Here is a 123,898-nt window from a genome sequence, read left to right on the forward strand (position 1 = left end):
AGATCAATGGGGTGGGGAAATATATGTCTGTTTGGGATTTTTCTGGAGCTATGAAGTGCAAGTTGAAATAGTTTCACCCTTCATAGACAGTCTGTTTATAAATCATACTAGAGGAAATCAGGAACATTATTGTATCTGTTAAGTATTTGGAGCATAGTGGTAAGGGAACAGAACCAGAAAATACAGCTGTAGAGACCTAGCTAGTTCAGGGACGTTCCCTGTACTGCTCTGTCTCACGTGTCCAAACTTAAAGTATTTCCGGGCACAGACAGTAAATACTTTGAACTCATATCGGTGCAATACTAAATGCATTTGCTTAGTCTTTCTACTTACTGCTTTTTAAGGTGTAGTCAGTGATAAGTTTTCTTGAGTTAATGTAAATCATTTGCAATGATGCCAAAGGAAATGAGTTGTTGTCTTTCCTTGTATTTATTTATTTTTTTAACAAGAAGCTGCTACTGTTCAGCTGGTTTGTTAGGTGAAAACCAGGGATGGTAGGAAACTATGGCGAAATGCCACTTGTGTTAATCTCAAGTTGCTGTCTTTTCTGTTATACAGGCTAAGAACTTGATTACATCAACACTTTTTTTTTTTTTTTTTTAACCCTGGTGGTAATTATGAATTGCTGACTACTTTCCCTTGTTCTTCGCTGCTATTTATCAAAAGAAAGAACTTGGAAATCATTGTCGGGGACGTAAAACTTGGTTACAGGCTTCTGAACGTGTCTTTTGATACAATTAGTCTCCTAAGAACAGCAGTTTTTTTCCAACAGTATGCAAAGGGAGAAAGGAAACCAGGGAAAGGGGGAGGGAGAGAAAAGAGGAAATGGTTCTTAGGTGAGCACGGAACAATAACCTGTTAAGTTTTTATTTCTCTCATGAAGTTACCTCATTTTCTTCTCTACTGCAAAACACTTGTCTTCCCCTTTCCCCTAATGTATAGATGTTGGATACTAGGTTTTGCCCACCATCTGTGTGCTTGGTAGCAAAGATAGTTTGATGCTAGCTCAGATGCTGGCAGGAGGGAAGCTTCTCCAGAACTGAGCTGGGAAGGAAACATGACCCGGCATTAAGGAGACATCTGTGGTCTGAAGTCCCTCTGAATTTTGACATGCAAGTCCTTTATGAGGAATGTTTTTGTATTCTTGGTAATTATCAGAGTTGAATATAGGGATAATGTTGTACGAGGTTAGTTTAACTGCAGCCGGGGCTGAGCCCTTGGAATTTTGCTGTTAGTGTTCAGTTTATCATTGTGAGTTTGTACATACAAAATGGTAGTTCTGTTTTCTGTATGACTGAACATCGCTATATTCAGGGCCCTGTGCATTCATAGACGTGGAGTTGCCGCACAGTCCACTCCGGCTGCGCGTTTACCACTTTCTTACAACAAGAACATAAAACATGGGTACAGTTGCTTTCTAAGTACAAATAAATCTGGCATTGTCTTCCTCTATTGTGTAAGATGACAGCTTGAAACAGTAATTTTGAAGTCTTAAATGGCCCCGTTTTTCCAAACAAGGTATTGGTAACAAAGCTTACTGATTGCCAGAGCATCAATCAGATTTCACTGCTGAACATTTTAACATGCATTCAGCAAAGTGGTTTATCCCTTGTTTGTTTTGTTGGTGGGGAACAAGAAACTCCTTTCTCATCCAGTTCCTCAAAAAGTAAACTGCAGCTTTGCTCAAAGGTAGCGAAATGCCCTTTCCTGTTGCCAAAAACCTCCGTTTTCCCGCATGTGCCAAAAGCCTTGACTATATCCCACCCCCACTCGCCAAATTCACAGCTTCCTCTCATTGCTTCTGCGAACAAGCTGTGTTCTCAGTGTGACAAACTGGTACATTTTGGAGACAAAAACTTAGGAACATATCCTTCTGGAAAGACGCTGCATATTCCAAACTTAATATTAAAAAAAAAAAAGCTTGCCACAGAGTACATGGGGCCTTGACTATAATTGGTTCGGTAGTATTTATCCAAGCAATTAGGTACTAATGGTGTAGGAATATGTCTTGTTTTTTTTTTTTTAAATTATTATTGTATTTAACTGTTTTCCAAGTAAATTACTATTGGAACACTGACATATGGAATATAGGAATTTTTGTTGTTGTCTGAAAGGAGGAATTAAATAGCCAGAAAGAAGCTTACCTTGTAATGCCAAATCTGCATTATATGGTGTGGGTAACAGAAACATTTAAACTATGCAAATTTAAGCTTAACAGCTGTGAATCAGACTAGGCGCTTCAGAGCATATGGATTGCTTATTTAATGGGGGAAAGGAGAAGGGGAGGGGGATGTAAATCAAACCACAGTTTCCAGCAAGAGTTCTTGTTTACTGCATTGGTCGTATACTGTGAAGGTGAAGCGTTCCCTTTTCAGCGCAAGGGGAAACCAAACCATGTGCGTGTCCCTTGTTTCCTTCCTAAACACCAACAAAAGATGGCTTAGACTTGGAGGCTTGCCCAGAGGGGGAAACGTTAAATAATTTAACAGTGAAAGTTAGTTTTACTTTAATGTCTGCTGATGAGCAGATGCAAGGAGAAGATGGTGTCCTCTCCTGCTATGTTTTGTTGATAGAGTTGATGAGAAGCACGGGGATGAGCGTAGCCACTGGTTTGTGATCAGGTGGTTGGTTTTATGTGGTTTTGATGAGCAATTGACTCAACAATAGATAGCCAAAGCACGTCTCATCATGCCGTCTGTTGCATCGCAGAACTGAAGCGTGGAAGTCAAGATGTTTGTTGGGTGCCTGAAGCTTTTTTTTCTGGGAAGACCACATAGATGTTTTCAGTGTTACAGTCCTCATTTTCCAGGCACGGCTTCCTCCTGTGGCTAGGCAAAGGGGCAATCGCTTCTTGCTTGATAGTTTTCTGAGCTATTCCAAACCCATCGGTAGATCATGTAGCTTGCTCTTCCCGTTGGTGGTGTTAGTGTCATCAGCTGATTCATCGTTAGGCTCACAAGACCGGCTGTCCTTAGCGCGTTTTGCTTCTTGCTCGGTTATCCGGCCGCAGTGCTCTGTGGGTAGCAACTCAACTTCAGATTTTTCTCACTGGACAAACCCTGGCAAATCATTTGCACTGTACTGTGATGTGATGTTCCTTCTCTGCTGTTACCTGCTTTGTAGGCGTCAGAATAGCTAGGCGATCGCTTATGGTGCTGAGCCGTGCGGTGATAATGTCAGTTTAAGATATCTGACTCAACAGACGAGGAAATGTACTGTGAAAATGCTGTACTTGTCCGTTTTACGATTTGCGGCAACTGCTCTGTTGTGGTGTCTGAAGGAGGCTGCCATCATACAAATGCTGATGTCAACTGTTGAAGAACCCTGCTTTTCACTCTACCTTTTCCATCCTAAATCCTGACTTTTCTAAAAAAAAAAAAAAAAAAAAAAAGAAAAAATTGCCAATAAAAAAAAAATATTGCAGGAGGTTGGTTCCTGAGCATCAGCCTTCCTGTACAGGAGGAGCGGGTGGGCTGGAATGCAGCATCAGTGTTTTTTTTGTCTTGAAAATAAAAACTACACAAACACTTTTGTACACGAAATGATTTTTTAATAAACACACATTTTAAAAGATGTTGATTTTCACTGGGAATGCTTAACAATAAATGCATGTTTCCCTGAAAACAGTTTTCATTTTATTTCTGGTAATTCAAATTGCTCTGAGATCACAGGGTATAGAGTGCCTCCGTGTCAGTAACGAGGGAGAAAGGGATGACCAATTTCATGATGCACATTAAAAACTTTTTGAAGAAGAAAATTGTGTAAAACTAAGCTATGTAACGAATGTGTGCATTATTTCAACTAGGACTGCCTCATGCGATAGCAAGGCTGCGCCTGGAGAAACAAAGTCAGTAACTCATGGAGGAAAAAGTTTTCTTTGGATTTTCCGGCACCGCTCATGCTCATCTTGTCTTTCTGCATTGTAAACTGCGTACTGTGTATAAACTCCAGCCCCTTCTTGCATGGGGAGGTGGCAGCCTGGTGGGTAACAGCACTGCCCTAGGGCTCAGCTGTGGGAACAGTCTGGGAGAGAGGATGACTATGGATTTGTTTGCTGCCAGTATGTACTAGTCACTTCTTTTTGGCATGACTCAGTCAGCGTTGGTTAGATGGGAGTAAAGCAGTTTGAAAGAGAGCATCTGCCCAGCCGGAGCTGTGGGCAAGGAGCTGAGCTGTGACGCTGGTTGCGATGCCGTGTGTCGCATCTATGTTCCACCTTCAGCTGTGTGTTTGTCCCTGGGTGGGTTTTGTGGGTTTCCAGGCAGGCTCTACCAGGTGTGATAGTGCTGCACGGTTTTATGGTGTTAAAACAGTGGTATAAGGGTGATTTTTTTTTTGTTGGTTGTTTTTTTGTTTAAATTTACTATCATCAAGAGCTGTGTTGTATTGTGGTACCTCATTGATTAAGGGGGGTGAGGAAGAGGGAGCACTCAGCAGGCCCTCTGCTGCAGGTGGGGGCTGCTTCTCTTAGCCTGCCTATTAATTTAGAAAGAGAAAAATAAAATCCATATTCCCTTGTTCTTGTAGTTAGACACTAATCTGATGAGTAACAGAGCTGCTCTATACTGAAATACTTGTCCCTTCCAGCACCCCAAAACTGGAAGCGAGGTCACAGTGGAAATAGACTATTGGTGCTTATGAGATCAACAGCTCCTGTGCTTAATTTTCTGTTTCGATAGCTGTAATAATGACATGTTCCGCTTTCAGGCAGGGAACTCTGATACTGCCAATACAGCAAATCCAGGATTTATATTGTTTTAAGGTCAAGTCTGGGTCTGGTGCGGGAGCATCCATGTCTGGTATAATGTCGAATAAATTACATTGCTTCACTTAGTGGCTGCTTTGTGTTGGAATACATAAAGTCTTTAGGTGGGTTTGTGACAGCCTGCTGTAAAATAATAAAGGGTAATGGGCCGGGATGGTGAGGGAAAAATGAGTCTGGTGTTGCTGGGGGGAAGGTGGGAGAGAAGCTGTTTTGTGCTGTTGTTACCTGAGCCACCATACCCCACAGCAACCTGAGTCCTCATCCTCAGCTGCCTTTGCTCACAGCTGTGGTGCAGGGCATTGGGAGCATGTGTGGTGAGCACCTTGCGTTCCCTGCCCTGCTCTCTTCCCACCCTCCGTCTTTCCCAAAACAACTCTTCTCACAGCTGCCAGTTTAAGAACGTGGTAGGTGGTGAGTAGCTGAGGCTCCTGCTGATCCTGTTGGAGAGGTTTGGGAAGTTGCCCGCAGCTGAGCAGCACTGCTGGATCATGGGAGCAGCTCTTGCTTGTTCCTGAACAAAGCCGGCTGTCCCCATTTTAAACATCTGTCCATTGCCATGGTGGAGAGCTGGGTATGAGGGTGGCTTGCTTGAAGCAGGAAGACCTGGCTGGTCCCAGCCCACATACAGCCGGGTATGCTCCAAGGTGGATTTTGGTTCAAAAAGCAGACCTAGGATGGGTTGGTCCCCTTTGACCCTGTGGTCAGGACTAGCCTGGCAGTTGAAGCTGGTTTGGTGACAAAGCCATAGCACTGGAAATCACAGCCTTCCACGGCTTTAGATTTCCCCAAGTGCAAGACAGAAGAAAAAAGAGCAGCCACAGAGTGGGGCCCAGGTGGTCCTAGAAGTGGTGGCCAACAGGTCTTCATGTCGCTGGGAGAGGCTGTATTGGATGTGAGGTGGTTTATCCGTAAAAAGTGGTTTAGAGGATCGGAAGATGACAGTTCAAAGGACGTGAAAGCCCCTCGTGTTTAGGGCTTTTACTGTTACAGGGCAAATGCTGAGAACCAAAGTCTGTGTATGAACTTCCCAGAGGTGAATGGCCCGCTGGGATGGGGACAGGGGCGAGGGATGTTCTCCCTCTTTTGCTTGACATGCACATTCCCCATTACAGCATCTTCCATGTTCAAGTCCTGGAATGATCTGTACCACATCAAAAATGCCGGGTGTAAACTGTCTCTAGGCCATACATGTCAGAAGAGAGAGCTATTTAGAAGTAGACGCGTATAAACAAAGTAGTTACCAAAAGTTCACCGAGTCAGATGATGCAGGGGTGGAAAAAAAAAGCCAAACCACAAAACCCCAAAAGATTCTTAAGAACAAAGAGGGAAAGGGTTGTTCTTTGTATTGTTCATGTGCTGCTGTTCTCACCTGGGAATTGTCCTCACCTGTGAGGAATTCAGTAAGGGGAAGTGCAGAGGAACTTTGAGTAGAACAGCCCCCTGCACCAGTATGTGCTGGGGCAACTGGAAAGCAGCTGGGCAGAATGGGACCTGGGGTTCCTGGTGGACACCTGGTTGAACATGAGCTGGCAATGTGTCCTTGTGGCAGAGGCAGCAAATGGTGTCCTGGGCTGCGTTAGGCAAAATGTTGCCAGCAGGTGGAGGGAGATGATCCTGTCCTTCTGTGCACCACTGGGGAGGCCACAGCTGGAGTGCTGGGTCCAGATGTGGGCTGGAGGCAGACTGCTGTCTGCCCAGGTTGTTGTGGAAGACTCAGGAGGTCTGTGTCTGTCAAGGTCTCTGCTAAAGAAGCAAATAGATGGACACAAAAGGGCCACGTCCTGTAGATGTGAAATGACAAAGTCCTCTTAATAGCAAAAAGGTTAAAAAAAAAAAAAAAAAAAAAAGACATTTTGGCTTAAATGTATGGTATTTTGGAAAGAAAGTAGCTCAATGATGCTGAGTCAAATGAAATTCTGATCTTGTCTTGGCCAACTGCTTTGGGCAGCTTCCAAAAGCATCCTTGGGGAAAAAGTTGTGTGCAAGGACAAGCTGTAAGCGCAGGAGCCCTCCCTGACACCCCTGGCAGGGGCGATGAGTGTCCTCGGTGTGTGGCACAGCTCCCTGGACAGCAGGCAGGTGGGAAGGCGCTTGGGTACAACAGGGTAAGTGGTCTTTGGAGGAGGAACACAGTACCAGAGCTGTTAAGGGACCTGAAGGCTGAAGAGCAACCAAGTTACAAGCAGACTTGAGCTGTTGAGATCTGAACAAGATGCTGAGTCCATCTTGGTAAACTTAAAGGGCAGGCACCTGTGACCATAGCTTGGGGGTGTGGGGTGCCAAGGCTGGGAGAGGGGGCACAGGTGCCCTCAACATGGCCAAGCAGTGGCTCCTGCCTGATGGTTACACGGGAAAGGGTTGTGTTGGTCAGCCACATTGTGCTTGGAGAAGGTGTATAAGGAGATGGAGGGAGGCAGTGGGGCTGAAGGTGGTGCCCCAGCACTTGGTGGTGCCCATACCCTCCTCCCTGGGGGCAGCGAAAAGCCTCAGGGAGCAGCAGGTGACCAAGGGGTGACCCCTTGCCCGGCACCATGCCAGGTAGCGTTGGCCTGCGAGCACAGACGAGACCTGGACAGCCCAGATGAGGGGGGCGAGTGCCCACCGAGATGCAGCTGTGTGTAGGCTGAGCCTGGCTCCTATGTGCTCTACGTCCCCGCAGCGCTCCTCCTGCCAGGCCACAGCAGTGTCCCACAAAGCCGCTGGTACTCCACTGGTTTCCTCCATAGTCAGAAGTGCTTGGACATTATGGATGTTGCTGCCAGCCTGACCCACAAAAAAAAAAATAATTAAACCAATATATTTATTTTAAAGTAGGTCAAAGCTCCCTCCATTATCCTACTTAGAAGGATTTGGGTAACATCTGCTGCGTCAGTGCGTTGGCAGGGTCGGTGCCTGAAGGTTGCAGGAGATTATACCAAAAAGCCCTTGCGTTACTCCCCCACATCTAGTCCTTACTAGATCCGAGCACCACTGACACGTTGAACTTTTGGTGTTATGAACCACCGTCGTGGTAAAAAAAAAAACCCAACAGGATGAGAGAAAATGAGAGGGAAAAGCTCCTACTGCGAGGCGAAGCTACTGACGCAACTTCATGTATGGAAGACTGAGCTCAAGTAATGCTCAATAGAAACAAATCATCATCGTTTTAGAGGATGCAGAGCCAAATAAATAAATAAATCAAGCACCCATTTCTCCAGGGCTGTACCTCTGAGCACAACTTTACGTGTGTTCATTGAGAAGAGCCTGGCTCCATGTGGTTATGCTCTCCCATTTAGGTATTTATACACATTGATACGCTGTGATGGATGATCTTACCAGGAAGATGGCTTCGAAACCTGGAAAGCCAGAGACACCCATGTCTACCTCATGGTCAACACAACAGGAGTGTAAATGCCACCACGATCTGGTATGTACAGTCTTTGAGGGTTTGGTGTTTCATACACCTGTGGAAGCCAGAAAGGATTACAAATACACATTGCTTCTCGGTGGGGTAATGCTGGATCTCCTGTGATAGCTTGTAATAATCCAGATGAGCAGAAAATTTCCCTAAAGCATTTGGAGGTTGGGCCATTCGCTGTGTATTCAAGACATGCTCTCAGGCAGCTCCTGAGATGACTACGTGGGGCTCATAGACCAGGTGACATTAAGGTAACATACAGGTTACCGGAGCCAGAAGCTGCATGGTGGGTGTGCTGTGAGAAACAGCTCCTGCCTGATGAAGGGAGCGAGGAACAGAAGCAACCTGTGCCAAATTAGGGAGGACGCCGACTCTGAACATGGAGAGTCCTTGTGAGAAAAGCAGAGTTTAAAATCTTGTTACTAAAGCAGAGCCTGACACACTGTGAATGCATCCCCCCAGTAGCATCCGAAATGAATCACGGAATGGAGTCCTCTTTCTCCCCAAATCCTTTTATGCTAGAAGCTGAGCTCAGGCAGAGGAAAGTGAGAAGGTAATGCAGAAGACATGATGTGCAGACACAGATGGATACAGCAAAGACAGCCTTGAAGAATGCTGGGAAGAAACATACTGTGGTAGGAAGGTTGAGAAAAGAGGATGGGAAAGGGCACTAAGGAAAGGTAGAGAGCTATTGCGGTCATGTCCATTCCCAGGGTCTGCAGAGCAGCTTCCTCGTCCATGTCCCAGCCCGAATCCTGTCCTGGTGTAATGGCATGAGGAAGGATGAACAGTGATCACTGCTACCACCATCCAGAATACTTTATCGGGACCACAGATTGCTCTCTCCTTTTCTGGGAACACTCAGGGATGGCAGCAGCCAAGAAGTGATGGCATGAATCGCTTGGGCAGTGGCAACCTCTCCAAATTCCACAGGAAGCAGAGAAGAGCCTATCTGCAGGCAGCAGCGCGATGTCCATGCAGGCCCCCCCCCACGTGTGCTCTAGAGATGGCATGTAAACCTCCTGAGAGGAGGAGACCGATGGCTCAAACCTCTGCCACTAGCGTAAGCCCACCCCATTTCATCCCGAGATGGATGATGCTGAGGCACCTGCATACACACAGCAGAGCATATGGTATTTTGAGTCTTGACTTGTACCACAGGGCAAAATATTCTGATGGTCCCAGCTCTCCTTGGGGTAGGGTGCCAGCCAGGAGCTGGCTGCTGTCTCTGCCACGCTGAGATAAGAGATCAGATTATGGCCTATGAAGTTTGTAGAGCTCACAGCGATAACCCACCTGCTTTCAAGGTGGCCAAAGCCACTCAGCTTCCTGCCCGCCACTGACATAATCACCCACCATCTCTTACTTCAGAGGCTTTGGTGCATCAGGGTCAACACACATCAATCTCCTCTTCCAGGGCAATGAGAGGAGAATTAAACGCCTGAGCTTAAGGAGCAAAACATGTATTTCTCGTTCTGGAGCACGCTCGCCCAGCAGCATTGTGAACACACATCTGAGCTCTTGTGGCTGTTGAAATAACAGTCTTGTAGGAGGAGGACACCCGGTGTACACCCAGTTATGCTTCTTGCCTCAGCTGACATACTGCTGAGACCACACCGCTGCCAGCAGGACTTCAGCGAGTTACAAATTAGCTCGGATAACCTCTGTGCTCCCACTGAAGAGCAGACGTGTCACCTGACGGCTGTCCCTCCTCATCAAGCAACGCAGGACCCAACTGCGCTGCCCATCAGCATTGCCCAGGGATGTCTCAGCTCTGCTGACTGTGGATCTAGCTGCGCTGAGAAGTCCACCAGGTTCCAAGTTGAACGGCTTCTTGCCAAAGCTACAGGGGTCATGATGAGTTCTGACTCTTCCTCCTGTTGGCTCACAACACCCAGCCGTTGCACAGTCAGGCGCTTCCCTGATAAAAGTTTTCCATGACTTTCGCTGGGCAGAAACAGAGAGGAGACGCTCTGTGGCGGGTCAGAGTCTTCCTATCAGGTGAGCAGCAAGACGTCTCCCAGGACAATGGTACCATCATCACTGTACATTGTGGGCAGTAATTCCAGCAATGTGCAGTTTGCGTCAAGCACCTGTGAGTGACACCAAGGCTCCAAGGAACGCGCTCACAGCATCTTTAGGCACACGTGTGATGCTGCTCCTACCAACTACTGGAGTGGCTGCTTCTTTGGCTTTTGCAGCCTGAGTGAGGGGGAGGTTATCTGAACTGGAACAAGCTTGAAGCCACCTCTTGCTGTGGTCCCACTCATTTCTTTACGAGCAGCCGCAAATGTCCAAAACTTGCTTGTTTCCTTTCGTACTGCAGAAAATAAGGCTGGGAACTTGCACAAGAGCAAGAGATGTTCCTACCCTGAATTCAAAGCATTTCTAGTGAGTCGGATTTGTGAAAGTAGTCATCCTGTGCGTCATCACAGTGACTTGGTGCTAAGGAAACTCCAATGGAGCTGTGGGACTGGCCACCTTCAGTTAGGAACAGAAGGTCACAGAGTGTGAGATCGAAGGGAGAAACTGGGGCGCTCTCCCCCTGTGGTCTCTCACATGGTAAAACTACAGGAACAAGAAATTTTGGATCTGCTTTCCTGACCCAGGCTTCGCAGCAGGGAAGGGAGAGGCTGTCAGCCACCACCTCTGCTTCTCTACCAGGGCTTCCAAGTTCTGCTCCTGGGGAAGTCCCGTCTTGTTTGCTGCCTTGCAGGAACAAAGGCAAATGGGTCCAGGGAATGCCAGGCTTATGAACTCTTCAAGGAATGGAAGCTGCTGTTGGTCTTTGAAGTTTAGGAGTTTTTTATCTTAGGATTTGAGCTTCCCTCTGACCATTTGAGTACCTGGGGTACTCATCGGCAGGGTGAGTCCCTCCTTGTCAGACATCTAAGCAGGGGAAGACTTCAAGGGACGTGCTGTACAGAAGGGCTTTGGTAATTGCTGTTTCACACCTTGCCATTCCCTATGCAAACCTGTTCCTGCACCAAGATACAATTCCTCAGGCTGAGACCAGCTACTCTGTGACTAATGCTTGGCTATCAGCTGCACACACCTGCAGCCCAGCTGGCAAGCACACTTCATAGTCTGGCTGCTTTAATTTGGGCTGTTTCCTTGAGCACCGATTTGGGACTTGATTTCCATGCACAAACCAACCTATCAATCACTGCTGATCAATCGTGAGGCACACACGCAAGTGAGCTAGGACCCAGGTGGATGATTTCTTAAAGAAGCAAGTTTCCTGTGTATTGCAAACGTTTCGTGGTCCTGAATCTTTTTGTATCTTTTGAGGAGACAGTTCAGCTGTGACAGCCTCAGCAGTAACTTGAAACCCTAAGAGCCAACCTGACGTTGAACGTGGTCCAACAACACATGCTAAGTATCTATTGGCTGGAAGTACATTTTAGATAAGAATTTGTTATTTATCAATTCTAACACTTAAACGCTGTCAGCATGCGCAGAAAAGATTATTATTATTATTATTATTTCTCTTGTTTAAGATTGCTCTAGAAAACATTATTATTTTGTCTAAAACAACTATTCAGATTTAATTTTGTTGAGTGGTAGAGGTTTAATTTAGTACGTTACAAAATACGTTCTCAGAACAGCCTTCCTGTCTTACTGTTACGAAAGCTGTGCAGTCCAGGCGTCAGAGGACACAAAGAAACAGAAATAAACATATGTCCGCTAAGAAACAAAGCCACACTTTTATGAAGATGGGAACTTAAAGATGATGAGAACTTAGCTCTAACTATGTAACTGAACATGGAATCTCAGCACCTTTAAATCCTACACTGGATAAAAGCCCTAAAGATTGGGTTTTATCACGCTTCCTTTTATTCTTTATCGCATATTAACAAGTGAAATCCTCTGAGCATCAGTTTTCTTATCACAAACAGAGAATCCCCATTCTTATGTAAAATATTTAAAAACTCATATGTGGCCAAGTGCAACCGCCCCACCTCTTCCTTCAGAATAACTTCCCTTCAATTCCACAGTTTTATACTGATTACTCCTTAATAGATTTTATTTTTAAATCATCAGAATAAGTACTAGCAATGCATAAATTACGTATGTATAAAAATTATGCCTGTACTTCCCTGTATTTGTTATAAAGGCTGATGGTTCCAGCTTCTTGCTATCACAAGCGAGACTGCTGTAACGACCCCTGGCCGTAGCGGATACTGTTCTTACAGAAAGATGTCCGTCACTGAGGCAACTCTGAACTGTACCACATGTGCTCTCCAGACTCTGGAGTAGCGGGGGGCAGGCAGAGAAATTCTGTACGTAGACTTGTCTGGGGCAAGTTCTGAAAAGAAACCAGTGGGCCACCAGTAGACCTCTCCTGTAATTTGTATGCTGCATTTTTGCTCAGCCAATTATACCCAGCATAATTTGCTGCATGACTGTATTGATCTTCTTTGACTATACTGATAATCAAGAGATGGAGGTACCTCAAATGTCTCCTTAAAGAAAACAGAAGAAAGAAACTCTATGTAGCTCTGTTTGTAGAAATACAACTGAAAACCCTGCTCTCAGCATGGCACTGAACTGCCAGAAACCCCTTCTAACCTAATTTATTTTATCATGATTGCTTGAGTAACTTGACATTTGAACTGATTAAAAACTGACCAAAGGAAAAAAAAAAAAAAAAAAAAAAAGGAAACAAAACCATGACACCCACCCATCCCACCCCCCATTATCCACTTCACAAAAATAAAAGCTTTTGTTTTGGAATCAATTCTGAATATGTGCAAGACTTGTCAAGTCCAGATTATAAATCATTGTTAGAGGCACACCGCTAGATACCAAACCTCATTTCTAAGAGTTCCTTTTTTAAGTAGCACCTAAAAATTTCTAACAAATATATTTTAAAATTGTTTTAAACTGAAATACTGTATCTTTTCCCTGAGGGAAGTGTTTGACCAGAACACTACAAAGAAACTCCATTATGATCAGTAAATCCATCTTGAGAAATTATTTCAGTTTTAGAAATCAAAACCCTGATGGACGTGCAATTAAAGGCTCTTAAAATCTCCCAGTCTCCCTCTGTCAAAAGCATCTCAAATCCTTCAAGTCAAAGCATCGCAGATTGCTTTAGACAGAGAAGTGCGTGTACTGCTTTGTGAAGAGAGTCTGGTTTTCTCTGTTAGAGGAAAAATAACCGTTAAACACTTGGTAAGAGAGACCTAGTCACTGTTAACAGCACACAACCTCACCTTAGACTTTTTAGGAGAGCAAGTAATCCTTAACTAATGCCAAGAGTATCCAGCTCTTCTACAATGCGCCAAAGCATTTCAAAACAATTTGCATAAGAGAAATGGGGAACTGAGGCACAGGGAAACAAAGGGAACTGTTCACTGCCGCTCTGCAGACCAACCCCCTTCTTTCCCTACAACTTTACAAGACAAAGCACTAACTTCACCTAAAAACACTCTCTTTCAAACCATGGACTGTCTGCATTACAGCTTCTTTGCTCAATACAGTATTTCGATGAACATCCAAGACCATGCACAGATACAGCAAGTAGTTTTCTGCAAAAGAAAATAAAAAAAAATAAAAAAAGACTGCCACATGACACCTAGAAGCGTTTATTTTATGCAACAAACTTAAATATGATCATGTGTACATAAAAGTGTACACTGTATCTATGCTGAACAATGCCAGGAAACATAATATTGATGCAACAATCTTCTAAAATAAACATTAAAAAATGAGCCTGGACAGGAAGACAAAATGCAAAACAGACTTACTTCCAATCAGCACAATGCTTAAAATTGAGAGCAATCCTAAACATTTCCAACTTTCCTTACAAAGCTGCCAAAGTCCAACTATTTTTAAAAATTGATTTTTTTTTCTTTACATCAATAATAAAAATCTGGTGACAAACATTATAAAATCAAATGCTGGACTGTCTTTACTCCTTTAAAATTTAGAATATTCCAACAGAACCGCAGGAGTAAAAACACTTAAAAGTGATATATGTTTTTATAAAACAAACATCAATATGTACATTTATTGCAAATTATATTAAACTAAAATGGAGGGAAAATTAAAAAATGAAATGTCTACTTGCGAATTAATAATAATTTTAAGTGATTACTTTCCCACTCTGATAAAAATCAGAAAGCAACATTTATAAAATTGCCACCACATGACTTTTCATAGCAGGGAACTGAAATCTGTACATCTTATTTTTGCAGAAAAGTAGGCAGGCAGAAAGAATTATACATAAAACAGTCTCCAAAAGTAAAGCAAAAAAATTTTTTTTGTTATTTTTTTTTTCCTCTAGTCTTGTTTAAAATCCATTCAGTAGACTTCTACTTTTTCTGTGAAACATGGGAATACCTGGCTCTAGGATCGTGAATTTTCAATGTCAGTGTAAGGACCTCCTCTGACTTTCTTTAAAAAAAAATGCAGCATGAAAATTAATGGTGTAAATACACTTTTAAACTCCAGAATGCAGGAACTGGAACCAAGTGTTAAGCAATTTGCTTAATTATTGACTTTTCATAAAAAAAGTCTCTGGGGAAATAAGTACAGATGCTTTTAGCCTCTTTCTCAAGAGTTTCTGCTTTACATTTCCATTGAGAAGGATTAATTTCATGTGAAAGGGAAGCATAGTTTTCCTTCTGGTTTCAGAGCTGAAAGCTGTGTGTTTTGAAGTAATTTCAGTTCCTGTACAGGAAATTTCTGAATCCTAGTTTTTGCAGAAGCTTGGAGCATGCCTTTATTTGGCCTTCATTTCCTCCCTTTTCGAGCAAGTTTTCTTTTTACCTTTTTGGGGGGAGAAAAGGAAATAAAAGTTAATTATAAGGACACAGAAATTACAATTGATTCTGAATCAAAATATCAAAATATTGTTTACATTTTAGCTTTCAGTCTTTATACTGTGATTCTTACAACTCCATCTTGTGTCTTCTCAATGACTATATAATTAATTGAGTATAACTAAATTTCCTTATTGTATAGTACAACTTCCTGATAAACTTGGAAATACACAAGTTGAATAATAGTAATTCCGTAGCTGAGTAATGTTTTTTCAGCATAAACAGAAATACATTTATCCATAGCTTTCACTGGAATAAAAGAACAAGAATGGTAACTTGTTCTAATAAAAATAGCCTGTCTTACTTAAGAACAAGCACTATTTCAAATATTTTTCAAATATTTACAGTAACTTGTACATTTCTACTTAAAAGCAAAAAAACCCTATCAGGCACAGCTGTTTTAACATACATTTTTCTAGAAGACAGACAAATTGTTTTGATTCCTTGCTGTATAAGCTACAATAAAACACACAGAATTGTCCTATATAAGATGCCTGCTACACCTTAAGGAAGCCTCCCTCTGCTATCTCTGTATCCTCAGTATCTTCCTGGCTGCTCCCACAGGCCTTAAAAAGATCCATTGCATTCTGGGAATATTCTGGACTTGAGTCTATCTCCAACAGTGAATCTCCATCACTTCCAAGCACCTGGCTTCTGAAAAACGTTAACAATGTTTTGGTGTTTGGTTTGTCTTTTTTTTTTTTTTCTTTCAAGAAACACTAAGGTATCATATATTTTAAAGAAGTTATCTGATACAGGTGGCTTATTAAAGGCTACAGATAATGCAATTTGTTATGAAGACTTAAAGAAATTTGATGTATAAAACAAGCATTGCAAGGCAGTACGCAAATATCACTCTCTTGGAAGACTGCACAATTCACTAGTGTGTGAACCTGGGTGTGAGAGGAAAAGGTATTTCTTTTTGATCAAGGTTCTCTGCAAGATCTTCGATTTACAAAGTCTCTAGAAAGAAACCATTCCAATGGTTCTTTCATCCTTTAGATTAATTTGTGATTTCTTCCAGCACACTCATTTGCTGACCTTATCTTACCGCTCTACAACTTTGGACACTTTTGCATTAAAATTATTATTGTATCAGATTGAGCTAAACAAATTTCTCACTGTTTATGCACATTTATGGTTTGTTTATATTGGAAATCAATCAACACTTTTCAATACCAGGGTATTGTCATCCAAGAGCTGTTTTGTAGTTTACACAGTTCCAAATTCTGCTTTTGATTTACTTAAAATATATATTAAAATACTGTTAATATTAAACAAGCACAGACACAAAAATATCAAAAAAAGAATTACAGTTAGAATTAAAATTTGTTCTGTTCATTAAAGATGGTCAGTTTTCAAGCTTTTGTAATCAATGAACTGAAGCAGAGTAGAGCACTTGAATTCTGTTGTACCTGGCATTAATGAATGCACTGAAACACCCTCAATTTTCAGTTCTTTTACATAGCAATGCTAGTAGATGGAAACAGGGTGCAACAGACAAGAAATAAAATTTGCTGAAAACAGGTTAGATTATCCTGTTCTGACCAAACAAGTTCATTTCTCCAGTTCTCCAATTCCAGCTGCCCTGGTACTTACAGAACACTACACAATATATACTGGACCATGGTCTTTATAAATAATTGTGGTTTAGTCGTGCCCTTTAACTATGCTACATCTGTTAGAATTATAAATCCGGGGTCTATCTTGAGACAGGAAAGGCTCACGCTACCCATGCAATTTTATTTATTTATTTATTTTTACCTTTGTAGATCAATTTGTCTCTGTGCTGCTGCTGGCTTTTTTGCTGTGTCTTGCTGTTTTGGTGCTTTGGCATTACCTGCCTCTATACTCCCTGGACTTTCTTGACTGACTGCTGCCCTTTTCCTTCCCCTGACAGGTGGTTTATTTGTTTCCTCATTTTTTGCAGTGGTACCCTGAGGTTCAGGTTTGGGTGGACGCCCTCTCCTGGTTTTTGCTGCGAGTGATGGTCCTGTTTCATCTACATTTTTTTCTTCTGGTTTTTGATGAATATTCTCAGTTCCAGATGCTGTTGCTGTTCTTTTTTTCCCACGTTCAGTGCTGTTTCCCTGTGTAGCCTGATCAGAATTAATCTCCTAGAAAATAAAAATCATGAATGTGATGAAAAAAAAAAAAGATTCCCAAAGGCAAACTCAAATTGTTACCTCCCTCCAACAGAAACATGAGTTTATAAAAGAAAAGGTAAGTGTTCTTATAAAAACACATCACATGGTCTTAGGCCTAGTAAAAAGTTTTACTAAATGGGATTTCGGCCATTAACCTTGCAAAAAGATTCTCTATGCTGTGTGTAACATTAACATTTGCACGCAATGTATCTTTCACTTGCTTAAAAGTGAGATTACAGTAAGACTAAATCTCAGCTCCTCCCAATGACGGTTCTCCTGGACAAGCTCCTTCTGCTGCCTCTTTGCCAAGTGGCAGGAGAGAACTGAGGAGCAAGAGTAAGGATTCCAGTACAGCAAACGATATTTACTTCAATATATGCAAATTTTGAGACCAACAGTCAGTAAAGGTGCAGATTACTAAAACCCTAAATAAAAGGAAAAGGAAAAAAAACAAAGCTTGCAGGGAATAAAAGGGAGCAAAACCTAGTCACAAATGAAACTTGCTGTCTTTGTTAACTCTTTGCTATGCCTGAATAGGTATGGCCTACATGCATGGTTTTATCATTATACTAAACAAGGTAATGGAAACAATTAAATTTCATGAAGCGGCGTCTGTGTATGTGAAACAGAAAGGGTAGTGGCAATATAGGTCTCTACACAGAAAAGTATTCATATGGAAACAAAGCAGAAGCAACTGGATGATGGACCTTCATTTCAACACTGGCTTCCGAAACAGTTAGGAGACGGGGCAGAGTAAAAGGTATGGAAGAAGTATGGCTGGGATGACTTAGCAATTCCAAACACACAAATTACAAACGTGAGTGGCCTTAAGTGCCGTGTCTGAACCAAGGACTTTTTTGTTAAATAGTCTACCATTACTTCTTAAACGTTTAAGTAAGTCAGGCAGTCTCTGTAATTTTTTATTACTGTTCTAGCAGCTTCATAGCAGACATTTATAATTTCTATGCATTAGAACTTTACACATAGCCACTCTGAAAATTTCAACTTAAGTCAGGTTTCAAGAACCTAGAAAGTCTTTTTGAAGACTTATTTCCTAAATGCTTTGCCTAACTTCTCTAACTTTTCAGAAGAACACTATTTTGGGGAAAAAGAAGAAAAAAGGGAACCATACGTTGAAATTTGGGAAAGATTTTTTTCTTCTTCATTAGCTCATGGGTATGAATATCATGTGGATGTTATTTTAAAAGATAAAAAAACCCCTAACTTTTCTATGTGGTGATACAAATCCAAACCACCTGCTTATTACTCTGATTTCATCTAATCAAAAAAGACTGAGTAGATATATAACTTCTTAAAACGTGTACAGCATGAATCATCTATATATCCCTACATTATTACAAATATCTATTTTGATTTTAGAATCACAGAATCACCTAGGTTGGAAGTGACCTCTGGAAATCATCTGGCCAAACCTTCTGTTGAAAGCGGAGTCTCAGGGGTTACCCAGGGCCCTTGACAAGCCAAGCCATGAACAGCTACACTCCACCACTTTTCTGGGCAACCGATTCCAGTGTCTTCCATTTTACTCACAATGTAGATTTTTTTTTTCTTTCTTTCTTTTTTTTTGCTGGCACCCTAAAGCAATTCCTGCCTGTTGCCTTTTGTCCTGTCACCATACAGCCTTGAGAAGATAGTACTCCCATGTTCTCCATAAATACCTTTTAGATATTGAAAGATTCCCCCAAGGGCTCTCTTCTCTAGGCTGAACAAACCCAACACTTTCAAACTTTCTTCACACGATAACTTCTCCAAGCCTTTATTAGCTTGGAGGCCCTCTGCAAAGCGCTCTCCAGTTTTTCAATTGAACTGGGGAGGACAGTATTCGAGTATTCTGGACGCAGTATTCCAGGTGTGGCCTAATGAATGCCAAATAGGGTGGAATAATCACATCCCTCAATCTGCTGGCTATACTCTTGCTGATGCAGCCCAGGGCTCAGCTTGCCCTCACTGCTGCCAAGGCACACTGCCAACTCGTACTCCGCTGGTTGTCCACTGGGATGGTGTCCGCCAGGTCCTTCTGGGCCAACCTACTCCCCCAGCCCAGCAGATCCCACTGTGTTGTACTGCTGCTCGAGTTTAATCTATTCCAGGTGCAGGACTTCACATTTACCTTTGTTAAACTTCATGCAACTGTATGTTTTATAAGTTAAAAAATCATTATGATTTAGGCATGATCTTCTCTGTCTAATGAAACAGGGGGAAAGCATTATAAATCTTTAAAGTTTAAATAATATTTTAGTCACGACACGATCCAGAAGTTAGATGTTTATTTCATGCTAGAGGACCACTGGACATTTTTCTGGCAATATCTTTAGTTAAAGCTACAGGTGCCAACCTTCACTCTGAATCACAGCCTTACTGTTATTTACACTGGAAAACGTAGAATAAAGGTGGGAATCTTTTGGAATTTTAGAAAAAAGAAGGAAGTCCCTTCCGATTTGCCTGTGCTATTTTTGAGCATGTGAGCTCTGTAACTACTCTGGATAAAATAAATAGTAGTTTTGAAAATAAGGGGTCTTCTATTGGGCTATGAAAGCGATATAACTACATGAAATGAAACTGGATGTTATCAGTTCTTCAGAGACCACCTGCAATGATGTGTACGGAATAAACCCCCAATGCCAAGCTTATTATGGAGACACAGTCCAAAAATCCCCAGACATACCTTATTTTTCACAGGTTCTGTCTTTGCTGGTGTGACTGAAATAATCCTCACAGGATTTTCATCATTTTCACTGACCCCAGTTTCTGATATATCCGAACTTTGTTCCCTGGTAGCATAATTCAAGACAAAATAAACCCAAAATATATAAAACAAAAGAAGAAAAATGTTTTCAATTATTTAAAAAAAAAAGAAATAAAAAAAAGTAAATGCAGACAGGCTAAATTAGGTAAAAAGAGGGTTGAATTTACCTGGTTCCACACTTACATTTTCTTTCCCAGAACTGGGAACGGTCTGAAAGTAACTGGCTAGTCACAGAACCAAATCTCTTTATCACAGACACAATGCCATATAATTATTTTTGCAAACTTAAGACCAATGCTCTAAATGAGGCCATGTTCTTTTTGCCAGATAGAAAAAGCTGATACTGGCAAATGCAATGAAGAAAAATAAAGACCAGCAATGCTAAAACTTCCAAGTTAATTTACACAAATATACAATAGTTTAAAAAAAAAGTTAAAAAAAGATTATTACAACATATATCATGCATACTTACAGAACAAATTCTGAATTGAATTATATTTCCCTTTGGCCTTATGAAACGTAGCAACTAGAGCTGACTTTCTCTCCTTTCTTTAACCATTTATCTTGGCCAGTTAATCAATCTTAAACAATCTTAAAATTTGAAAATTGTTTCTCCAGATTTATGACAAATTTAAAAACTCTGGATCCACATAAAAATAACACTTACTAGAAAAAAGATCAAATATTATAATCATATGTTGCATTTTTCCACTCAGATCCTGATCCTCTTCAGCAAGCTCTTTTTAATTGTTCCTAATCTTAAATAGTTCAGAATACTTCATCTACATAAAAAATGTTTCTTGTTACCAATCAGGATTAATCCTAATTTATACATCAAAAATGTGTGACTTGCAAAATCTGTTTACTACTAATTATGGCTGAGCTGTTCTCTTCAACTAATGTATTTTCTGATGTAAAAATATCATGAATATTAATGACCAAAATTTCAGACAGTATAGTGTCTCTTCTGTTGTATTACATGTAATTACAGGCAGGACATACCTAAACACTGTACTGAGTTTTTGTCTACTTAAAAAACAAAAACCAAAAAACAAAACCACAAACAAAATGAAATGAAAAGCGAAGATGGAGATTTTACCTGTAGAGAACTATTACATTTTTTAAAACTGGACAAAATAAAGACGCTCTTCAAACACATGGGCACACACACCAAATCATCTCCTGTTCTAAAAACATGCAAGCACACTGGAGAACATGAAGTAAAAACAGTTGATGAAGAAATTTCACACTCCTGTACCTTGATCTGTTTCCTGCCGAAGAGCTCAGCTCAGAGTTTACACTGATATTGCTTCCAGTCTCTGATCCTGTAGTTCTAATATATGGTCTCCTTCCAGTTGCAGATAATGGTTTGTTTACTGTACCTAATACAGCAGTTGGTTTTGGCTAAAAGAAAATGTTTAATCTTAAAAATGGGAACTTCAGATACATATTTAATTTTTAAAATATTTTCTTGAGTATTTTAAAATACTTTTCCTGGATTAACAGTCTCAATCACGATGCCATCAGTTTAGAGCTACAGACCTCCACTTAGAAACCACTGTCTATCCTGCTTTTATTTCTCATCATTTAACAGCACTTCATCAATTGCCTTGCTTTCTCTCACACTTTAAAGGGATAGCAGGTAGAGAAGTCCCAATGAAACCCAGAATGTTAGATATTCGAGGACTGAAAAGGTGTGTCGACATCCTATATTTGCACGGCAAAGCACCTCTGGGAAATGGTTTCCAAAAGGTAACGCAGAATTGGGTTCCCTACAACAGTACAAAACGTATACACTTACTACACAGAAAGGCAATGTAAAAATATTTTTAACACCGTCTATCTATTCTGGGGTTCTCCGGTACAGTCATAGCATTTTAGATCTTGCTAGGGCTGGTTTCTGTTGACTGATTTGGTCAGGCTGGGTAGGCAGTAGGAAGTTTTTTATTTTATTTTGTCTCTGGAGAAAAGTCAAGGAAGTTTTCATAACCGGCACGTCACATTCTTCATGTAATTTTACGTTTCCTCAGAGACCAAGTTAATTTATTAAGACATTCTCACAAGAAAAATTCATTCCCATGTGTTGAAGTTATGAGGCAGCAGGCAGGAGAAAGATACCACAAACGCTGGAAAACATTTGGCCAGCAAAAAAGGCAACAATCTCTGTAGAAATGGCCTGCTACTGAGGCACACGTTTAATAGCTGCATCATCCTAGTGCTAGTACTGCACAACATTTATCTAAATATATTATTCTTATAATGTTTTATTTGCTCTGTTTACCGAGTATTTTATAAAAAGCAGGAAGCATTTGGTGCAACTAATAGGAGAGAGAACATGTTTAAGGAAGAAAAGAAAGTGCTTCTGCACAACCAGTAGGTTGCAAATTTCTGGCACCTGCTGCCACAGGAGATTTTGAAGGCAGAACACGGGCAGGTTCAAAACCAGAGCAGACAAATTTGTGAACAAGTCCATCAGCAGACATCAAAACAAGAGCCACAGATGGAGTCTAGCATCCCATTATAAAAATTACAAATGCTGGGGGAGTGGAAGAGGGGCATGTACTGCAGAAAGTGGCTCTCCCTCTGGGAGAGGAATACCAGACCAAAAAGGACCATGGTCTGAGTCAGTGGGATATCCTTATACATCAGTGTTTTCCAAAATGGAAGTAGACAGAAAAGGAAGCAAGTGTGCATCCCATTAGAGCATGGAATAGGTGTCCATTATCCCAGAACACTGAAAATTACCTAAATAATACCGTCTTGATAGTGGACGTTCCCCCCTGTTATTTTAACAGAATGCATGAGAAAAGGCTGGCTTAAATAAGCATGACTTTTTTAGTTAAGACATAGCTTTTCTTTAAATTGCTGAATTCCTTATCAAAAAAAGAATGCAGTTAAGTTTATACAAACAACTAAACTTGCTTCAAAATTACAAATGCTCGATTGATTATATTTGAATGTTATCAAATGTGAAACAATTACAGCAGCAGAGAGATACACTCTTCTGAGGATACTTAAAGCACCAGTTTGGTACTGGCTGCTGCTAAAGGTGGTGATCTTCTGTCTGCCTCCTGCCTTCCTAAGGCAACGCCAATCCAGCCCACTGACACCAGCTCCAGCCTGGTGTCACAGAGTGAACATGAAGTGAGGACAAGCAGGATTGCCTTGAGGACAATTGTGAGGACAAATGCCAACTGAGCAAACCTCACCCACGTGAACTGCTCTGATAGCAGAAACTTTTTGTATAAATGAAAAATCAGTGCAAGAAGAAGCAACTGTAAATGCTAATGGCTATTTACAGAGGGATCATTTGTCTCTACCCTTACAATGAACGATTACCACAAAGTTCCGCTCTAACTGAAGACTTTGGAAACTAATGAAGTAAATTTTCATGTTGTGTGTTCCATGAACTGTAATAAATACACATGAAATTTATATTAAAAACATGATTTATACTGTTCTCAGGATTTTTATATCAGCCAGCATTCTTTCACTAAGCTCAAGGAAAAAAAAAAAACTTCTAATTTTTTTGAGCTAGATTAAAAAGCATTCTGACATAATTTAGCCAGAACCTAGGAGAGAGTTTCAGAATCCCAAGAAAGGACAGCTGATAGGAAAGTGGCATTAAAATAGGTTCTGGTTTTTATGGGTTTTTTGTTTGTTTGGGGAGGGGGGTTTGTCCCCCTCCCCTGGTATTTTCTGTCCCCTGTGAATTACGTCTGAAGTAAAATTAGACTTTCAAAAGGGTGTAGACATTTGCAGTTAAATTCAACAGCATTAACAGCTATATTAAAAATATTAAGATCGAAAATTTAAGACCTCCAATGCTAAGTGGTGTCACAAATAAGTATCTGCATCATAATTTATGCCATGCTTATGTCAATAAAGGAAAAACCTGCAGTTATGTGAAAAACTGTAGTTAATCAAGAACCTATGCCTCAGTGCGCAGGTAACAATCTCAGTGATGTGTACTCACCAGGTAGTATGTTAAAGGCATTAATTATGCCATCAAGTAAAAGAAACACCAATTACTGTACAAAAAATCTTAATACAGTTTTTGAACTACAGCAGTCCAGGACATTTAAAAAAAAATCACAAGTAATATTCAATGAAATGTAACTTCTCAAAATACAGTACCTTGCCTGTCAAAAGAAGAACCCTTGTCTCTTCTGAAATGTAATTTCTGTCATTGCAGAAATCCTGTATAAAAAAATAAAATAAAAACCAGCTTGCGTATGATCTCTCAATCTTGCTGTTGTTTTTTCTATACATACATGACTGACTGCTCAAATTAGATGCTACTGTCAAGTGCTACAGATACTTCACATCATGCAATCTGCTGACAAATGAGTCGATCTAATAAAGATAGGTCAAACTAGTATTTTGAAGATTTGTAGCGAGCATTACTGAATGACAGTATGCCATACCTGAAGTTGTGATTAACAGTTTTTCTTCTTGAATGACGTGAATCATTTGAAGTGAAGCAAAACTGCCCTCCCTATTTTTTCACTTACGTCTTTTTAAGGGGAAGTCCAAAGAGAAGAAAAGAGGTGCTGTTTTCTCTAAATTTTAAAGTTGAAAGTTGCTACCTTTGTCATTCTGACTACAGTTTACACAGACCAAAACACTAAATCTGAATGCAGGTAGCTATCACAGACACCAGGTCCCTGTCACCGTGGCATCTGCCATTTCACAGTTAAATAAGCAAACTCAGTTTTGCTTAAACAGACTCTGGAAAGGTTGTTAGTTACCAGTCTAAGACACTGAAAAATGTGAAATGTATTCTTCAGTACAGCCATCAGGTCTAGGCCAGAGAACTACTTTGGTTCTAACTTATACTTTTTAGAAGTATGCCTCAAAGAACCGTAGTGCTATTGCTGACAGCAGAGCTGTACTATTAAGACTATATATATATATATATATAGCTGTACTATAAGACTATTAGGAGCCAACAGGAGGACAAACTTTGCACAGCAAGCAAAACAGCCAAACAGCTACCGACAGATATAAACATACCATGGAGAACATAAAAAATGCTCCCTTTTTCTTTTCTGTCTGCTTTGCATTCTGATTCAGATATAGAGTCAGAATATACACATATTCTCCTATATTCAGATGCACTTGTAAAACTTTTCAATGACGATCTATCAAAACATGCTAACATATCAATATTTATTCTAATTAGCTCTCACCTGGTTACAAACATTGCTGGCACTCATTTATAAGACATAGACAGCATAGCATACAGCCGATGTTAAAAAATTTAATTGCTGAGGATAAAATATATGCATTTTCCCACTCATGATGAGATAACAAGCTCTCAGTTATAAATATCAAAGTATTTCCCCTTATTACTTTGGAAATTAAATGAACAAATTTACCTTTTCAGGTTGTGTAAAAAATTTGGTTGGCAATACAGGGTCCTTTGGTGAATCTGCATTGCACAAAGCACTTTTGCTGTTGATTACACATAGTGCTACGTCACATACTGTATACAGTTTCTGAAGAAAAAAAGAAAAGTCTGCTTTAGGAATTACCTACGGTTTTTACAGTGTACAGAGAATGTAGTTCTTTAAAAAATTTAATCAAGGTGTTAAAATAACCACCACTAAGGACATATTTTGTAATAACATCATTAACCATACCGTTGGCTCTTCACACACATACAGAAGTACCCATTTTTCATATGATACTATTTAATAAAAATTAGTGATACTTTACATGCCTATGCTCTTGCTCAATCAAATCGCCATAAATGGTTTCTCGTCTCTGCTAGAAATGAATAAATTTAACAGTAGCCATATAATACAGTATTTCCCCCAACAGCAGAAGATACTTATGTCAGGAAACTAGGCAGGAGGAGTTAAAATAAGGCAGGCAGGCAGTAACAGGAGTATTTAAACAAATTTTGTTTATTCACTTCATTAGGTATTGTTTGCTGGATAAGGTCAGCAAGGTATTGAAAGTATGAGGTTGGCAACATACAGACAATGCTCGCAATTAACACTCTCTCTAAGAGACCATAAAAATGTCTGAGCTAGTGCTTTCAGATTTCCTGCAAATCCTGTTCATCAACTGCTTGTGAAACTCTCAGCCCATCACCCAACACTTATCTGAACTGCATTTCTTACTTCATTGGCCTTTGGCTCATCAGGAGACTGAGCATCTCGGGTAAGCTTGATGTTTTCTGCCATCTTTTTCATGAAGGCATGGCTATTGTTCTCATTCTTTGTCATTAAAACTTCAAGCATGAACCACAGGCACCTAAAAAGCCATGAAACCACAAGCAATTACATTCTAGCTTTTATACTGCAGCTCCCACTTATAGCAACGTCTTAAATTTTTTGTCAGCTGTACTAGCTTTTTCCTAAGAAACCACATCAATTTGAAGGTATCATAAACAGATAACACATCTGAAGGTGTAAACAGACTCTGTGTGTTGAAGGTCTAGACTCTTAATCGTACTCTTTGGAATAAATCCGCCAAATTAGTGTGCTTCTCTATTATATCTGTAAACGCTGGCCAACCAATCAACTCTTTCTCTTCCAAATATGAAGAGAAGCAAGAATTCCAGTGCTACCTTCATCTAGATGAAATTCTGTAATCACTATCTTGAGCTATGTCTACGTTCCCATCAGCAATGTACCCTGGCCACACTCAAAACAGGCTTAAACAAATCATACTGCTGCTAGACAGTGACCCACAGTATGTGGTTTAATACTGGAACTCACACAGGAGTTGAGATCCAGAACTGAACAGGTCTGTTTCTTGCTAACGTTCCATACGGGCAGAAAAGAAATCCTTCGTTACAGAGAGACAGAATGGAATTAGCTTTCCAACTTTTCTTTCTTTAAATCTAGTTTATTTATAGGGAAAACCCATTATATTTTGACTAAAAGGTCATTTTAAAAATTTTTCAATTATGATATAAAGCACAACTAGTTTGTCCACGCTATCATTTGCTATCAAGCTTCAGAGCTGCACGTGGCTAGAGGGTCAACAACAGTCATAACATGGGGAAATAATGCTTGGTTTGGAAAGACATATGGGTGGGTCTGAGAAATGCAAACTTTGCCAGTAGCTAATTTAATTCTGAAGCTCTGGAAGTGAGATTACCTTGTAGAAAGAGGCTAATAAAAAAAACTAGAAAAACAGGATGACTGAACGTTAGAATTCCCTGTCCACAAAAGCCCCAGTCTTCTTAACTGGTACAAATTAAAGATTACAATGCAAGAGATGAAGGAACATTTTTCTCAAAAATTCAAAGTAAGAGAGGGTTGTGCTCCATCAAAACACTTAAACAGTTATCTGGTGTTCAAATAAAATAAGACATCTATATTTTTACATGCATCCAATAGCTACAAAGGCTATAAGTAAATAAATGTGTTAGCTACCTTTACATCCATCTACTCAGTATTCTCAAGAACTTAAACGGGATGAATCCTGGATCGATAACATACCACACTGACCTATCTTCTCCGAAACCCTGTATTGTCCAAAGATTACTATTGAAGACAAATGTTACTCTGATAATCCCAGTTAACACATGTCAACTTCAATAGCTTGATTTCCTCACTAAATCAACAAATTAAATAAATCATCATCAACCTTGAACAAGACCTTTCCAGAACAACAGTGGGATCACGTGTGGAAAAATATGCACCTAGAAGAACACAGTCACATAAATTAAGTTCATTCTCTGTATCCATTTCAGCACTTTTGGAATATGAATTCTCAAGACAAAAGCCAAACTCAACCCAAATATACCTCTGTGGGACAAGCTTAAAAAACTGCGTAAGAATAAATATCACAGATATGAAGGAACTTGCTAAGCATGTACTTACTTTATGTGACTGCATTTAGGCCATGTAAAACCAAGACAAACTAGGGAGATAACTACAAAACACACTGCCAGCCTGCTTTTCCCAGTTTGCAAGCATCTATGTTAACACTTTAAAGTGAACACTATGACTCTCAGAACTCTTGAAAGAAACAGTGTATTACATTATATGAGAAAAATGTTTTGCATCTATCTCAGGAGACTCTTCAGAGAAGTATTCCTGCCAAAATTCCTGTACAGAGTATTTCTTTGTTTGGAGCAGTCCTCTATGGCTAGTTCAGCCAGCCTGTGTCAAACATGAGGGAGGAAATTTGACAACAAAGGAGAGCTATACAAGGGGTGTCCAAAAAAGCTCTGTGCACTAGAAAGCACTTCTCAGAGAAAGTATTAACTCAACAGCTGCGAATCAGAACTTGTTCTGTGCGTTTTGGATAAAGTACACGCTGGTGAGTGCTTTCAGATGTTGCCAGGAACAGGGAGTCCTGGGACAAAATGTAGCCTTGATGATTAGGTAAGAAATCCTCACTGACTCTGGGTTCTGACCAGGTGTGAGTCAACTAGCTCAGAAATCAGAACAAATTAAGTTTTTCATTTAAAGAAAGAATCAGACTTGGACTCTCACAGGTGAAGGTGCAAAAAGAGTTAAGATGTAAACTAGTCTATTTATGCCAAGAATGAACTGCTTTTCTGATAATGTATATTGTAGTATGTGGTTATAAATGCCTTTGTAATACCAAAACAACATGGCTCACAGTTCCACCAAAAATCAGTACAAGAAGAAACCAAAATACTAAAACTAAAGCAGGAGGGGGACACTTTAACAGTTTCTAAAAAGTGTTAAAACGTATGTATTTTTTAAAATTCATCACAAGACAGAGGAATACAAAAGTTATACTTGGGTTTGAGGCATACAAGACAGTCTCAAACTGGAAACGCTACAGAACAAGCTTCTGTATGACAGGCTTGTGTACAATAATCTGTGCCAAACACATTAAGAAGCACTAAGCCTGCACTGCAGATGTATACTGCAAATGATGAGTCAGCAGCCAACTTAGCATGAATTCTAATAGGTTGGGGCGGGGGGGGGAGCTTCCAGTGAAGCAGGACTCTGACCCAGCATCAGTGGCATTGCATTTTCAAGTCTTGGAGGAGCTTTGTGTTTTAGAAGTTCCAAAATATCTGAACTGACATTACTTGGCATCTCTTTAAGTGTGTTGGGAAATTCCAGAGATATTCCTAGGCACAAATAAGAGAATCTAAAAGCATTACTTCACTTTAAAAGAAGCCTAGACAACTCATTAATTTGGTATACTATGGTGTGACCTACAAGCTACCATTTGGGTTTTCAGAATATACTGCTAAGCAGTTGTTGATGCCTTCTTCCCTTGGTTAAAGTGTTACACATTTCCAAGATTACTGTTTTGCAAAATACTGTTGATAAAACAGCTCCTCTTCCTAATAATTTTTTTCCAAGCACAGAAAAATTCTCAGCATAACAACTCTAGAATAATTTGACACTTACTCTTTGACATCACGAAGCTGATCAACATCCTGAGGTTTTGTGAAATCTGGATCATGTGCCAGTAAGTGAATCATATATGGTACCACATATTCAGGCAGCAAGGATAGCAATTTTTCTATAGTAACGAAAAATCATAAATAACCTCTAGATTATACACACACCCCACAATAAACACTTTTTCAAATATGGAATGTAAAATTTTGACTTGCATTTTCTTCCTACAAATTTTACTTTTAATGACTCATTAAAAATAAAGGAATGAGTTTTACTGCTACAAAACTACTTGCTCTTACTTCAGGAAGAAGGTCATAAAGCCTAATATAGCAGAAAACAAAATTTTATTTTTTTGAGAAAAACAACTACCACAATAACAGCATTGTACTTTACATGTATAATTCTCAGCAATGTACTGAGAAATATTTCCTGATTTATGCTAATGCTAAACGAAGTAAATTTAGATTTGAATGTGTCTAATATAAAGATGAGGAAACAAGTTAAACTTATCCAGTGTTTCTTTGCAAAAGCTTTAGTTTTAATGATTATTCCTTCCAGTTCAGTATTTGACTATTGTATTATTAATAATTTTACTGAAATACTAACCGTTAGCCATAGGATTCTGCTTAATATATTCTCTTCGTATACTGATGTTTTTGAGCAAGCACTGTCTGGCATGTGCTCTTCTCTCTTTCACAGGGTCTTTGGCACACAAAGCAAAGATTGCCATATATTCCAAAGGGAGCAGTAATTTCACAAGTGCCTTATGCAGTTTCTGGGCAAATATCTGCCTCACTTGGTAGCACTCATCCTATAGCAACATAAAACATAGGAGTCCAATAATAAAAATCTTGATTTTAAAGAAAAAAGAAGGAAAAAAGCATTCAAGGTGGAATTATGAGAGACATTTTAAAAATATCAACAAGTGCAGCACAATAAATATTTGAAATTTCAAAAACTCTTTTGAAAGCTGCAGTGGGAAATAGAAAATACTCAATGTAGCAGCAACAAAAGCTCAGACATAAGGACTCTGAACTCAATTAACTAAGAATCACTTCAATTCAAATGCAGTTACTTACATTAATGACAAGTGCACAGAGCTGGAACTGTTCTGGGGTAATTATTTCATGGTAACAGGGTTCCTGTGCAAGCTTCATTATTGCACTACCAGCAGCTAATCGCAGTCGAGACATATCCGATTTACTACACAAACATGAGAGGAAAAAAAAAAAACAGAAAACAACACCTCACCACAACTATCCTTAAATTACTTGTATGTCATGATTTCTTCTTTTTACAAGATTAATGAGCAATTAAGTTTTTTCTCTGTCAGATCAGATCACAGTTCCATAGCTTCAGATCTAGCTAAAAAAAAAAAAAACCAACGAAATTTGTGACAACAAGGTGCTCCGCCTTCCCCACAAAAAACCCTAATTCCAGTAGAGTAGTGAAATGAGAAGAGTCAAGTTTCTTATTTTCATATCACTGTCTAAATGAAAGCAACACGTTTGCCACAAATTCTCTCTTTCTTTCCTTCACCCTCTGAATGAAGATCAGGTACATTACCTCACTGTTGTAATGAAGATGTTCCATCCAACATCACCCAGCTCTTAAGAGTGCATTAAATCTCATCGCTCAATTGTTTTCCAAGATAATCTTGCAGGTCTTTTACTCTCTAGAATGTCTTTTACTATCGATATATCTAGAGGGTTCTGTCTTAGATTATTAGTAAATTACAAGAAAAAGGGAGTATCAAGCATATTTTTATCCTGCCATTCCACTCCTAATATTAAAACTCCAATCAGATCCAGTTTCTATCATCCTATTAGCCAACATTGCCCTCACCTTAAAATTCTAAAAAAGTTCTAAAAGAATTAGTATTCTTTGAAATTCTACAACAAAATTGATGGAGGCCTGAAAGGAACAAAATCTGACCTGATTCGCTTCTGTTCTGTCAAGTCTCCTTCACTGACGAGCATAGCTGATAATAAACGGAGTGTGGAATTTGCGGATTTCGACTGGTTGTTTTTCATACCCAACAGCCAGCGTACCAAAAGTTTAATTGCTTGCACCTATCAAACACGAACAAATTGACAATGAACTTACTTCCTAAAGTTGATAAGGCAGTAAAACCTACTGCTGTCAAATTGAAATTTCCATAGAATCCTATTTATTAGAGCTGATACATTTTTAAAGGAACAGAATGAAGCAATAAATATTTACAGAGTGAAGAAGGAAGTAGCAGTCTTTGTGACATCGGAACATTTCAACTATGGTTCAGTGTCTTCTCACAAGTGCATCTAGAGGATGCAGGACACTTGCTACATGATTAAAAATAAGAGCAACTAGATAAACATTTCTAGAAATGGCCATAATTAGATTCACAGTAAATAGCCTATAAAGATGAATGAATAAAATTCATCAGGGTCTCAATTTATTTCAAATGTGTTTACAGTCAGTAAAGTCAAATTACCTTTCCTGTAAGGAAAACGAAAACTTTTTAATCTCTTAAATTTTCTCAACATTCAGCATAATTAATATCAGTAAGTGAAGACACCAAAATGCATAGTTTCTACCAGTTCTATAACTGGCGTATAATCCACAAAACCTCTAGAACACTGCATATTCTAAGGAGACTAATACAAAAGTACTCAAGGGGTTTATTCCAGTACTCTCCATCGCACAATTTGGAAAAAAGTAGATTTTTTTATCTCAAATATACACATTATTACTGACAGCAGATTACTCACCTTTGCTAGTACTTCTGGAGAAACTTCTTCATCTGGAGACCACAATTTTCCATTTTTCTCACCTGTTGACTACAGAAATTCATGTAAGTTTAAGAACTGGTTCAACCCATACAGAAAATGTAAAAGTAAAAATGGAAAAAAACATGTCATGGCTTAAGCTTTTTTTCACATAAATATCTTTTATACTGCAACTGTCACTGTAATAGAATGTGCCTTTATTGACATTTTTAACAAAAAGGAAAATCTTACCCTGTCATTCATTAGGAGATCTTTCACAATGAAATTTGCAACAACAGATTTCATTGGAGAAGCAAACTGGTCTGGAGCCAACATAGAAATATGACCCAATGAGACTAATGGAGTTATAAGTTGTTCTGGTACATCAGCATTCAAACTTCTACTAAGAGGCTGAGGAAGAAGAAAAAAATAATTCAAAATTCAACTATATAAGTAAGATAGCACGCCTAAAAATAATTTATTTTACTACTGGATTGCTGATGAGTTTCACAGTTTTTCCATAAGAATTAATAAAGTCAGAGAAGAAAAAAAATGGAGAAAGAATGCAATTTCCTAATTTTCCTAATTTTTCCTAATCAACACAGCAACCAAAAGTCTCATGAGATGAGGTAAAACAAATTTTATATTCTCTTCCTGTTTTAACAGTGAAAGACATTCAAACCTGGGAGACACGGGAAAAAATGTGACTCAATTCTACTCAGGAGTTGTGAAAACTTGAATCGTAACTGCAAATGGCAGAAAACAATAGCAGGTAAAAAAACCCTGGAAACCACCAGGGACATTTCTATGAGCGATCAGCATTTCCCTTCCAAGTAACAGTCACCAGGATAATTCTGTGCTGCTGTATCACCCTTGCATCATATTCTGGTATTAGGGAGGTAACATGCACTCTCACAGAAGTCTATGCAGAGATCAAACTCTGTAAGCTTAATTCAAAGCTTTTCACACTTCTGAATTATGCATAGGTTCAAAGACAGCCAAGATTAAGAACCTAAGATATTTTACAAGTGCAGATTAATAACATTATTATTTAAGAGATTACAGTGAAAAGTAATAACCTCTCTGCTCTGTATAAGGTGACTTTTTGCTTTACAACTTATCTAAGCAAGCAGTAAGCTAATGTCTGAGTTTAGACTCAAGTAGTTATTCTGCACTAACTTCCTCAGTGAGAAAAGTGCTGTATGTACAAAGACCTTAAAGCCCAGTAATTCAACACACTTTGAAAGTAGAGGATGTTATCTCTCATTTAGTATCTGCTACATGTGTCCTCATGGGATATAGCGTGGATTGGTCCAGCATATTTAGACAGAAAGGAATACCTTATCTACCGGACATCAGAATATTACAGAATCATGACTGTAAGACACAAACATCAATAATTTTCTATTGTAAAATTAATGACTTATCTCAACTACCATGCACCTGTAGGCTTCCTAACCTCATAAATTGTTATCTGTTAATAAACGGTACAAATTAGATTAACATTAATTACTAGTATTAATAAGAACAACAGAAACTAATCTTATAAACTAAAAAGCAAGACATACCTCAAAGATCTGTGCAAGTTGCACTTCTTTATTTGAAAATATGGCATGTATACAGTGAACAGCTTGTTTTGCCTGATGAGGAGTGCCTCTTTTTGCTTTCTGATGCAAAATTGGAATTAGTGTTCTGTGAACATTAAACAAAATACTTCAAAATGCAATTTGCAATCTACAAAAAATAAAGCTCTTCACCTATACAAATCTATTCTCACAGTCTTATAAATCAAGCATTCCTTTGAAGTCTGTTCAGGAAAGATCATAATCATTAAGTGAAAAGCAGGATGGAATTGTATTTAGTAATACTAGTTGAACATCTGACCGTACACAGTTAAGCAGAAAAAAGCCCACAGGGGGAAAAAAAAAAAAAAAAAAAAAAAAAAATCAAACATGAAAGAAAATACAATACATGCTACATGCCGTTTTTAATGTCTATTAAAGAATATTTTTAAGAAGTGCCTAACACCTTCAATAAATACACAGAAATTGCAAGAATGCAGAATTCAAAAATGAAGAAACAGAGACAGAAAGCTAGTGAAGGAATACAAACTGATGGAAGAGAAGCTGTTCATATTAAGCAAGGCTATAATGTAGTTTTAGGGGCAACATATTGAATAAACTATCAAGAGGCAGAATTCCAGTTATGAAAAGCAGCATGTAAAGAAATACACTCACGATCTTATCTGTGGCAGGTCTGTTTCTATTTTGTGACCCGTGTTTCTGAAAATCTGTATGGCTGCCTCAGCTACCTTATCGTCTTCCATCCTGAGGCACTGCAGCAGAGACTCATACGTCTCTGCAGAGTGGAACGAGGTAGGATGTGTAAAGGACAGAACCTGTAGATACACATTAAAACAAAGATATACTTATTCATGGCAAATGAATCATCAGAAGAACAAAATTATGGCTGTTCATGAGCATTGCCATCAACATAAATAGCTATTACATGCTCATATGCGATTATTACATTCAATAACTGCATTTTGGAGGAGGTGATACAGGCATTTTCAAATAAATTCATCTACACTTTGTTCTTCAGGTCCTCCCCTCCTCCAAATATTTTATAAGATACGTTATTTGAATATGTAAACATATTTATTACAATGAATGCTTACTCAAGAGTATTCATTCTTAAGTAGATTGGAATATAAATGCTTTTTTCAACTTAAATTAACTGAACTGAAATCTTAATTTCTCTAGAATCCCTGAGAAGAAAAGACATCAAGAAGGTTATGATATATACAAACAAAACATAGATTACTGTCCTTTTAATCTAAAGCTAATGAAATATAACACATTCTATAAAATAGGAGAAACATGAAATAAGAAACTAAGCATACAGGGATTCAGGCAGGACAAGAGAGAACAAAAGGTTATCCCAAAGCAAAACTATATTAAGTATAGTAAAGTTCAGACAATGTAAGGTAGGGAGAACAACGAAAAGTTGCATGTATTTTGTGTATTCTTTGGATTTATCTTATCTTGGTTTCTTTGATGAGAGTTGCTCACTTGCATGAGTATGAATGTATGAAATAACATTCTCAAAGATATCCATCTCACAGCAACAAAGTTTTCAACCTTGGCAGATTTCTTTTCTGAGCTACATTACAAACAGATACTACTTCCTTGCATACTTCTGTATAACTATTTCTACCATGGTTGCCATTACCAAATTTGGTGTGATACGTGTCAGTAAACTCCACCTTGTTCATTCACACTTCTAAAAGTCTCGCTTTAATCATGTAACCTTCCCCTCCGTTCCTTCCTATATTTTATACTGCCCTTTGTAAGATGCTCGAAATAAAGTCTCATTAGTGAACCACCAAATCCATCACAGATGTCTTCCAGATATTTAAAATCCTTCTTTCTCCCCCAGCCATTTCTCATCACCAGTAAGAACACAAGTTCCCCATCCCTTTATTTTCCTCTACGTAACTTGGCTCTTGAGTTTATTGTTTGCTTTCCTTCCAGTATCATACAGGCCCCAAAGAACATGCCTAATTTCCCCAGTTCTCTTCCTCTCACTTTAGCTCTGCATCTTCTTCTATATGACTTCCCTAACCAGAAACCAGTTCCTGCTTTAGTGCGCATACTTCAACTCTTGGCACGCTTTTCAAAACATACTTCTTCCAAAACCCCATCTCTTGCATTATTCTTTTCCCAGGTGAATATTAATGACCAAACACTTTCATACATTAAAAAAGTAATTATCTAAATAATAACTATTAAAACCATGTTAACATTAACTTGCTAGTCATACCACTTTTGTCCCTTCATTACAAGCTACAGCTGCATTAATGTAGATTACCTTGAGAAGTTCAAGTCCTGCACGAATAGCAGTATCAGGACTTACACCCTCCTCTTCATCATCAGCTGTCCCCTCTATGGATTTATTCATAAGTTTTACTAGTGCACTGAAATAAGAGTTACGAAAAGAAAAAAACAAATGAACATGACAATGCACGACGATAAAGGCTGGAGATATCAGCAAGATTAATTGGTTTTGACAATAAATACAGGGAAGGCAATAGTCCATTGCGGGGAGGTGTTGCAGTGTTCAGTTTTTGGTTGTGATGTTTCATTTTAGGTTTTGTTCAGTTTGGTGTTTGTTTGTTTGGGGGTGTGTGTGTTGTATTTTTTAAAATATTAATTTTTTTTATTTATTCAAGTTATTCCATTATTCCTTTTCCTTCTGACTTAGCCTTCTGCAAAATTAATTCTTTAGGGGGAAAAAAAAAAAAGAAAACCCACAATAAGAAAAAAACACCACGTTGGAAGCATCGGCACATAGTTGCATGAGTTTCAGAATGTAATTAGGTTGCCAGACAAGTCTCAAAAGCAATCCAAACATTCTCTTACACAATCCCACAAAAGCTAATTCAACTGCTATATGGAAGACTGTGCTGCAGACAATGTGAAAATAACGACCATAATTTTCACCTTAAGCCCCACAAATAGTAGTTTCACCAGGAACAACTACGATATTTTAAAAATCATTTGCAGGCAGCACTGCAAAGAAGTAGCCAAAACAAAACAAAACAAATAAACAAACAAAAAAACCCACAAACAACACTCCCTCCCCAACTGCATTCTCTAGGCTGCTGGAAATGAAAGTGAACACATCTACATAAAACACTTTTTTTAAAAAAAAAAAAAAAAAAAAAAAAGGCATATTTACTGCTAGGACAGACTAATCTAAATCCCAAGAACTTTTTTTTTTTCCCCCAATTAAATCATCTTTATAATCATTCATTAGTTAGTATGATCTTTCAAACTTACCTAATGGCTTCTGAGTCAATATGTACAGGGGCAATTCTTTCCAAAAGAAATTTGACCATTTCCAGAAAAGGATTTGTTGGCTGCTTAGGATTTGCAAGTTTCCGGGCTATCTCTCTCTACAAGAATGTTAGATACAAACACGAATTATACTCATTTTACTTACTTCTCAAGCATGTTGAATAAGCTGAACATAGCCACTTCTTTTAACCAGAGAGATTGTCTATATAATCAGTTAAACGTATTTTAAGGGGGGCTGGTTTTATCTCCAAATCTATATTTATCAAATTATATTGAAAGCACATATGTTACCAAATTTTATTTATATATAAGATGCATTTAGGTTTCTAGTGAAAGTTCTTCACAGTTTCTTAAGGCATTGCAGGCCATATCCAAAACAGAATCAAGGGAGAGCTAAGTGCAACGTAGATGGAATTTAAATATCTATGTTGAGAAGAGTAACCCATAAATCTGTAGGTAACCCTGTTGTATGTATGAGATTTCACAAGCAACAAAAAAAAAATTGCACTAAAAGCTGCACTACCTTGGCTACAACAGATGTTCAGATCCTTTAATGTTTTGGATCCAAAAATCTGGTTTTCTCCTCTGAATGCCCCAGATGTCAAGAACTTTAAATTCAGCTGTAAACCCAGCAGAAGGTGGATAGGAAGATATTTTTTGGTTTGAACAGAAGTCTAAAAATCTCTCAAAAGAAATTATTTCTTGACATTCCTTCTCCTAAAGGGTTGGATGCTGCAGACTCTACACACTAGGAAATTGTTCCAACTGTTATGCTAAATCATCTTATGGAAGAGGGAAGAAATCTTGCTCTTGAAATTGCATCACTGCATTCCTAAAGTGCAAAATTTACTGTTTAGAAGGAGACATACTCTCTACCTCAAGTGGTTAGGACATAATTCTGAAGGTCATTCTGTTCTCTTCCCTTGAATGAATTTCAGTCATTAGACAAAACCAAGAAGGCTATGTTTGTTTGTTGATGCCGTCTATTGTGATTTCTGTCAATGAAATAGCTTACTTTATTTTGGGACCATAATTGAAAAAAAACAACCCTGTAATTGTTGGCACAATTTGTAAATCTCTGGAAAAGTTTGATTTAATATTAAGGTGTGAATTTTCATCGGGGGGTAGGGGGAGGAGAAAGAGAGAGAGAGAAAGAGAGAGAGAGAGAGAGAGAGAGACTGATCTCAACATTCTAGGAAGAAAAATAAATGAATAATATGCAGACAGTATAATATTTGGCTTTTGGCTTGCTGGTACTCAGAACAAGTTTCATCACTGTCAGAAGACAGTTTAGGAACCATACCATAAGAGAGACACTTGAAATAAAATATTAAAAAAAATAATTAGTCTTTTAGACTTTATGTTTGGTGCTCACAATCTCAGCATAATCTCAGAAAGGAATAAAGCTAATGTTTTCTTAGGAAGCAAAATGATGATTGATCATAAATTATATTTTCCATAATCTCTACAAGTTAACCAAAAAGGTTTTTTATGAAAATTGTAAATATATAAAAATCAAGTTAAGGTACCAAAAGAGACCATTAAAGCCAAATAACTGTTTCAAGAACAAATATTTAAGGTATAGAAGTTTGCTTTTCCATTTGCTTACCACACAGACATCTGCCTGTTTACAAGAACACGTAGGGCTAATTAACAGTTCAAGCTGGGATCGAAGTTTCTCATCATCACCCAGAACCTGATTGAATTTCTTCACAAAATCTTGTGCTTTTCCAGGATCTGGAAGGTTTTCTGTATGATTAAACACAATTTAACATAAGATAAATTTGTCACTTCAGTATGCCAAGTTTCACAGAAGTACAATTTCCAGGAATGCTGTAATAACAGTCCATAGAACTTATTAGCACTTACTTGCTATGGTCATCAGCTTTCCAAACATGGCAGCACTGTTTGCTTCTGACTGAGGACAACAGCAAAAACAAACAAACAAATCAGAGATATCTCCTTTATAAAATATATCTTAAAGCTGACCTGTTAGTTCTTCTGCAGGACTTAATTCTACTCTGGAACCTTATGTTTTATGTTTTTGTTTTAAGAATAAACACTAGAACAGTATAACAGTATCATTAGCAGCTACTACAAACAGAAACAAGGGGGAAAATCTTGTAATATCAAAGTACTGGAGAAATTCATATAACTAATTCACGTAACAGATCAAAATCAATTATTGAAAAAGACCTCAAAATAACCCCAAACAAACAATTCCCCCAAACCCCCCACACCAAAACCCCAAAGCAATGCCCTTGTATTTAAAGTTTCTGCTTGTTTGAAGATGTGCTTATAAGTAAAATTCCAGTATACTTAAAAACTTCTGTTTTCAAGCAAACAAATCACTGCTTTGTGTTACAATATATTCCATTCCCAAAATATGTTACAAAATGAGAAACAAAAAAGGTTTGTGAAAACCAAACAAAAACTTGGACTTCTTAAAAAATTTTTTCCAAAGTTATTGACCAGTAATATAAAATAATGGTAAACACACAGAGGCCTTATACTTTTAAGCATTACTGAAAGCAACCTTACTTAATGAGAAAGGAACATTGTCTACATATGGAAATCAACAGAATAAAAAAGTCACGCTGAACATATTACATAATATTTAAAAAACCCCAGTAAATTAGTCTAATAGGTCCATTGGATAAATTATTATTTTCAAAACCGTACAGTGGGCTGCTTATGCAAGTCTAGTAACTCTCGTACGTGACTCCTTAGCATGTTCTGGCACTTCCACATCTCATTCAGTGCTCTGCAAAAGTGGAAAACCAGAAAAAAAAAAAGCTTACCAATCTTTTCATGACAAGAGCATGCTGGATGTATTAGTAAATAAGACTGTTTATTTAGTTATCTTACAAGTGCAACATCTGCTAGGTACAATCAAAACTGTACTACAGAGTATTAAAAAACCATTCCAAATAAGGTGGAACCGATTTTCTCTTTTTAAAGAACATCACCTCTTTTACTATACTACTTGGAACAATTTCACATATGCAGGACAGCCACAGTATGTCTTACAACTACCCAAATTATCTTGAAAGTAACCTTTTCAAAATAAAAAACAGGCCACTATCAACCAGCATTCAGTCATAGATAACTTATGGACCTAATATAGAGCAAATCTAGAAGTCAATACTTGAGCATTTTTAACTCTGCATTGTTCTCATTGGATGAAAACAAATGCATAAAACCACTCGTCTCAAATATCAACGTATCTTTTTGACTACTGGACACGTAGAGTTTGCATATAAAAGAGAAGTGTTTTGAAATACTACTTGCAAATAACACCAAGCATCAATTATTTATACTTTTATTTAAATCCTGATCATACACTTAAGACGATAGAGATATTGGAAAAGCCTGAGAAAGCAAGTACTTGCTGAACACAAGCTATACTCACTTGACAGCATTTGGATCCAAGCTAGCATACAAATAGTACAAGCACTTCATTCGCTCTTCCGTTTCCAAATTGTGTGGAACGAGATACTGAGCAAAGATTTTCTCTACCAGTAATCTGCAGTAAAAGAAGAGATAAAAACTGTACATTTCCAAAAATGGTGGTACCTTCCAGACAAGGTGAAAGAACAGGAAATATCAGAAGTCATTGAAATTAGATTTTTCAACAGGGGAAAAAAAAGTAATGCTCTTTCTCATCTGTAAAGATCCCTTCCACTGTTGATGGAAAGATTAGCAAGAACTGCTTCTTGAGAGCTTTTCTGTGTTCTTTTATTTTCACCTCTAAGAGAGAGCAATTGCTTTATTTGTCACCATCCAAATTCTCCTTTTTTCTTTAGGCTCTGAGAATCTCCCTTTGTTCACTCTCATACATAAGAGAAAGGGATACAGACAGTGAAAAGCCCAAATAAAGGAGAAAGAATACAAGAATATAAGTCAAGAGGGAGGAAAAGTAAAATCTAAAGTATCCTTGAGGGAATGGTTAAGAGGAAACTATAGTATTTGAGAAAACGCAAAACATTTGAAACTACCCATAATTCTAATACAGAAGCTAAAATCAGCATTAAAAAGGTGGAGATAAAGGAACACCAAAACATATACAACAAAAGGAGCAAATGGGAAACTAAGTAAAAGCAAAGCAAACCAGCAGAAACATTCTCCAATTAGGTCTTTTTTTAAAAACAGTAATACATATTTAAGGTTTTGCATAAAATACAAAACTTGAACTACAAAAAAGGACAAATGAAAGAACATTCAGACATTAATTTAATCCATAGCAATTAAAGCTGTGCACAACGTGCAGCTATACAATTTAATATTTATGGACAAGTATTTTGTGTGTTTGAATTTACAGACTTTTTCGCTATGATTCCTAGAAAGTACACTGGGAGTGGCTCATACAAATAGCACAGAAGGCAGTGCAGGTCAAACACACCACATTTCTGTTCAAAGAAAATTCCAAGAGACATGAAGGCAAGGCACAGGAATAAAAGGGTGATGATGAATATGGATCCAACTATCTCAAGGCCTGTGATAATATTACAGAAAACTTGTCCTTCTCCCTTTAAATGTACATTTCACTGCTGATGACTCCAAGAACTAAATTACTTGGGGAACAGGATCTTCAGATCTCAGGGGACTCCATCTCTGTTTAACATACTAGGAGACTGAGGGCATCAGACTTCTCTTACTAATTTATGAACATTACTCTAGCCCATGTCTCTACAGATACCTGTTCTAGAAAAACTGTCAATACAAATGGTGAGACTGTACCATGCCTTCCCTGGTCCATGTTGGTTTCGGTAAAGATTTACAAACAGGGAACAGGAATAGGAATTACATCTGGGACACACTTTTCTCCTGTGAGGAAAGTCACTGGCTAGCATATCAAAAGCGGGTAACGGGAAAATGTTTAAGAGGCGGTTATTTTACTCCATTCCCTATGCATTTGTTGTAAAAGCAGTTCTTATGGTTAGAAGTCCTCAGTCTTGAGTAGATGTGCACATAAATAGTCAAGTAACATCAAAAACATTATCAAGTGACTGAGTTAAGGATGTGTGGAGAAAATTTGTTCTATTCCACCTCGTGCCTGAGTACTGTGTGATACTGTGCTACTATCTTTTGAAAGAACTATTGTTAATCCCATGCACATAATGGAAAATACTTCAAGTTTTAGACAGTTGTTCACTGTTACTGTTTATCCTCCTTCATTATGGAAAGAAAACAGCCCAGAGTTGCCTAATTTTGACATACTTTTGTGTGTTTAAAGGACTCTATGGACTCTGATCTTTTAAGACAAAGATCATAGCATTGCTACAGCTCTTCAGGTGCTAAAAGTACTAACTTTCTAATTCTGAAAATGATACCACTGAAACACATTTATTCCTCCACTCTGAGATGGGGAAACCAACCCAATGCTGTGACTGAGCCAGAACTTCATTGTCAGTGTTAAAAATTACTAGAATTTGGATTAAAATTCAGGGTACCAAACTGAAATAGATGGACGCTGAAAAATAAAACCATCAGTCTTTCAGTGTGGATACCCAGAAAACAGATTACAATCCATGCCTATTCATGAAAAGACCATTTTCAATGGTTCAATCAAACTTTCAGAAGAAATCACTTCAGAGGAAGAAACTCAGCTTTGATGACACAGTCTTTCCTTAAAATTCCTTGCCTCGTTTCCCTGACAGTGTTCTTCTGCATTTCCATGAGCAGGAATACTGAAAACATCTGTCCCATTCACTGTGGAACTTCGATTCATTCCCTGCTCACTATCAAACCTGTGTACTGACAGTGAAACACCAACAAGCTAGAAAAAAACACGAACAAACCTCTCAATGCAAATCAAAGCATAATTGATGCATATACACATGCAGAATTAGCTTTGTATAAACTACATGGAGATTTCCTGATTTTTCACTATTTAATACTTCCACCTCAGCAGACTTTCAATGTAATTTCTGTGTGTACAATCTCATAAACATACCTTTCTTCTTTTTATAAAAAAAAGAAGGCAACTAATCAAATACTTAACTCTGGCCCACTTATGGTCAGCCAGACATACAAAGCGAGAGCCTTACTGCAGCAGTGGTGGCAACTGAAGGAGGCTATTACCCCATTCAGACTAGTCACTAAGATCATGAAACATACTGAGGAAGCAGACTGTATAAGCAAGATGCTAAGAAACATTACAAAGAAATGGCTGATTTCCAATTCTGCTGTATTAAAAGCCCAGGCTGAAATTCTATCTTTTTGTGATCTCATAGCTTGGCTTTCCTTGTGAAAGACAAAGAATTAATAGTGAGAGTTGAAAACTATCTTCCAAAACCTCAGCCAAAATACTTTTCTCTAACCCAAAATGGTATTTCAAAAATTAAATGGACTGAGTGACAAAACAGGGAAGACTAGGCAACAGTGGAAGCACCTCTGATATTTCTTCAGTTTTTGTTCTACCTAAAAGGTCTATTTCTACATAGCACACCAAAATGAGACGTCTGTGCGTGTACTGTAGCACGCACACGCATGATGCTCACAGAGCACGGATTTTAACACACTAGCCTCTGGAAAGTAGTAAGGCAAACAAGAAGGGGGTACAGTAAATGCAAAATTTGACAATTTTTTTCTATGCAGTTGTTAGTTAATGACAATCTACTATGGTCACAGATCTAGTTCCATCAGTAAACAGAATGAATACATGAACAAACAATGCAACCACCCTGAGTATCTTAGTCCATGTCTTAATGATCATTAATTAAATATATAATACTTAAAATCAGAGATACAGAATGTGATATAATAGCTTTCTCAGGATAAGCACAAATTTTCAGGGTATTTCTTATCACCATACAATTAAAATTAGGAAGGTTTAGGTTGACTCACTTGTCATCAATGCTATTTTGATAATATATGTGCAAAAGTTTATCCTTTATCCAGCTCACTTTCTCTGCAGCATCTTTTCCAGCCTCGGCATGAAGACAATACTTCTTGTATAGCTGGGCAAGACCCATCATAGCTTCTTTTCTTACTCGCCACTTGAGGGGGAAAAAATGAAAAGGAAGTGGGGAAGTGGTTTTGGTAAATAAATATCAAACACATACAAAATACAGTAAAGATGTAGAAGCGTGAAAGACAAATGGCCATATTATGACCTCCCACAGTTAGATATTTCAAAAGCTGAAAAATGCTGTTTAGAGCCTCTAAATGAGAATTTGTAAAGCCTACATAAGGGGTTTCTTCCCTATAGTATGCAGATTGTCTGTGCAGAGGAATCCAGTACTCCTCTGCTGAGCAAAGCAAATCTGGGAGCTAGTCAGTATAAAAAAAACCTTAAGTACAGCTTAACATGTATGTCTGAATAAGTGCCTTCTTGAGTCAGGATTTGGAAGACTATCTATTCAGAGACAGGCACCAACCAGAGGTGGCAGCCCTTCTTTCTCCCCATACCCTTACACTGTCTTACAGCACACTTGTCTAGAAATGGGAGATCCGGAGCTTAGGCCTAGCTAAACCTGCTAGGGCTTGAACTCTTAGGCTGCTTTCCAGGACAGTGGGAGAGGCTCTTTTTGCTGAAGCCTCAAAGCAATCACTGTCAGACTCCAGGGATCCAGGAAAAAGCCAGACTACAACATCCACAGATGGAGTTCCTGGGTTCTCTTCCTTGCTTTTGGTGGTTACTACTTTATCCCCTCATGTAAACAGGAAATATCCCGTTATTAAACACTTTAACAGACAAGATCTGTAAGCTCTCCTATGCTGTCTTGTGAAAGGAATCATACCAGAACAGACTGAGGATTAATTTAGAGTGAATAGCGTCTCCCACTGAATGATTTACAAAGAAAGTCTCAGAAGAAACTTGTTTTCTCTCACCATTTAACAGAAATGCATGAAATTCAAACTGAAAGAGATAATTTAGTCCAGAACATACTAGTTATCAATTTTGGACTTGAAGTCCAAGGACTAACCGCTCAAATCATTTCACTATCAAGCATAAATGTAGAAACTATTATTCACACTGTGCATAACTTCTTTAATCTTGTTAAATTGAGGGCTGCCTTCAATAACACTAAGTGAGATACTGCACATTTAATTTCTTAATAGTTTTACCAAGTGACTTCTTTTTCTTGAAAGGCAAAGTAAAGCCAAAACTTGAAGATAATACAGCTTATGTCAGCACAACAGCCTTAAGACACCACTAGCTGTTAGATTAAGTTATACTAAGAAGATGGAAAATATAAAATTGTATTTTCTTACATATTTCTTAAACATTAAAAACACAAGTAACAGGTCAAGATAGTAATAACTTTGACAGTACACAGTATAATAATTTGTTTTCACAAAAGAAAAATTGTAGATATAAATAGATGATATTGTTTAACTTCTCTGCAAGGATTTGTTCACACCCATTGCAATCTAAAGCATATTTTAAAGAAAAAGTCTGAAAGAGAAACATTTTCAGAAAAGTATTCATCAGATCTCCTACATGAGACAGGAAAGACAGCAAAACTATTGTCAGAAGACAATGGAGGACTGCAAGAAATAATTCTAGAAAATTTAAGCCTGAAATGAAAGCAGAGTACTGAACAAGGGATTATAAGGAAAGAAGGTTTGGATTGTCAATAGATTTCTGATCATTGAAATTGCCGTAGAGAGTAGAAGTCAGAGCATGCAGAAAGGCAGTTTCAGGCAGAGGATGGGAGGCACCCTTAGATGGGAATCCCTTAAAGAATGCTTGGAGACACCATGGAAGCAAGTCACTGAACAGGAGATACAGGTAGGAAAAAAAAAAAAAAAGTAAGGTGCTACAGAGAATTCAAGCTCAAACAGCATATGGTAGGGTAAAAGAATCACAGAATAGTCAGGGTTGGAAGGGACCTCTGGAGATCATCTAGTGCAACCCCCAAGATGAAGACAAGTGACAATAAAAGGGAACATAATAATCAGTTTCAGAGGGAGCAGATCAATAAACATAGCTAACACAATTACTATCCTGATTTAATTAACAAAAGAATTTTGACAGTCTTCGCTTCCTTGGTTAACCAGCATAATTAAAGTCCTTCACTGAAGACTGCTGGGTTGAGTTAAAAAAAACTGTTATTGAAAGTTCAAGGCAATCCCTTATCTGTTGAAATAGCTAACATATTCTTTCCATACAGTTAAGAATATTAAAATCTTAACATCTTTCTCCTTCATCTGGAAAAAGCCACAATGGTTTTTAGTACACACAGAAAAGGAGTTAAAATTAACACGTAAGTAAAACGCATAAAGAGAAACAGAAAATGGGACTCTGTTCCTATGGCTCATCATTCTGTAGCTTTTGACTTCAAGTTGATGATGTGAAAGTCTGTTCTAGAGACGAAGTCTCTAGACCACAAAGGCTGTTGGGAGGAATGGGAACAGAAGTCAGCTGTCGAAATTCTCCTCTAACTTTTCAGGTTCTTAAGATTACTCCAGTATAAGGAAAAGTACCTGAACCATTTTTAGAAGCTTTTAAATTTTTTTTTTTTTAAATGTCTCCTGAAAGTAATGATTCTGAAAAGTAAAGACACTGGAAAGACCCTAGAGACAGAGCTCTAATGGAAAATTCCTCAGAACAGTTCTTACCAAGGACTGGATTCCAGTTTTTGGGAAGCATCTGTTCCCAGAGTTACTTTTGCAACTGGACAGATAAAAATGGATTTGAAAACGATAAGTGTGTGGGTGGAGGGGGGTTGTCTGGGTGGGTTTTTTGTTGTTTTTTTAATAGCTGTAATTGTGCAAATGCCCATACAGACTGAGTTAGCTAAGGATATTTTTTAAAAAACTTTTACCCTAAAAAGTCATTAGGCTGTCTTTAGTAACACTTGGCCAGTTAGAATATGGTCAGGAGAAAAAACAGATCACACAAATGGCATAACAGCATGATTTAAATTTAAAGTTTTCTAGATTCCACATTGTTTTATAAAGAAAAAAGGCAGAATTGAAATGACAGATTAGTGTGTTTAAACAATCAGCATTTTACTTCAGCCTGTTGGACAAGTGTTCTTCTTATAGTAATATCTATACTCATTTGATAGATGATAGCAGGCCTAAAAAGAGTTAGACGAAGTCAAACTGATGAATGATCACTTAGGAGTTTGCAGTAGAGCTATCCAACAGAAACCTGGCTACAAGGGGTGAATGCAGTCAGCAGAAAATAATAGAGTTCTTTAAAGCAAAAGAATAATTAAAATAGGTATAACGCAGTATGTCTGGAACTGAAAAAAATCCTACATAGAAAATATAAAGACAGTTACACGGACATATCAATGCTCCTCTCCCAAATTGGAGAAAAAAACTAAAAAAAAAAAAAAAATTCTAAAAGTTTACAAGTCCTTGATATTCATTTTATAACACTAATGATATTTACAAAGACATGCTAAATAGTTAAGGTCTACTTCAAATGCTAAGTATTTTTTGTGGTCATTTCTAGTCAATCCTCAATTTTCATTTCTCTTCAAGATGTATATTCATGAAAGCTCTCTCCAGAGATTTTTATAAGAGAAACATAACCTAGAGATAAAGTTATTCTTCACTGATGAATGCCTGGAAAGGCACCTAACCTTGAAATGTAATATATCAGCAAACCTATGACTAGTGTGAAATCACTGAGTCAAGCATACTAGGAACATTAAGTACCACCACAGTGGGTCTAAGGCTACATGAACTGAAAATCCCTAGCTTTGCAGAAATGAGTATTACAGCTGTACAACTGACTGCCTATTGGTGACAAACTAAAGGAGAACAGAGACAATATGTAGAAGGCACAGCAACAATCATCCCATTGTGACTAGGTAGAAGTTCCAGTGGGAAGTGGTGGCTACACTAAAAGTTTTTAGATTTCATAAATTACTTTTTGGGCATGTTTCTTTAACAGCTGAAAAAGAAGGAAGGTAGCCTTAATCACCCCTGAGAAATGTGTCAAGCTGCAGGTACAACTAACTGAAGAGCTGCCCTGTAATAGGGAACATACTCAAAATTGGTATTTCTCTTTGTGCAAAGATGACATCCTTTTCTCAAAATCTATTACAGTGACATTAAAAAGAGGAACATTAAAAAAAAAAGAGAAAATTATGTTAAAAGAATTAAAGTAACTAGCTGGAATGGCATAAGTTATAGAAAGGATGCTCCCTATGAAAAAGGAATAATAATTAAAAAAAAAAAAAAAAAAATCAACTTGGCTACGCAGTGAAGTCTGCTATTAAAACATCATCCTCCAAAGAGCATGCAGCCACATCCAGAAGGGTGCAAACAAGAAAAAGTAGAAGCTCTGGCAAGTTGAAGGTAAATCCTTGATGAAGCATGACAAAAGTTTCAGAACCAAATTATTAAGAGCATACTAATTAAACATCTTCAATAAAGCCTCCAGAAGCAGCAAGTTTTCCAGGCCCTTTTGTAGGGCTGAAAGACAAACAAGGTTTATTCCAGGATAGAGGTCTGATGAATTTTCTTAAAGTGTCATTAGAAGACATTTTAAAAATAATTAATAAATTGAGCAGTAACAAAATCACTAAGACCAGGTGGTAACCCATCCATGACTTTCACAGGAATTTAGAAATGATACACCAAATAGTAACTATTCTGTTATTGCAATCTGACAATGAAAAGATCGAACACAGCAAATGTGAAAGAAACCAAAGGGTCCCAAAAGGACAGAGTGCCACTCACCAGAACATCTCATTTTGAATGGCAAAACAGGTTGAAACAAACCAGTAACAACAACAAAGAGTAGGCACTGCTGAAAAATGAAGTCATGGGACTGAGTCATTACATTTTACATAATGGGAAGTTTTGTCTAAGACAAAATAAATTTTAGCAGACCCGCAAGTGTATCAGTACAATGCATTAGGATCCCAAAAAACTTCCAAAAAAGTCTCACACCAGAGGATCTTAAAATAAAAATCCTGTTGTGAATTAATTATTAACTAAAATATAGGAGACAATGGGTGGAAATAAATGACTGGGTTTCACAATGAAGGGAACTAAGGGAACCTATTGATGGAGTCAGAAGGGAACTGTGACACAGCATATGAAAAATTATTAGAAAATGAACTGAACAGTGTGTACAAAATTTACTGAGGTAGTCAGATCTAACGTTATAATGAAGAACTGCAGAAAAATGTCATGCTGCTGAAGTGCTACAATATGAAGTGAAAGAAATTCAGATTAAGGCCAGGTTTTCCCATCTGCACTAACTTTGCATGTATAGTACTGGGAAACGTATCATTTAAAATTATTCTGGAAAGATACTCAAGTGAACATGGATTTTTTCTAAAATTGCCAGCTCAGCGCTCAGAGACAGCGTAAAAGACAAACAGAATGTTAAAGAATAAGAGAAAAAAAAAAAGTTGTCATAAAGTATGTACACAACACAGTGCACACCTTGAATGCCATGGCTGAGTCTGGTCACCCTGGTTCCAATAGGGTATAGGACAACCAGACAAGAATGATCAGAAAGACGCAATAATCAATTTGTATGGAAGTTAATCAGTTGATTCTTTCGCTTTGAAAGTAGATGAGTAGAGGAGATACAGTATACGTATTTATTAATCATGAGTGGGTCAAAGAATATTTATAGTTTTACATAATGCAAGAACTATCAGATACCCAGTCAAATTATCAGACAAGTTTAAAACGAACAAGTGAAATTACTTTTTCTACATATGCATTAAACTTGAATTTACTGATGCAGATGCCATGGATGCTTATAAAGTACAAGTAAGTTCAAGAAATAACTTGATAAATTCATGGAATAAAGTTCCATTGAAAGCTATGATGAACATAACCAAGCAGATTTAAGAAATCCTTAAATCACAAATTGTTGGAAGTCAAAACTGACCACTATGAGAATTAAACTGGGCTGTAAGGACCTTTGGACTAAACACATGCAGCAATTCTTATGCTTTTACAATATGACTGTGTTCCTCACAAGTCAGTGATTTTATTTGCTTGACAACACTTAATTGGTGCCTCCATAACATGGAATCTACATCAAGATGTTCTGGTAAGAGAATTATTTTTTCCCTACAGCATTCTAGTTGATAGTCAGCTCTAAGATTCTCTGTCTCCGTGGCTTTGGTTTTTTGTTTTACTTTTATCAAATTATATTAGAAGCAGTTATTCCTGAAAAGAAAATATTAACACTTACCCGTTTGTCTAGTGTTCTTTCCCTGACAAAGCCAAGCAGCTGGTCATTGACTAAAGAAAGATCTCTCTTGCCCGCAGTAATAATTGTAACAATAACATCATGTCGAATGGCTTCTTCTGGGTCATGTGATCTAACCTTCAAATATTCTGTTACGATCAGAAACAATGAAAAGCTTGGCTTTGTTATGTACATATGACATACTCCGATTTGTTAATAATGTTGAAACAATTAAATGTCAGTCACACATAATCAACCATAAACATATAACTGCCTACAGGAAACATCTGTTCCATCATTTTCTATGTTAAATATAAAACAATTACATAACTATAAATATCAGAAGAATATAAATGAAAATAGCTTTTACAATAACTTCATTTGCAACACGCAATGAAGTGAAATAAAGCTGATTAGAATATACTGAAAATAAGGGAGGAGGGGGAGGAAAGAAGAAATACAAAGAGCAGAGACTCTCATTCCCAAGGAGCTAAGAAGGTAAATAATAAATGAAAAATACTGACAAATACTGCATGTGAGCTTGCATCAAAAAAGAGCAGTATTTTCAGTTAAGCCTGAAATTCTGCTCATAGTTAAAACGATGCTGAAGCAAAGGAACAAACTTCTTAGTTTACATCAGCATAATGGCATTTTCGAAACTCAGTGGAAGAGAGTACTGGGGAACACACTGATTGTTCTCAAAAATAAATCAAGATGTCGCATCAATATTTGCTTTGACTTGCCAAGTTTCATTAGAATCTGAAATTACTTTAAAACTCATTCTGCAGTGGGCAAAGCCCACACAACATCACACACTCCTCTCTTTCTAATAACTAGCACTTGTCTTCAGCAGAAAGCAATTACTCCGTAGTTCGCTCTTCCATCCAGCATCAAGCATTGGACTTGATACATTTTAGAACTACACTGCTATGTACAGAAATAATTACATTCTTCCTTGCTCATTTCTTAAATTATTCTAAACCTCTGTATGAGCATCTCACCAGTGAGGTCTTTTGCTAAGTCTGGATGGTTCATTAAACAATGACTGGCGAATTTCACACTCTCTAATCTCACAGGGACATGGATATCATTGAACCTAGAGGGATAGAAGATGATGAATGTTAATTTTTAATTAGCCTTGCAAATCAAGATTATTCTCTATGTAGTAACACGTTCCATTAACTATTAGAATACTTTTATATGGCAAAATAATACAATAGAAATGTTCTGAATTTATCTCCATAATGTACCTCATACAATTTTTTTATGTCATTTCTTGTGAAATTAAGTCAGGACGAAAATTAAAGGATGAATACACTATATGTGGAAGAAATGTTGACCCAATGGATTTTGTCCATTGACATTTGAACTTACTTCTCCATACACTGTTAATCGTGTGTGCCTGTCTATTTATATATGAAATTATAAAAACATAAATTGCCATATAACATGTAGCGTTTGAAAACACTCACTTCTTAAAAAATTATAAATTTCTATATTTACTTAAAAAGAATCATTTCTTCACTTGAAAAGGTAAATGCCAAATAAAACAGATATATAGTTGCAGATACAGCTGAGCAGTATGACATTTCAAACAATGCTGGCATATCTATTGTGTAATTTCTGCTATGTATGTAACGTGCTATCTAACCTATATTCCCATAGCTGACAGCAATACAGCAGCAGTCCTTCAGGCTTCTTCATTCTAAACTAACTGTATGCAATCCTCTGCTTCAAAGTCTTAAGAAAAGAACTAATTTAAAACAAACAGGTACATCCCCTGAAAACACAATGAAAAATGCAATGCTATCAGGAAATTCAGAACAAAAAGAATAGAAATTCAGAATTTTATCCGTATTTCTCTTACCGCCCAAGAAAGCACTGCCAAAGAGGACGATTTTGTGTGGCCAGATCAGAATCTTTGGAGCCAAAGAGTTTAGCCAGAAGCCGAACGACAGCCAAACGTTCTTCTCCATCATTGCTCTAAAAATCAAAGCATGAAAAACAAACTTCAAAACATTTTCTATAATGTCTTGACAATAATTTCTGGCTTCCTTTTCCTTCTGCTTTTATAAGTTAGATTAAAAAGTGAGTTTGAAATAATTTCTGATAATTCTCTGTCTCCCTAATTAGATGAATATGAGTAAAAATATACAAGTACCTATTAAGGTAACATATTACAGGTATTGACTAGATGGCTGTGCTTTGAAAATTCCTTCTCTTTCAGGAATAAAAACACATGCACAGTAGTTTGAATAACATATATCCCTAACAATTTCAACAATGAATGATCTTATTTTTGTTTTAAAACATACTTTAAGACTATTTTATGCGTGTGGAAAAGATACCAATTAAGATGTTATAAAATAGATGTGCATTAATAAAAGACACATGTAATTTCACCAAATACCTATTTCTTGGTTATTTTTGTTTATTGCCACCATACCCTGTATGTACATCCACACACATAAAATTACTTCTCCTGTCCCCTTTCAATATTATGGAAGATTAATAGCTTTTTAATTAAAAAAAAAACAAACCCCCAAATCAGGATAAATTAACTATTCCCAAGGATGCAAATGAAGTCAGCTGACTTATTAGCTGATCATGACAAATCTGAGAACATATTTGGAAATACCCCCTCTATTATTAAAATGTTATTTTTCAAAAGAAAATTCTGCAAATCAATACTGAATCTGACATATGTGCATTTCATGAGATAAGCCAACCTAATTACTTTATAAATTTCAGGTAAAATCCAAAGATTAAGTACATATAACTTTTGCATTAGATCATATGAATTTATCATTATAATGATTATATATTTTGTGTGGATAATACACATTTGCAGGCATAGAAAGCACACAACTGTGTACAACTTTCCAGTGTCCTTCCTTTAATATTACATTTCTCTTTAAAATAAAGTGATAAATATTAAATTTTATCCCTCCAGTGGAACACTTATTAAATCTACATCTCGGCACTCTTAATATCCACACAACTTTTATTACTTGTCCAAAGCTACATTGTAACCTACCTTCAACTTGAATTCAAGCTGTGGCATGACAGAGAGCAGTAAATGAGGATCTATGGCAAAAAGCTCTTGTATCAAGTCAAACACATGTTCTGATAAGTCACTTACTGAAGACTTTCCCAGTACCAGAACCTGGTTAAAAAACTAGAATACAAACAATATTATCCAGCAGATTTTCCTTCATTAATGCAAACACTATTTTAAAAGATTATTTTAATGCCGTATCATTAATATTTTAATTCTGATGGAAGGTACTCAATGCACACTTTTTTCATTACATCAAAGCATTTCACCCTTAGAGTTTTGGCTCAAGCAAATTACAAACAAACAGCTCTTATAATTCAGTTCTGTTACTTCCATTAGGATTGATTAACTCATGGTAATTTGATAATTTAAAATATCAATAACCATCTCGCCAGCCAAATGAACAGGTAATAAAAGAATTATTAATTTAAAATGCATATTCAACTAGTAGAAGTTGAGAAAAATTAGTATCTTATTCTTAATCTTATAATTTTAAACCAATCCGAATTGAAGATCGCTGAATGTTGAAAAAGAAGCTTCTCTACTTTTAATCAATTTTAAAGAATGTCAGATGACTTTATGATATGTCTTGTGATATTTGACGGTAACGTACCAAGGTTGATAGCGATCTAACAGAAAAAAAACAAAGTAGCCTAAAATATGAATGATTTCTTTTGGGCTTGTTAAATTTTTATGGTTGATATACTTCGTATTAGATACTGTGGTTTAATATTAGTATTATTTGAGCAGTGCAAATGCTACAAAGCTATTACACACTTGAATAAGAAAGTAAGAATAATAATATTAAATCAACTCAAAGGTCACTCTATGCACTATCCTGTTTCCAGCTATGACTAATTACAAAAGCTTAAAGAAACAGGGGAATTGGAAAGTGGTACTTGTTAGTGAGACTCCTCGAGCTTTTACATACTTACTGATTAACGTTTTATGAATTTGCCTAATTCCCTTTTAAACTACTCTGACTTTTAACAATTCTATTGGCTTCAGCACCAAGGAAAGTCAACAGAATGGACCAGACTACATCCCCCACAAGACTGTAGTAGCTGTTTTAATAGGTAGAACATACAACATTGACATTCAACAAAAGGAATTATAGTAGAAGGAAACCTTGTAAAAAAATCAAAACTCAATTCTTTTAGTCTTCATGATTAAAACAAGTTTAGGATGGGGAAAAAAAAAAAAGCTAGTAAAGAGCTGGTAGTTTGAAATGCTTCATCCTAAAGCTCAGTATGAAATGAGGCTGCCTGGTTGCTAGACATATGAAGTACTAATAATTCCTTTTGTTGCAACAGGAATTTTTGGTGGTCTCCTCTTTTCACAGCCTAGATTTAGGCTTAACTTTAGACTGAGATGGGTAAAAATTAATTTCCTCTTCACTTATTTGAAACATCTCACACATACTTCTTTAACAACCACGCTAATAATATGCTATTAGGAAAATGGTATTCTTGTAACTGCATTACAAAATGTCACTTTTATAAACAATATTTTTAAACAAACAAAAAATCTCCAATAAATCAAGACAGTAACAAGAACATTTGTTACTTGTAGCTAACACAGTTTAATTCATTTACATACATTGGCAATACACGGTTCAATGGTCTGGACGGTCCTTTTCAATAGGACTTTTGCAAGATCAAATGCTTGTTTATTAAGGTTCTGAAATAAAGAAATAATAATAATAACATTTTAAAAAGACAAACTATTTCAGATTACTTTACTTTTCCCTCCCAACCTTAAAAGACCATGACTTTAGAAAGCTATGTTTTACGACCAACCTATTTGTTTTCAAAACTATGTAAGCTCAGTTATGTTAATTCCACAACTACAGACTTAGAAAAATCTTAAAACTAGTTTTCATACACTTAAAAGAAATCTAACCCAAAACCATCACTTCCTGCACATTCTTCTAAGACTTTGTCACTTTAGCAATGCATTCCTATGTGTAAAAGTTTTCACATGCAATCACATTAAAAATTTTGAAGAAACATCACCACGCCTTCATAATTTGATAATTAACATGCACCAAATTTTGCCACTGAAATATGAACTAGTCTATCTTACTATTTCAATGTGTTTTTGTTTCCCCCTCACATACTCATTAAAGGCCCACCCTGTAGCAAAGTTCAGCCTTGTCTAGAAGGTAAAGCTCTGCACTGACTTCTCCACGGACTGTACTGTACGCTCTGAGATAGCACACAGAAAGCACCTACGCTTGGGCAGAGTTAGCTGCAAACTTTCCAAGTAAACATTTGATTGCAACATAACAAATCTGAACATTGTTTTTACTACTCTCAAGCAAAATAAGGAATGTAGCTGCACATCTGAAAAATGTGACTATCTAAATCTGCACAAAATCCAATATGCAGTATCTCATCTCATCTAGGGATTAATGCAGCTTGGAGGTGGGGGGAGAAAAAGAAAAAGTAAAAAAAAAAATAAAAAAAAAAGGAAAGTGGATTAGTCAATTGTCCTGAAAATTACAAATGACTGCAGACAAAATACAGGTAAAGCCTAAGGATGACTGATTCTTGGAAAAGCAGTATTTGGCAAGTCTACATTGAGAATGACTCCCTCGTGTTCCTTTAGCTGATGAGATGACAAACAGAAAGACAGTTCATCAACTGATAGTAAAGAGAAATAAATGGCCAAAGACTCAAACAAATATCTCCTCAGTCACCATAGCACTAAACTGATGTCTCATTATAGAAGACAGATAGGTATGTATAAACTCTTCTCAAGTTCAAATTAAAAGTTTCTCTCCAAACCAGACTATGATGAAAATCTTGTTGGCAGGTTATGTCTGTATTAAATTAAAGGACCAGCAATCTCCAACAGAAAATATTTTTTATTTGGATCTTCAGTACAGCCTCAAAGATTCCTTGCAATGAAGCTGTGTTAGGTTTTCTACACAGGCTCACCAGAGCGGAAAAAAAAAAAACCAACAAACCCACCCCCAAAAAAACCCCAAAAAACAACAAACCAACAGCAACTCAAACACACAAAAAAAACCCCAAACAACCCCCCCAAAATAAACAAACACACCCCCCAAAGAATCAAACAATAAATATATATAGATAAAATAAACAACTATTAACAAATAATAAATAAATAAACAAATAATCAGTCTGTTAGGAGAAAAAAAACAACCTTGAAAGTCTGGATTGGCCATGCTGCAGAAGATGTAGAAAATACTGATTTTAAATATATGAAATACACGTTTTTAAGGAATAACGAGTAATAATAATGAGTATGAAGAAAAATAGTTAAAATAGCACTGGTTTAAAGTTAATAAAAAGAACTACTGTTTGATGCCATAGGTGGTCTGAGCAAAATGTGACATACCATACTCCTATTGAAAACCTGGATTTACTACAGGAGAGCCACATTAGCACACACAGAGACAACAATGTACAGTAAAGCCACGTTACTGATAATGGAGATACAAATGAATATAATTTAGATGCTGAGGCAGACTCTACTTCATGTCTAGCTACTGGAATATTTCTCTTTTTTCATTGCTGTATTGTCTTAAGCAATGTAAGAGAGTTTTAAAAACAAAACAAAAAAACCAAAAAGGAGTAGACTACATTATCCAAAACACATATTTAAGTTCCTTTACAAATGCGAACTTCAGTTAAGTGTAACAGTCTAGCCACACTTTTATCACACCTACCGCAGAATGACTAGTATTCAATCGCTTTGCAAGGACATAAGTATTGTTATTATATGTACTCTACAAAAACAAAAAAACAAAAACAAACAACTGTGCTTTTCAAGCTGTGGTACTTCTGATTTACATACCTAAGGACAAACAATTAATACAATCACAGAACTTCCTAGGAGATCTGTTCATGAAAGGAGAACATAATTACCGCAGTGAAACTCTGCTAGGCAGAGCAGACAAAAGAACTTTCTCTTGTTTGGTTGGTTGTTTTTTTGTTTGTTTGTTTGTTTGAAACTACCATGGTAAAGCACTCCTTTAAGTTCTGTTATTACAGGAAACAAACATATTAAATCAGACCAAAATACTGACCAAAGTATGATACTGAGCACTGACTACAGCGTATTATTTGCTCAGTCGTTGCTCAGACCCAGTGACCAGGTAAGAAGTCACACAATGAAACCAGAAGGACAGCATCAGTGACAGTTCATGAAGCTGACTGTAAAGGGGGAGTCTCTCAAAAACCTGCCGAAGTAGCTGCGTAGACGGGCTAAGACAACACCTAAATGACAGCAGCAATGGGCTCACATAAGACTCCTCTAGGAAGAAGCAGGGTCACTTATAGTGAGTTAAAAACATGCTGGACTCTGCAAAATGCAGAAGGAAGATTATGGAACTCAAAAGAATATGGAGCACTAAAAGCAACCAACTAACTAAAAAAACCAAAAGTACTACACATCAGCTAATAATTAGGTTTTATTAAAAGAAAAGTTTAAGGGGGAAAGACACTGGGTGGGGGAAAAAACAGCAGCTAGGGAGGTGGAGGGGAGTCTGACTGGCAAGCTGAGGCAAGCAGCAAGTCACCACAGAAGTCTTGGGGAAGTCTTCCCTCCCCCCCTCCCCCTTTCCCTTTCTTTTTAAATAAGTTAAAAAAAAATACAACTTCACATCTTTTCAATTAAAAAAAAAAAAAAAACAAACCCAAAAACCAAACCAACCAACAACCCACAACGCTTAAGATGTAATGTTTTCCTGTTACGTATTACATTTGCTTGAAAATACTTTATTTGTTTCAGTACAGAGTTCCTGAGGTGGCAAGTAGGCAGCATCTCTTGATACTGAATAATCTAGATACAGCTACCAAATAACAGCACCAAATAATTCCCAAAGGAAATTTTCAATCCACTGTTACAAGGGTGGGGGTGGGGTGAGGGGAGTTGGTGGGTGGGGAGTTGTGATGGCTAAAGCGTGTGGAGAGATAAACAAAAAGCACAAGGGAATAAAAACTCTTGTTACAGTGGTATACTACTATAGTATTTTACTTTGCAGACCTTGTGTGCAGGAATGAGGTTAATCAAAATGGAGTCCAGCAGCTCCTGAGTTACTCCATCGCCTTCCATGATGATAGAACTCATCAAATCCAGCATATGCATTTGTACCTTCTGGTTGTGGCTATTACTAAGATGACAAAGAATATTATCAATACTAAGTTTTCAGACCCTGACAAATATTAACAGTACTGTTAAGAAACAATGTCTAACACTGTCCAGCTTGCATTCCCTTACACTCTCCACACCTCAAAATGCAAAACTATTTTATGTGCCTTTCCTCTCTTGCAGAAATCTTCAAAATCCTAGAACACCCTAGCTTTGCTTTAAGAAGTGAAACAAAACAAAAAAAAAAAGGAAAAAAATAACAACCACGGTAACACAAATGTAGATAAATGAGTCAGAATGAAGTATACTCTTCTAACATGCACAAGAAGTTTTAAAAGCACATCTATTTTTAGACACACCCCTCCATATTGTCAGTAATTCGCTTTCATTTGCTTTTCCTGTATCTCCTCATTGGAGGAACAGTTCTACTCAGACATATTCATTTGTAGACTGCAAGGATTCAGTCTACTCCCAAAACTGATGATATTTTGACAGTTTAATATAATTGAAGCAATTCAACTTACTTGATAACTGAAAAAAGAGTCCTAAAAAGCTGAATAAAAATTTCATTGCAATCTTCCAACTCAAAGCAGATGTTGTAAGATTTAACCCAAGCTAAATTCTAAAACAAAAATAGGATATTCAGGATATTACAACTTCATATTAAGTCACATAAATATAATAATGTTAGTTACATTTTTTTTATTTTATTTTTAAAACATTATACATTAGATTGTAAACCTTTGGGAAAAGAGACTGGATATTTGCTTTGCATATAAAGAGCTCTTTACACAAAGGGGCTTTGCAATATACATCCAGAAAAAAGCTAAATATAGAATAATCTGATTTCTTATGAATAAAAGCAGATTGACCAAAATTGTTAATATAGCAGGTCCATGTTTCTAGACTTTTTTCTTCATGCTATGAAACAACAGTTTTAAACATCAATAAAAGGTTTACAAACAAGATACTGTTTCTAAATGCACACTGATAGAACACCCACATTTCTTGCCAATAGTAGTTTTTTCTAATGTTTTTAAACAAAAATCTTATACTCCTTCTCCCATCATCAATATAAGCAGATTTGCATTTTAATCAGCATTTGAAATTCTCTCTTGATGAGGTAACATAACCTTAAGGGTGCATGACATGAAAAACAATGTATAGAATTGTAAGACAAAGGCTAAATGTTAATAAATACCAATCATTTTAACATCTCCTCAACTATAGGCTGCACGAACTTATTAAATGCAAACAGAATTATAACTGCTAAAATCAGCAATAATGAGTCTGGTGCGGTTTACAGAATAAAAGAAATTTCCCAGGCATACTGGCACATTTGGAAAAAGACTGATTACATTTCTTAGGCTTATAGAGCAAATACTATCTACTGAAAGTTACAATTATTGTGTTACCTCTAACAAGTAAAAGTATCTGTTAAATTGAGGGCTCTTTGTGTCCTCCAAGCCTTTTAATTGTCTTGTAATAAACAAGAATATGTCCTGTCAAAAAACAATAAAGTGGTTACAAGCTTGATTCAGCACAGACTAAAAATACAACCCTTTAGTAGTGACATCTACCCACATTTACAAACTCATTATACGAATACATCAAATTGTCTTTTTTAGGCACTGACAGAAAGCTATCACCAATACAGATACTGGTTATAGAATCATAGAATTGTCTAGGTTGGAAGAGACCCTTGGGATCATCGAGTCCAACCATCTACCCTACTCTACAAAGTTCTCCCCTACACCATATCCCCCAACACCACATCTAAACGTCTCTTAAACACATCCAGGGATGGTGACTCAACCACTACTCTGGGCAGTCTATTCCAATGCCCGACCACTCTTTCTGTGAAAAATTCTTTCCTAATGTTCAGTTTAAACCTACCCTTTTGGAGCTTGAAGCCATTCCCTCTTGTTCTGTCATTAATTACCTGTGAGAAGAGACCAGCACCAACCTCTCTACAGTGTCCTTTCAAATAGTTGTAGAGACTGATGAGGTCTCCTCTCAGCCTCCTCCTCCTCAAACTAAACAGTCCCAGCGCCTTCAACCGCTCTTCATGTGATTTGTTTGCTAGGCCCTTCACCAGCTTTGTTGCTCTCCTCTGCACTCGCTCCAGCACCTCGATATCTCTCTTGTATTGAGGTGCCCAAAACTGGACACAATACTCGAGGTGTGGCCTCACCAGTGCTGAGTACAGAGGCACAATCACATCCTTACTTCTGCTGGCCACACTATTTCTAATCCAAGCCAGGATGCCGTTGGCTTTCTTGGCCACCTGGGCACACTGCCGGCTCATATTCAGCCGCTTGTCAATTAGAACCCCCAGGTCTCCTTCTGCCAGGCAGCTTTCCAGCCGCACTTCTCCAAGCCTGTAGCGCTGCATGGGGTTATTGTGGTCCAAGTGCAGAACCTGGCACTTGCCCTTGTTGAAACTCATACCATTGATGCTGGCCCAATGATCCAATCTATCGAAGTCTCTCTGTAGAACTTCCCTATCCTCCTGGGAATCAACACTCCTGCTTAACTTGGTGTCATCTGTGAACTTGCTGATGATACACCCTATATCCTTATCAAGATCATCAATAAAGACGTTGAACAGAAATGGTCCCAACACTGAGCCCTGAGGCACACCACTTGTGACCGGCCGCCAGCTGGATTTAAATCCATTGAGCACCACTCTTTGGGACCTTCCAGTTAGCCAGTGCTTGATCCAGCGGATCATATGCTCATCCAGGCCATGCGAAGCCAGTTTTTCCACGAGAATTGTATGGGGGACAGTATCGAATGCTTTTCGAAAGTCCAGGTATACAATATCAACAGCCTTTCCCTCGTCCAATATTCTGGTAAACTTGTCATAGAAGGAGATCAGGTTTGTTTGGCAGGACCTGCCTTCCATAAACCCATGCTGACTAGGCCTGATCCCCTGGTTGCCCATTATGTGGGTTTTGATGGCACTCAAGATGACATGCTCCATGACCTTCCCTGGTATCGAGGTTATCTACTGTTTCTTTACACATCTCTGGCCCTTAAAGTACTACACTGATTCACAGAACTAAGGCAACATTCTCTTTAATAAAACTGAACATCAGTATAAAGGGGAGTAAAAAGTTCTTTTCATTTGGGTTTTTTTTGGTTGGTTTTGGGTTTTTTTTGAGGAGGGTGGTGGGGTGGTGGTTTCCCCCCCCTCCCCCTTGATAACAGAATGAGGTAGGAAGAAAACCTTTATTTTATAAAGCATTTTTACCTTAAGTTTGTCATGGGAAGTATATGGAGCTTCAGGAGCGTAGATACGAAAAATATCAGCCAAGCAACATGCTACAAGGAGGCGCACATCTTTATTGGGATTCCTGAGGAAGAATTCAGATGCAAGGTGCAAGGCTAACGGGAGATACTGCTGCTTTTCATCCTCTGAGTCCTGGTCCATATCCATGAAGGTTTTTACCACCATCTGAAAAACACAGAAAAAAAAAAACATTCGAGTGCTTTCTGCTTTTATTCCTAATTACTAAACAATATTTTCCCGAAGGATGAAATGCTATCAATACGTGTTCCACTGCATAATCACTGTAATACAATTTTTTTGTTAGGACAAGCATCAGAAAAAGAAGTGTTAATCTGGTACTCAAAGGCTTATTGAACCTGGTATTTTAAATCAAGACACTGAAAAACACTTTGCAGATCTGCTTATTTTGCCAATCTTAACTTGAGGTGCAGCACAGAAACTGCTGCACACCAGTGAGTTTGGAGACAGCAGCACCTCTTCATCACAGCAGTCCCAGACCACTTCAAAGTGAGGACTTGCCTCAGTATGGACCGTACGAGGGGCTGCAAGCCCTCTGGCCTAATGTATGAGCCATATATAATGCAGCTGCTTTAAGAGCTATGCCAAGACTTGAGAGGAGCCTAAGAGGCCAGTGTTACACTCTGCTTGTATCAAGGCACAGAGTTCAAGAACTATTTACGTATGCACAATCCTTTTACCTGGTCTAAACAATAGATACCGTATAAAAATCTAATGCTTCATGTAAAATATGTCTAACACTGTGGATCTATTCTTTCTTTATACCCAAACCTGCACCTATAGCATTATCTATATAATGAAAAAAAAAAAAAATCAACTGCGTTGTTTCCTTGTTTCTTTTAGCACAGCTAAGAACTACTAATTCCTATGAAATGCCACCAAAATTTTTTATTTTTAATTATTATGTAACCCCAATCAAATGAAACATCTCAACATAATGATTTGGCAAAACTCAAAATGAAAATTTAGTTTGAAGAAATAAAAAGTTGCCAGTTTAACTTTTGGAATACGATTTGTTAAAGGATGAGGATGACTTCTAGGACGAAAGCACAGAACTGGGAGGTGTTCCACAGGTTCTTAGTATGACTTTAGTTAAATTGGACTTTGTGTCCCATTCCTCCACTTGAGCATCCTTAGAGTCAAAATGGCAAAGAATGGCCATATTGCATACCAGTAGGATTTAGTATACCTGTTACACACGTAGTATACACAGTACACACATTAAAGAGTTAAGAGAAAACATAGAATTATAAATCTTGATGGGTCAAGTTCGCCTCTAGACTACTAACAGTAAAACACAAAAGAAGATTCAGCTCACACCACTAATAAACACATCTCTTGCTCTTACCACAATTCTGTTGTTATCACGTCACTCAAAATGATACTAAGGTTGCTCCTCTGTTGTTAAGCACACCCCACCTCCAACATGAAAACACAGTCTTTCAGCTTTACCTCCTTCCTGAGTTTTGGAACCCTTTTTTGAACTCAGTAGATCTTATAAATTAAAATAAATGTTTGACAGCAACCTTTTCTACAATATGTTACTTAAAACTGCTCCTCAATTTCTCTAAATGTACAAATACACTCTTTCGTGAAGCAACTTATAACAAAACCAAAAATCAAGAAACAAACAGACAGAAAAACACCCCAACCAAACAACAGAATAAAAGAGAACCTTACAGCCACAGCCCATAAAAATCCAAATTCTACCTGCATTGGCCTGTTTCCCTAAACATATTCTTAAGCTGTATTTTGAAGCATTAGCCGAAGGGACAAAACCATCCTTCTATTGACAGTGCAGGTCTGTCTGTTACAGTGTCACACATCACCTGTCCTTCCTAGACACCAGAATTAAAAAAAAATAGATAACACAGCCTTCAAAACCTACCAGATTCTTTCAATAAGGAAGGCTTAAGAAACAAACAAACAAATAAAAATAACCAAACACAAACCAAAACACACCATCACCACCAAACCAAAACCCAACATGATGTAAAACCAAAGATACCACACCACACTCTGTCTGCTGGTGGCAGGACAAAGAATAAGGGCCTTGAACTGCAGCATGGGATTCAGATAACTACTACTGAGGGCTTTTAAGAAGAGGGTAGAAAGGACTAAAAGATCTGTGGATCCTATCCTGGAGACTGAAGATAAACTGCATCTGTGACATATGAACTCCTCCCACTAAAGTTCCTTTCAGTCTTTCTACTAAATGCACAGATAACCTATACAAGCCATCTTTTGATCTTTCTCGTAAGCCCGATCTCCTTTTTCCTGATGTATATTGTAAGCTTCATAACCAGAATACCCTCCTAGATTCAGATTTGTCTTTCGGTTCTCATATTCATGTGTCAATATGCATAAATCTTGCATGTATCCCTTCTCTGATATGTCAAAACCAGACAAGGTAAGGCAGCATGGTGCTGTGAAAACTCACACAACTTTCCCATTTGGTAACCAAACATTAGGATATTCTGGTATTAAAAGTAATGAAACTAGTCTTTGGCATCGTCTTGCCTGTCTGAAAACACACCAGCCTAATGGATTGCCAGCAAGTACTCACAAAACCTCATTCTATTTCCCTGCAAAGCACTCCTCGATGTTTCTTTTCTACTATAAAACAACACTTGGGCATTAATTGGGCCATTGGCAAGCTGCAAGTGCTATTTAACGTCCTGATCTATGTTTCCTCCATTGTTTCCTTATAGTCCCATATCTGCTGGTATTTGTGTGTTGTCTTTTGTTTTATTATAAAGTCTTCAGTCCACAACGTTCTGTTTATGGCATACACAAAAAATGAAAAGAATACTATCCTGGTCTTTATCTAGGATCCCAAAGCAATACAAATAACAAATAATATGTATGGAGTACACAAAATATATAGTGTAACGCAAATAATGAAACTAATATATAAACAAACTATAGAGGGCTATACCCTGGTTAAAAGCATGATGTAATTTCTTGCTAGTGGCAGGACACACATAAGATTTGGTAAAAAGGGAATTAATAAAGATTTCCATTCAAGTAAAATCCATAATTTTGTTGGACTGTCATCACAGTCCAACAAAATAATTCTATACATTCCTTGAAAATATGCAATTAACTATATCTAAAATTGTACAGCCTGGGAGTAGTCTCTATAGCCAAGCAACTGCTGGCACTGATTAAAGGTACCACACAATAGAATTATTCCCAAATGACTGCTAATCTATGTATGAGATTAATTGTTAAAATAGAAGAGAGAAAAAAAAAAAGTCCAGACATTAAATACAGTATATGCTTGGCTCTTCACACCCACTAGAAAGCTAGGAACTTGCTCAAAATTTCACCAGTTACAGGACTGGTACTCTTGCCCCCTAGCACAACCGAAAAATTAGTTATTAAGCAACAACCAAGAGAGCAACTTAAGTCTTCAGAAGTACAAGTTATCGTATGTTTGATGAAACCACTTATTCATAATGGAACTGCATAACACGTACAACGCACTGATCAATAACTGTTCCATGATTTCCTGGGGTACTCCTGTCTTTCTGTCCGCAGGTCTTGTTTCCTCTAGGAGAGGAACTACCTTCCCTTCCTCCCCCCATGTTTATACTGCTTCTAATGCAAAGTCTTGGTCTAGGACTATAGTTCACAGATATGTCCATAATACAAAGAAACAAAATGACAACATACTGCAAGTTCTTCTCTGTGTTAGGGTATGACAAAGAAAAGTTAGTTCTAATCACCTGGGATTGGTATTTCTTGAGATACACAGAAACAATAGAAATACTAACATGTAAAGTTCAGCATACTTATCCAGCCCTTCCCAAAAAGCTTTGTTAAATTATATTGTAGTCATAGTTCTCACTCTTTGTACATTTCCTTTAACTCCATTACATTTCCTGTTACAAACTGTGGGCTTTCTCAGAGGAATTTAAGGGGGGGAAAAAAAAAGGCAGTATGCAAGTTGCATGACGCCTAATAAATATTGATAACATCTTATGAAGAAGTTATAAGCAGTTCTTCATAAGATGTTATAATTGCTTCATAAAGATTTTCATAGTTAAAATACTTTAGCCATACCACTGCAATACCAGTATTAACTGTGACAACTAGAAATTGATCTATTAAAATAATCTGCTAATGAAACTGAAAACCTGGAATAAACTCTACATATACAAAAGACTAAAGGTCCAAATAATTTAAAGTTTTCATTTTTTTTAAACCCAAACTGGAAACCACTCATAGAAGTAGTGATACGCATAAACACAACAATGAGGGAATACAACAAAGCAAGTAAGCCCAAAAAAATTCAAGGCTGTGGTTAATATTTCATTGAACCAGAGGGAAGAAAAATACAATTGCAGAGAGGAGATGTGAATTGCTACCGCCAGACAGATTTTAGTACAATTATTTTTTTTCCAAGAATCCGCATGCTAAGAAGTTATTCATATTATAGGTGCTCTATTAAAGCAAATGATATTCAAGTGATCTGATCCACCTTAACTCTCCTTCATTCTAATTGCAATAAAGAGCCCAAAACAAACAAAACCCAATTCCAATTCTTCTTTGTATTGAAGTTTTCTTTTTAGGTCTAAAACGAGTCTCAATTGCCCAAAGTTTTAATTCAACCGTTACTTAAATATTTCTCTAGCAGAATGAAGTAGTAATTTCAGAGTTAGGTATTAATTATTATCATGCTAAACAAGTTTTTATTCCAGGAAAAAGTGATTAAACTCTAACAGGAACTCAGTACTTTTTCAAATTACAGTACTATTGTCTAACTGAAGTCTTGCTGTACAGTTGAAACAATGCTAGCTAGAGCATTTATGTAAAACCCTACAGACTTAGTAGCTTCCACCACAGAAAATTCTTACTGTCCTCTGTGCAAAAAGCAGGAGACAGAACAGTATTATTTAAAAATATTAATGTAACATCATTCATTCTTTTCCAAATAATTAAGCACTCAATTTAAACACTAATTTCTAGCAAATGTAAACAAAATACGGCTATTCACATTTATGATTAAATTAATTCTGCATTGGTTTTGATTTAATGCATCTCCATTAAGTTATCACGTACTGGTACTTTAGTTACGTTGCAAAAATAAAAGTGTTACAACTACTCTAGAAATATTAATTATTGCCATTTTTACCATAGTACCTTGAAATTCTAATTATCAGACCAAGATTTCACTCTCCCAGGCTCTGCAAACATGTAAGTGAAACGCTCTAACATTGGAGATAGTACAGAAATGCAAATGCCTTCGTTCAAATTAGTGAGAACAGTTAAATTAAGACTGCTAAGTCACTCTTAGAACATTATGAACATATTGAAAATCAAAGAATTTAAAGCTTTCAGGGCGGCATTCATCCCACTGCATAAAAACATGCACTGTGCAAGCCAGTCACTCTGGGCTACCCTTTCCCCCTCGTTGGAGAGAAATGCACAGACCACGACTGAATTCAAGCACAGATGTCTATGATATATACAGACTTCAGCTCAGTTCTGCCCTGGAATTCTCTGTGCTGACTATGAAAGCAGCTCAGTGTGACTAAATGCCTGAAATGAGGTGACATGAACTCTACCTGCAGCTTCTTCTGAGACTGTCAGCCTTTCAGTTGCATTGAAACATGCACCAGAGGTTGCCAAAGCGTTGTTCGCAGTCTGCCCACACCTCATATGCAGTTTACATGTGGCCTGTTTTCAAAGGCAGCAAATCCACACGGTAGCTCGCCCTTATGTGACTCAGCTGCACGTGGCTCTTGTGCAAGACCTATGCCTCAGTCAGGAATACTAACTTTTGCTCTTCTGAACCTGGTTTGTGTTTACTGACCACGTAGATTTAGGTGCATGGTTTGTTGGATCAGAAAGCGCAGCTACTGCTGAAACATGCTGATGATTCCAGTATTATAGGGAGGAGAGCTATATAAACACAAAGAGAGGACACGGTAATCGGTGTGGATAGAGAAGAGACTCGAAACAGTGCTTGCAGAGAGGAAGAAGCAGGCAGATCTAGGAAAGCCTTGCTGCAGCTGGCAGGACAAACTCAAACCTCCAAGCTAGTCACAGCATGGGGAAGGTGTGTGCAGGTTGAATCTGTTCTTAGAACAGCTTATTCATAGTATTCCAAAGAAGTAACATTGAACCACCCCTGGCTTGAAAAAAGACCAGGGAAAGATACTGAGTATCTAGAAATTCACCTTGCAATCACCAAAAGAAGAAATTTAACAATTGAGAGAATTTGATACCATCTACTGTTATAGGAATAACATTGGAAGTTAACTACAGTACTAAGATTAAATACAAAAGATAATTGGAAGTAAAACTTCCCCAAATTGATGAGAGTGCAGCTGACTCTTCCAGAGCTTAGACAGCTCAGGGAAAGATGTCAAGAGAAGGCTGAAATCAAAGTACACTCAAATGCTGCAATTTTCAACTCTGCCATCATAGCATTTTTACTTTTTTTTTTCCTCACATGGTTTAAGCGTATTATGGGTGACCCTTGCCATTAGCTAATAACAATAAATTATGTTGTTTGATTAAGACCTAATTGTAAAACATAGCAAAATCCAGACATACTTGTCTGGAAAAACATACTTCTAAACGGTGCAGATTTAGGACGAGAAGTCTTAGTCTCCCTTAGATACAGTCTTATGTATCAGCCAGAACCACCAAACAAACATGGAAAAATGAAAATTACTGTGTGGATATAAATAAAAAGAGATGTCAGAATATTCAAATCAGGAGGACGAGATGATTCTTATTTCTGAAACTTTAAATACCTGACAAATGAAATCACAAAACTTTGCAACACAGGTTTTGGTTGCTTTGCTTTAAAAAATTAAAAACTGAAAACCAAACAAAAACCTGATGACGACAACAACAACAAAAAAAAAAACCCAAACACAAAACCAAAACCAACCACAAACTAACACCTGAACAAGAAGGACACCAACTGGTCAGAAATTAGCAACTGTTAACCTAATAATCAAGAAAGAATATCCTGCCAACACATCCAACAGGCTGTCATCAACAGAATTTTATAATACAAACCTAATTTGGAACAGCTAAACAAACACAGAAATTAAGAAAAAACACAAAAAGGGAATTACTTGTCAAAGGAAGCTTTTCAGGTTAGCAAAGATAATAATCTCTCTAGCCAAGAAAGAACATGACAGGCAATTTGTCTGAGTGTCAAGAACAGCATGACACTGAGCCACGTGGAAATCGAGGGTGTTGGAAGAGAGGACACCTAACCCAACATTGTCTCCTTAGTCCCTTCCTAAAGTGTTAAACTGAAAGGACTTTCTGGACCTGAACGAATCTATTGGTGGAGAATGGTGTTATAATTGACCCTATTTGCTATTTCCATAAACAACTGTGCTACAAGAAGTAGGAATGGAGTGTAATGACAACAGTTAGGAACTGGCAGCAGAGGACAGGATGTTATATGAGAAGAACAGAAGTAACAAAAATTAATGATTGCTTGATGGTCATATGCTTAGTGCTTAAAACCAAGAACTTGTGTTATTAAAAGCTTATCAGCTGGAAACAACAGGAGAAGAGAAAGATGGACATTTATTATGCAATTGTAAAAAGATTATGAGCCAACAACAGGCTATGCGCATGAAAACGACGAAAATGCAATTGCAGGATATGACGGAAGAAGTATTTCCAGTCAAGGAAAGGAAAAAATAGCAATACCAACTCATGAATTCCAAAAAGTACTAAATGCTGATTTGAAACACATCACTTAGGTCTGATTACCCTCACTGATTAAAAAAAAAAGAATTCAAAATGGGAAAGGTACAGAAGGTGTCTACCAAAGGAGTCTCAAAAGCCTTTTCTTGTAAGGGGACATTACAAGACTGTGGTTCGCTTAATCTACCAAAACAACAGCCACAGGTCTCTCTTTTAACATGCCTTAAACACAGAACTGCCATTTATGCATGGAAAAAGAATGCAAGTAGAAGTGGGTAGTAAAGGGCCAGCAGCGTCTCCAGCCTGAGAACTGGGGCTGCTTTCTGACCATGGAAGCATGTGCTTTGGAGCACCATCCTCTTGCAGGGTTTCACTTCATGGCAAACAATTCCTTTTTAGGGTCCACATTTATCAGAGTTGTAGCTAGACAGCAGTATATCCACAAATTAAGCAAGGGGTATATGTGAATCATAGAAACAACGAACTGGAAAGGAGTCGATGGATTTTTTTTGCAAAGTTTTGCTGTTGTCATTGGTAAAAAAAAAGTAGCACTCCCTTCCTGGTACTGTTAGTAACTCCTGAAAAATAAATTTTATTGCCCAATTTCCTCTCTAATCAATACTCACTGACAGGACACATAACTGGCTCTGAATAACTCAGAAAAAAAAAAAAAAGTTGAACAAAAGATTATACAAAGCATATCGTATGCTTTTTGGGACAAAAACTATTTGCTTCCTTCTTTATATAACCCTGCTCACCAAACGAAGCCAATGACCAGGGTTTCTAGATGTGACTGCAGATGTATCATAAGAGATGTAAAGCTTATGCAGGAACAGCAATGGTAGCCTGTATAGTAATACCCCTCTGACTAGGCAGTTTAACTGGCTATCCTTCCCCTGGGGACTAACCTACGCTGGGCTTTTCTGCGGGGGTTTGGCCAACTGCCAGACCACGAGCAAAGAAGTCTTAGACTTGTAATTCACATTGGTAAAACAGCATATTCTATATTATTTTACTTACATTGAGCAACTCTGAGAAAATTTTCCAGGAGCCCAGATGTTAAATTAATCTGACATATGAAAAAAGCAGAGAGACTGACTACTAGTTAGAATAAGAACAGTATATTGAGCAGTTCATGAATTATTTGAAGTAGCTTTCTTGATACGTGCATTTTTAAGTAACTACATAATGCATATAAACTTCACACACCTACAGCATCATAATCAAAAGAAGTATTGTTACCAATTTGGGAAAGAGGTTGTACAATTACCTACAAGTTGTATATCCATAAGTAACACACAGCAGAATTCCAGTTCTGCTATAAATCTAGAAGATTCCTCAAGTGACATAAATGCAACAGATGGGGGGTGGGGGGGAAGACAAATAAAATGAAAAAAATCAGATGCCTTAATATAAAATGTCTTTCACATAACAAATTAGAAAAGGTATTTAAATAGTGGCAGAATATTTTGCCCTGGAAATCAGTCATGTAACATTGACATTTTGATTACGATAACTTGTATGGACTGCTACGAGGAAAGACTGCAAAAAAATATGCTTCCCAAGATTACAACAGCACAAAAGGAAGTACAACAGTGTCCTTCCTGCCCAGCAGAAGATAATTCTACTACTGTTATCACTTCATGTGATAAATCTTGTACTCTTTGGCCATGAACAAGCTCACAGGAAAAATCAGATTCATGACGTGCAAAGAAAATACTACTTGACTGTTCTTATCACTCAAACTTTGACAAAATACAATATCTTATTCAGAACTGAGTCTTTTAGAAGGTATCATTGACTTTAAATTTACATTGTAGTAAGATTCAAAACCATTTTTATACAATCCCAGTTCCTTCACTACCATATGCAGTAGTGAGTTGCTTTTTCCTCCATGCCAAATGATACTTTAAAGCCAAGTCTGTTGTTTTTGTTTTTTTTTTCTTTAAGTGGGTACCACTATGCTTTCATTTAAGAACATCCTCCAAGTTCATTTATTTCCACTGTTGTCACATTCCAAGATGCTTCTCATCTCTCCTCTCCTTTGAAACAGGGACTATTTCAAGCTGTTAAAATAATAAGAATAAAAAAAACAACACTCCCATGAAAGCAGGCTGTGCTTTTGTTTGTTCTGAAGAGTTAAAATTTGTCATTAAGGAGTAAATAGATTATAATAAGCCTTAATGGCCAGGAATTTAACAGAACTTCCCTTGTAACTGACTGGCTGGAGTACTATCTTTTTTTACAGTTCCATATACACTGACAGGGTAAGAAATACTAAAGGAAGACAAAGCACAGACAGAAATTCAGACCTGTTTGCCAACCAGGAGTCACAGCAGCACATAGTTCAAACCCTTCTCCCAGTAGCTATGGTTTTGGTCCCACATGACATGGAGATACGGTTTAACCACTCACTGCCACCATCTCATTCTCCCTTTTCCATTAGTCACCCTGTCCTGCTTCTGGCCATGTAGTACGTATTTTGCACTGGCCCCAACACTTGCTGAGTAACTCCATAAGTCAACTTAACTTACTAATCTGGCTGAAAACCTCCTCAGAAAAAGTCCCGGATAGTTTTCTGACAGGCATAGTTATTAGATCATGGACAGATCTGATATGTTCCAGAGCCAGTAGAAGGGAAGGTAGATAGAATACAATGGTCAAGATCAGGGAGAAAAGAATCTAGCCTTCTGGTACATAAACGCTTCACAAACAATCTAACAGAGACACAAATTCTTCACCTTAATAGTAGCAAGCACATGAAGCCTAAAAAGGGCAGCTATATCCAAGTCCTATTAGTCCCCCAGAAAATTTACTTTTACCTCTATTCATTAGAAACTGGCATAAGCATAAGATATAATCACTGATCATTTAAAATTCAAGGTCTCGGAAACACGGTGTTACAGTAATTTCTAAAATTTGTATCCAATGTATCAATTAATTTATTCATTTTAATTTAATGATATATTTCCTTGTTTTGTGTCATGACCTAAGACAGCAGAGGCTCCAGAAGGGTAAATCACTTTTACTTTGCCTTCCAGGTTCTTATTCTCATCACATCCTCATCTCATACCTGTGAAAGTAAAGGTTCACTAGAACTGCAGTATTGCACAGAGCACGTTCACACAGTATTCAAATGCGCATACATGCTTAATTTATATAAGGGAAGCATAATATCCATAGCATTTACCATTTGACTGCTTACCCAGTATTAAGTCCTATCAGATCTTTTGACAGAAGCTGTTCAGTGGACAACTTTGCTGAGCGGCCCAGACATCAGTCTTCCCTAACTTAGTCCTTTACAACTTCATAAAGTCAGCAAATAGTTTTGCTTTCTCTCTCTATTCCTCACCTTGCTTTTATTGACAGTAAGCCTAAAAGCTTTCACTAGACTCTCCCCATTCACTTAAATGATTTGACTTAATAGCAATTCCGTGAAATTCTCCTTGCCCGTGATCAACCAACGAACTCATCTCATCAGGTTTCCTGTTTCCCAAACAGCTTAAAGGTTTTCAAGCATGCAGAGTACTATTTAACGTTAGTTCACTGTATGGTTCATCATTAACAAAAATTATTTCTTTAAATTTATTTTTTTTTGTTTACAGTCAGCTTTTGAGGCATGACAATACTTGACTACTCAACCCAAGACCTTTTAAAGTAATTTTAATGTATGAAACGTTGAGAAATACTGTCAGTTTGGCCTTGCCATATTGAAAACCTTGAAGTATTTTGTTATCCTAGTTTTAAACTTTCACCCAATTTTCTGTGACACAAGCTTTAATACTGTGGATCAAATCATACATTTTAACAACATATGTATATTTCTTCTCAAATAATGAGAAGTAAGAGACTGCATATATTTCTCAGCACATTATCTCTTCATACACACGCTACTCATCACCCTCTTACACATCCATGATTTGAGTGTCGTGCCACAGCACAAATTTTTATTTTATTTTTTTAAAGCACTTCAGTCTTCGGCAGTATCTAGTCTTTATTACTGGAAAGATTTGTAACGGGACTCTTTCCAATTTTCCTGCCAAAGTCTAACAATTGTTTAAGTAGTCTAAAGAAGGTTCATAAATTAAAACACTGAAAGTCATCCTAAATTCTCAGAAACTTTGCTTCCACATATACAGATACATCACAAAGGAGTATTTGCACAGGGACTAAAAAGAGCCTATTCTTTAAACATTCTAATGATAATTCAAGACATCATCGGTTAGAAGCATTTCATTAAATAGTCCTTCTCCCCTAGGTATGCTAGCAAGCATTATATATGGCTGGGGCAAAACTGAAAAATTCTTAGAAGCGTAATCCCCACATGAAGAAGTTTCTATTCCATATGAAGGTTCCCAAGTACTTTGATAATAGCCTCCAGATGTGAGGGAGAGGATTCTTTATAACCAGCTCACTGTTGTGTGATAATTCATTTCCTCTTCCGAAGAGGAGGTGGTGCTGGACAAGAACAACAATGGCATTTTCATTTCTACTGTGAACTCACTATAAGGATTCATTTTGAAGCGAATATTTAGGCTTAATTCTCACAACAAATTCACATATTAGAGTGTCACATTAAAACACAACTAGAGGGCTATGCTTCCAGCAATGCTGATGTTTTAAAGACTATATCCGTGTCTGCTCTATGGTGCAGGTGCATCCCGTGGTACATCATACAGTCTCCCCGACTTAGTCAACCAGAAGCAGGGGCGGAATATATAAAGCATGCCATACTCGCTTTCCCGCTTGTGTTCCAATACAACCAATAAATGAGATCAAAAATAGGGATTTTTCTCTAAGAAGATACACTTTTTCTATTTCAGCAATCTTGTGAATTGTGGTGAGCTGAAAACTTTCTATACCTACTGAAGCAGAAAATTATTCAAAATATTCATACCTTGATCTTTAGCTCTGATTGCACAGTCTGCGACAGTAAGAGAAGAAAGAAATTAAAATTTCTTTCATGGAACTCGTTCAACAACTGCCAATTACACATAATACCATCATACTCACAAGCAGGTATCAAGGTGAAGAACAAAATACTCTTCAGCCATGGCATTCATTTTCTGGTTTCTTTAGGAGCTAGACTGCACTGCACCTTAGGACCGAACATTAGGGGCAAATCATGTGAAACCCTAGCACAAACCCATATCTAATGATAAAACTGCACCAAAGAATTTTGTCTGTGTGCCTGTCATCTACCAGAGCCTTAATGCAGGACTTTTGTATTAACGACAATTATCTAGAATGCAGAAGATATGGGTTTCTATTCCCATGTAAAAGGCTGGACAAAAATCAGAATTGTGAAACCATAAAAAATTTGGATATTTCACGATCGAAACTAATACTACCAACCAGCAACAACAACAAAAAAAACCCTAACCTATGGCAAATCAAACCAGAATCTGCTCCCTAGCAGGCCCTGGCTGACATGGACATTCCCGTTCATCTCACTGCAGCGAACTCCAGCCAGCCGCTGCTGGTGTACCAGCCACCACACTAACCAAACCAGACACACTTTTTAGACAGCTACCAAGCTCAAAATTAGGGCACTCTAGAATGGACTGAATACAAAATAAAGAAATTTGCTTACTCTGTGTGTGGCTGGTGGTTTCATTTTATTTTTAAGTAGCCCCATTGAAAACAAAGTTTCTAGAAATTCTTAAAGCACAGGAACAAATTGGTGTGTGAAAAATTGGACCTGAAACATATCTGGATGGGGTTTCCTGGCTATAAGTCTTATTTAATTCTTTAATAAGGATGGAGAAAATTATGTATAATTAGTACATGGAAAGCATTGTATTGGTAGAATTCATTTAACAATTTTAAATTATTTTACTCTGAATAATGACAAGTATCCCTAGTAATAAAGGCTGATTTCTGATACAGGCTAATAAAAAAATATTTTTTAAAATATTTCCCTTTTTTAAAATTTTCTTTAAAGTGGGGTGGGAGACTAAGGGAAAAATAAAAGGCACCAATACTGCTGAGATAAAGATATGAAAATAAAATCCACAGTGCTCAGCAACAGGATGATGCTAAAGACCTAATGATTATATGTAGGATATTCAGTTTCTGAGAAATAAGCCTGGAAAATGAATATGACAAGCCTATGTGTTTTATTATAATGTAGGTAGCAAAGAATAATATGAAAAGTCTTCAATAAATTCAACTTGTAATATTGCCATCATAATTGCCAATATGAAAAGTGTGGAAATACTTCAAATTGAATACATTATTTACAGAAAGATGTTGGAGGACTTTAGATAACAGTATTTAAAATGTTATTTTAAAACATTTTACTGTTCATTTTATGATACAGCATTTCACACAAGGATGTAGACTTTTCTGGTTTGGGTATAGGAGTGAGGTGCATTTGTATGTCCAAAGAAAAAGTAAAAATGAAAAAGGAAAAGGCAAAGGCAGGAGACCGAGGAAAAGAAAGGAAGACAGAAAAAAAAAAAAAGTTTTCCCCACTCATGTTTCTATTTCATATCTCTTTTTATCTGTTGGATCTTGACGTTTACACCCAATCACCAGTCCTGTGACTATGTTTTCACTTGGTTCTAACTTTGCTAAACATTTTAATAGCATTTTCAAGGCATATAGCTACGCTGAACTGATTGAAAATTACCCCCCATCCAAAATATATATTCTATTTCCAACACCAAGACCTTGGGGTTTTTTCCAAATTAAAGAAACAAAATCAAATCACTGCTTTTACAGAGCTCCACTATACCTCTCTGGATTAGCAATACTATTTTAGAGGATATGTCACCTCCCAGAGTTGTGGAGGTTTTGTTCATTTTCTGCAGTTATGTTAATTTCAGGCTAATAAAGTCTTGTCTGGGAATTCTCCTCTAACATTTTGAGAACTTTAAATAACTCTGATTTCCTACACAAGAGTTCTGCAACTATTTTGCCTATTAGTTCCATCAAATTTTCACCTTGTGGATAGCTAGAATATGCCCATAACTGCTCTACCTGTCCCTCAACATTCCTTGTATGTAATCACACAGTTTTATAGCTACTGATTTTGCTAAGATAAGAAGCAGGCAACGTATCAGACATAAAGTGTTATTGCAAGGATTATTTTTTCCTAATGTTTTCAAAACATGTCTGACTTTATTTTTAAATAGTTGCCATAAAGAGTCCTCTTGTACTAAAACTTTCTTAGTGGAATATGTAAAGATCACCAACGTCCCAAAAAACATATAGAGCACTGCAATTTCCTTTCTTTGCTAAAAACAGACTTCAGATGAAGACTCCATGGCACGGCTGTTCCCACTACAGACATTAGGCACCCACCGTTAGACAAATTCCCCAGACCATTCTTGGTGAGTCTACTCACATCACCTGCATTGTGCAGCATTTTCCGATTTAAGCCTCTACATTCAATTCTGCTATATTTTGAAGGTCTCCAATTAGTATAACAATTTCATTACCTAAGAAAAAATATGAGAATTTCTTAAAAAAGGTCACATATCTATGCAAGGAAGAACTCAAATCAGGCAGAATTCTCAAAGTTAAAGGTTGAAAAGTCATTGTATAAAATTTTGATTAAAAAATACACTATTTATATAATTAAAATGTGTAATTTATATATTTAAATACACTATTTAAGTTCAGCCTCAGAATTTACCATGCCGAGTTTAGTTTAAAATACTTTTCACTAAACTACACTGGTGAAATCAGCAAGTACTAAATATCATTTAAATAGCTGCCAGTAACATTCTCATAAAGAGCGCCTAAAATGGGAATCACAAAAGATTTTTAAAGGTCTGAAATACTTATAAAAAGCACTTGAAGGCATAGTAGCTCTGTATTCGCACAATGCTATGTCACGTTCATCCATGACATCCATGTTATCCACTCCATGACAAAATTTGAGAAATTTTAATCCCAAAAGTACAAAACAACATAAGATTCAATCCACTTTTTGAGGTTATGTCTCAAAAATTATTTTAACACCTAGTCAATACTTTATAAGAAATAAAGTATTTTGTTACCTACTAAATTTTACAGTTTCTAAGAGTCTCATAGAAGAGTTATTTATTCAATAAATTCTACCAATACATCAGTACCACCATCTCAAACAGTACATGCACTGCAGCAGTAACTTTTGCCTTCACTTGAAATAGCTGGAAGACATGGCTGATTCCCTTTATAAGATCAAATATCTGAAACAATATTAACCTGTACCCCAAGCATGAACATAAATTTGGTATCCATGGGCAGACGATTTGGTCATTTCACAAATGTCTGCATCTGTGACAAAGAGACAGTGCCAAAGAGGAATCTGAGAAGCTTACAGGGAAGGCAGTGAGCCTCAGCCTAAAAAATTATGATTGCCCAGAACACATAAGAAAGTGCACACTTCATCAAGAGTACTGGATTGAAGTGGCCAGAAGCCGCAAGCAAAAATTACGCCTCGTTGTTTAAAAGTTATCTTTGTTTTTGTTTCTCTGACTCAAAAATTGAGCAGACACTCAACTTCACTTGCTCGGCTGCAGTCAACTCACAACAGTAGTCCATACACATATGTTTTAGCTGTTTTTTAAGTCTCCAGCACAAAAAATATATATATAAAAAACAACTGGGAAAATTGAAAAAAGGAGGGGAAATATCAGCTGCAAAAGGACACAACAGATCTCTCTCACATACAAACTCTGCAGTAGAATGAAAACTAGTTGACTAGGTGATTGTCAAAATAACCTACTTGATCTTTCTTAAGCATATGTGAGACATTACGTAAGCACAAAATTTAACTTTTCTTATCTAAAAACATTCTAGACTGTATAGTTATATGGGGTTCAGGACCCGAAGGCCATAAATTTCTTATGTTTGTCTTAAGCTTTCGTATACGCAACTTAAAATACATGAAGTTCCACTGCTTTTACTCTTCAAAAGCCAAAACAAGATGAAACTCAGTTTCATTCATGTTCTGTAGGTTGTTTTTCTGGGGTATTTTTGTTTGTGTTTTGGTTTGGTTTTTATGATTTTTATTTTTTTTTAATCACCCTCATGATCATAGCACGCAGGTTAGTAGCATACTGAAACAGTTTACAAAAATACCTGTGGAAGGTATCTTGCTATGTTTGTTTTTGCATCTTTCCATCCTAAAAAGAAAACTGTAACAGTGTGATATTTTATTCTGTCTGAGTTTGTTTTGTTGCTGGTTGGGTTTTTGGTGTTTCTTGGTGTTTGTTTTTTTTTTTTTTTTAATTTGAAAAAAAAAAACTTGCATCTTCATAGTGAGAAAGGAAGACTTCAGAAGTGTACTTTGGCCTAGAGATTTTGGAGGCTTGCAACAGCCTTCAACAGCTGCAGGAGTTCATTGAACAGCCTAAAAATGCTGCTGGTTAAGATTTATGATGAGGAACAAAAGCCGTCAACAATAATCTTTAGGGCCTAAAATTCAGGCATTAGGATGAAGCCATTTAGCACCTTAAAGAAAAGGGCTGAGACCTAATATTTGACTATGAATTTTATGGGAAATTACTGTAGGAAATGAGAAGTTGCTGCCCAAATAACTTATATTGAGGAAAATACTTCAGTATTTATAATAGATAGTCCAAAAACACTGATACATTCATGACAAGATTAATCACAGACTTCTATTCCAGATTTTGAGAGTAAAGGAAATAACCATAATCTGGATAGGACTGAAATTCCCAGCCAAATAAAAAGCCAGAAGGTGTTACTCCCAGATGCTACCTACTATTGGCAGTTTCCTCACTAGTGGTAAATACAGCCTTGTACTACGGACCAAAAAGAAGTAAGTGCTAAAGAGAGACATCCACCAAAGGAAACTGAAGGACTGAGAAAGATGCTTCCTGCTGCCCACTTGAAACCACACTACCTTGCTCAGCTTTTATCTTTAAGCATCTACCTTTTGCCAGAGCTCTCACTGCTCACACACAGGCTTATCTTGGTAGTGGAAAAATCATGGGGTAACATCCAAATCACGTAGTGGCCACCTGCATATGGTTGACACCGTCTACAGCATTTGTTTTGAATTTGCTTAGGAGCTGCATTCAGATGTCAAAAGGAGGACTTCAGAAGACAGTTGATTCTTGTGAGTCAGGTATTGAGAGGCCAAGTGGAAGAAAAATAGTTTTCCATCACCAAATATATTCTTCCAACTTAAGCATTTTGCATCCTGTATGCTTATCGCTTCTCTTGGGTGAGAAAGCAGTATCTCCTAGTCAGCAATCTCAGAGAAGCCCAGGAAAACCAGAACATCTTCTCCCCTGATTTTCAATATTAAAGTTTTGCATGCATTCTGGTCTGAATTAAGACAGTGCAAACTCAGTTTATCGTCAAGTTGATATTAGCTTCCATCTAGTTTCCCTTTGCAACATGATTATTATCTAGAATCAATGTACCCAAGTTTCTTTGTGTTGGTCAAGCCTCTGAACATTAGATCCATTGGTCATGAATGGTATAAGTTACTCACAATTTTTTTCATATACCATCAAAGACTTGAAAGGTAATTAGAAATTTTGAATCAAGACTCGCTTAAGGTCTCAAGAATTTATTTACAAACAAAGACTGAACCCCAGGAATCCCAGTATACTACTGACTGGTGAATACATGCAAAGCATATCCACACATTCATTTCTTAAGCATTATTTTGAAGCTTTCTGAATTGAAGATTACCAATAAAGATTTGCTTCAATAATAATACAAAATGAAACAACTAAAACCAACAAGCCCCACTCAATAACATGAGATGAAATCAAATTATTTCAAAATGAGGATTTGTATAATCAAAATTATCCATACAACTTCATCCAACAGTTTCTGGCAACATTCCCATGCAGCTATTTTCATACAAGTTTCCATATACAAACAAATTACTACTAGAAAAACAGGCGAGATTCAGTTCTAAGGTTGGCTGAAGTTCGGCAACTACAGCATTTCAATTCACACACCACCACATAAGTGCAAGGTCCTTGTAAACACTGTCTCTTCAAAGAGCAAACAAAAGTATGTTCAAACTTTTTTCAACAGCAGTCAGATTTTTGGCCTATCAAGGAGTCCTTAATAATATATTCTGCACAACTCTCAAGCCCTGCGGTGTAAGAAATAAGAGTTAAATGAGTAACACTTAAAGAAGGGTTTTCACTTTCTATGCATAATTCTGGAAAAGCTTCATGTGCGACAGTAAACTCATGGTCTGTCCCTGCTATGAGCCCTGTGGAGTGTTAATAATGCTGGCTTTGGGATGACACAAAAAAAGATTCGACTACTTGCAATTTATCAGTTCATGCTTGGGGGGGAGAAAGCTATTTATGGTGCTTATCTGCTGTGTAGTACAATTTTTCTTGAACGTGTGATTATCTAGAAATAACACATTCGTTTCTGTATATGTGTTCGTATGCACACACGTATTCCCCTACAGACAGATATACATTGTGTAAGTTAGCATAAATCTGTTTAAAGAACAATCAACCACAGCAGGCGTTATGAGGGAAAAAAAAAAAAAAACAACAGGAACAAGAGCTGGCATGAAGACAAATCTGTTTGCAAGCACTGGCATGTACCGCCTACTCTAGTTCAAGTCACAGCACAAGACTCAGTAGTTTGGACTGCAGAACAGGAAAAGACCAGTCTAAACATCAAAGACCACATCTCATAACCATAATACTGGTACAGAACTGAGCCATTGGGCTTAGGGAGGCCTGAAAACCACTGAAACTTTAAATTCTTTCTTTTGTACAAATGGGAAAGACAATAAGGGGAAAAAAAGTGGAAAACCCACGTTCGTAGAGAAAGAAGATATATATGTAAGTAAGTATCTCCAACTAAATATTACCACAATTCAGTTCTGAATTCCAATATAAAATAAATTTATTTTGAAAGCAACCATGTATTAGGATGAATATTATGATCTATTATATCAGCCTGCGAGCTAAAACATTAGCAAAATTCATCGTAGATTCTACAACATTCAAGTTAGTTCAAAAGTACTGGCACCAGCACAATCCCCACATTGGTGTATAACTGCGGCATGGATTTCAGTTGTTTCTAACCCGAGACCATTCTCCTCTGTATCTCAGTTTCTTTTTCAGACACGGAAGGGTAGCGCATCATTCCCTGCACTTACATTTGCAGCTCTCTGAAACACAGGACACACTTCATTTTGTATACAGATACTGCTTCACCACATTAGGGGGGTGGGGGATGTTTGTAGAATTTCTTGGGGTGCAGTTTTACGGCAGTGTGAGTCAAACAAAATCTGTCAGACCTGTCCCTCCATTACTCCCGCACACACACAACTGATGAGTGACACTACGGAAAATCCCTTTTTCTGGCCAGATTACTTTTCAGATAGATGATTCTCGAACCAGCTCACTACATGGCTGTAAAAACACACAGGGGAGGGTGGGACTGCTTCAGCCGAATCTTAGGGTGCAGTTTAATGAATCTTTACATTGATTTAATAAGGTCAAACCCAATGAACAGTGTTCCAAATTATGCTGTCATGAAGTAACAGTTCTGCCACTCCAAGACTGTCATACAGCTTCTGCTGGCACAAGGAGGGGGTAGTAGGTGACTGCATAAGTCACAATGATCCATATGAAAACCAACCTGGAAAGAAATAAGCATTTTTGAATAGGATCACTTCCACAATCCAGTATCCTGCAGGTCACAGACACACCTGGGCTGGCCCGTAGAAGAGGACGGCCCATAAGCAAGCAAGAGCACTTCACTGGCTCAAAGGGTTGGCTTTGGTTTTTGTTCTTCCACACATTCCAGTAGAGTGAAACACAGCAGGGTTTGATTCAGGGCAATCCTCCAGCTACTGGTCTGGCAACTCCATCCTTTCCAACTATACTACTTTCCCCCTCCGTGCCTACACTCACAATGTGCCTCTATTTTTCACTTTTCTCCTCTTACTCTTCACAAACTTTGAGAGTGCTGCTGACTCAAATAAGGCAAATGACGTTGAATTGTTATTCTCCCTGAACAGCAATGGCAGCAGTGGTGAAGATGAGTAACTGTTTCCTTCAGTAGCAACATCAACTTAAGAATACTCGAAGTAGTCAGGTACAACAGCATCAGGATGACAAGCTTCCAAAACACGATTCTGGCACTCTGTAAAGAGGACTTGCATTTTTTTAATTTTAGATAAACTGCCTTGCTTTTGACTACGTTAAAATACCCGCTATGCCGGTCACCTCAGATTACTAAGATGACTTGCAATACTCTGCAGAACTAACCTGTCATTACTTACCCCTCCACCTTTTCACCTTCCCGATGAAATTATTTTTGCTCATAGTTTTGTTTCCAAGCAGAAGATTGGTAAAGATGATGAAAAGCAGTGGGAAAACCCTCCATAAATCCTCTAAAAAATGCTAGCAATTAATATTTTCCTCATTTATAAAATTTTGAGGTGATTGGCTAGCTTTAAAATTAGTTTTATGGGGATGTTGCACGATGCCAGGCTTTTAACCAAAGTGTTGACAGGCATTAAATCAGATAGTATACAGAAACTTGAACTCATCACAGCCCACATACAGACTGAAGTCGGAGTGACTCTGAGGAGTCTCAAGACGGTGTGAATTAGGGCACAGCTCCACAGTATGATTTCTCAGGAGGCAGAGCCAGTGTAAGAGAGTCCCTGAAGATGTCTCTCAAGCCAGCTTCATTGCCAGAAAAGATGTGAGTATCAGAAACCAACTTTAGCATCAGAAATGGGGTGGCACACAGAGCTGCAACTCTAGGATGAGTATGCTTTAACGTACATAACAAATCCAACTCAGTCAGAATGCTCCAGTTTGTACAAGAATCTAAACTAAGAACAATAGGCAAAGATGTCAAAATGAAACCAAATTGAATGGCAGCCTTTTTACTTTGTAATCTGACTGAAGGTGTTTTAACCTTTAAAGGGAAACAAAGGCTAGGACTGAAAGAGCATAACTTTGGAAAACATTACACTCCACCCCCACTTTCCCAGCTGAGGTTTAGAAACATAGCCTTTAACTTGGTTTTCACTCCCAGTTCAAAGAGATTTTTTTTAACAACTTATTAGGCTTCCTACTGACCTACTTCCAGTTGTACCAATGCATATATATTCAACAAAGATATAGTTTTAGTACTTGGTGAACCCTCCCATTTCCTAAAGCAAAATTCTCATGATTTTACAGCAGTCTAGACTACCAGTTCCAACCGGGACAAAGCTGAAATCTTATTTCCAGATTTTGCAATTTCCCTTAGGCTGCAGAGTTATGCCTACTTTCATATTCTACATATATTTTCTAAGAAAAAATGTCACTAACAGCTCACAAATGCAACTCCTAGACCTTCATTTACTGACTTCACAAGCAAAAATAGAACTTCTTTCCTTGCCACTGGAATTTTACCAGCGATAGCAGAAGTGGGAGCTTTAGAGAAGAGATGGATTAGAAGTTTTTTCAGAAATAGTGACACATGCCAACTACACTTACAAAGGGTGACTGAATAAGGTATTTAAATAAGCAGGTATTTGCAGTAAAATCCTTTAAAGTTGCCTTGCATTTCTTTGTTTTGCTTTGTAAGTGAATGAATGTTAGCTCCGCAGCAATTCAGTGCTGAGAAAGAACCACCTGTCAAAACCCAAACATACAGGGTAACTTTTCCCACCTCCCCCCTTAATGCTGAATTCTGTTTCTACCATCAAAAGTAAGTACTGAGTTTACTTTATTTCATTCTTATTACTGAAACACCTTAAGAATTAAACTTCCCTTCACTCATCCTACAATACATTGCACCATTGTGCAAACAAAGGGGACAAAGGGGCATAATTTCTGAATGATTCCTTTTCACTGTTTCATGTAAATGAAGTCTTTAAAGAAAAATTATATCCTTTCTGACTGACTAGGACATCAGGACTAAAGCCTACATAAAGGCACTGCAGTCAGTGAAGAGTTAAGTGACCGAGTATCAGGTTTTACTTGTTTAAATCACAAGAAAAGAAAAATTTTTATATTCCTCAAGATTTAATTTCAAATAATTCCCTAGTAAATTATTAATATGGTTTGATTAAATTTCAGTAATGAGTTTATTATGGAGAACCATTACTGAGTTCTGGATAATTAAGTGCATGCACATATTTTCAAATGATAACAGAAGAACACAGTTAAAACACAAAATTATATTAAAATAACAGGCCTCACCTTACTTTGACTACCTATCTGAAGGTGGAGTAAAAATTTTAAGGGGAAATATCCAACAGCATTTTCTTTTCATTAAATCAGCCACACAAGTAAAGTCAATCAGTTTATTTTTTTCAAGCAACAACTTATTTTAACAAACTTATTTTCACATCCACACTATGACATCATCATAAGGCTCAAAGTGCAAATTTTCTTTATATTAAGCACTTCCTAAGTTCAACTCTACTTTCACTGCAGACATTTTGCTGCAGCATTTGCACCACCATCATGATTCTAAGCATTCTAAATAAACAGAAAAAGGAAATTAGGTAAGAAAAATTCTATAGAAAACATTAACAAAAGAGCTTAGCGATCATCTTTTAAGATTTTTAGCTACTTTTGAGTGGTTTGGCTTTTTTTCTTTTTAATTTCTGTAATAGCATATAGCATAAGCAATTTTCATCAGGATGATCAAGGAATGCAGGTATCATTTTTAGTTGTTAAAAACCACCACTGTAAGTTAAAAAATTAGTAATATTTTCAAATACCACGCACTGCCCTCTACCAGTCTGTGGGTTAAGAGAATACTAAACAAGCTTTTGTGCTTTATTTTAGCTGTTTATCTCCTTTACTGCTGCTTTACGGGATGAGTTTTATATTGTAAGCAGCAAAATTAACTATGGCTGGTTTCCAACAGATCTGTTCCCCATCACTCTCCTCCAAGAGGGCGGCCAACTCACTCCCTTCTTCATCCCTCACTCTCATCCTCCTGCACTACCTGCCTACTCCCCTCTGGGTGTCATGCCTGGAGAGCTGGAGGGGGAGGCAGCACATCCCATGCAACATTTGAAACACCCATGTGGGAATCAGTTGAATTTATTCCAGACAGCACACAGACTGCTGCTTCTTGACACGTTTAACAGTGCTGGTCCATTTTCCTCTGTATAAACAGCATTTGGATGTCTCTATTCTGCTCGGCACCAATTAGACAAATCTTGCATCTCTGAAACCTTTGCCCAACTGCCAGCAAGTTTTGAACTAATGTAACTTAAAGGAAGATCAGTAATAAAGAAATTAGACTGGCTGATCAGATAAAAACCTATTTCATTAGAAATGCAAGCTAAAAACATTTGTCCAGACAAAGCACTATCACATATACAAAGTAAACTGGAAAACACAGATATGTTTCTTTCAATTTTTGAGAGACTAATTCTCGGGCACTTAAAACTACAGTAATAAGATTTTCATAATACTTACAAGTTTGAAGTTGGTCTTTTGATGGTCTCTCATGTTAGATACAGTAATAAAAACAGTTTAAACAGCAGTAGTTACATAATATTAAAAAAAAAATATTGTAAACCTGCAGATCTAAAGCTATTCCTTGATGGTCAATCAGGTTATTTCCACAGAAAGCCATAAGACAGAGACTACAATTGCAGAGGAAAAGGTTATTCTTCAATGACTGCAAGCAAATGCAAAGAAATGCAAATACTACTAAACGCTAACAAAACTATTTTTTTGTTTGTTTTAAGGGTGCACATTTGTCAGGTGCTGTAGCCAGCAAGGAAGGGATGGGGGAATACAGAAATATTTGATTTCTCCAAACTCCTTTTAAAAATGTTCTTGCTCCTTCAATAGCTGTATCAGTTCAAAAAATTATTTGTAAATAGAAAAGACATGTGTCTCTAATGTTTATGAATGTATGTTGCTAGTACAAAACTTCTCTGCTTCAACAGTTTGGAAAGTTTTGATAAACGTTCTGGAGATAGATGGCATGACTTCTACCAAAAGGTATTAAAAATACAATACTAAAAACATAATGTAAGGCCTAAAATTGCTAATGATACACCAAATGGTGTTTCAGCAAAAGGTGACAGGCTGTATTCATGGAAGGCAATAGAGTACCATTAACATCAGGTAATGTTACCGAACTAGAAAGAAATAGAAACTCACTTGAGAATAACTAAGACATTAAAACAGCTGACCGGTCTTCACAGTAAATTTGAATGGATTTTTCCCCCACTGTGGCTACAAAACTGATCCTAACACTGCATGCTCTGACATCTCCATCAGATAAGTATGTATCATGTGTCTCACATAAATAAAACATATATTTAGGATATCCCATGCTATCTAGGCACCACAAAGTTTTCAACCTTCCTTTCTAAGCAGGAACATACTTTGTGCCAATTTTATCTTTGTTTACCTTTAACAGTACTGCATCATGCTTAAGACAACATCTTTGCAACAGCCAAATTCTGATGTCAGCACAGCAGTGGGAATACAGTTCATTGGTTTACTGCAGCTGCAGAGCCAGCAAACACACATCGCTTTGAGTGACACCAATAATAAGCACGTGTTTTAGATTTCTAGGTAACAATGGTGATTAAGAAGATATTGCAGTCTGGAAAAATTTCATATACAAAGAATGTTTAACATAGATTGGGGATTAGACAAAAGTTTGGTTTCTTTAACTACCAAAGCAGCTATCGTATGTACTGTGAAGGAATGATCTGATAATTATTTTGTCTGTTGTTTTTCTTTTTGGTAGCAAAAGATACACATAGGCATTAAGCAGACAAAATTGATTCAAGTAGACAAGGAAGAAAAGTAACCTCAGATGATGTTTGATTTCCCTTCCTATCAATCATCTCCATATTACTGTCTGCAAACCAAGGCATATTTTTTCTTACACTTCATAGCGCTGTTGTGATATTAACACTTCGTTTATGAGTCTTTGAGCACAGCTAAGGCTCCTGCTGTTTTGCAAACTTATGCATACAAACTCCTCATAAGAATGTAGTGATATGTCAAGGATTTTGTACCCAAACTTTACTTAAAATATTTGAATACACAGGAAGTCTCCCACATTATACCATAAAAATACATACTGACAGGCACACCCACTTAAAAGTCAGTGATTTACAGGATTAAAGCATTTCGCTTACACTAAATACAACATCAGTTCAGCTCTGCTCTGCCACAACCTTCCAGTATAACCCTAAGAAATATTTAACCTTCAACAATTTTTTAAGTTTCAATTTCAATGAATGCTCTTTCTTCAGGAGAGGGGGGCAAACCCGGAAGTTCCTAATTCACTATGTCATTTATTATTTTGCATGCTTTTATCACAACTCTCTTATTCATCTCTTTTCCAAGTTAAACAATCCTATACTTCTCAAACACCGAGTCAGTCTCCTCAATCCTAATGTTAATATGGTATTTGGTAAGTGATTACACATCTTTGGGGTTTTTTTTTTGTCTTTAAAACCAAACCAAACCAACAACAAAAAAAGCCCTACACACCAAAAACTTGAAGCCATTACTTGGTTCAGTCCACAGAAAGGACTTGCTCTGCAGTTAATAAAGGTGGTTTGGTAGAGGAGAGTATTGCCCAAAGGCCACCTTTCTTATTTATTGAAGCTGGAAGACTATAACTGAAGGAAAATATTGCAGGAAATGAATATTCTATGCCATGTTTTAAAACAGTTAAGCCTGAAGAATTGCATGCTAGCCTCTCACCTATTACAAAGTTTCTATACGATGCCTGCTAAAACAGCCTATAATGTTTTCACAGAAAACATTTCTCGTTTTCTGGGTTCTTAAACAGAGATGATGTGGCCTAGAAGTGCTAGGCACTCAGAAATATAACCAAAATCAAAGAAACTTGTGGTCTGAACATACAAAGTGCAGCAGAATGCACAGTCACTTCAGAACTCACATTTTAGAAATGCCAAATCAGGCATATGAAGCCAGCTTGTCTTTCTTCTGTTTGCATTTGGGTTTTTTTTCCCTTCAGTAGCTCTTCCATTCCCCATCTTTTAAACTGTGATTAACATCGTGTCCTCACCTCACAAAAAAACATTAGCGCAAGAATAAATTAATAATTCTTCAAGGTTTATAATAGAATAAATGAGGGCATAAGGACTTATCAACTAGTCTGTCCACTTTGGTGGTTAATCATAAGAAGTTATCATTCCTAATTCAACAACCTCTTATTTTTCCCCCTTTCAAATTGGGGCTTCTTTTCTTTCACAATATATTTATCTTCTTGTTGCCAGGAAACCATTAGAACAATATTGTACATGTAAAATTGCCATTAATTACTAATGCACTTGTAACAAAAGAAAATTATCAGACAGAAAACCAAAGGGTCTCATCATCAATCAGTTTGAAATTAAGTAACATCTGGGTGAACTGGGTGAGACTACACAGTCTATTTCTCGAAGGATTTATCAAATTGGGACATTTACAAAGCAAACAGCTAATATTCCATTGAAAAAAAAATAAAAATTCAGAACAAATTTATTCTTCTCTAACTAGTGGCCTGTCCTAGTTAATGAAAAACTTGATTGTTACAAGAGTCAAACTAATTAAAAAGATTAAACTATGAGCAAAATCAAATTAGAAATTTGGCTTTAGGCTTATGTGGCCAGCAATAGCTCAAGAACATTGCAAACTGCAGCCCGCAGTTAAACACAATTAATGGAAGTTTTAAAATTGTTAGAATAATTAACTGTGGATCATTTCTGTAACCTGGCTATATGACCTCCACAAAACTACTTATAATTCTTCAATGTAAGCATGTAAGTACATGCAAGTCAGATGTCTAAGCCATGAAAATACCCATGTTATCTAAGTCTTGCCAGCAAATAGTATTTATTAAGTAACACAATCCAACATACTTAATATGTATACCTTTTTCCCTCAAGAATACCAAATTCTAGTGTATGACACAATATAAAATGGAATTTCTGCTCCCAGATGATACTCTAATTTATATTTTTTATTTTTGCTTCAAAATAACTACCTAAGCATAGCCAGGTCAGAGCAAAGGTCCATCTAACTACACAGCCTCAGAGAGTGGCCATTAACTTATGTAGAAATATCAGGGTGAGTATAGAGCAACTTCCCCCCCCATACCTCCAGCCTACTCTAAAACATTTAGGCAGCAAAAAAAGCAACATTTCTCAGTTTTAACATTATGTAATAGATGCTTAAAAACCACCTGTGCATAATATGATGCATTATTAGCATTAACTATTTCTAGTGATATGAGGATAATCTTCCAAAGATAAATACACAACAGGCCCAACTACAAAGAGGCCAATATCTAATAACCAGAGGAACAGGCAGAAAGACAATGGGAAGAAAGAGAGGGAGTGTTTGTTTCACTCTGGCACAAATACATATCAGATAACTAAGAAATGCCATGCGACAAGATAAGGAAGACTTCAAGGCACACCAGGAGTGCTAACTTCTTCAGAGGATCACAAGCTAGGCCTTGGGGTGGGGTGGCAGGGGGAGAATTGGGGAGAGGGTGGAAGGGAGGTGTGTAAAAATCAAAAGAAACTTTCACAGAAAATGCCTTGCCAGACTGTCACCACGGGAAAAGCAACAAGAGTACTGGAATGATTGAAAAACAAAAGGAAAATCACTCCCCAAAACAAAAAAGAAAAACCACCAACTCAGAAAACAGAATACTAACCCCAGCTATGATAAAGAAGAATTACATCGTCCTCAATAAATTCTAACCTATAAAACTCTTAATTTCACAAAGACGGGCATTTACACTGCCTTAAACCTTTGTTAAAAATCTCTGTGCTGAAACTAATTTATCACTCCCTTTTCCTTGGGAACGTTTCAGAAATTTCCTTTTTTTTTTTTTTTTTTTTTCCTTTTTTTGTACTTCTGTATCTTTAGTGTCTTATTAAATGTGCTTTTAACAGATTTTATTAATTAGCATTGTTTACACTGATATCTATAGGCAAAATAAAATGCTGCACTACAGAAGTTTTCCTTTTTTTCTACAGAATTGTCATACACTTTACCAAATTGTATACTTGTTGGTGCAAAGTTGTATCTGAACTCATCATCATGCATTATTTCTTTTACTTAAAAAAAAATCTAGCAGGCGAGATAGAGATGGGGACTTTTGCATTGTTCCTGCAAAACTATCTCAAAAGATAACATTTGCAAAGTTGCACATTCAAATCGACTCTGAAGTTCCTTCAACGCTCTAAGGCAGGACTGCCACAGAAAGAAGTTGCTTTTTCCCCCCGATGCCAGCACAAACATTTGTTAGCTCTCACAAATGAGGCAAGAAAATGATTCAGGCTAAAATTAACACAGGTTTGGGGTGTTGGTTTTTTTTCCTCTTAAGTTTTAACCCAGATCTGTTCACCCACCCGTTTTGGCATGCAGCAAAACAAAATGCTTGTAGAGAGGGTACAGAACAGAGTTTGGGACAAGCAGCAGAGCGAGACACTTCTTTTAGTAGCAGTTCTGGCTTTCCCTACAAAGGCTGTTTAAGTCAGTCTCTGATAAACACTTTGGATTGATGGGGCTATTTTTAGTATATCTGAAAATTAAGTACACTACTATTAATCTTATTCATAATGATGACAAGGTTATATATAAACAACATCAAAATATTCTCTTGTGACCAAAGAAAGATACATCTGATATGTAATGGTTTACTGACAATATACAAGTCCGGAGTTTGCCAAGGCAGTAAAATACAGTCAATTTTGAAAAAAAAAAAAAAAAAAAAAAAAAAAAAAAAGTCAATAGTCCTAGAGAAGCTTTGCAGCAAAGCAGATGCAGAGTTTCTAAAACTTCTTTCAACCTTCAACCATTTTATGGGAAGAAATATAATATTGCTAGTGCAATAGTTCTCAACTTTTATTTAGCTGCTGGCTCAATTTTGGAACTGAAGAAGGACTATTCGGGTGCCTTAGAATCATCTGCTGTTTTCCACTTCTACCGCTTGGTTAAATAGAAGTTATCACCTCTCCCCACAGGCCTTACTAAATTGACAAGCATTTGACTTACAGCCCTGAAACCAATCACTAACTTCAACAGTTGCACTGTAAAGAGGAACATTAGCCAAAAAAACAAACAAACAAAAAATTTGTAGTCCAAGTACAGTAAGCCTCGATGCCCTGCTACATGCTAGCTGCCTAGTTTGGTTAAACTTAATTGGATCTATTAAATGGATACTTGTCCCCAGCCATAGTACACCACAATTAAAGTAACTTCTTCAATACCCGAAATTAAACATCACATACTGTCCCACTACAAGAAGGCCCATCAATGTAATCTAACACACCAGAAACCACCTTTGACTCCATTAAGCACCTGAACTGGTGTTTCATTCATCATACATATGCAATCCAGCGGCTTTTCCTTTCTTACATCGCTCAGAAGGTTGACTTTAAAATTCTCGATACTTCAATTTTCAGGACAGTGCTAATGTTATCATACAGATATAACAAAACACTGTAAATGAATCTGGCCTACATTTTATTACCCACAACCCCAAGCAGAAGGAGGGAAAGGATAGAAAAACATTCTTTTTAAAAGTCCTTGGCACAAAAGCTGCTGCTCAGCCACTCTGGGACAGGTGCCCAGAACATCTCAAGTTCCAATAATAAGAAAAGCCTTCATTATGAGAGGAGGTCTGGACACAAAAATACAGATGTGGTATCAGAAAATTTGCTAATAAGGACACAAATTTGTTAACAATTAAGTTGACCATGACTCAATAAGCTAAAAGAACAAAAATTTGCAGGAACTGACCCAAAGCCTGGTGGCCAAAACGCCAAGTTACACACCCATCTTCTGTAGGAGACACACAGAGCACCTTTAGATCACGCATGACGAAGAAGGCGGCAAAAACCCTACAGTTTCAAGGACTGAATCATACCTGAATTTGTACATTCTGCTAAAGCTGGCTTTTAACAGTAAGTCATATTTAAAGTTGTGGAAAGTTATCTTTTAATTGAACAAAACTTTTTCAAGCATTTCCATCCCACGCACTACATCATTATTATATTCCACATGCCAAAGTGAATTCTTTTTTATAAATCAAGTTAATATTAAGATTTGGGTTTCAAAAATAAAGATTATATATATGTCTATACAAAAACATAAAGAAAAAAAATACTTGTTGGTTTAGTTCTAAAGTGTACAGTATTTCCAGTTTTCTTGATGATTCAGTAAAGCCAATATCCAACCAAAAACATTCCTCAAATTCAGATTAAGTGGTACCAATAAGATAAGAAAAAACTTTCTTTGTTGTTTCAGTGATGGTAGGTCCACAAGGCAAAGTATTTGTTTCCATTTAAAGTTAGTCTACAGTCTTGAGGTCATCTGAATTCCTTAACAGTAGTTCATTAAAAAAAGACAGAAAAAAAAAAATCTGCTCTTAGCCTGAAAATTATGTCCAACACACAGATGTGAATTTTGGAAAACATGAATGCATGACTTTGAAATTCTATTATTCCTATTATCTAGGAATAGCAAGCTCACCATTGCAAGTTCTCCAACTGGGACAAAATAAAATACCCATTTCAATGAGCACCTCAAAACTGCACTCCTCCCCATTCCACACAGACTTTGACTCAAGGTCTCTGTCCAAACAATCAAAATCCTAGCATCTTTTCCTGTAACTGGCAATATTCCACTGGAGTTTTGAAAAGAGTATGCTGGCCTTGTCCATTCAATAATTTTCAAAACCGTAACTGAACAACAAGGCTTATTTTCAAGGAAACAACTGACATGTGCCTTGCTGCTTTGAAAGCAAAGCACAAAACCTACATTCTCTTCCCATTTATAGGTAAGACATTTTTCAATATACTAACCAACTAGCCAAGAACGTGATTTCTATTTTTCAATCTTTGTGAAGTCACTGTTGTGATAGGAAACACATCATCAGATGAGAGAATATTTCCAATCTCTAAAAAATTATTACTAGAGCTCCACCCTGGGCACTGGACCAAATCCCAGGTTACGACAACTTTCTGGTCCAAAGACCATGGAGTTAACAAATGAGCTGTGCCAATATTTGATCAATGCTCCACTTTATTCTCTATTTTCAGCACAGAGTTAAGAAATAATACTGCTGTATCACAGTAGTATTTCATGTTTCCATGGATTAAACGGATTAAAAAAATTAAAAAAGAGATAAGCCTCACAGTCCCGCAGGATGCTGTCAAGCAAGCAGAGAAGATGCTTTTGTAACAGTCCCTTTTGCTCATGAAAATTTAGCAACTTTGCCAAGTAACAGTTATACTGAACAGGAAAGAAATGATATCTGTTATATCACATTGCAAAATCTGAGGCAGGATTTACATATGAAACAATTCCAAAATTCCATCTACAAACTCCAGAAATTAATCTTCACTGTGAACAGTGCTACCTTTTCAATCAAGAATACCCTTAACTAGATCTACTTGTTTCCCCCACTCAACTATGCTAGCTCAAAGTGCTGGAACCCACAAAAACCTTCTAGCTAACCAACAAAAAATTTCAGTAGCGTATCCAGCAATTGTTACTTATGATTCCACTTCAGACCTCTGCCCAAAACTGTGGATGTATTTCACGCACAAATTAGTAGTTTAACGTACCAACTCTGGCTTTGAGAGAACTCGCAAGAGTACAGTCACGAATTACAAAAATTACTCCTCTTTTACGCAAAAGCGAGGAAGCGGTAATCCCATAAAGGTCTGCAGGCAAGAAGGAGACATTTCAACTATGACAAGGAAGCAGTTCCCTGGCAGTTCTCCTTTCCCGTGATGAAATGTTTACCTTAAGAAGCCAAAGTTGCAAGGAAGGGGATGGTGGTCAGGATTACTCACCTTTAACCGTTTAACCACCTCATCGTTGGTGATTTTGTCCGTAATCTCCTTCACTCCAGGAGGATAGTAGATGATTTTACCGTCGGCAGCAGGTTTTGGTTGGGCAGCAGGGAAGTCCATCCTGGTGCTGCTGCTTATAAACTTTCCTTCTCCACAGTCCTCTACCGGCCTCTATCGGTCAGAAAACAAAAGTTCAGCGGAATGGAAACGACTTTCTAACCCTCTTTTTCCATTTCTCACCCTCAATTCGCAGAAGGCCCCGGTGATCGCCCCGCCGGCCGCGCACCCCCCCACCGCCGCATCTCCCCCACCACCCCCACCCCGGGCGGCGCCGGAGCCAGGCCCGGGCCCGCCGCCGCCGCTCCCCGCAACTCCGGCCCCTCCATTCCCCTCCGGCGCCTCCTTTCATTGCGGGGCTGCTCCAGCCCAACACTGTTAGTTCGGAGCCGACGATTTTACAATGAAATTTCGGGCTCCATCGAAGGATGCCCCGGGGAGGAGGGCCCGTTACGGCCCGGGGGTTGCAATTCCCGGCCCCCAGAGTGTGTAGGGGGGAGGGGGTGCCTCGGAGCCGGCACGCCGGCCCCGGAGCCGGGAGACGAGGCCTAAACAGTTAGGCCTCAAAACTATCAGGAGGCAGAGAAACCAACAGGAGAGGGGGAGGGAGGGAGGGAAGGAGGGAGGGAGGCGGCGGCGAGCACAAACAAAACACCCCCGCCGGCCCCCCCGGCCCGGCGCCGAGCCCCCCGCCCGCCCCCCCCGCGGCGGCGGGAGCCCCCCCGGGGAGGGGGGCCAGGCCACTCTCCACTTTCCGTTTGTTCCCGCAACTTCATGTCCCCTCGACCCGCAGCCCCCTCCTCGACCCGCACCCGGCCGGGCCCACAAAGAACACCCACTCACCCCCCCCCCAACCCCGCCACCGCGCACACACAGCCCCGTGGGCGACGGGCAGGGGTGGGGGGTGGGGGGGGGCGGGGAACGGGGACGGAGGGAAGCGGGACCCGGAGCCGCCTTTACCTCATGCAGCTCCGGAAGGTGCAGCATTGAGTAGCCTCCGTGCCGGGTGGTCCTCGCCGCTCCGCCGCCACCCCCACCGGCCGCTGCCCTGGCTGCTCCCGCCGCCTCCCTGCTCCGCGGTGCGGCGGCGGCGGCTCCTGCTCGGGGAGGGAGGGAGGGAGGGCGGTCTGGGGGGAGGAGGAGGGGGGAGGCTGCTCGGTGGCGGCAGCGGCGGCCGGGGAGAGGGGGAGGCTCCGGCGGAGCGTGCGCCGCGGGGACACAGTGCCGCTCTCCGTCCGGCCGGGGAAGAACAGCCCGGGAGGAGGCTCCGCTCGGCGCCGCGCCGCCCTCCTTCTCCTCCTCCCCCTCCTGCCCGCCCGCCCTCGGGCCTGGGGCCGGGCCCCCAGCGCCGCCCAGCCAGGATACCCCCAGCCCCAGCCCCGAGGCAGGGGCGAGGCCGGTCAGTAAGTCTCGTACCCCGCCGAGCCCCGCGCAGGGCGGCGGTGGCGGGCAGTACCGGGCACAGCCGCCGCAGCGCTGCCTCCCGCTTGGCGCCAAAACCCCCGGAGCGACCGGGCCGCGGCCTGAGGGCCGGTCACCCGGCCGGGGCCCCGACCCCGCGGGATTCTCCTCTTGAGGCAGCGGCCGGCTCCGAGGGCGAGGCCTACCTAGGCGCCGTGGGGCCGGCTGTCGGGGAGGGGGCCGGCGGGAGGGGGAAGAGACATGTTTGTGCTTCCTCACGGAGCCGGGCTGGTCATGGCTGCGCGGTCCTTCAGGCGGCTGGTGCCGGTGGTGGGGCCTGGTCAGCGTGGTGAAGAAGAAAATGGGGGGGAGGGGGGAAAGGGTGCCTGAGGTGACACGGAGGATGCTGTGGCAGGGAGGAGTAAATAGCCCATCTTCGTGACAGATTGGGGGGGAGAGGGGGGAAGAGCGGCATCCAGGGTTCGACATCCAAATTTTTCTTCCTCCTTGCCAGCAGATGAGTTTCTCAAACGTTAATTTAGTTATAAATCTTGAGAAGCTTGAATGTGCAGGCCGAAGAAGCCCTCACCAGCCGACTCAGGAAATCCTTCCGTGCAAAATGCCTGTGTAATTTAATATTCTTTCATCTTTCCAAGAGATGGGGTATGTCTGGAAAGTCAGCAGCAAAGTGGGATATATCTGTCTGTTTTGAATCTGCATTATGTGCCCTGTGCGTCTTAAGTACAGGTGGCTAGAAAACATTTTCTGGATGCCCACCCCACTCGGAGAAGGTGCATGACAACTGGAAGATGACTTCTAATTGATCAAGACTAATTCAGGGTCTTCAACTGCCTGTTCTTGATTACTTGAACTTGCTAGAAGTGTCATTCTTCCCAGTTTTGGGAACCGCTAATGGATTTTCTACCGAGCAAATTGAAGGCGGGAGGCTGGGACCCGTCTGTGTGGAGAGATGGGACGGGGGCTGTGGGTGTGTGACTGGGCCCTGGCTGGGCACAGCAGAGGGGCTGGCATGGCCTGCCAGCCACGCAGGAGGGTGAGGGGATGGGAAAGTGAGATTATGGTGAAAGTATGCCAAATTCCAGATTTACAAGGTCTGGGAGGAAAACGTACAAAGACTGAGGAGCTCTTGGGTACTTGTGGTGTAATAACCTGTATGTAGGAAACTGTTCTCCTGCACCTGTGTTCCTTGTCTCCCTGCAGTGATGTCCTAGGGGAGTTAAAGCCTTGAATGTCCGTAGCCTCTATGAAACCAGCTCAGAAGGATTATAGTGAAAATGACTGAGAGTTGCAAGTAACACACCAGACACTGATTCGGAAATCTCGAAGGGAGCCACCAGACAAGGCGTTTAAATCTGGCTGTGAGTCCAGGCTTAGATAAAATTATTCCCTCCAGGCTTAAGGATCAATGGATTGGGGCATTCACGGTGGACAGGGGACTGTAAGAGTGGGATTCATGATTCAGTTTTAACAAGGTTGTACTGATTTAATAAACAAATAAAGCCAACACCAAGCATTTAATCTTTTTCCTAATCTGAACTTCAGTGGCCATTTAGATTTGCCTTAGAGCTGAAGTACTCAGACTATCTATAAACTCTTATTTGTTGTCAATAAAATAATATGTACTGTCAGAACTATTATAATTTTAACAAATTTGTGGGTTTTATCCTTGCATTTGTTACATTAGGTACTTTGCTTCCCAAATCAAATGACTAATGTAAGCAACTAATTTGGTGTAGATTCCGTATTTTTAATACACTTGTATTAACATAAATCAGAAACAAATCCTAGAAGATTATTCTGTAACTAAAAAAACAAAGTATGTATCAAAAACCTATATGAGCTGTCTTCAATTTAAACAGAAAAAGAGAGAAGGTAAGTTAGTAAAAATGATGCAAGAAATACATTTGAAGTGACCTTTGCTGAGTTTTTTTTTTACGACCCGAGCATAAAGCTAGGAAGTTGTTAGGCAGGCTTCTCTTTGAGCAGAATTGAAGTATTATGGGTGTCATTCTAGAAATTTCACCTAAGTCTCCGAATGTCCTGGTTTTTAATGTTTATTTTCAAGTATTGCTTTATTGTTATTGAAAAGTGGTACTTTATGTGTATCACTAATGTGACCTACAATGTCATAACGTTTTCTTGTGATCTTGCAGTTGCAAGTTTTTTACAAAGTGATGCCATCTTTACCTAGACATTTTTATACAACGGGCCATGAAGTAGGAATAAGAATGAAAAGTGAGAGGGCTACTTTCTCACAGCTTGTTCTTAGTCTAAGTTAAGGACACCGTACAGCACCTCTAGTATGCACTTCTAGTCACTTTTATTTTCCACTAAAGGATAAGATAAACTCTTACAGTGTACATATGCCTTACAATGCAACTAACATGTAGTTAGATGTGGCAATTCAAAGATTTCACTTGAAAGTGCCAGGCAAAGTTTGCTTATTTAATTACAATTTTATTTCACTTCGAACAAGTTGTTTGTGAAGCCCTACACTTGGAATACTCTCAGTTGTGGACCAAGGTCTATCTTCTTGTAGACTTCAGATAAACAGTGAAGTTAGCAATTACTGTGGAGTAATGTTTGAAGATTTTTAATAGGATATCGTATCTGTAGTATATCACAGAAGAAGTCCTGAAATACATCGGTGGAAAGCTGACTATCTAGGAGAGGTTCACACTACATTTCTGCTTTCACAGGTAGTGATTAGTTAGCAGTATGAAAACTTTGACCACCCCATAGTGTCAATGTTGTTGGAGTCCTTAGCCATTAAATGTAGGTGCAGTTTCTACTGGTAGACTGTTCCATTCCTGGAATAATTTGCTGTCTGACTGTAGCTTCTGGTATCAACACAACCTCGCTGACATACCCTAGTTCTGCAGCTGGAGTATTTTGCCAGCATACTAGTGTAAAACTGTCAGAGCGCTCTTAGGATAGCCATTAATTTAGACGCCGTTAGTCAAATATACGGTGTTTTGAATGAGTCTTAGACAAATCATGATCAGCACAGTGGTTGAGAGAGTAGGTACAGATTCTGTAATCATGAGATGATTAGGCAATAGTCCGTCTTTTCTCAAAGAGAAGCAGCAGGATTGGTACTTCTGCACTATTTGAAATTCTACAGGCTAAAACAAAACGTGTGGTTCTGATATCACACCCAATTAAGGGAGGTATGAATGAACACTTAACTCACAATTAGCTTGAATATATGCATGGCATTTTCAGAATGTGCAAACATAAAAGCTTCACATAATCTGACTTGTGATACTCTTAATCTGAATAGTCCTGAAATCTGCTTGCAGATATGATTACAGCTGCTAGTGTCTGGTTTGTTGCCTTTGCTTGTTTGACCTTCACCCTTCTAATTTCAGCAAGCAGCTGAGATCTGACTTGGACTCTGCTTCTTGTACAGCTGTAGCCAGGTTCACATGATCCCTTGGATTTTAATGGATGACTCTGTCTAATAATAAGACCCAGTCCTTTAGTATTTACCCAGATTTTATTGAGTCCCTACCTGGACAAATTTATGTTGAAATTCATTTACTTTTGCTCCCATTGTTTTTATTGGAATGTATTTACTCCAATCTGTTTGTTGTTTGTTTATTAATATATTTTAGACTACCACTGCAAGTGTAATTTATCAGTACACTGAAATAAAGGGTGCTGAACGCTCTTGTGGGGCAGTCTTGTGGGGTGCTTCTTTCTGTGTATCATGCCAGGAGAGGTTAGAGGAAAGTACCAAGAAAAGGAGAATGTGGTGTTTTTGCTGGTAGGGGAAATAACGCAGCACAAGATTTTCAGAACAAAACAGCTTTCAGGTGAAACAGAAGAGAGTATGGAGTGATTAAGCACACAAAATCCCTTAATTCATGTTGATTAAATTAAGCTATGCACACATGTTTCCAGGAACAGCTTAATGGTTGTCCTCAGGTCTTTGTTAGTACAGTAAGCATGGATAGTAATAATGATCAAGAACTAGTCCTATCAAGGCACAACGGTGTGTCATGAACTGCAGAATAAGTCATATCTGCCAGTCGACAGGGCAAACAAGTAAGAAATCCTATCTGGTGGGTTAGGAAAGCGCTAAAGCACTTGTCCTCCTAATAATAGCTATGCTCTTGAAAGCTCCTGCTTTGCAGAACCAGGTGGTGGAGTGTGGTTGTTCACTATTAATTTTTTTAAGTCACAGTCAAATAGGTCAAGAGGGGGCAAAAAAAAAAAGCCTAATTACTTGTTTTCAAATCTAGCATTTAGCCAGTTTTTGATATCTCACAGGTTGTTTTCTGGCAGGTTCCTTCCTAATCTTTAATGCTTCCCCCCCGCCCCTTATGAAAGCCTATTTATTTTTTCAATGATACACATTTTTCCTGCAGTACACTAGTTCCTCTGAACTCAGTAAAAACCAAACCCTGGAAAATAAATTTTGTCCTCAGTTTTGCACAGAAGCTTTCTCTCTTAGCTTTTTGACTTTGGTATTAGTCCTTGTTTCCAGTCATCTTTCCTTTTTTGTCTGTTTGTTGATTTTTCTCACACGTGCAGTTGCAGACAACTCCTCCAGTTAAAATGACAGCCTTTAAGTTTGCTGCACTGGATCTGCAGAGATATCCCTGAGGTTTCTAATTAAATTTTACGGTGTAACATGTCTTTGATAACAGCACCTAATTGTTTTATCTACCTATTTTTATAAAATAATTGATGCTTTTTATATCTGCTGTAAATCGAAAACCGCGATTATGCCCACCTGAGTCAAAGGTGGGTTTCTTCACAATGTGCATTGCCATAATGAAAGAGCTCCAAAAGGTGTCCCATTCCAGAGGGTATTTGCAGTGAAATTACTTTCATCTAAGAATAGATCAGGAAGCGCATTTAGTCCTGAAAACAGGGATTTAACGTGTGTCTCCCATGATCTACACTGACAAAGCAAAATCCGTGAAAAGGTGGAGGAGGACTTGTGTGTATGCTTTATCTCATGAAGACAATCATCTGGAGACAAAGAGCTTCCTTAGAAGGGAGAGGGGTCCCACGACTCACTGACTTTTCATGAAGTACTACCAGTTCTGAATAAAGGGAAGGACCAAATAGTGTATGGATGATATGCTCCTTTGAAACTGATCCCTGGCCATAATCTGTCTGAATGTTATTTTGCTCTGGTTTTGGTAAGGAGGGCTTTCTCCTGTGCTGTCTGAAAATGTCCTTATTCCGAGTCATGCTTGGAGACAGGGCAGTTATACTTGCCACAGGACTTTTGTGGTATCAAAGCATGTTGAGAAATGACAGGGATTGACATTGTCAATGTATTTAAGCCATTGAGAAAAAGCGTATACTTGAGAATGCACTAGTAATTTACAAAATACTGTATTAACAGAACAATTGCACTTGTTTCCTTTGCTTGCAAGTGAAGTAAAATGAATTTATTGGCACCTGCGTATTGGTGATTTCATAGGAGAATTTTTAGAAGCCTCCTTGATCCGTTTCTAGTTTTGAGCATTCAGAAACTGAAGTCACAGCAGCCTACTGCGTGTCATCTATCCACCTCCTTTCTTGCTGCTCTCTGTTATGATGACTTGTCACCATTCACTTCATAATTACATTTTCAAGGTTATTTCCATCTCTGCTCCTGATGTGTCCAAAGCACATACATTTACACCTATTTGTTTCTGACAACCAAGTCTACTTTTCTCCAATAATATATTTAATATGAGCATTTATCATCTTTTCTGTCCAGGAGATATGCAAGAGTCTTGGCTTGCACCACATCTCAAAAGCTTTAATTTTCTTTCTGTCACTCAATAATTTCTCAGAAGTCACATTCATAAGTTGCTACCAGCAAAAAATTAAGCATTTCAGCAGTCAAATTTTTCTATTTTTTGAGGCAAAATGTTTTTTTCAAGCTTTTTTATCCAATTATAGGGGAGCCATGGATGGATCAACTATTCTTCAAATTTTTCCAGTTTCTATTGAGCAGGTGCTGATTGGATAAATTTGATCCCAGGTAACAGTTTCTGTAGCTAGACTATTAAGCATGAAGTTAGCTTATAATCTATTTTTATTAAGTAAGTAAAGTTATTTTCATTATGCCACACTCCAGAATAGCCTGTATTTTTCATTAGCCTTTTATTGGCTCTCTAATATTTGCTGCACAGCAGAAGTGGCTGTGACAAAGAGCATTATGGCATCAGCCTAAGGTCACTTAAAAGGAGTCCATTTCAAATTCAACTTTTACGTTCTTTAAAGTCCTTCCCAGATATTTTTTTTCCAGCCAGCCTGCAAGGAAATCTGCAGTTACCTGCAGTTGTAATAGGACCATGTGGCTCTTTATGTTTGCTTGGTGTTTTTACAAATAACCAGGCAGATTTGGGAATTTCTGAGTGTATGGGACTGCTTAGAGGAAATACCACTGAGAAAATTGGGAAATATTTAGCCCATGGCAGCTACCAACTGGAGGGAAAACAGTATAAGCAGAGTCTCTCCCTCTGCACCATAAGATGAAAACTGTCCTACGACCTGTTAAAAAACTAGAACGTGTGTGGTACTAACAAATTCTGATTAAGAGGCTCCTTCGTAAAAAGTATCAATTGTATTTGTGATGCTGATGTTCCTAATTCTTTCACAGATATATTGTCTGCTGCTCGCAGTAAAGAATGATATGAAACTTTACAGATGAATATGAACTTGCAATTTACCATTATGGTCAAAGAAAGATGTTTGATGAACGGATGTGCAATCTCAGAGCTGTACTGTAATGATGGGGTCGTTTCATGATGATAGATAGGTATGTGGTGTACTATTCAAAGGCTTAAAAAGGAGTTGCATTTGTCAAACTCAGGGAAGCATCAACGTGTTTGGGTATGACTCTGTGAGCAATAGAATCATTACAATTTGCCTTTGAACAAAGTCAGGAAATATATTGATCATATAGCTTTATGCTGCTAGGAAAGCAACTAATGATGATTCAATCAATGTGTTTTGTGAACGGCTTGAGGGGATAATCATTAAAACATTACACCACTACACCATTTGGGAACCTGAATATGAAACTTGGAATTTCAAACCCTTGTAAAGAACAATTTTTATTTGAATTTACAAAATAAAATTACTTCTTTGGATTTTCCAGCTCCAGTCACTTCATCCCTATGATTCTACTTCAATAAACGCACTGGATGTTTGCATCCACGCAGGTCATCAGCCAGCTCAGCAGAGGAGTACACTGAAAACATAGTGATCAAGCAGCAGGGAATACTGAGTATCAGTGGAAGATTTACCTAAACTCAGGATATGTGGCAGCAGAGAAGGTAACTGAGGTTATTTGAGCCATTACTTCAGTAGGTATTTAACAAAGTGGGCAGTGAATTGGTGTCTAAAGAGAGGACAGAATATCAGGTATTGAGTAGACAAAGCCAGAATTGGGCTAGACAAGGCAAGAGCAAATATAGAAATGAGGAAAGCGTAGTCTTGACAAATATGAACACTTAATAATACAAAAAGTGTGTTCACTATAGTGAGGTTTCTAACCAAAAGTTCTCCACGATGGAACATAAAAAAGTCCATGATGGTAGAGCGATCACTGAAGGTGGTGATATTAAATGCCAGCAGAGGGATTACTGCTTGTAAAGTAGACTGATATGTATCCACTTACAATTTCACCAACATCTAATACCACTATTTATATCCTATCTGAATTTGGCAAGGCAGCTCATGTACTCTGTGTAATATACTATAACTACACTGTATCAAGCACATAAACACTTGCTTTCTTAAGTATATCTCTGTACTGTTCTTTTTATCTTCCAGATGCTGCATACTTATACCTAATCATTTATATTTTCAGGGAACCACATGCTAACTTCCTTTATCTGAGACCACTAAAAAGGCAAAGACTTTTAGCCAGCATGTGAACATTTAAGTCACTACTTTAGATGTACTTGGTTTTTGCTTATGGAATGCCATTGATCTATATTTAATCAATATTTTTTAAACTTCCTTCAAGATCTGCTCAGCAGCCACCTCTAATCCAGCACATGGAGAAGAAAACTTCAGTGAACCAGTCTTTTCATCCATTTTCAGTATCATTCAGCTTGAGACTGCCTGGATGCACTCTGTTAGGCTTGTATCCTTGCTTCAAAAACTGTAGCAATATGTTCTCTCACACTGCTTCATAGTAAAAAGGATTTAAATGAAAAAATACCTTGACAAGTCTATCAGATTCTGAACATAGTAAGAGAGACCAGAACAATGTTACTTCTAGGGGAGAAAAACGTTATCTAGCAGTAGGTCTTTAAACACCCTAAAGAAGTAGCTTCATATAGCAAGTAAGAAATAACACTAAAGGAAGTACACAAATTCTGACATAATCTATGAATAAAATAAATAAATAATAATTAAAACAAAACAAAACAAAATAAAAAAAAAACCCAGGGCCTTGTAGTTTACCAAATTTAAGGAAATTTGCAGTAATATTTAGTCTGTCTTACCGAACCCTTATTTTGGTATTTGTCTCTGTGTTCCTTTCTAAAAGGTTTGTCTCTTGGCCTGTTGCTGGATATGAGAAATGGGAACACAAGAAAAGGTATGAATGAACAGGAGAAATGGGAAGGAGCAAAGATGAACACGTGGTAGAGAATCTGCAGCTGGCCGAGCATTAGGGAGTTTCATGTGACCAAACAAAAAATGCAGAGACAGAAGGTGATATAAATATCCCTGAGTGAATTACAGGTATATTTTAAATATCGTTATTTGTGATCAGTAAGTACAATTTCTCCAAATTCAAGCTGAGAACAATATGATTAATATCCTGTTATATATCTTAAAAGTAGTTACACCTACAGTTCGTATTTACTTAATGTAAAGGCTCCTTTCAAATTCTATTTTCGTTTTGCATATTTGGAAGCTACAAAAATAAACTTTCCTAAAACTAGCTGAACAAACTTGCAAGAAGATTTTTAAAAATCAGAGCATATTATTGCAACTCAGAGTTAAAAATGAGATTGTTGTGGATTTCTTTTGACCCTTTTTACATATGAAGGGGAGTTCCAGGTCAACTGGACAGCTACATCAAAATATATTGGGAGCTTTTGTTTCTGCGTGCATATGTCCTGCCTGCTGTTTTGATGTCGCTATGGTTAGTAAATGTCTTCTTGCTGGGCCCAGGGAAGAACATATATGTGACAGTGGCTGCAGTCGCACTTGGGAGTGACACAACCTGCCATCCACAAAGGGGTGAACCTGACAGTGTAGAGTGTTCACAGGTAAATCAAACAAACTTAAATTATGGAAGTGTTTTTTGTTTTCTATTTCAATCATCATAATAGGTTTAAACATAAGCCAGATAGGGACTTACTTGTATGTGCCTTTGATCACTGCTGAATTTGAAAAGTAGATGTATAACCAGCAACAATTAGGAGAGTCCCTAAACTTTTAAGAGTCATCAGAGTCACAAATTGCATAATGCTGCTGGAGAATAATTACCAACATGTGTATGGATGAGGGGAAAATTGGCAATTTGTTCTTCTGTGGAGTATTTAACCTTTTCACTTTCTACTCTTCAGTACTGTGTAGAATATTCAGTTTATTTTTTGTACAGGGAAAATAGCCAAGTTCATAACAAACACTGATATAAAGATAAAATTCTTTCTTGGTGATGAGTTACGCATTGTTCTCTCCTACCCATCACCACAGCACAGAAGAAGACATCATAACTTAGAAATTGAAGAACTACATAGAAAATATGAACTATGCTCTCTTAAGTTAGTGTATTCTTTCTTCCAGCTTTTGGGGAATGTAAACAGAGGAATAAAGTAATTGAAAGAGTTCAGTGTTTGATCATCTATTTGAAGAAAGCTTAAACGTGTTTTCATGCTGGTTGTATGAACTGTTGTTTTTGCCTTTTTTTTTTTTTTTTTAACAAGTTGTCTATTACAGATGGGCCCAGAGGCAAATTACACCACCTCTCCTCCATCCTGAATTGTGTGTGTGAGCTAAATCTGGTCACAGATACCAATCTGAATATCAGGAGCTAGGGCAGGGTGGAGTAGAGCTTGTCTCAAGATCTGACTCCCTCGTTCTCTAGACTTGGAATTGGCATGAATTCTGCAGGTCCAAGCTAACTAATTTTTACCTGGTCCTTAAATAAATCTGAAACTGTAGACTGCCCTGTTACAAAGAGTGACTGTTATTTTATGTCTCTGAAACCCTAAAGTGGTCCTTAGCTGCCTGCAGCTTTCTAAATTTGAGTTTCTTTTGTTGCTAGTGTTATTCACTGGGAAAGAATGTGGCCCCATTTACAGTGACAGAGGGTGTGAAATTTTAAAAAGTAGAAGTGATATGTGGATTTTAAAGCGACAAATAAAAAAAAAAAAGAGGTCAGAATTTACAGGAAAGCAAAGGAAGGCCCTGTTCTCTGTTCAGCAGAGACCAAACAGACATGGAGTCGATTTCCTATCTAAATAATTAGGTTTATAGCGTGAGGGTTACAAAGAATCACTTAGTGAACAAAGGATTTCCGTTAAAAAAAAAAAAGTAGTCTATACAGCTGTTTTTAAATGCACATCACTCCCTGCTCCCTTCCCCCGTCTCCTTGGCTTCTTTTTTCAGCATAAGACATGCAGCATACAAGTTATTCGAGTTTAGAAACTAGTTAGTGCAATTTAATTCATAAATGAGTGCTCGTGGGTTTAGACCATAACAACTTCCCTAATTTATTTTTATAAGCAGTTAGAGTAATTTACAGAGGTCAAGCGCAAGGGTTGCTGTAGCTGGCCACTTCTTGTGTAACAAATGGTGAGTGAGAAGAATTGACACTACAGAGGACACTTGCAAGGTACTTATATATCGTAGAATTTTGAAGCCATTGAGTTGTGGTATCAGAAAATTTTGTAAAATGCACAGGTCTGGATAGGATCTGTACTTGGACATAAGACCTCTATTAAACTCTTGGGGAAAGAAATAAAATAGATTTTTGTATTTTTTAAATCTTCTATTAATTGAAGGTCAGTCACTGTGAGGTAAATGGATTCGTAAATCACTTATGATTGGCAAGCAATTAACTTCTGGTAAATGAATTGTACAGACAATAGAATAGAATCTGTCTTGACAGGTAAAAGGGTTTGTTCATTCAAGTGCCATTAATAGATGATTGAAACTTGACTAAAATTCAGGCTTGTGCGTAACATTAGATCTACTTAGAAATTCCATTCTGCAGCAGGGTCCAATGTTTTAACATTTAAAAAATTCTGAATTGGAGCAAACAATAGACATCCCAAAACTTCCAGTAGAATGAATATCCTGGATTTTATTTAGAATCACTGAAAAGTTTTAATGATTTTTTTTTCTCTAGTGTTTTAGTAAGGTGAAATGGACTGATAACCTTTAACATCACAAAACCCATAAAATATGAAAATAAGTAAACTAAAAGAAGCCAATATAATAATACTGGAAATATTACATAGTCAAAAGAAAACAATAACTGATAGCTTTTTTGCTTTTCTTTATAATGTCAAATTGACTTTCAAAAAATTGTTTGTTTTCAAGTGTTTAATTCTGCATCTCAGCATGACTTGGTCACATTAAGTAACTTGGGCATTAACATATTTAAGAAAAATACTTTAGGGAAGTAATCATCCCCCTGTACTCGGCACTGGTGAGGCCTCACCTCGAGTACTGTGTTCAGTTTTGGGCCCCTCACTACAAGAAGGACATTGAGGTGTTGGAGCGTGTCCAGAGAAGGGCTACAAAGCTGGTGAAGGGTCTGGAGGACAAACCTTATGAGGAACGACTGAGGGATCTGGGGTTGTTTAGCCTGGAGAAGAGGAGGCTGAGGGGAGACCTTATCACCCTCTACAACTACCTGAAAGGAGGTTTTAGAGAGATGGGAGCTGACCTCTTCTCCCTGGCGACAAGTGATAGGACAAGAGGAAATGGGTTCAAGTTATGTCAGGGGAGGTTTAGATTAGATGTTAGGAAGCATTTTTTCACTGAAAGGGTTATTAAACATTGGAATAAGCTGCCCAGAGAGGTGGTGGATTCACCATCCCTGGAGGTGTTTAAGAAAAGGGTAGATGAGGTGCTTAGGGACATGGTTTAGGAGTGGTGGTGTTTTTATCAGGGTAGGTTAATGGTTGGACTTGATGATCTTAAAGGTCCCTTCCAACCTCACTGATTCTATGATTCTATGATTCTAAAATGCATCCGGTTTGCTCTCAGGAAATCAGTTACTTTAGGTGATAGAGAATACCTTATTGTGATAAAATCCTAATATGAGCCAGGTAGTTTGTAATTTATACATGCTATCACGGTGACAGTAAACAAGTAGGAACATAAGATAATTTTAACCCTGTAATACATATAATATGATATTGTTCCAACTGAAAGAAACAAAGTTCTTTCCCTTTTTGCCTCTGCCCCATTTTTTCCCTAGTCAAGACAAAGTCCAACATAGGATTATTTGGATTCAGTAGCGATCACTTATGTTAGGGACTAGACTCTGGATTAGATATCCCAGGAGAAGCTCAGCTGCCCAAGAAAATAAAATCCTGAAGACTCACTGCAATTCCTTGAATTATGGTAGTTCTGTCTTAACCTAGAAAATTTTAGCCGAGTTCAGTATCAGTGCAATTTCTTCTGCAGCTATGGCTGTCCTCTTAACAAGTGCCTGAAGGCAGTTATTTTGCAGATTGGAAACCTGGAGATTTTCTGTCCGGCGGCAGTTTTGTTCTTACAGCTCTGGCTTTACCAATGAATGGAGGCCATTAATGACACTGTTCCTTGGAAACATCCTCTGTCTTGATCAGCATACAACAATTGTTTTGTAAAAACCAGTAAGTAAACTTTCACATCCTGGTCAAATTCCAGTTCAGATAACAGCACCCTACTTACGGAGTTCCTACAATTTCAGCTGGATAGTATGTTGATGTCTGTTAACCTGCTCTGTGGTATTGCATGGGGTAGTTAAACAGCTGCTGCATTTTGTTTGAGAGGTGGTCTCAGCTAACTTATAAAGTGGATCCCCCATGGTTGTTTGTTTGTTTTTTTTATAAGATATTTTACAGATGGTAAAAGTTACAGAAGTGTCAAACATTAATTTATTTTCTGTTAAGCTTGGTCCAATTATTGCAGTGATATAAATGACATCTGATTTTTTTAACAATAATACAGATAAACAGTTTTACCGCTAGCCTTGTTCTTAGACCATGTCTTAAATGTACTGACCTCTAAGATCTCCGATATTAAATTTGCTATGGGATAGGACCAATGCAGTTTTTAAAAATAAAGGCAGTGATATTCAACAGATAAGAACATGGCAGTTACAATGAAAGTCATCTTATTACTTTTTATCATGTGCCAAAGAGGCATCATTTGTTTTTCCTTTCTGCAGTTTAAACAGATCAGGATGGATTTTTGATATCCATGAAATTTGACATATCAGATTGATAAAAACAGCATAGCAGAGAACATCCAATACAGGAATCAGATTCACCACAAATCAAAACTGAAGTGTGAGCTTATTCCAAATTCAGAAGGTCCTCGTAGCAGTGAGGCTTCTGTCAGCTATATAAGCATGACCTCATTCTTTGCCTGCAGAGAAGATACAATTAAGTATAATTCCTGACTTCTTGGATTACAGCATTTGTTGTCATCATGTCTCTGCATCTCCTTTCCAAAAACCCAGGCATCTTTGTACATTCTGGCAATCTTTAGTATATCAGGTATAATAAGCAAATTTTATTTCTGTTCATAGAATCATAGAATGGTTTGGGTTGGAAATGACCTTGAAGATCATTGAGTTCCAACCCCCCTGCCATAGGCAGGGACACCTCCCACTAGACCAGGTTGCTCAAGATCACGTCCAGCCTGGTCTTGAACACCTCCAGGGATGGGGCCTCAACAACGTCTCTGGGCAACCTGTTCCAGTGCCTTACCACCCTTAAAGTAATGCAATATATCTGGAGTATATCATTAAAGTACAAGTATGCTGCTTTAGAATGCCTTTAAACATTAGTTTGAAAATTTACAACTATTAACTTTCAGCAGAAACCTTATAAACTCCTTTGACAGTTTACTGATGGGTAGGTGAATCAAAATACTGATTTGTTAGTAACTTGCCAATTCATTAATGATAATGCTGGAATTAAGTGTGACCTGTTCACCTAGAAACGTGATCCTATAGAAACCAGCAGAATTTTTGCTGTTGTCTTCAGTGGGGCAAAAATTGATTTTTGCTGCTTCTAAATACTATTTTTCCCCATTTAAAATAATGCAGAAATAGAACCCTGTATAAAGGGAATGAAGGCATTATTTTAATATAGGTATAGGAAAAATGTAGTATTTGGAATGAAAAAATGTATATGTGAACTAACTAACATTAATGCAGTGATATCAACCTGGCAGTTTCTACAGTTAACTACACAATCGCTACGTGGAACAGAACATCCATATACTTCAAGTATAGAAGCCAGATGTGGAGCTCCTTCATGGAGATAAAACACCACGATTCACTATGCATTTGACTTGAATCTGGAGAGGGGTGGAGGAGAAGAGGCAGTTTTGTGACTTATTCTGCAAACGTTTATTTTTATAAAGCTTCTACCCTTCCCACACACACCCTTTTTTTTGGGTTTGTTTTTTTTTTTACTTAAGGAATTAAATTTCATCTTCGGAAATCAAATTCTGGCTGAGGGAAGAGTTATCTTATGTAGGAACACAAACTCCAAGATCATGGACAAAGTAATATTAACTGGAGACACAGACATTCCAAGAAGCCAAGTTAAACATCTTAAATCAGCATTAAGGTAAATCCATTAGGAAAAAGAAATAAAAGGGGGGAAAGCTAACACTTTTTATTTCCCCCAATGGTAAATGAAACCTAAAGCTGGCAACAGAATGTGGAAGGCTCCTTAGGAAGAGGAAGGATTATAGCATGGAGGGACTGAATCAACTTTTATGAAAATGTTTTCTGCAGGAACTAGATGAGGGGTCTTTTCATTTCTCCTTTCTGAAAGATGGAAAACCCCATGATAATTCGGGGCTTTGATTGTATATATTAATGGTGCAAAGTAAAATTCTGGACAGTGATAAAAACTATACCGTAAGTTCCTGGAAAGAGAACTTATTTCAGATTTACTGCAGGCAGGCATGAATTTTTAATGCACCCTAACTTCTCAGGCATTTTCCGACAGTATTTATTACTGTATATTCAACATGTTGCTGTAAGTAAAAATGTCTTTAAAACTGACAAAGTTAAACATATCTTTCTTGCCGCACCAGAATGTTCTCCAAACCAAAACTTTAGCTGCAAATTGTTCTTGCAAATCAAAATCTAATCTAATCTTTTTTTAACTATAGACCCTCAAAGACAGTTTGAGCATAGAAGAAAGGAAATAACAATTTGCTGAGAAGACTTAGGCTGTATATAGTCAGAAACACTAAAAGGGACTGACATTTCCTTGTTTTTATGGCCCAACTCTGGCAATAATACTATTTTAATGTGAGTTATAACATAATCAAGAACATAGTAGTGAAGTATTTTTACTTTAAGAAGGCAACATTGTTGCTGAAACTGAAATGGAAAATCTGTTGTTAAAGCATTCAGTGAAGACCAGACTAAACACTTGAGCCAAACAGCACAGATTACATGCTGTATTTTCAAGCCACTCCAAGTAAAAACATGCAAAAGGTAGACATGAGAGAGAAAGGAATGAAAAAGACCCCCAAAACAATAGCAGATAATTGGTGATTATTATGTTATGTTTGAAAAAGCTGTGTGAAAATGCAAAAAAAAAAGGACACACAGAAGAACATCTCTTACAGTGATTATAATTATCTAGATACCAAAATCCCTCTTATTTAAAGTGTTAACTGTGGTAGCAAGAAATCTGCCAGTCCCCAAATTAGTCTGGCATTTTCATGGTGTCAGATACTGTAATATGTACAACTGGCAAAGAACGGCATAGTTTCATGCATCAAGTGCCAGCAGCAACACTCCACTAGCAATGCAGCTTAATGGAGGCTATCAGACTCCAGCTTACTGAAAACCTCTCTCTTCCTCTTTTTGACAACCTTAAAAATATAAGGACACAGTCATTAGAGTGGAATTTACATGACCTATTTTTCCAAACGTATGATTAACACATTAGCAGCATCACACCCTTAAAGAAAAACGATTTTTTTTCTGATACTTGTCCAGGCACTGAACACATGAAGTAAGGAAACAGTTCCTGGTACATGCATGAAATCATCACTTGACACCACACGCACACACAAATTCCAATCAAGGCTTTTCCTCCAGATTTTGGGACATGTACAATACCAGTGTATTTAATAATTATTTATTTTCCTTTTGTGAGTCATGGCAAGAGACAGCTTTTTTGAAACTTAACAGCGCATCCTGTAGATGAGTATGCGTACGCTTTACGTATTGTATTAGAAATGTAAACGTTTGTCCTTGTTTATTTAAGTATTGCACACTATATAACTACAGGATAAGCACTGAAATAGCAGAGTGACAGGCAAATTAGCAATGCCTAAATCACCTTAATTCCTAAACCATTAAATGTTTTGATACTAGTTGAATACTAGTTTCAAATTCAACTAGTTTGAATACTAGTTTCAAAATTTCTAACATTACTTTTAGTGTGAAAGATGTACAATCCTGCCTATAAAAACTATGTGCTTTTCAGCTGCTGTGCTACCAAGCAGGCAGCACTTTGGGACTGTGATCTCCATAAGCTCTAGAGGAATTACTCTGAGCACCCTTCTGTAGTTTTCACAAAACAACTATAGTGAGCTACCCATGTATAATAAGTTCACCTTAAAACTAGCTATTATTTTTGCACTTGCTTATTCTTTATTGGCATTAAAACTAAAGTTGCATCTGTAATGCAAACAGGCCGGTGCTGGTGGAGGAGGGAAGGAGTCTCCAGGCCCCAGAATGAATCAGCAGTGGGACTACCAGTGACTGAGACACAAAGCTGGCCCTGACTTCTTGCTCGCTCTTGCTCTTGCGAAACCTGTGAGATTAGCTGCTAAATAAGCAGCGCTGTAAGTAGTCTGCTAAAGACCGCTTCTCGCTTCCCTCGGTGAAGGAAAATGAAGGACAAATAAAGCTCGGGAGTGCCACCTCGTCCTTGAATGGGATGAATTACAATGTGAGGGACCTTCGGGCTGGGAGAGAACCTTACTTCCCTCGGGGTGGGGAAAGCCTTTCCTCTTTCACAGGAGTGCGGTTGCCTCTCTTCCCTAGAAAGATCACAGTGGGACACCTCCAGCCAACATCCTCCTGCTGCATTGTGCCCTGATGGGAGGCAGTTGAATGCAGATGGCGGGGAGGTATCGCCAGACAATGGGAGGTGGGAAGGCACCCATCTCCTTCAGGGAATCAGATGAACAAGCAGGAAGCAGTGGAGACCCTGCCTGTTATCTTGCTGGGGCAGGCAGGGAGGCAGAGCTGACTGGGACGCCTATGGTTATGCAATGAAGTCCTATTCTTAGAAATCAATAAGGGGTAGACTTCATCAGTAATTTTCCAGTTATATTTTAATGTTTGTTTGTTTACCGTGAAATTTCTCAGATCAACAAACTTCTATAAAACTACAGAAGAGTTTCCTAGTAAAATCTCCTCATCTGGTATATACCAGTATATGCTTTTTTTAAGAGCTTTGCCCCTTGTGTCGATAAATTCAAAACTCTTGTTCAGGTGCCTAATTCCCTTCATGGTGGCTTCTTGTTCTAATTCAAGAGCTGCTTATCATCATCTCGCCCTGTCAGCAGAATGTCTCTCATCCCTTTCATCTTTCCATCATCTTCCATTGTCCATCTCCATCCCATGTCCGTTGCTTGTTGCAAATAATGAAGCCCTCTCCTCATCAGTTGCTCCTCCGTTCTCCTGTTGCAGCTCACAAGCTCCGCTGCAGCCACTGATCCCTCCAGACTCCCCTCAGGCTTCCTCAAAAAGCTCTGGGTCTCTCCTCTGCCGCTTACACACCATTTCTCCTCCAGCATAACCCAACAGCTCTGCTGCACCGCTCCGGCCTGCTGGAGCTTCCCCTTCTGCTGCGCCGTGAAGAAATTGCTTCGCGAAAACGGGACGGCGCCACCAGAAGTTAAACCGTTTGTCCTTTTCGTTACAAACGTGAAACCTGTCGCTACGGGGCGGAGGACGGCTTCGGCCGCGCTCTTCTCGGCCTCGGCCATCTCGGGCTGTTGGCTGAACTCCCTGCCCTCCCTCCTGCGGCCGACAGCCTGCCCTCTGCGGGCAAGGCCTGGCCTGTCCCGCTGCCTCTCCCGTGCCCGGGAGAGCACAGTGACCCTTTCCAAAGGGGAAGTGAACCCGCACGGGCAGTCGTTTTTATCACTAAACACTGCAAAAGGTGGCTAGGCCCTCCCGGGCAGGAGCGCGGCCCTCAGCCGGCGGGAGGCAACACCCCCCGGGTCTATTCTCCTTTTCCTTATGAAAATGGCTCCTTCCCGGGGGGGTAGTTGCCGGTCAGCCCCCGGAGGACGCCAGCGGCAGGGCCCAGCCCGCCCCAGCCCACCAGCCCACCAGCCCGGCCTCTGCAGCGGCCCCTCGGGGCGGGCCCCGGACGGGCAGGGAGGCGGGGGGAGGAGGGCGGCGGAGGGCGGTGCGGCGCCGAGCAGAGCCTCCTCCCGGGCTGTTCTTCCCCGGCCGGACGGAGAGCGGCACTGTGTCCCCGCGGCGCACGCTCCGCTGGAGCCTCCCCCCGGCCGCCGCCGAGCAGTTCTTCAGCCCCTGCGTCCGCCGCCGGCGGAAGCCAGCGAGCCGAGCGGCGGGAGGTAAAGGCCGGCGGGGTCTGGCGCGGAGCGGCAGGAGCGGGGAGGAGCCTCGCCCTCCCCCTGCTCCCCATAGGATGCGGGGACCCCGCGCTGCCTGCTGCGGCGTCCGCCATCTCGGGGGCGGCTGCAGGCCGTGCGGCGGCCCCGGTGGCGCGGAGGGGGCCCGTCCCCTGGCGTCACTGGAGAGGAGTTGCCGGCGGGTGGGAGGGGAGGCAGTGGGGCGGGCGCTGCGTGACGGGCCCGCCCGCCAGCCGGGGGCTCGTCTGTGGGGTCACAGGCCCGCGCTGGCGGCTCCCCTGCGCGGGGGAAGCGGCCGAGGGAGCGGCGTGGTGAGCGGCGGGTGGGTCCCTCCGCCGCTGGGCTGAGGCCGCCGCTCGGGCCTGGCCGCCCCGGAAGACCTTCACGTGGGCCTGGGGGCTGGAGCTGCCCCTGGGTCGTCGCCGCCCGCCGTTGTGGGGGACGCGACGGGCGCTCCTCGGCGTTAGGTGCCGGCTGCCTGCCTTGCACGGCCGGTGGCTCTTCCTCGCCCGTCACCGTGTAAACCCCCTCGGCGGCGGCCGGGGTGCCCGGCCTTTCAGAAACACTCGAGTACCGCCCCGGGGAGGGCGGCGGCGGCCCCGGCCTGGCCTGGCCTGGCCTGCCCTGCCGGTAGCCGTGGCCTGCACGGCGGCGCCGGCCGCTGGAGGAAGGGGCGAGTCGGTGGAAAGAGTTTATTCCTCCGTCCCGAGCAAACGATGTGGAGTGCCCGTGAGCTTTGAAGGCACCTCCCAGAGAGAAGAGCCCCGCAGGATAGATCCACCCCCTGCAAAACGAGACCGAAGGATTTTTAGTACTTTAAGGGAATTGTTCGTTTTGACCAAGCCGAGAACCGCTGAAACGTGTTTATCGTGCAGTTACTTGTGTCCTTCATCGTAGTGTTCCCACATGCTTTGGGCATGGTCTGCAGTTTGCTGATCGAGTGCCATAAGGTCACTGGGGCCTTGGAGGAGCCCGACTTCAAAGGAGAGACAAAAACCTCATGTTTACTACTACTTTTCTTAACTCTCGTTCTAAATAACTAAGAACGGTTTGACTGTTAAGGGACATTTAAAATGTTTTTATAAAGCATCTTGACAAAGTTTAGTATGCATCTCAAGTCTTTCAGTAGGACCTCACAGTGAAAAGATGAGAATAATTCATATAGAACTTAAGGAATAAACCTCCAAAAGTATTTTGGATATTTCAGGTAAAACAAAAGAATAGAGAATATAATTGGGTTGCTCTTGATCCATTTCACCTTCGCTGGACTAAAAGCTTTAGATAATGGCTTGGGCTGTGGTTGGAGAGCCAAAGGTTGAGATATAAACCTGAAGCAAATTACAGAAAGAATTAAGTGCCTTTGTAAGAATGAGAGTTTCATCAGAGTACCTGATTCATCCAGGTACAGTGACCATGACTAGGGCAGGGCTTGTATGTGTCATGTGTTTGCAGCACTTCCAAGTTGCAATAGTTTGTGTTCCTATAGATAAGGTGAAGAACTTGTGAAGTTAATTTAACAGCATCAAAGCGCATCTTAAAATCCTTTAATTTCTTCTTTATAGGCTTTCTACTGTTGTATTTTGGTTTTGTTTTGTTTTTAACTGTGGAATTGCTCTGTATTTTTTTTTTGTGGTCTTGCTTACACTTTTTTTTTTTTTTTTTTTTTTTTTAAGAACTCTCCCTCTATTGAATTAACATTAATGCATTTCAGCTCGGGAAGGCATTAATAGAGGGAAGTGAGGTTCTTAGTGTTACCAGTGTGAAAGTGCAATAGTACCTGACAAAAATGTTAGCCTAGGCATGGTGTTAAGAAACATCCATGGTATACTTACAGCTGTTTCACTTTATCGTTACCTGTGACCTTGTCCATTTTACAAGAGAAAATTATATTGTCTTAAATTAGTGTATAAATACCTTGTAATAGGGACTTCGTTGGGATGTAGTTCTGAGGTTTTGCATGGTTGCTTGTCTTTCACTCCTGCCTGTGTACTGATCTGTAGTCTATGCTAAATAGCTGACATAATCAGTCTAATTATTTTTTTGTATAGAGTTCTGCGTTTTAGTTCTTCCTTGAGTTTTAGGAAGTTGCTGCCTTTGTTTTTCTTACAGAGGGTTTGGTACAACAAAAATGTCAGTAGGGCATTAATTAGCTGTCAGTTAAACCACCTCTCAGAATTAAGTTAGGCCATACATTGATATTTTATCCTGAATCCAGCTGTGGTTATGGAAGAGGCTAAGTTTTACAGCTGTTTCTTCTCATGACTTCACTGGGGATTTTTGATTTTCCGGTGGGTTGGTTTGTGTAACTCATCTGTGTTCCATCTCAAAAATTGCCTGTGTTAACTCAAACCGTCATTTGAAACCATTTAAATGGACCGGGCTGATGTTTTTTGCAGTCATATGAGGTAAACTCATGTGAACTACTTTCTAAAGGTAAATGACAGGTTTAAGTTTCTATCAAGTAAGTAATGACAGTCATTTGGAGGCCATAAGCTTTTTGTTGGTGTACCTAGATCAGGATGAAGTAATCTATATGTGTTTATATTAAGCTGCAAATAGTTTTCATCTTTTTAATAGCTGTGTAATGTCTGTGTGTGTGTGCTATGTTCAGCTGGTCTAGTGGCTTCAGCAATGCAAGTGCATTTGAATTTATGAAGTAGATATAATTGCCCTGGTAGGTCTGTGTAATGTAGTTTCCAGCCTAGGATCTGATATGTAATTTTTTTATTCCTCTCTTCCCCCCCCCAAATATTTAGGATGTCTACATGAATAAGCTATTCTTATTCCTACCTTGCTTTCTTTATGTGATTTGGTTTCTTGCTTTCTTTTTTAAGTTGTAATTGTATGATGCAACTTGAGTCAGTGCGAGTTGGTTAAGTGTATCATACATCACTAGTATGTTCCTGTTTGGGAAAGTCTGGAGTGGTTCTCATGTTGCTGTCTTATGTGGACCACCAGAAAAGTTTATAACTGCTTTATGTCTCTTTCCAACCTGACTCCTCAGTTCCTCATGTGGCCACTACTGTTCTGAGGTCACTGGTTAGTAGGTAACACCTTCGTGAAAAATCTGGCTTATGTTCCAGCGCACCTTGTGGTCTGATGCTCCAGCAGTCGTGATCATTTTATCAGTCTCCTGTTCTTGCAGGTGCTTTCTGCAAACCTGAACACATTTTATTTCTGTATTTGAGCCCATGCTGAAGTTCAGAAATTTCTTGTGCTTCAGCTTTGTCCCAGTATGCAACAAACCTTCATTTAGAGTCACAGAACTGAAAACTGTACGAGGCTGTTAGGAGGGAAGTGGCAGCTGGGGATCACCAGAGTGCAGCACTGTATGCATCACAGACTTGAAGGTCTTAATCAGACCTTCAGGTGGGAAGAGATTATACTGCAGAAAGCTGGCCAGACAGTGCTGCCTTTGAGTTGTTTTGTGTATCAAACACAAGGGAAAGCTGTGGAGCTGAGAAGTCTTTGTACGTTGAAACAGCAGAACCAAGACCTGGGCACGTTGCAGGAGCCCTGTTACTTGTCTACATAGGTCTGAAGATTCATGCTCTGGAGTCTGAGTCTTTGACAGCCACTTCTCTTTGTTCCCAGCTGTGGTAGAGTTGTAGCATCATCTATAAGAAGAAAGTAAATCTGTCTTCATTTGCATCAACAGCTAAAGCAAGACAAGATTCGGGGAAGTAGGATTTGCATTTATTGCCGGCCCTGACTGGCAGCCAGTGCAGAAAACTCTAAATAAGTATTCTTTTGATTTTTCCATTTTTCCTTCCTCCTTAATGCCACCTGCATGTGTGTGCCCATAATAACAAGCATCACCTGTGGTCTTCAGTAATACTCCTCTTTTACTGGATCTTCTCATCTTGATGGAACCAGTCCTCACCCTTGCTGCTGCTGTTTTGCTGGCTTTCCAAACACTGAAATAAATACTCATGCTTTAGCCAGGTCTCACTCACTGAAAAAGAAAAAAAAAAAACAAAAACAAAAACAAAAAACAAACCCAAAATTCTTAAGAAACAGGAAACAGTAATATAACAGAATACAGCAGTATTAAAATTAACCTCAGTAGGAGAGTGTTGCTCAGTTTTATAATGATTTTCCTTTTTTTTTTATCAGCCTCAAGTATTTTGTGTGTTAGACTATATTGTAGCTTCTTGGCTAGATATTGCCAGAGTCGCAATTTATAAAAGATTACAAGCTATTTCCAGCAACTCAGAGAGGCACCAGGTCTTGAATTACAAGGTCCAGGCACTGCTATCTGTGTGAAGGCTTTTCGGAGACAGATATGAAAGTTCATCTGCAGAGGATGTGAAAGGAAATTCTGTTGTGCTGAGGAACTGTAATTCTGCAGAGATGTGTTACTTCTATTCGCTGCCCTTCAGCCTGACTTATGGACAGAGTCTCTGGAAACATGGTGTGGGCAAGTTGCGGCTCCATCTGGCAGGAGTTTTCTTTTCTCGTTCCAAATACATGCCCCTGCCCCCCCAGTTTTATAATGTGGAACAGGAATTCAGTCTTAAGCAGTAGTACTGATTGCAGGTGTAAAACTGCAGAAGCACCACCGTAACCAGAAGTCTGGTCTCCTTCATTGCAGCCTGTTACATTGCTCTGAGAGCCAAACGTAGGTCATGCAAACCAGCCCAGCTATGTGGAGTGTGCCCTGGGGACAGCCCAGGTAGCCTGAGAGCTCTACCACCTGGAAGATCTCCCCTCAAAGCGGAGTTCAGCATGGGCATGGGTAAACCTTACTTCAGCACACTCAAGCAGGGCTGTGAGCTGTATCGGAGGCTACCAAAGAACGTAGGAGGGAAGCTATAAAAGGATCTGATATTTCTAAGCTCTCCTAGGGCTGGAAAGACGTTTAGCAGATACTCATATTATTTTCTGGAAAAAAAATAAAATCCAACCCTAAAAACCAACCCAAAACCCAGGCAACAACCCTCTCCACCTAAAGAAAGAAAACAACTCCTTGTTGATTTTTTTTTTTTTTTTTTTTTTTCTAGCTTGTCAGGCTGCATATCTGCACACTCCATAACCCCAAAGCCATTTTTTTTTTTTTTGCCACCTCCCAAGCTTTGACCTTCAACACACAGCAAAACAAAGGTGAGTGCGAAAGTAGTTCTTATCAAGCAGACCTGGTGCTGGAGAATGCGCTTACTGGTGGCTCTCCTCCTTTTACCTCACTGCTTTAGTCATGCGCACCCAGCAGGGGATCTGCCTGTCTTTGGGAGAGTGTCTTTCTGGGAGTGTGTGCTTACCTGTATGGAGAGCTTCTAGCAAGAGCAGCTTCCCGGCTGAAAAGGAAACCGTGTGAAGTGGAGTTCGACAGCTTCTGTCACCTGTCAGACGTGAGCTGACTGCCACTGCAGGTTGACTTTTCCTTGTGGTGTGGCACGTGGAGAAGAGCCTTTGAGTCCTTCCTAGCAAACAGGTCTCTGCTCTTCCTGGAAGTTGTATTTGCTTCCTGAGCATCTACTTCGGTTGAGGTTGTGTTGGTTTTGTACTCTTTAACTGTGTATTTGATGGACAAAATTTTTGTTTTGTACTCAAAGCAAGATTTATTTTCTGCCGCTGCCTCAAAAGAATCTGTCTCTAGTCCAGGCTTAAAAATCGCAAAAGTGGAAAAACCCCTAGCAGAGGAGATTGCATAAAGCAAGTGTATTGAGTCCTATGCATCAGTGTCTTGCACTTTGACAGAATTTGATGTGAAAAAGAGGACCTTAGTTAAAAATGTTGAAATAGCCAAAGCCCTTGGAACAACCAGTAGAAATAACACTGAGTGGGACAAGGAAAAGAGCAGAAAAGATGCTTGAAGTGTTTTTAAAAGCACTTTGTCTCTAGTTGGGTATAGATTTTCACATTAAATAACAAAGTGTTTAGGTGGCCTGTTCTGTTGCTGACTGCTGGCAGAAATGGAAGAACACAAAAGGTTCCCAAACTGTCTCTTTTGCTGTTCTTACACTTATTGAGAAAAATCTGCTGGAAGGCATTTCCTTTTTTTCTTTCCTTTTTTACCTTGTGTTTTTTTAGAGAGGGTACTCGAATGTTTTTTAAAAAGAAAAGCTTCTTGTTGTGTAAGTAGAACTGGAGAGTACCATGGTTGGGTCTCACTTTCATTTCATTGCATGCTTTTTTCTCTTTATTTACTTCTTCTCTATTTCTATGTAAATACTTACTTATTTTGCTCCATTTATGAGACTTCAAAGTGCAAGTGAAAAAACGTGGAAATAACCTTTGTGTTTTAATGCATGCGTTCATAGTTCCTGATTCAGAAAGCAGCAATCTCAAGTAGTGGAAATAATGTAGCGTTATACTGTTATCAGGTGCACTTCAGACTTTTCACTCTGTTCTAGACTGAATTTATGTTCAGAGAAGAAATGTTCTGTGAAATTGAGCCTTTCCTGGTGTGTTTCTTGTGAAACCCCATGTTTGAGAGTGCGGTGAATAAGCATTCTCTGGCTGCAGCCTGTTCTTTACTTTGTAAAATTTGGATCCTCATCACTGGGTTCTTGCTTATATGAAGTGCTGGGTATGTTTTGATGACAGTTCTTAATGCATTGGAGCAGTGGAGCGAGGTTAGGTGCAAAACGGGAGACGGGTTTCTCCAGCTCTTGTGAAGACTGTTGTAAGGTAGGTGAGTCCTCAACCTGCCATGTTAGGAGTGCGATAGAATATTTGTTCCAAATTCTTTACCTGATTTAGGTGTGTATGCTCATAGGTGTGGTTTTGTTTTTGTTTTTTTTTTTAACTGATTTTAATTTGATTAAAAGCATAAGACTTGTCAGGAAAGTGAGATCTAGACTAATTAGGCTAATATGTACGCTGAAATTAAGTCAGGCTTTGACTACATCTAACATCTTCGGTGTGTACACAGTCGATTAGGAGTTTGCAGCCTCTTTGACAAACAGAAGTGTGGTTTTCTAGTATCGGTAGGGCATTGCAAGTTAGTGGTGTATCTGTAAGTAACGTATTCTGATTTTGATCTACCAGGTTTTCTTTGCCTAATTCCCCACATGATGGAACAAATCTTTTCTTGACCAGCGTGGATATGTAAACCTTTTCAAGATGGTTAAGAGCTGTGGTGAAGAACAAAGTGGAATGGCAAGTGAGGAAACTTACTTTTATTCCTGACTAATTCTGCTGCCATTATGTTATTTCTTTACCTGATGTAAGTCAGCTTTTATTAAATGAGAAATTAGTGGCTGAAATCAAGTATGTATTCTTATCCTTAGAAAAACTTGCATTTGAGCTCAACTTGGCATATTTTGGTATTTTGTCAGTAAAATGTTAATTGTTTTTAGTAGATTAAGCACAGCTATGTGTATTGTTCAGTGTTAAAACTCTGCTTAAAGTTGTATGGTCTGTGAGCAAAACACCAATTTTAATTTGTGTTCTGATCATTTTTTTGCCAGGAGGGAACACCCACTTTTGCTGACATCTAATTTGTATGTTTGAAAGCATGGTTTCCTGACAGAAGAGTGCATTATATTCTTTTAACAGCAGATTTTTATTAAATGTGCCATCAGTGGTGGTTTTGGAAAGATGAGAAGGGACTTATTGCGAGGTAACTCAGTGAAGCTGAAAAATGTAAGTTCTATGCCATTACTATTTTATTTGAATTAAAACTGTAGATTTTTTTTTTTTGTTTGCAGCATGTCAATATATATGTGTGTATTTTTTTTAAAAGCCAAAAGGCTCAAATGATCATTACATGATAGATATTTTGATAGATATTTTATGTAGTTTTAAATGAAAGAAAAAATGTTTAAAAAACCCCAAAACCAAAAGCAAGCCAAAACAAACAAAAAAACCCAACCACCCCAAACCCAACCACCCCAAAACCAACCTCTCTTATATGGGAGTTAATGTCCTTAAATTGATCAGAGAAATTTAAAAGCAGTACTGGCTGAGGCTCATGATCTACTGTCAGAAATAAACTCTGGCCAGCTAGAAAGATGATGACGTTAAAGTGCTCTGGCCTGTCAAGTTTACTTTTTCTATTGTAGGTTGGTAGGGTTTGAAAATTGTCTTATTTTGTAGAGAATGGTGGTATCTTAGTACCTCTTTTACTTGTAAGATTGCTTAATTTGGAAGGTAATTCTCATGTGGACAGATTTTTTTACATATGCTTGTTTGGGAGGAGATTCTTAACGTCAGGAGATGCGTATTTCTGAAGAACTATGAGTGAGGAGGTGCTCATGGGTTTTGTTTTGCTTTGTTTTTAAAGGTGAAGTTGAGACTGCCACAGGAGTATTGTTTTTCATCAGTGCTGAAATGAAACAGCTGTTTGTTCTAATTGTATGTGTGTCGAATGCGTACCCAGAACTGACTAGCAAACCTCTGAGTATATTGCAGCCTCTGGCTAATTGTCTAGAATTCCCTTTCAGTGTGTTCAGCGCAGCCCTGCTCTTTTAAATCATTTTGTTATTACAACTCCATTTTCATCTGGGGCAGGGTGGGGAGGGGAAACTCTCATCCACAGCAAACTACAGACTGATTCATATCATGTTGTCCATAACCAATAAATATAGCTGATCTGCAAGTCTGGCTATTGGGTTATTCAAAATTATTTACTCTTTCATAGTAAACTAATTTTCAAAAAGAGAAACTTGAATATCTGAAAAAGCAAGTCCCTAGATAAAATCCTCTGTAAATTTCAGGGCATGCTCTTAAAAGGAAGTGAAAATTCTTCCTTTCAGTTGAGTGTGTTAGTGTTATCTCTTATTTAGTACAGCACAGTGTGCTTTCTATGTGCACAGGCATCTGTTTTTATATACTTTTATTGTGCTTGGTAATATCAACGGAAGATATGGCCCAGGAATCTCTCCAGGAATTTCATTGAAAATATTGTGGTAAACAAAAGAGATTCTGTCAAAATATCTGTCTGCCATACTAGCCATGGTAAATACCTTATTTTAAATGAAATCCTGGGCAATGCTGATCTATCTGTTTGATACGTTTAACAATTTCTACAATTTTACTAAGACATTAGATGGAGAGATAGGACAAAATGTGGATCTGTGCATTGCCTTAGCATAAATGGATGTAGTGGGAGTCACCAAGGTTTTGACCTGTGTGTAAATTCTGAGGTGACCACTGTCTTTTTCCCTTCTGCCTTCTTTTCCTTTCTGTGATTAATTGCGGTAAACAGTTTAGGCTTCAATAATCCTGAAGCAATGCAGTGTAAATTCTTTGATCGAGAGTCAGAGTCATACAGGCTTGTGGCTTCTTTAGCTCATTAGAGTAAGGCATCCTAATATATAGTGGGACACACAGCCTAATGCGGGAGATACATGAGAAGGGAGTATCCTATAGTGAAGTAAGGCAATCTGTTGTTAAAAGTCCTACCTACAGAGCATGTTTTTGGCAGCAGGTCCTTACAGGATTGGTCATTGTAAGAGAGTCGGATTAAAACATTGATGGCACTTGGAATGTTCTGCTTGGCATTCAGTAGAGTCAAGGTGTATGAATACTTTTTTCCCTTGCAGGATCTTTTCTTTGTCACTGAACCTGTTATAGTGAGGAACAATCGCATTTTTTTAGCACTGACACATTGTGTGAGGTTAGGTATCAACCTGTTTTACTGGCTGGAGGATGAATCAATTAGAAATAGAAGTTTTAAAAAAGTGACTTACTATAACTACTTTACTTTATAT

General features: G+C 38.5%; 1 protein-coding gene across 1 annotated transcript; it reads right to left on the bottom strand.

The window, feature by feature from the left end:
• Positions 1–16,752: 16,752 nt before the first annotated feature.
• PDS5A (PDS5 cohesin associated factor A) lies at positions 16,753–95,006 on the bottom strand (the record flags this gene model as incomplete). The annotated part of the gene is made up of 32 exons (XM_082482598.1): positions 16,753–17,109; positions 19,826–19,931; positions 21,165–21,310; positions 24,044–24,106; positions 25,288–25,407; positions 26,038–26,170; positions 29,269–29,383; positions 29,869–30,073; positions 30,342–30,465; positions 31,198–31,334; positions 32,013–32,081; positions 32,262–32,420; positions 33,578–33,701; positions 34,247–34,407; positions 35,880–35,985; positions 36,851–36,966; positions 38,478–38,617; positions 38,738–38,786; positions 39,551–39,632; positions 40,281–40,394; positions 43,718–43,869; positions 50,001–50,146; positions 50,999–51,093; positions 51,865–51,980; positions 53,035–53,175; positions 54,655–54,735; positions 58,072–58,198; positions 58,701–58,798; positions 59,592–59,678; positions 61,433–61,636; positions 93,963–94,133; positions 94,980–95,006. The coding sequence occupies 32 exons, from the start codon at positions 95,004–95,006 to the stop codon at positions 16,753–16,755; spliced, it is 4,071 nt and encodes a 1,356-aa protein (XP_082338724.1).
• Between the last annotated feature and the right edge of the window lie 28,892 nt (positions 95,007–123,898).

Source organism: Vanellus vanellus (assembly GCF_965231255.1).
Source record: "Vanellus vanellus genome assembly, chromosome: 4".
NCBI classification, from domain to species: Eukaryota; Metazoa; Chordata; class Aves; order Charadriiformes; family Charadriidae; genus Vanellus; species Vanellus vanellus.